The following is a 144179-nucleotide window of genomic DNA, read 5'->3' as shown; positions in this document are numbered from 1 at the left end:
AAGTTATGGTCATTTATACGTTCCGGGCAGCCTAGGCTTCACTCTATGGCGTTTTTCCACCACATCGAATAGCTACGGCCTCAGAAGTCAACGCCTGAAGCATAAAATACAATAAAAATACAACAGTCTTTCCATCCTATAACAGGAATAGTTGCAACCCGTGTGAAAGTGATGGTCATTTGTACGTTCCAGGCAACCTAGGCTTCTCTCTAGGGCTTTGGTCCACCAGATCGAATTGTTAGGGCCTAAGAAGTCAACGCCAGAAGCATATGACACAATATAAATATAACAGTTTTTCCATCGTATAGAACGAATAATAGCCACCAGTGTGAAAGTTATGGTCATTTCTACTTTCCGGGCAACCTAGGCTACACCCTAGGGCGTTGTTCCAACAGATTGAATGGTTAGGGCCTTAGAAGTCAATGCCAGAAGCATAAAATGCAGTAAAAATACAACAGTTTCTCCATCATATAACAGGAATAATTGCAACCAGTTTGAAAGTGATGGTCATTTCTACGTTCCGGGCAACCTCGGCTTCACTCTAGGGCGTTGTTCCACCAGATAGAATAGTTAGGGCCTTAGAAGTCAACGCCCGAAGCATAAAATACAAAATAAATAGAACAGTTTTTCCATTGTATAAAACGAATAATTGCTACCAGTGTAAAAGTTATGGTCATTTCTAAGTTCCGGGCAACCTAGGATTCACCCTAGGGCGTTGTTCCACCAGATCGAATAGTTAGGGCCTAAGAAGTGAACGCCCGAAGCATAAAATACAATAAAAATACAACAGTCTTTCCATCCTATAACAGGAATAATTGCAACCCGTGTGAAAGTGATGGTCATTTGTACGTTCCAGGCAACCTAGGCTTCGCTCTAGGGCTTTGGTCCACCAGATCGAATTGTTAGGGCCTAAGAAGTCAACGCCAGAAGCATAAGATACAATATAAATATAACTGTTTTTCCATCGTATAATACGAATAATTGCAACCAGTATGAAGGTTATGGTCATTTCTACTTTCCGGGCAACGTAGGCTTCACCCTAGGGCGTTGTTCCCACAGATTGAATAGTTAGGACCTTAGAAGTCAACGCCCGAAGCATGAAATACAAAATAAATAGAACAGTTGTTCCATCGTATAGAACGAATAATAGCATCCAGTGTGAAAGCTATGGTCATTTCTACGTTCCGGGCAACCTCGGCTTCACTCTAGGGCGTTGCTCCTCCAGATCAAACAGTTAATTCCTTAGAAGTCAACGCCCGAAGCATAAAATACAAAATAAATAGAACAGTTTTTCCATCGTATAAAACGAATAATAGCAACCAGTGTGAAAGTTATGATCATTTCTACGTTCCGGCAACCTAGGCTTCACCCCAGGGCGTTGTTCCACCAGATCGAATAGTTAGGGCCTTAGAAGTCAACGCCCGAAGCATAAAATACAAAATAAATAGAACAGTTTTTCCATTGTATAAAACGAATAATTGCTACCAGTGTAAAAGTTATGGTCATTTCTACGTTCCGGGCAACCTAGGATTCACCCTAGGGCGTTGCTCCAACAGATCGAATAGTTAGTGCCTTAGAAGTCCACGGCCGAAGCATAAAATACAAAATAAATAGAACTGTTTTTCCATCGTATAAAACGAATAATTGCTACCAGTGTAAAAGTTATGGTCATTTCTACGTTCCGTGCAACCTAGGCTTCACACTAGGGCGTTGCTCCAACAGATTGAATAGTTAGGGCCTTATAAGTCAACGCCCGAACCATAAAATGCAAAAAAAATAGAACAGTGTTTCCATCATATAACAGGAGTAATTGCAACCAGTTTGAAAGTGATGGCCAATTCTACGTTCCGGGCAACCTAGGTTTCACTCCAGGGCGTTGCTCCACAATACCGCATAGTTACGGCCTAAGAATTCAACGCCAGAAGCATAAAATACAATATAAATATAACAGTTTTTCCATCGTATAAAACGAATAATTGCTACCAGTGTAAAAGTTATGGTCATTTCTACGTTCCGGACAACCTAGGCTTCACCCTAGGGCGTTCTTCCACCAGATCGAATAGTTAGGGCCTAAGAAGTGAACGCCAGAAGCATAAAATACAATATAAATACAAGGGTTTTTCCATCATATAAAACGAATAATTGCAACCAGTATGAAAGTGATGGTCATTTCTACGTACCGGGCAACCTAGACTTCACTCTAGGGCGTTGCTCCACCAGATCGAATAGTTAGGGTCTTAGAAGTCAACGCCCGAAGCATAAAATATAAAATAAATAGAACAGTTTTTCCATCGTATAAAACAAATAATTGCTACCAGTGTGAAAGTTATGGTTATTTCTACTTTCCGGGCAACCTAGGCTTCACCCTATGGCGTTGTTCCACCAGATTGAATAGTTAGGGCCTAAGAAGTCAACGCCAGAAGCATAAAATACGATATAAATACAACAGCTTTTCCATCGCATAAGACGAAGAGTTGCAACCAGTTTGAAAGTGATGGTCATTTCTACGTACCGAGCAACCTAGGCTTCACTCTAGGGCTTTGCTCCACCTGATCTAATAGTTAGGGCCTTAGAAGTCAACGCCCGAAGCATAAAATACAAAATAAATAGAACAGCTTTTCCATCGTATAAAACGAATAATTGCTACCAGTGTGAAAGTTATGGTCATTTCTACTTTCCGGGCAACCTACGCTTCACCCTAGGGCGTTGTTCCACCAGATGGAATAGTTAGGGCCTAAGAAGTCAACGCCAGAAGCATAAAATACGATATAAATACAACAGCTTTTCCATCGTATAAAACGAGTAATTGCAACCAGTGTGAAAGTTATGGTCATTTCTACGTTCCGGGCAACCTAGGCTTCACCCAAGGGCGTTGCTCCAACAGATTGAATAGTTAGGTCCTTTGAAGTCAATGCCCGAAGCATAAAATACAAAATAAATAGAACGGTTTTTCCATTGTATAAAACGAATAAATGCTACCAGTGTAAAAGCTATGGTCTTTTCTACTTTCCGGCCAACCTAGGCTTCACCCTAGGGCGTTGGTCCACCAGATCGAATAGTTAGGGCCTAAGAAGTGAACGCCTGAAGCATAAAATACAATATAAATGCAACAGGTTTTCCATCGTATATAATGTATATTTGCAAACAGTGTGAAAGTAATGGTCATTTCTACGTACCGGGCAACCTAGGCTCCACTCTAGGGCGTTGCTCCACCAAATCGAATAGCTAGGGCCTTAGAAGTCAACGCCAGAAGCATAAAATATAAAATAAATAGAACAGTTTTTCCATCGTATAAAACGAATAATTGCTACCAGTGTGAAAGTTATGGTTATTTCTACTTTCCGGGCAACCTAGGCTTCACCCTAAGGCGTTGTTCCACCAGATGGAATAGTTAGGGCCTAAGAAGTCAACGCCAGAAGCATAAAATACGATATAAATAGAACAGCTTTTCCATCGTATAAGACGAATAATTGCAACCAGTTTGAAAGTGATGGTCATTTCGTCGTACCGGGCAACCTAGGCTTCACTCTAGGGCGTTGCTCCACCTGATCGAATAGTTAGGGCCTTAGAAGTCAATGCCCGAAGCATAAAATGCAATAAAAATACAACAGTTTTTCCATCGTATAGCAGAAATTATTTGCAACCAGTGTGAAAGTACTGGTCATTTCTACGTTCCGGGTAACCAAGGTTTCACTCTAGGGCGTTGCTCCACGAGATCGAAAAGCTAGGGACTTAGAATTAAACGCCAGAAGAATAAAATACAATATAAGTACAACAGTTTTTGAACCGTATAAAAAGAATATTTGCAAACATTGTGATAGTAATGGTCATTTCTACGTTCCGGGCAACCTATGCGACACTCTAGGGCGTTTGCTCCACCACATCTAATAGCTACGGCCTTAAAATTCAACGCCAGAAGATTAAAATGCAATATAAATACAACAGCTTTTCCATCGTATAAAATGAATAATTGCAAACAGTGTGAAAGTAATGGTCATTTCTACGTTCCGGGAAACCTAGGCTTCACTCTAGGGCGTTGCTCCGCCAGATCGGATAGTTGAGGGCCTTAGTAGTCAACGCCAGAAGCATAAAATACGATATAAATACAACAGCTTTTCCATCGTATAAAAAGAATAATAGCAACCAGTGTGAAAGTTATGGTCATTTCTACGTTCCGGGCAACCTAGGCTTCACTCCAGGGCGTTGCTCCACCAGATCAAACAGTTAGGGCCTTAGAAGTCAACGCCCGAAGCATAAAATACAAAATAAATAGAACGGTTTTTCCATTGTATAAAACGAATAAATGCTACCAGTGTAAAAGTTATGGTCTTTTCTACGTTCCGGGCAACCTAGGCTTCACCCTAGGGCGTTGTTCCACCAGATCGAATAGTTAGGGCCTAAGAAGTGAACGCCTGAAGCATAAAATACAATATAAATACAACAGTTTTTCCATCGTATAAAACGAATAATTGCAACCAGTATGAAACTTATGCTCATTTCTACATTCCGGGCAACCTAGGCTTCACTCTATGGCGTTCTACCACCACATCGAATAGCTACGGCCACAGAAGTCAACGCCTGATGTATAAAATACTATAAAAATACAACAGTCTTTCCATCCTATAAGAGGAATAATTGCAACCCGTGTGAAAGTGATGGTCATTTCTACGTTCCAGGCAACCTAGGCTTCACTCTAGGGCGTTGTTGCACCAGATCGAATAGTTCGGGCCTAAGAAGTCAACGCCAGAAGCATAAAATACAATATATATATAACAGTTTTTCCATCGTATAAAACGAATAATAGAAACCAGTGTGAAAGTTATGGTCAGTTCTACGTTCCGAGCGGCATAGGCATCACTCTAGGGCGGTGCTCCACCAGATCAAACAGTTAGGGCCTTAGAAGTCAACGCCCGTAGCATTAAATACAAAATAAATAGAACAGTTTTTCCATTGTATAAAACGAATAATTGCTACCAGTGTAAAAGTTATGGTCATTTCTACGTCTCGGGCAACCTAGGCTTCACCCTAGGCCGTTGTTCCACCAGATCAAACAGTTAGGGCCTAAGATGTGAACGCCAGAAGCATAAAATACAATATAAATACAACAGTTTTTCCATCAAATAAAACGAATGATAGCAACCAGTGTGAAAGTTATGATCATTTATATTATCCGGGCAACCTAGGCTTCACCCTAGGGCATTGCTCCAACAGATTGAATAGTTAGGGCCTTAGATGTCAATGCCCGAAGCATAAAATACAATAAAATACAACAGTTTTTCCATCATATAACAGGAATAATTGCAACCAGTTTGAGAGTGATGGTCATTTCTACGTTCCGTGCAACCTAGGCTTCACTCTAGGGCGTTGCTCCACCAGATCGAATAGTTAGGGCCTTAGAAGTCAACGCCCGTAGCATTAAATACAAAATAAATAGAACAGTTTTACCATTGTATAAAACGAATAATTGCTACCAGTGTAAAAGTTATGGTCATTTCTACGCCTCGGGTAACCTAGGCTTCACCCCAGGCCGTTGTTCCACAAGATCAAACAGTTAGGGCCTAAGAAGTGAACGCCAGAAGCATAAAATACAATATAAATACAACAGTTTTTCCATCAAATAAAACGAATGATAGCAACCAGTGTGAAAGTTATGGTCATTTCTACGTTCCGGGCAACGTAGGCTTCACTCTGGGGCGTTGCTCCACCAGATCGTATAGTTAGGGCCTTAGATGTCAACGCCCGAAGCATAAAATACAAAATAAATAAAACAGTTTTTCCATCGTATAAAACGTATAATTGCTACCAGTGTGAAAGTTATGGTCATTTCTACGTTCCGCGCAACCTAGGCTTCACTCTAGGGCGTTGCTCCGCCAGATCGAATAGTTAGGGCCTTAGAAGTCAACGCCCGAAGCATAAAATACAAAATAAATAAAACAGTTTTTCCATCGTATAAAACGAATAATTGCTACCAGTGTGAAATTTATGGTCATTTCTACGTTCCGGGCAACCTAGGCTTCACTCTAGGGCGGTGCTCCACCAGATCAAATAGTTAGGGCCTAAGAAGTCAACGCCAGAAGCATAAAATACAACATAAATACAACAGACTTTCCATCGTATATAATGTATATTTGCAAACAGTGTGAAAGTAATGGTCATTTCTACGTACCGGGCAACCTAGGCTCCACTCTAGGGCGTTGCTCCACCAAATGGAATAGTTAGGGCCTTAGAAGTCAACGCCAGAAGCATAAAATACAATAAAGATGCAAAAGTTTTTCCATCGTATTACAGGAATAACTGCAGACAGTTTGAAAGGACTGGTCATTTCTACGTTCCGGGTAACCTAGGTTTCACTCTAGGGCGTTGCTCCACCAGATTGAATAGCTAGGGCCTTAGAAGTCAATGCCCGAGGCATAAAATGCGATAAAAATACAACAGTTTTTCCATCATATAACAGGAGTAATTGCAACCAGTTTGAGAGTGATGGTCATTTCTACGTACCGGGCAACCTAGGCTTCACTCAAGGGCGTTAGGCCACCAGATCCAATACTTAGGGCCTAAGAAGTCAACGCCAGTAGCACAAAATAAAAAACAAATGGAACAGATTTCCATTGTATAGAACGAATAATTGCAACCAGTGTGAAAGTTATGGTAATTTCTACGTTCCGGGCAACCTGGGCTTCACTCTAGGGCGTTGGTCCAACAGATCGAATAGTTAGGGCCTAAGAAGCCACCGCCAGAGGCATAAAACACAATATAAATAAAACAGTTTTTCCATCGTATGAAATGAATAATTGCAACCAGTGTGAAAGTTATGGTCATTTCTACGTTCCGGGCAACCTAGGCTTCACCCTAGGGCGTTGCTCCAACAGATTGAATAGTTAGGGCCTTAGAAGTCAATGCCGGAAGCATAAAATGCGATAAAAATACAACAGTTTTTCCATCATATAACAGGAATAATTGCAACCAGTTTGAAAGTGATGGTCATTTCTACGTTCCGGGCAATCTAGGCTTCACTCTAGGGCGTTGATCCACTAGACGGAATAGATAGTGCCTTAGAAGTCAACGCCGGATGCATAAAATACAATACAAATACAACAGCTTTTCCATCGTATAAAACTAATAATTGCAACCAATATGAAAGTTAACGTCATTTCTGCTTTCCGGGCAACCTAGGCTTCACCCTAGGGCGTCGCTCCAACAGATTGAATAGTTAGGGCCTTAGAAGTCAACGCCCGAAGCATAAAAGGCAACAAAAATACAACAGTTTTTCCATCGTATAACAGGATTAATTGCAACCAGTTTGAAAGTGATGGTCATTTCGAAGCTCCGGGCAACCTAGGCTTCACTCTAGGTCGTTGCTCCACCAGATCGAATAGTTAAGGTCTTAGAAGTCAACGCCCGAAGCATAAAATACAAAATAAATGGAACAGTTTTTCCATCGTATAAAACGAATAATTGCTACCAGTGTGAAAGTTATGGTCATTTCTACTTTCCGGGCAACCTACGCTTTACCCTAGGGCGTTGTTCCACCAGATGGAATAGTTACGGCCTAAGAAGTCAACGCCAGAAGCATAAAATACGATATAAATACAACAGCTTATCCATCGTATAAAACGAATAATTGCAACCAGTGTGAAAGTTATGGTCATTTCTAAGTTGCGGGCAACCTAGGATTCACCCTAGGGCGTTGTTCCACCACATCGAATAGCTACGTCCTCAGAAGTCAACGACAGAAGCATAAAATACAATATAAATATAACAGTTTTTCCATCGTATATAACGAATAATAGCAACCAGTGTGAAAGTTATGGTCATTTCTATGTTCCGGGCAACCTAGGCTTCACTCTAGGGCGTTGCTCCACCACATCAAACAGTTAGGGCCTTAGAAGTCAACGCCCGAAGCATAAAAAACAAAATAAATATGACAGTTTTTCCATCGTATAAAACGAATAATAGCAACCAGTGTGAAAGTTATGGTCACTTCTACGTTCCGGGCAACCTAGGCTTCACCCTAGGGCGTTGCTCCAACAGATTGAATAGTTAGGGCCTTAGAAGTCAACGCCCGAAGCATAAAAGGCAATAAAAATACAACAGTTTTTCCATCGTATGACAGGATTAATTGCAACCAGTTTGAAAGTGATGGCCAATACTACGTTCCGGGCAACCTAGGCTTCACTCTAGGGCGTTGCTCCACCAGATCGAATGGTTGGAGCCTTAGAAGTCAACGCCAGAAGCATAAAATACAATATAAATACAACAGTTTTTCCAATGTATAAAACGAATAATTGCAACCAGTATGAAACTTATGGTCATTTCTACTTTCCGAGCAACCTAGGCTTCACCCTAGGGCGTTGCTCCAACAGATTGAATAGTTAGGGCCTTAGAAGTCAATGCCCGAATCATTAAATGAAATAAAAATACAACAGCTTTTCCATTGTATAACAGGAATAATTGCAACCAGTGTGAAGGTAATGGTATGTTCTTCGTTCCGGGCAACCTAGGCTTCACTCTAGGGCGGTGCTCCACCAGGTTAAATAGTTAGGGCCTAAGAAGTCAACGCCAGAAGCATAAATGCAATATAAGTACAACAGTTTGCCATCGTATAAAATGAATAATTGCAAACATTGTGAAAGTAATGGTCATTTCTACGTTCGGGGCAACCTAGGATTCACCCTAGGGCGTTGTTCCACCACATCGAATAGCTACGTCCTCAGAAGTCAACGACAGAAGCATAAAATACAATAAAGATGCAACAGTTTTTCCATCGTATGACAGGAATAATTGCAACCAGTGTGAAGGTAATGGTATGTTCTACGTTCCAGGCAACCAAGGCTTCACTCTAGGGCGGTGCTGCACCAGGTTAAATAGTTAGGGCCTAAGAAGTCAACGCCAGAAGCATAAAATACAATATAAATACAACAGCCTTTCCATCGTATACAATGTATATTTGCAAACAGTTTGGAAGTAATGGTCATTTCTACGTTCCTGGCAACCTAGGCTTCACTCTAGGGCGTTGTTCCACCAGATCGAATAGTTAGGGCCTAGGAAGTCAACGCCAGAAGAATAAAATGCAATATAAGTACAACAGTTTACCATCGTATAAAATGAATAATTGCAAACATTGTGAAAGTAATGGTCATTTCTACGTGCCGGGCAACCTAGGCTTCACTCTGGACCGTTGTTCCACCAGATCGAATAGTTAGGGCCTTAGAAGTCAACGCCCGAAGCATAAAATACAAAATAAATAGAACAGCTGTTCCATGTATAAAACGAATAATTGTTTCCAGTGTGAAAGTTATGATCATTTCTACGTTCCGGGCAACCTAGGCTTCACCGTAGGGCGTTGTTCCACCAGATGGAATAGTTGGGGCCTAAGAAGTCAACGGCAGAAGCATAAAATACGATATAAGTACAACAGCTTTTCCATCGTATAATACGAATAATTGCAACCAGTGTGAATGTTATGGTCATTTCTACGTTCCGGGCAACCTAGGCTTCACTCTAGGCTGTTGCTCCACCAGATCGAATAGCTAGGGCCTTAGAAGTCAACGCCCGAAGCATAAAATACAAAATAAATAGGACAGCTTTTCCATGTATAAAACGAATAATTGCTTCCTGTGTGAAAGTTATGGTCATTTCTACGTTCCGGGCAACCTAGGCTTCACCAGAGGGCGTTGTTCTACCAGATCGAATAGCTGGGACCTTAGAAGTCAACGACAGAAGCATAAAATAAGATATAAATACAACAGCTTTTCCATCGTATAAAACGAATAATGGTAACCAGTGTGAAAGTTATGGCCATTTCGACGTTTCGGGCATCCTAGGCTTAACTCTGAGGCGTTGCTCCACCAAATCGAAGAGATAGGGCCTTAGAAGTCAACGCCAGAAGCATAAAATACAATATAAATACAACAGCTTTGCCATCGTATAAAATGAATTATTGCAAACAGTGTGAAGGTAATGGTCATTTCTACGTTCCGAGCAACCTAGGCTTCACTGTAGGGTGTTGCTCCGCCAGATCGAATAGGTAGGGCCTTAGAAGTCAACGCCAGAAGCATAAAATAAGATATAAATACAACAGCTTTTCCATCGTATAAAACGAATAATGGTAACTAGTGTGAAAGTTATGGACATTTCTTCGTTCCGGGCAGCCAAGGATTCACTCTAGGACGATGCTCCACCAGATCGAATAGTTAGGGCCTAAGAAGTCTACGCCAGAAGCATAAAATACAATAAAGTTGCAACAGTTGTTCCATCGTATGACAGGAATAACTGCAAGCAGTGTGAAGGTACAGGTCATTTCTACGTTCCGGGTAATCCAGATTTCAGTCTAGGGCGTTGCTCCACCAGATTGAATAGCTAGGGACTTAGAATTCAACGCCAGAAGAATAAAATACAATCTAAGTACAACAGCTTTTCCACCGAATAAAATGAATAATTGCATACATTGTGAAAGCAATGGTCATTTCTACGTTCCGGGCAACCTAGGCTTCACTCTAGGGCGTTGCTCCACCAGATCGAATAGCTAGGGACTTAGAACTCAATGCCAGAAGCATGAAATGCAATATATATATAACAGCTTTTCCATGTATAAAACGAATAATTGCTACCAGTGTGAAAGAGTTGGTCATTTCTACGGTCCGGGCAACCTAGGATTCACCCTAGGGCGTTGTTCCACCAGATGGAATAGTTAGGGCCTAAGAGGTAAACGCCAGAAGCATAAAATACAATATAAATACAACAGTTTTTCCATCGTATAAAACGAATAATTGCATCCAGTATGAAACTTATGGTCATTTATATTTTCCGGGCAACCTAGGCTTCACCCTAGGGCATTGCTCCAACAGATTGAATAGTTAGGGCCTTAGAAGTCAATGCCCGAAGCATAAAATGCAATAAAAATACAACAGTTTTTCCATCATATTACAGGAATAATTGCAACCAGTTTGAGAGTGATGATCATTTCTACGTACCGGGCAACCTAGGCTTCACTCTGGGGCGTTGATCCACTAGATCGAATAGTTAGTGCCTTAGAAGTCAACGCCAGATGCATAAAATACAATATAAATACAACAGTTTTTCCATCGTATAAAACGAATAATTGCAACCACTATGAAAGTTAACGTCATTTCCACTTTCCGAGCAACCTAGGCTTCACCCTAGGGCATTGCTCCAACAGATTGAATAGTTAGGGCCTTAGAAGTCAACGCCCGAAGCATAAAAGGCAAAAAAAATACAACAGTTTTTCCATCGTATAACAGGATTAATTGCAACCAGTTTGAAAGTTATGGTCATTTCTACGTTTCGGGCAACCTAGGCTTCATTCTAGGACGATGCTCCAACGAGATCGAATAGTTAGGGCCTAAGAAGTCAACGCCAGAAGCATAAAATACAATAAAGATGCAACAGTTGTTCCATCGTATAACAGGAATAACTGCAAACAGTGTGAAAGTACAGGTCATTTCTACGTTCCGGGTAATCCAGGTTTCACTCTAGGGCGTTGCTCCACCAGATCGAATAGCTAGGGACTTAGAATTCAACGCCAGAAGAATAAAATACAATCTAAGTACAACAGTTTTTCCATCGAATAAAATGAATAATTGCATACATTGTGAATACAATGGTCATTTCTACGTTCCGGGCAACCTAGGCTTCACTCTAGGGCGTTGCTCCACCAGATCGAATAGCTAGGGACTTAGAATTCAATGCCAGAAGCATAAAATGCAATATATATATAACAGCTTTTCCATGTATAAAACGAATAATTGCTACCAGTGTGAAAGAGTTGGTCATTTCTACGTTCCGGGCAACCTAGGCTTCACCCTAGGGCGTTGTTCCACCAGATGGAATAGTTAGGGCCTAAGAAGTCAACGCCAGAAGCATAAAATACAATAAAGATGCAACAGTTTTTCCATCGTATGACAGGAATAATTGCAACCAGTGTGATGGTAATGGTATGTTCTACGTTCCGGGCAACCAAGGCTTCACTCTAGGGCGGTGCTGCACCAGGTTAAATAGTTAGGGCCTAAGAAGTCAACGCCAGAAGCATAAAATACAATATAAATACAACAGCCTTTCCATCGTATACAATGTATATTTGCAAACAGTTTGAAAGTAATGGTCATTTCTACGTTCCTGGCAACCTAGGTTTCACTCTAGCGCGTTGTTCCACCAGATCGAATAGTTAGGGCCTAGGAAGTCAACGCCAGAAAAATAAAATGCAATATAAGTACAACAGTTTACCATCGTATAAAATGAATAATTGCAAACATTGTGAAAGTAATGGTCATTTCTACGTGCCGGGCAACCAAGGCGTCACTCTAGGGCGTTGCTCCACCACATCGAATAGCTACGGCCTTAGAAGTCAACGCCTGAAGCAAAAAATGCAATTAAAATACAACAGTTTTTTCATCGTGTAACAGGAATAATTGCAACCAGTGTGAAAGTGATGGTCATTTCTGCGTTCCGGGCAACCTAGGCTTCACTCTAGGGCGTTGTTCCACCAGATCGAATTGTTAAGGCCTAAGAAGTCAACGCCGGAAGCATAAAATACAATATAGATGCAAAAGTTTTTCCATCGTATAACAGGAATAACTGCAAACAGTGTGAAAGTACTGGTCATTTCTACGTTCCGGGTAACCTAGGTTTCACTCTAGGGCGATGCTCCACCAGATCAAATAGCTAGGGACTTAGAATTGAACGCAATAAGTACAAAATACAATATAAATATAACAGTTTTTCCACCGTATAAAACGAATATTAGCAACCAGTGTGAAAGTTATGGTCATTTCAACTTTCCGGGCAATCTATGCTTCACTCTAGGGCGTTGCTTCTCCAGATCAATCAGTTAGGGCCTTAGAAGTCAACGCCAGAAGCATAAAATACAATAAAGATGCAACAGTTTTTCCATCGTATAACAGGAATAACTGCAAACTGTGTGAAAGTACTGGTAATTTCTACGTTCCGGGTAACCTAGGTTTCACTCTAGGGCGTTGCTCCACCAGATCAAATGGCTAGGGACTTAGAATTCAACGCCATAAGTATAAAATACAATATAAATATAACAGTTTTTCCATCATATAAAACGAATATTAGCAAACAGTGTGAAAGTACTGGTCATTTCTACGTTCCAGGCAACCTAGGCTTCACTTTAGGGCGTTGCTCCACCAGATCAAATAGTTAGGGCCTAAGAAGTCAACGCCAGAAGCATAAAATGCAACATAAATACAACAGATTTTCCATCGTATATAATGTATACTTGCAAACAGTGTGAAAGTAATGGACATTTCTACGTACCGGGCAACCTAGGCCCCATTCTAGGGCGTTGCTCCACCAAATCGAATAGCCAGCGCCTTAGAAGTTAACGCCAGAAGCATAAAATACAATAAAGATGCAACAGTTTTTCCACCTTATATCAGGAATAACTGCAAACAGTGTGAAAGTACTGGTCATTTCTACGTTCCGGGCAACTTAGGCTTCACTCTAGGGCGTTGCTCGACCAGATCGAAAGTTAGGGCCTAAGAAGGCAACGCCAGAAGCATAAAATACGATATAAATACAACAGCTTTTCCATCGTATAAAACGAATAATAGCAACCAGTGTGAAAGCTATGGTCATTTCTACGTTCCGGGCAACCTAGGCTTCAATCTAGGGCGTTGCTCCACCAGATCAAACAGTTAGGGCCTTAGAAGTCAACGCCCGAAGCATAAAATACAAAATAAATAGAACGGTTTTTCCATTGTATAAAACGAATAATTGCTACCAGTGTAAAAGTTATGGTCTTTTCTACGTTCCGGGCAACCTAGGCTTCACACTAGGGCGTTGCTCCTCCAGATCAATCAGTTAGGGCCTCAGAAGTCAACGCCCGAAGCATAAAATGCAAAATAAATAGAACAGTTTTTCCATTGTATAAAACGAATAATTGCTACCAGTGTAGAAGTTATGGTCATTTCTACGTTCCGGGCAACCTAGGCTTCACCCTAGGGCGTTGTTCCACCAGATCGAATAGTTAGGGCCTAAGAAGTGAACGCCAGAAGCATAAAATACAATATAAATACAACAGTTTATCCATCATATAAAACGAATGATAGCAACCAGTGTGAAAATTATGGTCATTTCTACGTTCCGGGCAACCTAGGCTTCACTCTAGGGCGTTGCTCCACCAGATGAAACAGCTAGGGCCTTAGCAGTCAACGCCCGAAGCATAAAATACTAAATAAATAGAACAGTTTTTCCATTGTATAAAACGAATAATTGCTACCAGTGTAAAAGGTATGGTCAGTTCTCCGTTCCGGGCAACCTAGGCCTCACTCTAGGTCGTTGTTCCACCAGATCGAATTGTTAGGGCCTAAGAAGTCAACGCCAGAAGCATAAGATACAATATAAATATAACAGTTTTTCCATCGTATAGAACGAATAATAGCATCCAGTGTGAAAGTTAACGTCATTTCTACGTTCCGGGCAACCTAGGCTTCACTCTAGGGCATTGCTCCACCTGATGGAATAGTTAGTGCCTTAGAAGTCAACGCCAGAAGCATAAAATACAATATAAATACAACAGTTTTTCCATCGTATAAAACGAATAATAGCAACCAGTGTGAAAGTTATGGTCATTTCTACGTTCCGGCAACCTAGGCTTCACCCCAGCACGTTGTCCCACCAGATCGAATAGTTAGGGCCTAAGAACTGAACGCCAGCAGCATAAAATACAATATAAATACAACAGTTTTTCCATCATATAAAACGAATAATTGCCACCAGTATGAAAGTTATGGTCATTTCTACGTTCCGGGCAACCTAGGCTTCACTCTATGGCGTTCTTCCACCACATCGAATAGCTACGGCCTCAGAAGTCAACGCCTGAAGCATAAAATACAATAAAAATACAACAGTCTTTCCATCCTATAACAGGAATAATTGCAACCCGTGTGAAAGTGATAGTCATTTGTATGTTCCAGGCAACCTAGGCTCACTCTAGGGCGTTGTTCCACCAGATCGAACAGCTAGGGCCTAAGAAGGCAAAGCCAGAAGCATAAAATACAATATAAATATAACAGTTTCTCCATCGTATAAAACGAATAATAGCGACCAGTGTGAAAGTTATGGTCATTTCTACGTTCGGGCAACCTAGGCTTCACCCCAAGGCGTTGTTCCACCAGATCGAATAGATAGGGCGTGAGAAGTGAACGCCAGAAGCATAAAATACAATATAAATACAACAGTTTTTCCATCATATAAAACGAATAATTGCAACCAGTATGAAAGCTATGGTCATTTCTACTTTACGGGCATCCTAGCCTACACCCTAGGGCGTTGCTCCTACAGATTGAATAGTTAGGGCCTTAGAAGTCATTGCGCGAAGCATAAAATGCAATAAAAATACAACAGTTTTTCCATCATATAACAGGAATATTCGCAACCAGTTTGAAAGTGATGGTAATTTCTACGTTCCGGGCAACTTAGGCTTCACTCTAGGGCGTTGCTCCACCAGATCGAATAGTCAGGGCCTAAGAAGGCAACGCCAGAAGCATAAAATACGATATAAATACAACAGCTTTTCCATCGTATAAAACGAATAATAGCAACCAGTGTGAATGCTATGGTCATTCCTACGTTTCGGGCAACCTAGGATTCAATCTAGGGCGTTGCTCCACCAGATCAAACAGTTAGGGCCTTAGAAGTCAACGCCCGAAGCATAAAATACATAATAAATAGAACGGTTTTTCCATTGTATAAAACGAACAATTGCTACCAGTGTAAAAGTTATGGTCTTTTCTACGTTCCGGGCAACCTAGGCTTCACACTAGGGCGTTGCTCCTCCAGATCAATCAGTTAGGGCCTTAGAAGTCAACGCCCGAAGCATAAAATGCAAAATAAATAGAACAGTTTTTCCATTGTATAAAACGAATAATTGCTACCAGTGTAGAAGTTATGGTCATTTCTACGTTCCGGGCAACCTAGGCTTCACCCTAGGGCGTTGTTCCCCCAGATCGAATAGTTAGGGCCTAAGAAGTGAACGCCAGAAGCATAAAATACAATATAAATACAACAGTTTATCCATCATATAAAACGAATGATAGCAACCAGTGTGAAAATTATGGTCATTTCTACGTTCCGGGCAACCTAGGCTTCACTCTAGGGCGTTGCTCCACCAGATCAAACAGTTGGGGCCTTAGATGTCAACGCCAGAAGCATAAAATGCAACATAAATACAACAGATTTTCCATCGTATATAATGTATATTTGCAAACAGTGTGAAAGTAATGGACATTTCTACGTACCGGGCAACCTAGGCCCCACTCTAGGGCGTTGCTCCACCAAATCGAATAGCTAGGGCCTTAGAAGTCAACGCCGGAAGCATAAAATACAATATAGATGCAAAAGTTTTTCCATCGTATAACAGGAATAACTGCAAACAGTGTGAAAGTACTGGTCATTTCTACGTTCCGGGTAACCTAGGTTTCACTCTAGGGCGATGCTCCACCAGATCAAATAGCTAGGGACTTAGAATTCAACGCAATAAGTACAAAATACAATATAGATGCAAAAGTTTTTCCATCGTATAACAGGAATAACTGCAAACAGTGTGAAAGTACTGGTCATTTCTACGTTCCGGGTAACCTAGGTTTCACTCTAGGGCGATGCTCCACCAGATCAAATAGCTAGGGACTTAGAATTCAACGTAATAAGTACAAAATACAATATAAATATAACAGTTTTTCCACCGTAAAAAACGAATATTAGCAACCAGTGTGAAAGTTATGGTCATTTCAACTTTCCGGGCAATCTATGCTTCACTCTAGGGCGTTGCTTCTCCAGATCAATCAGTTAGGGCCTTAGAAGTCAACGCCAGAAGCATAAAATACAATAAAGATGCAACAGTTTTTCCATCGTATAACAGGAATAACTGCAAACTGTGTGAAAGTACTGGTAATTTCTACGTTCCGGGTAACCTAGGTTTCACTCTAGGGCGTTGCTCCACCAGATCAAATAGCTAGGGACATAGAATTCAACGCCATAAGTATAAAATACAATATAAATATAACAGTTTTTCCATCATATAAAACGAATATTAGCAAACCGTGTGAAAGTACTGGTCATTTCTACGTTCCGGGCAACCTAGGCTTCACTTTAGGGCGTTGCTCCACCAGATCAAATAGTTAGGGCCTAAGAAGTCAACGCCAGAAGCATAAAATGCAACATAAATACAACAGATTTTCCATCGCATATAATGTATATTTGCAAAAAGTGTGAAAGTAATGGACATTTCTACGTACCGGGCAACCTAGGCCCCACTCTAGGGCGTTGCTCCACCAAATCGAATAGCTAGGGCCTTAGAAGTCAACGCCGGAAGCATAAAATACAATATAGATGCAAAAGTTTTTCCACCGTATAACAGGAATAACTGCAAACAGTGTGAAAGTACTGGTCATTTCTACGTTCCGGGTAACCTAGGTTTCACTGTAGGGCGATGCTCCACCAGATCAAATAGCTAGGGACTTAGAATTCAACGCAATAAGTACAAAATACAATATAAATATAACAGTTTTTCCACCGTATAAAACGAATATTAGCAACCAGTGTGAAAGTTATGGTCATTTCAACTTTCCGGGCAATCTATGCTTCACTCTAGGGCGTTGCTTCTCCAGATCAATCAGTTAGGGCCTTAGAAGTCAACGCCAGAAGCATAAAATACAATAAAGGTGCAACAGTTTTTCCATCGTATAACAGGAATAACTGCAAACTGTGTGAAAGTACTGGTAATTTCTACGTTCCGGGTAACCTAGGTTTCACTCTAGGGCGTTGCTCCACCAGATCAAATAGCTAGGGACTTAGAATTCAACGCCATAAGTATAAAATACAATATAAATATAACAGTTTTTCCATCATATAAATCGAATATTAGCAAACAGTGTGAAAGTACTGGTCATTTCTACGTTCCGGGCAACCTAGGCTTCACTTTAGGGCGTTGCTCCACCAGATCAAATAGTTAGGGCCTAAGAAGTCAACGCCAGAAGCATAAAATGCAACATAAATACAACAGATTTTCCACCGTATATAATGTATATTTGCAAACAGTGTGAAAGTAATGGACATTTCTACGTACCGGGCAACCTAGGCCCTATTCTAGGGCGTTGCTCCACCAAATCGAATAGCTAGCGCCTTAGAAGTTAACGCCAGAAGCATAAAATACAATAAAGATGCAACAGTTTTTCCATCTTATATCAGGAATAACTGCAAACAGTGTGAAAGTACTGGTCATTTCTACGTTCCGTGTAACCTAGGTTTCACACTAGGGCGTTGCTCCACCAGATCAAATAGCTAGGGACTTAGAATTCAACGCCATAAGTATAAAATACAATATAAATATAACAGTTTTTCCATCATATAAAACGAATATTAGCAAACAGTGTGAAAGTACTGGTCATTTCTACGTTCCGGGCAACCTAGGCTTCACTTTAGGGCGTTGCTCCACCAGATCAAATAGTTAGGGCCTAAGAAGTCAACGCCAGAAGCATAAAATGCAACATAAATACAACAGATTTTCCATCGTATATAATGTATACTTGCAAACAGTGTGAAAGTAATGGACATTTCTACGTACCGGGCAACCTAGGCCCCATTCTAGGGCGTTGCTCCACCAAATCGAATAGCTAGCGCCTTAGAAGTCAACGCCCGAAGCATAAAACGCAAAATAAATAGAACAGTTTTTCCATTGTATAAAAAGATTGATAGCAACCAGTGTGGAAGTTATGGTCACTTCTACGTTCCGGGCAACCTAGGCTTCACTTTAGGGCGTTGCTCCACCTGATCGAATAGTTAGGGCCTTAGAAGTCAACGCCAGAAGCATAAAATACAATAAAGATGCAACAGTTTTTCCATCGTATAACAGGAATAACTGCAAACAGTGTGAACGTACTGGTCATTTCAACGTTCCGGGCAATCTAGGCTTCACTCTAGGGCGTTGCTCCTCCAGACCAATCAGTTAGGGCCTTAGAAGTCAACGCCCGAAGCATAAAATACTAAATAAATAGAACAGTTTTTCCATTGTATAAAACGAATAATTGCTACCAGTGTAAAAGGTATGGTCAGTTCTCCGTTCCGGGCAACCTAGGCCTCACTCTAGGTCGTTGTTCCACCAGATCGAATTGTTAGGGCCTAAGAAGTCAACGCCAGAAGCATAAGATACAATATAAATATAACAGTTTTTCCATCGTATAGAACGAATAATAGCATCCAGTGTGAAAGTTAACGTCATTTCTACGTTCCGGGCAACCTAGGCTTCACTCTAGGGCATTGCTCCACCTGATGGAATAGTTTGTGCCTTAGAAGTCAGCGCCAGAAGCATAAAATACAATATAAATACAACAGTTTTTCCATCGTATAAAACGAATAATAGCAACCAGTGTGAAAGGTATGGTCATTTCTACGTTCCGGCAACCTAGGCTTCACCCCAGCGCGTTGTCCCACCAGATCGAATAGTTAGGGCCTAAGAACTGAACGCCAGCAGCATAAAATACAATATAAATACAACAGTTTTTCCATCATATAAAACGAATAATTGCCACCAGTATGAAAGTTACGGTCATTTCTACGTTCCGGGCAACCTAGGCTTCACTCTATGGCGTTCTTCCACCACATCGAATAGCTACGGCCTCAGAAGTCAACGCCTGAAGCATAAAATACAATAAAAATACAACAGTCTTTCCATCCTATAACAGGAATAAATACAACCCGTGTGAAAGTGATAGTCATTTGTATGTTCCAGGCAACCTAGGCTTCACTCTAGGGCGTTGTTCCACCAGATCGAACAGCTAGGGCCTAAGAAGGCAAAGCCAGAAGCATAAAATACAATATAAATATAACAGTTTCTCCATCGTATAAAACGAATAATAGCGACCAGTGTGAAAGTTATGGTCATTTCTACGTTCCGGGCAACCTAGGCTTCACCCCAAGGCGTTGTTCCACCAGATCGAATAGTTAGGGCGTGAGAAGTGAACGCCAGAAGCATAAAATACAATATAAATACAACAGTTTTTCCATCATATAAAACGAATAATTGCAACCAGTATGAAAGCTATGGTCATTTCTACTTTACGGGCATCCTAGCCTACACCCTAGGGCGTTGCTCCTACAGATTGAATAGTTAGGGCCTTAGAAGTCATTGCGCGAAGCATAAAATGCAATAAAAATACAACAGTTTTTCCATCATATAACAGGAATATTCGCAACCAGTTTGAAAGTGATGGTAATTTCTACGTTCCGGGCAACTTAGGCTTCACTCTAGGGCGTTGCTCCACCAGATCGAATAGTTAGGGCCTAAGAAGGCAACGCCAGAAGCATAAAATACGATATAAATACAACAGCTTTTCCATCGTATAAAACGAATAATAGCAACCAGTGTGAAAGCTATGGTCATTCCTACGTTCCGGGCAACCTAGGATTCAATCTAGGGCGTTGCTCCACCAGATCAAACAGTTAGGGCCTTAGAAGTCAACGCCCGAAGCATAAAATACATAATAAATAGAATGGTTTTTCCATTGTGTAAAACGAATAATTGCAACCAGTGTAAAAGTTATGGTCTTTTCTACGTTCAGGGCAACCTAGGCTTCACACTAGGGCGTTGCTCCTCCAGATCAATCAGTTAGGGCCTTAGAAGTCAACGCCCGAAGCATAAAATGCAAAATAAATAGAACAGTTATTCCATTGTATAAAACGAATAATTGCTACCAGTGTAGAAGTTATGGTCATTTCTACGTTCCGGGCAACCTAGGCTTCACCCTAGGGCGTTGTTCCACCAGATCGAATAGTTAGGGCCTAAGAAGTGAACGCCAGAAGCATAAAATACAATATAAATACAACAGTTTATCCATCATATAAAACGTATGATAGCAACCAGTGTGAAAATTATGGTCATTTCTACGTTCCGGGCAACCTAGGCTTCACTCTAGGGCGTTGCTCCACCAGATCAAACAGTTGGGGCCTTAGATGTCAACGCCAGAAGCATAAAATGCAACATAAATACAACAGATTTTGAATCGTATATAATGTATATTTGCAAACAGTGTGAAAGTAATGGACATTTCTACGTACCGGGCAACCTAGGCCCCACTCTAGGGCGTTGCTCCACCAAATCGAATAGCTAGGGCCTTAGAAGTCAACGCCGGAAGCATAAAATACAATATAGATGCAAAAGTTTTTCCATCGTATAACAGGAATAACTGCAAACAGTGTGAAAGTACTGGTCATTTCTACGTTCCGGGTAACCTAGGTTTCACTCTAGGGCGATGCTCCACCAGATCAAATAGCTAGGGACTTAGAATTCAACGTAATAAGTACAAAATACAATATAAATATAACAGTTTTTCCACCGTATAAAACGAATATTAGCAACCAGTGTGAAAGTTATGGTCATTTCAACTTTCCGGGCAATCTATGCTTCACTCTAGGGCGTTGCTTCTCCAGATCAATCAGTTAGGGCCTAAGACGTGAACGCCAGAAGCATAAAATACAATATAAATACAACAGTTTTTCCATCATATAAAACGAATGATAGCAACCAGTGTGAAAGTTATGGTCATTTCTATGTGCCGGGCAACCTAGGCTTCACTCTAGGGCGTTGCTCCACCAGATCGAATAGTTAGGGCCTTAGAAGTCAACGCCCGAAGCATAAAATGCAAAATAAATAGAACAGCTTTTCCATTGTATAAAACGAATAAATGCTAGCAGTGTAAAAGTTATGGTCATTTCTACGTTCCGGGCAACCTAGGCTTCACCCTAGGGCGTTATTCCACCAGATCGAATAGTTAGGGCCTAAGAAGTGAACGCCAGAAGCATAAAACACAGTATAAATACAACAGTTTATCCATCATATAAAACGAATGATAGCAACCAGTGTGAAAGTTATGGTCATTTCTACGTTCCGGGCAACCTAGGCTTCACTCTAGGCCGTTGTTCCACCAGATAGAATAGTTAGGGCCTAAGAAGTGAACGCCAGACGCATAAAATACAATATAAATACAACAGTTTTTCCATCATATAAAACGAATTATAGCAACCAGTGTGAAAGTTATGGTCATTTCTACGTGCCGGGCAACCTAGGCTTCACTCTAGGGCGTTGCTCCACCAGATCGAATAGTTAGGGCCTTAGAAGTCAACGCCCGAAGCATAAAATACAAAATAAATAAAACAGTTTTTCCATCATATAAAACGAATAATTGCTACCAGTGTGAAAGTTATCGTCATTTCTACGCTCCGCGCAACCTAGGCTTCACTCTAGGGCGTTGCTCCGCCAGATCGAATAGCTAGGGCCTTAGAAGTCAACGCCCGAAGCATAAAATACAAAATAAATAAAACAGTTTTTCCATCGTATAAAACGAATAATTGCTACCAGTGTGAAATGCATGGTCATTTCTACGTTCCGGGCAACCTAGGCTTCACGCTAGGGCGGTGCTCCACCAGATCAAATAGTTAGGGCCTAAGAAGTCAACGCCAGTAGCATAAAATACAACATAAATACAACAGACTTTCCGTCGTATATATTGTATATTTGCAAACAGTGTGAAAGTAGTGGTCATTTCTACGTACCGGGCAACCTAGGCTCCACTCTAGGGCGTTGCTCCACCAAATCGAATAGCTAGGGCCTTAGAAGTCAACGCCAGAAGCATAAAATACAATAAAGACGCAAAGGTTTTTCCATCGTATAACAGGAGTAACTGCAAACAGTATGAAAGTACTGGTCATTTCTACGTTCCGGGTAACCTAGGTTTCACTCTAGGGCGTTGCTCCACCAGATCGAATAGCTAGGGAATTAGAATTCAACGCCATAAGAATAAAATACAATATAAGTCCAACAGTTTTTCCATCGTATAAAATGAATAATTGCAACCAGTGTGAAAGTTATGGTCATTTCTACATTTCCAGCAACCTAGTCTTCACTCTAGGGCGTTGCTCCACCTGATCGAATAGTTAGGGCCTTAGAAGTCAACGCCAGAAGCATAAAATACAATAAAGGTGCAACAGTTTTTCCATCGTATAACAGGAATAACTGCAAACAGTGTTAAAGTACTGGTCATTTCTACGTTCCGGGCAACCTAGGTTTCGCTCTAGGGCGTTGCTTCACCAGATCGAATAGCTAGGGACTTAGAATTCAACGCCATAAGAATAAAATGCAATATAAATATAACAGTTTTTCCATCGTATAAAACGAATATTAGAAACCAGAGTGAAAGTTATGGTCATTTCAACGTTCCGGGCAATCTGGGCTTCACACTAGGGCGTTGCTCCTCCAGATCAATCAGTTAGGGCCTTAGAAGTAAACGCCCGAAGCATAAAATGCAAAATAAATAGAACAGTTTTTCCATTGTATAAAACGAATAATTGCTACCAGTGTAAAAGTTATGGTCATTTCTACGTTCCGGACAACCTAGGCTTCACCCTAGGTCGTTCTTCCACCAGATCGAATAGTTAGGGCCTTAGAAGTCAACGCCCGAAACATAAAATACAAAATAAATAAAACAGTTTTTCCATCGTATAAAACGAATAATTGCTACCAGTGTGAAAGTTATGGTCATTTCTACGTTCCGGGCAACCTAGGCTTCACCCTAGTGCGTTGTTCCACCAGAGCGAGTAGTTAGGGCCTAAGAAGTGAACGCCAGAAGCATAAAATACAATATAAATACAACAGTTTTTCCATCATATAAAACGAATAATTGCAACCAGTGTAAAAGTTATGGTCACTTCTACGTTCCGGGCAACCTAGGCTTCACTTTAGGGCGTTGCTCCACCAGACCAAATAGTTAGGGCCTAAGAAGTCAACGCCAGAAGCATAAAATGCAACATAAATACAACAGATTTTCCATCGTATATAATGTATATTTGCAAACAGTGTGAAAGTAATGGACATTTCTACGTACCGGGCAAACTAGGCCCCACTCTAGGGCGTTGCTCCACCAAATCGAATACCTAGGGCCTTGGAAGTCAACGCCAGAAGCATAAAATACAATATAGATGCAAAAGTTTTTCCATCGTATAACAGGAATAACTGCAAACAGTATGAAAGTACTGGTCATTTCTACGTTCCGTGTAACCTAGGTTTTACACTAGGGCGTTGCTCCACCATATCGAATAGCTAGGGACTTAGAATTCAACGCCATAAGAATAAAATACAATATAAGTACAACAGTTTTCCATCGTATAAAATGAATAATTGCAACCAGTGTGAAAGTCATGGTCATTTCTACATTTCGAGCAACCTAGGTTTCACTCTAGGGCGTTGATCCACCTGATCGAATAGTTAGAGCCTTAGAAGTCAACGCCAGAAGCATAAAATACAATAAAGATGCAACAGTTTTTCCATCGTATAACAGGAATAACTGCAAACAGTGTCAAAGTACTGGGCATTTCTACGTTCCGGGTAACCTAGCTTTCACTTTAGGGCGTTGCTCCACCAGATCAAATAGCTTGGGACTTAGAACTCAACGCCATAAGTATAAAATACAATATAAATATAACAGTTTTTCCATCGTATAAGACGAATATTGGCAACCAGTGTGAAATTTATGGTCATATCAACGTTCCGGGCAATCTAGGCTTCACTCTAGGGCGTTGCTCCTCCAGATCAATCAGTTAGGGCCTTAGAAGTCAACGCCCGAAGCATAAAATGCAAAATAAATAGAACAGCTTTTCCATTGTATAAAACGAATAAATGCTAGCAGTGTGAAAGTTATGGTCATTTCTACGTTCCGGGCAACCTAGGCTTCACTCTAGGCCGTCGTTCCACCAGATCGAATAGTTAGGGCCTAAGAAGTCAAAGCCAGAAGCATAAAATACAATATAAATACAACAGTTTACCATCGTATAAAATGAATAATTGCAAACATTGTGAAAGTAATGGTCATTTCTACGTGCCGGGCAACCTAGGCGTCACTCTAGGGCGTTGCTCCACCACAGCTAAATGCTACGGCCTTACAAGTCAACGCCAGAAGCATAAAATACAATAAATATGCAACTGATTTTCCATCGTATAGCATGACTAATTGCAACCAGTGCGAAAGTATTGACCATTTCGACGTTTCGGCATCCTAGGCTTAACTCTGAGGCATTGCTCAACCAAATCGAAGAGATAGGGCCTTAGAAGTCAACGCCAGAAGCATAAAAAGCAAAATAAATAGAACAGTTTTTCCATGTATAAAACGAATAATTGCTACCAGTGTGAAAGTTATGGTCATTTCTACGTTCCGGTCAACCTAGGCTTCACTACAGGACTTTGTTCGACCAGATGGAATAGTTAGGGCCTAAGAAGTCAACGCCAGAAGCATAAAATACGATATAAATACTACAGCTTTTCCATCGTATGGAACGAATAATTGCTACCAGTGTGAAAGTTATGGTCATTTCTACGTTCCGGGCAACCTAGGCTTCCCTCTAGGCTGTTGCTCCACCACATCGAATAGCTAGGGCCTTAGAAGTCAGCGCCCGAAGCATAAAGTACAAAATAAATATGACAGCTTTTCCATGTATAAAACGAATAATTGCTACCAGTGTGAAAGTTATGGTCATTTCTACGTTCCGGGCAACCTAGGCTTCACTATAGGACGTTGCTCCACCAGATCGAATAGTTAGGGCCTAAGAAGTCAACGCCAGAAGCATAAAATGCAATAAAGATGCAACAGTTTTTCCATCGTATAACAGGTATAATAGCAACCAGTGTGAAAGCTATGGTCATTTCTACGTTCCGGGCAACCTAGACTTCACTCTAGGCCGTTGCGGCACCCGATCGAATAGTTACGGCCTTAGAAGTCAACGCCCGAAGCATAAAGTGCAAAATAAATAGAACAGTTTTTCCACTGTATAAAACGAATAACTGCAACCAGTGTGAAAGTACTGGTCATTTCTACGTTCCGGGTAACCTAGGCTTCACTCTAGTGCGTTGCTCAACCAGATCGAATAGCTAGGGACTTAGAAGTCAACGCCAGAAGCACAAAATACAATAAAAATGAAGCAGTTTTTCCATCGTATAGCATGACTAATTGCAACCAGTGCGAAAGTAATGATCACATCGACATTTCGGGCATCCCAGACTTAACTCTGAGGCGTTGCTCCACCAGATCGAAGAGTTAGGGCCTTAGAAGTCAACGCCAGAAGCATAAACTACAAAATAAATACAACAGTCTTTCCATCGTATAAAACGAATAATTGCAACCTGTGTGATGGTTATGGACATATCTACGTTCCGGGCAACCTAGGCTTCACTGTAGGGCGTTGCTCCACCAAATCGAATAGTTTGGGCCTTATAATTCAACGCCCGAAACATAAAATACAATATAATTACAAGAGTTTTTCCATCCTATAAGAGGAATAATTGCAACCAGTGTGAAGGTAATGGTATGTTCTACGTTCCGGGCAACCTAGGCTTCACTCTAGGGCAGTGCTCCACCAGATCAAATATTTAGGGCCTAAGGAGTCAACGCCAGTAGCATAAATTACAATATAAGTACAACAGATTTTCCATCGTATATAATGTATATTTGCAAACAGTGTGGAAGTAATGGCCACTTCTACGTTCCGGGCAACCTAGGCTTCACCCTAGGGTGTTGCCCCACCAGATGGGATTGCTAGGGACTTAGAATTCAATGCCAGAAGCATAAAATTCAATATAAATATAACAGCTTTTCCATCGTATAAAACGAATAATAGCAACCAGTGTGAAAGTTATGGTCATTCCTCCTCCCCGGCAACCTAGGCTTCACCCTAGGGCGTCGTTCCACCAGATCGAATAGTTAGGGCCAAAGAAGTGAACGCCAGAAGCATAAAATACAATATAAATACAACAGTTTTTCCATCGTATAGCAGGAATAATTTGCAACCAGTGTGATAGTAGTGGTCATTTCTACGTTCCGGGCAACCCATGTTTCACTCCAGGGCGTTGCTCCACCAGATCGGATAGTTGCGGCCTAAGACGTCAACGCCAGAAGCATGAAATACGATAAAGATGCAACAGTTTTTCCATCGTATAAAACGAATAATTGCAAACAGTCTGAAAGTAATGGTCATTTCTACGTTCCGCGCAACCTAGGCTTCACTCTAGGGCGTTGGTCCACCAGATCCAATAGCTAGGGCCATAGAAGTCAACGCCAGAAGCATAAAATACAATAAAAATACAACAGTTTTTCCATCATATAACTGGAATAGTTGCAACCGGTGTGAAGGTATTGATCATATCCACGTCTCGGACAACCTAGGCTTCACTCTAGGTCGTTGCTCCACCAGATCGAATAGCTAGGGCCTTAGAAGTCAACGACCGAAGCATAAAATAGAGCAAAAATCCAACAGTTTTTCCATCGTATAACAGGAATTATTGCAAACAGTGTGAAAGTAATGGTCATTTCTAAGTGCCGGGCATCCTAGACTTAACTCTTGGACGTTGCCCCACCAGATCGAACAGCTCGGACCTTAGAAGTCAACGCCACAAGCAGAAAATACAATATAAATACAACAGCTTTTCCATCGTATAAAACGATTAATTGCAACCAGTGTGAAAGTAATGGTCATTTCTACGTTGCGGGCAACCTAGGCTTCACTCTACGGCGTTGTTCCACCAGATCGAATAGTTAGGGCCTAAGAAGTCAACACCTGAAGAATAAAATACAATACTAATACAACAGTCTTTCCATCCTATAACAGGAATAATTGCAACCCGTGTGAAAGTGATGGTCATTTCTACGTTCCAGGCAACCTGGGCTTTACTCTAGGGCGTTGTTCCACCAGATAGAATAGTTAGGGCCTAAGAAGTCAACGCCAGAAGCATAAAATACGATAAAGATGCAACAGTTTTTCCATCGTATAAAACGAATAATTGCAAACAGTGTGAAAGTAATGGTCATTTCTACGTTCCGGGCAACCTAGGCTTCACTCTACGGCGTTGTTCCACCAGATCGAATAGTTAGGGCCTAAGAAATCAACGCCAGAAGCATAAAATACGATATAAATACAACAGCTTTTCCATCGTATAGCAGGAATAATTTGCAACCAGTGTGATAGTAGTGGTCATTTGTACGTTCCGGGCAACCCAGGTTTCACTCCAGGGCGTTGCTCCACCAGATCGAATTGTTAGGGCCTAAGAAGTCAACGCCCGAAGCATAAAATACGATATAAATACAACAGCATTTCCATCGTATTAAATGAATAATTGCAAACAGTGTGAAAGTAGTGGTCATTTCTACGTTCCGGGCAACCTAGGCTTCACTGTACGGCGTTCTTCCACCACATCGAATAGCTACGGCCTCAGAAGTCCATGCCTGAAGCATAAAATACAATAAAAATACAACAGTCTTTTCATCGCATAACAGGTATAATTGCAACAAGCGTGAAAGTAATGATCATTTCGGCGTTTCGGGCATCCTAGACTTAACTCTGAGGCATTGCTCCACCAGATCGAATAATTAGGGCCTGAGAAGTCAACGCCAGAAACATAAAATACAATATAAATACAACAGTTTTTCCATCGTATAAAACGAATTATTGCAACCAGTATGAAACTTATGGTCATTTCTGCTTTCCGAGCAACCTAGGCTTCACCATAGGGCTTTGCTCCAACAGATTGAATAGTTAGGGCCTTAGAAGTCAATGCCCGAAGCATAAAATACAAAATAAGTAGAACGGTTTTTCCATTGTATAAAACGAATAATTGCTACCAGTGTAAAAGCTATGGTCATTTCCACGTTCCGGGAAACCTAGGCTTCACCATATGGCGTTGTTCCACCAGACCGAATAGTTAGGGCCTAAGATGTGAACGCCAGAAGCATAAAATACAATATAAATATAACAGTTTTTCCATCATATAAAACGAATAATTGCAACCAGTATGAAAGCTATGGTCATTTCTACTTTTCGGGCAACCTAGGCTACACCCTAGGGCGTTGCTCCACCAGATCGAATAGTTAGTGCCTTAGAAGTCATCGCCAGAAGCATAAAATACAATAAAAATACAACAGCTTTTCCATCGTATAAAACGAATAATTGCAACCAGTATGAAACTTATGGTCATTTCTACTTTCCGAGAAACCTAGGCTTCAACCCTAGGGCGTTGCTCCAACAGATTGAATAGTTAGGGCCTTAGAAGTCAACGCCCGAAGCATAAAGTGCATTAAAAATACAACAGTTTTTCCATCATATAACAGGAATAATTGCAACCCTTGTGAAAGTGATGGTCATTTGTACGTTCCAGGCAACCTAGGCTTCACTCTAGGGCGTTGTCCCACCAGATCGAATTGTTAGGGCCTAAGAAGTCAACGCCAGAAGCATAAGATACAATATAAATATAACAGTTTTTCCAATGTATAGAACGAGTAATAGCAACCAGTGTGAAAGTTATGGTCATTTCTACGTTCCGGGCAACCTAGGCTTCACTCTAGGGCGTTGCTCCACCAGATCAAACAGTTAGGGCCTTAGAAGTCAACGCCCGAAGCATAAAATAGAAAATAAATAGAACAGTTTTTCCATTGTATAAAACGAATAATAGCAACCAGTGTGATAGTTATGGTCATTTCTACGTTCCGGCAACCTAGGCTTCACCCCAGGGCGTTGTTCCACCAGATCGAATAGTTAGGGCCTTAGCAGTCAACGACCGAAGCATAAAATACAAAATAAATAGAACAGTTTTTCCATCGTATAAAACGAGTAATTTCAACCAGCGTGAATGTCATGGTCATTTCTACATTCCGAGCAACCTAGGCTTTACTCTAGGGCGTTGATCCAACAGATTGAATAGTTAGGGCCTTAGCAGTCAACGCCCGAAGCATAAAATACAATATAAATACAACAGTTTTTCCATCATATAACAGGAATAATTGCAACCAGTTTGAAAGTGTTGGTCATTTCTATGTTCCGGGCAACCTAGGCTCCACTCTAGGGCGTTGCTCCACCAGATCGAATAGTTAGGGCCTTAGAAGTCAACGCCAGAAGCATAAAATTCAATAAAGATGCAACAGTTTTTCCATCGTAAAACAGGAGTAACTGCAAACAGTATGAAAGTACTGGTCATTTCTACGTTCCGGGTAACCTAGGCTTCACTCTAGGGCGTTGTTCCACCAGATCGAACAGTTAGGGCCTAAGAAGGCAACTCCAGAAGCATAAAATACAATATAAATAAAACAGTTTTTCAATCGTATAAAGCGAATGATAGCAACCAGTGTGAAAGTTATGGTCATTTCTACGTTCCGGGCAACCTAGACTTCACCACAGGGCGTTGTTCCACCAGATCGAATAGTTAGGGCCTAAGAAGTGAATGCCAGCAGCATAAAATACAATATGAATACAACAGTTTTTCCATGATATAAAACGAATAACTGCAACCAGTATGAAAGTTATGGTCATTTCTACTTTCCGGGCAACCTAGGCTACGCCCTAGGGCGTTGCTCCAACAGATTGAATAGTTAGGGCCATAGAAGTCAATGCCCGAAGCATAATATGCATTAAAAATACAACAGTTTTTCCATCATATAACAGGAATAATTGCATCCAGTTTGAAAGTGATGGTCATTTCTACGTTCCGGGCAACCTAGGCTTCACTCTATGGCGTTCTTCCAGCACATCGGATAGCTGCGGCCTCAGAAGTAAACGCCTGAAGCATAAAATACAATAGAAATACAACAGTATTTCCATCCTATAACAGGAATAATTGCAACCCTTGTGAAAGTGATGGTCATTTGTACGTTCCAGGCAACCTAGGCTTCACTCTAGGGCGTTGTCCCACCAGATCGAATTGTTAGGGCCTAAGAAGTCAACGCCAGAAGCATAAGATACAATATAAATATAACAGTTTTTCCAATGTATAGAACGAATAATAGCAACCAGTGTGAAAGTTATGGTCATATCTACGTTCCGGGCAACCTAGGCTTCACTCTAGGGCGTTGCTCCACCAGATCAAACAGTTAGGGCCTTAGAAGTCAACGCCCGAAGCATAAAATAGAAAATAAATAGAACAGTTTTTCCATTGTATAAAACGAATAATTGCTACCAGTGTAAAAGTTATGGTCATTTCTACGTTCCGGGCAACCTAGGTTTCACCCTAGGGCGCTGTTCCACCAGATCGAATAGTTAGGGCCTAAGAAGTGAACGCCAGAAGCATAAAATACAATATAAATACAACAGTTTTTCCATCATATAAAACGAGTAATTGCAACCAGTATGAAAGTTGTGGTCATTTCTACTTTCCGGTCAAACTAGGCTACACCCTAGGGCGTTGCTCCAACAGATTGAATAGTTAGGGCCTTAGAAGTCAATGCCCGAAGCATAAAATGCAATAAAAATACAACAGATTTTCCATCGTATAACCGGAATAATTGCAACCAGTATGAAAGTTGTGGTCATTTCTACTTTCCGGGCAACCTAGGCTACACCCTAGGGCGTTGCTCCAACAGATTGAATAGTTAGGGCCATAGAAGTCAATGCCCGAAGCATAAAATGCAATAAAAATACAACAGTTTTTCCGTCATATAACAGGAATAATTGCAACCAGTTTGAAAGTGATGGTCATTTCTACGTTCCGGGGAACCTCGGCTTCACTCTAGGGCGTTGCTCCGCCATATCGAATGGTTAGTGCATTAGAAGTCAACGCCAGAAGCATAAAATGCAATATAAATACAACAGTTTTTCCATCGTATAAAACGAATAATTGCAACCAGTATGAAAGTTAACGTCATTTCTTCTTTCCGGGCAACCTAGGCTTCACCCTTGGTCGTTGCTCCAACAGATTGAATAGTTAGGGCCTTAGAAGTCAACGCCGGAAGCATAAAATGCAATAAAAATACAACAGTTTTTCCATCGTATAAGAGGATAAATTGCAACCAGTTTGAAAGTGATGGTCATTTCTACGTTCCGGGCAACCTAGGCTTCACTCTAGGGCGTTGCTCCACCAGATCGAATAGTTAGGGCCTTAGATGTCAACGCCAGAATCATAAAATACAATAAAGATGCAACAGCTTTTCCACCGTAGTAAACGAATAATTTCAACCAGCGTGAATGTTATGGTCATTTCTACATTCCGAGCAACCTAGGCTTTACTCTAGGGCGTTGATCCAACAGATTGAATAGTTAGGGCCTTAGCAGTCAACGCCCGAAGCATAAAATACAATATAAATACAACAGTTTTTCCATCATATAACAGGAATAATTGCAACCAGTTTGAAAGTGTTGGTCATTTCTATGTTCCGGGCAACCTAGGCTCCACTCTAGGACGTTGGTCCACCAGATCGAATAGTTAGGGCCTTAGAAGTCAACGCCAGAAGCATAAAATTCAATAAAGGTGCAACAGTTTTTCCATCGTAAAACAGGAGTAACTGCAAACAGTATGAAAGTACTGGTCATTTCTACGTTCCGGGTAACCTAGGCTTCACTCTAGGGCGTTGTTCCACCAGATCGGACAGTTAGGGCCTAAGAAGGCAACTCCAGAAGCATAAAATACAATATAAATATAACAGTTTTTGAATCGTATAAAGCGAATAATAGCAACCAGTGTGAAAGTTATGGTCATTTCTACGTTCCGGGCAACCTAGACTTCACCACAGGGCGTTGTTCCACCAGATCGAATAGTTAGGGCATAAGAAGTGAATGCCAGCAGCATAAAATACAATATGAATACAACAGTTTTTCCATGATATAAAACGAATAATTGCAACCAGTATGAAAGTTATGGTCATTTCTACTTTCCGGGCAACCTAGGCTACGCCCTAGGGCGTTGCTCCAACAGATTGAATAGTTAGGGCCATAGAAGTCAATGCCCGAAGCATAAAATGCATTAAAAATACAACAGTTTTTCCATCATATAACAGGAATAATTGCATCCAGTTTGAAAGTGATGGTCATTTCTACGTTCCGGGCTACCTAGGCTTCACTCTATGGCGTTCTTCCACCACATCGGATAGCTGCGGCCTCAGAAGTAAACGCCTGAAGCATAAAATACAATAGAAATACAACAGTATTTCCATCCTATAACAGGAATAATTGCAACCCTTGTGAAAGTGATGGTCATTTGTACGTTCCAGGCAACCTAGGCTTCACTCTGGGGCGTTGTCCCACCAGATCGAATTGTTAGGGCCTAAGAAGTCAACGCCAGAAGCATAAGATACAATATAAATATAACAGTTTTTCCAATGTATAGAACGAGTAATAGCAACCAGTGTGAAAGTTATGGTCATATCTACGTTCCGGGCAACCTAGGCTTCACTCTAGGGCGTTGCTCCACCAGATCAAACAGTTAGGGCCTTAGAAGTCAACGCCCGAAGCATAAAATAGAAAATAAATAGAACAGTTTTTCCATTGTATAAAACGAATAACTGCTACCAGTGTAAAAGTTATGGTCATTTCTACGTTCCGGGCAACCTAGGTTTCACCCTAGGGCGCTGTTCCACCAGATCGAATAGTTAGGGCCTAAGAAGTGAACGCCAGAAGCATAAAATACAATATAAATACAACAGTTTTTCCATCATATAAAACGAGTAATTGCAACCAGTATGAAAGTTGTGGTCATTTTTACTTTCCGGTCAAACTAGGCTACACCCTAGGGCGTTGCTCCAACAGATTGAATAGTTAGGGCCTTAGAAGTCAATGCCCGAAGCATAAAATGCAATAAAAATACAACAGATTTTCCATCGTATAACCGGAATAATTGCAACCAGTATGAAAGTTGTGGTCATTTCTACTTTCCGGGCAACCTAGGCTACACCCTAGGGCGTTACTCCAACAGATTGAATAGTTAGGGCCTTAGAAGTCAACGCCGAAAGCATAAAATGCAATAAAAATACAACAGTTTTTCCATCGTATAAGAGGATTAATTGCAACCAGTTTGAAAGTGATGGTCATTTCTACGTTCCGGGCAACCTAGGCTTCACTCTAGGGCGTTGCTCCACCAGATCGAATAGTTAGGGCCTTAGATGTCAACGCCAGAATCATAAAATACAATAAAGATGCAACAGCTTTTCCACCGTAGTAAACGAATAATTTCAACCAGCGTGAATGTTATGGTCATTTCTACATTCCGAGCAACCTAGGCTTTACTCTAGGGCGTTGATCCAACAGATTCAATAGTTAGGGCCTTAGCAGTCAACGCCCGAAGCATAAAATACAATATAAATACAACAGTTTTTCCATCATATAACAGGAATAATTGCAACCAGTTTGAAAGTGTTGGTCATTTCTATGTTCCGGGCAACCTAGGCTCCACTCTAGGACGTTGGTCCACCAGATCGAATAGTTAGGGCCTTAGAAGTCAACGCCAGAAGCATAAAATTCAATAAAGATGCAACAGTTTTTCCATCGTAAAACAGGAGTAACTGCAAACAGTATGAAAGTACTGGTCATTTCTACGTTCCGGGTAACCTAGGCTTCACTCTAGGGCGTTGTTCCACCAGATCGGACAGTTAGGGCCTAAGAAGGCAACTCCAGAAGCATAAAATACAATATAAATATAACAGTTTTTGAATCGTATAAAGCGAATAATAGCAACCAGTGTGAAAGTTATGGTCATTTCTACGTTCCGGGCAACCTAGACTTCACCACAGGGCGTTGTTCCACCAGATCGAATAGTTAGGGCATAAGAAGTGAATACCAGCAGCATAAAATACAATATGAATACAACAGTTTTTCCATGATATAAAACGAATAATTGCAACCAGTATGAAAGTTATGGTCATTTCTACTTTCCGGGCAACCTAGGCTACGCCCTAGGGCGTTGCTCCAACAGATTGAATAGTTAGGGCCATAGAAGTCAATGCCCGAAGCATAAAATGCATTAAAAATACAACAGTTTTTCCATCATATAACAGGAATAATTGCATCCAGTTTGAAAGTGATGGTCATTTCTACGTTCCGGGCAACCTAGGCTTCACTCTATGGCGTTCTTCCACCACATCGGATAGCTGCGGCCTCAGAAGTAAACGCCTGAAGCATAAAATACAATAGAAATACAACAGTATTTCCATCCTATAACAGGAATAATTGCAACCCTTGTGAAAGTGATGGTCATTTGTACGTTCCAGGCAACCTAGGCTTCACTCTGGGGCGTTGTCCCACCAGATCGAATTGTTAGGGCCTAAGAAGTCAACGCCAGAAGCATAAGATACAATATAAATATAACAGTTTTTCCAATGTATAGAACGAGTAATAGCAACCAGTGTGAAAGTTATGGTCATATCTACGTTCCGGGCAACCTAGGCTTCACTCTAGGGCGTTGCTCCACCAGATCAAACAGTTAGGGCCTTAGAAGTCAACGCCCGAAGCATAAAATAGAAAATAAATAGAACAGTTTTTCCATTGTATAAAACGAATAATTGCTACCAGTGTAAAAGTTATGGTCATTTCTACGTTCCGGGCAACCTAGGTTTCACCCTAGGGCGCTGTTCCACCAGATCGAATAGTTAGGGCCTAAGAAGTGAACGCCAGAAGCATAAAATACAATATAAATACAACAGTTTTTCCATCATATAAAACGAGTAATTGCAACCAGTATGAAAGTTGTGGTCATTTTTACTTTCCGGTCAAACTAGGCTACACCCTAGGGCGTTGCTCCAACAGATTGAATAGTTAGGGCCTTAGAAGTCAATGCCCGAAGCATAAAATGCAATAAAAATACAACAGATTTTCCATCGTATAACCGGAATAATTGCAACCAGTATGAAAGTTGTGGTCATTTCTACTTTCCGGGCAACCTAGGCTACACCCTAGGGCGTTGCTCCAACAGATTGAATAGTTAGGGCCTTAGAAGTCAACGCCGAAAGCATAAAATGCAATAAAAATACAACAGTTTTTCCATCGTATAAGAGGATTAATTGCAACCAGTTTGAAAGTGATGGTCATTTCTACGTTCCGGGCAACCTAGGCTTCACTCTAGGGCGTTGCTCCACCAGATCGAATAGTTAGGGCCTTAGATGTCAACGCCAGAATCATAAAATACAATAAAGATGCAACAGCTTTTCCACCGTAGTAAACGAATAATTTCAACCAGCGTGAATGTTATGGTCATTTCTACATTCCGAGCAACCTAGGCTTTACTCTAGGGCGTTGATCCAACAGATTGAATAGTTAGGGCCTTAGCAGTCAACGCCCGAAGCATAAAATACAATATAAATACAACAGTTTTTCCATCATATAACAGGAATAATTGCAACCAGTTTGAAAGTGTTGGTCATTTCTATGTTCCGGGCAACCTAGGCTCCACTCTAGGGCGTTGCTCCACCAGATCGAATAGTTAGGGCCTTAGAAGTCAACGCCAGAAGCATAAAATTCAATAAAGATGCAACAGTTTTTCCATCGTAAAACAGGAGTAACTGCAAACAGTATGAAAGTACTGGTCATTTCTACGTTCCGGGTAACCTAGGCTTCACTCTAGGGCGTTCTTCCACCAGATCGGACAGTTAGGGCCTAAGAAGGCAACTCCAGAAGCATAAAATACAATATAAATATAACAGTTTTTGAATCGTATAAAGCGAATAATAGCAACCAGTGTGAAAGTTATGGTCATTTCTACGTTCCGGGCAACCTAGACTTCACCACAGGGCGTTGTTCCACCAGATCGAATAGTTAGGGCATAAGAAGTGAATGCCAGCAGCATAAAATACAATATGAATACAACAGTTTTTCCATGATATAAAACGAATAATTGCAACCAGTATGAAAGTTATGGTCATTTCTACTTTCCGGGCAACCTAGGCTACGCCCTAGGGCGTTGCTCCAACAGATTGAATAGTTAGGGCCATAGAAGTCAATGCCCGAAGCATAAAATGCATTAAAAATACAACAGTTTTTCCATCGTATAACAGGAATAATTGCATCCAGTTTGAAAGTGATGGTCATTTCTACGTTCCGGGCAACCTAGGCTTCACTCTAGGGCGTTGCTCCACCAGATCGAATAGTTAGGGCCTTAGATGTCAACGCCAGAATCATAAAATACAATAAAGATGCAACAGCTTTTCCACCGTAGTAAACGAATAATTTCAACCAGCGTGAATGTTATGGTCATTTCTACATTCCGAGCAACCTAGGCTTTACTCTAGGGCGTTGATCCAACAGATTGAATAGTTAGGGCCTTAGCAGTCAACGCCCGAAGCATAAAATACAATATAAATACAACAGTTTTTCCATCATATAACAGGAATAATTGCAACCAGTTTGAAAGTGTTGGTCATTTCTATGTTCCGGGCAACCTAGGCTCCACTCTAGGGCGTTGCTCCACCAGATCGAATAGTTAGGGCCTTAGAAGTCAACGCCAGAAGCATAAAATTCAATAAAGATGCAACAGTTTTTCCATCGTAAAACAGGAGTAACTGCAAACAGTATGAAAGTACTGGTCATTTCTACGTTCCGGGTAACCTAGGCTTCACTCTAGGGCGTTGTTCCACCAGATCGGACAGTTAGGGCCTAAGAAGGCAACTCCAGAAGCATAAAATACAATATAAATATAACAGTTTTTGAATCGTATAAGGCGAATAATAGCAACCAGTGTGAAAGTTATGGTCATTTCTACGTTCCGGGCAACCTAGACTTCACCACAGGGCGTTGTTCCACCAGATCGAATAGTTAGGGCATAAGAAGTGAATGCCAGCAGCATAAAATACAATATGAATACAACAGTTTTTCCATGATATAAAACGAATAATTGCAAACGGTATGAAAGTTATGGTCATTTCTACTTTCCGGGCAACCTAGGCTACGCCCTAGGGCGTTGCTCCAACAGATTGAATAGTTAGGGCCATAGAAGTCAATGCCCGAAGCATAAAATGCATTAAAAATACAACAGTTTTTCCATCGTATAACAGGAATAATTGCATCCAGTTTGAAAGTGATGGTCATTTCTACGTTCCGGGCAACCTAGGCTTCACTCTATGGCGTTCTTCCACCACATCGGATAGCTGCGGCCTCAGACGTAAACGCCTGAAGCATAAAATACAATAGAAATACAACAGTATTTCCATCCTATAACAGGAATAATTGCAACCCTTGTGAAAGTGATGGTCATTTGTACGTTCCAGGCAACCTAGGCTTCACTCTAGGGCGTTGTCCCACCAGATCGAATTGTTAGGGCCTAAGAAGTCAACGCCAGAAGCATAAGATACAATATAAATATAACAGTTTTTCCAATGTATAGAACGAGTAATAGCAACCAGTGTGAAAGTTATGGTCATTTCTACGTTCCGGGCAACCTAGGCTTCACTCTAGGGCGTTGCTCCACCAGATCAAACAGTTAGGGCCTTAGAAGTCAACGCCCGAAGCATAAAATAGAAAATAAATAGAACAGTTTTTCCATTGTATAAAACGAATAATAGCAACCAGTGTGATAGTTATGGTCATTTCTACGTTCCGGCAACCTAGGCTTCACCCCAGGGCGTTGTTCCACCAGATCGAATAGTTAGGGCCTTAGCAGTCAACGCCCGAAGCATAAAATACAAAATAAATAGAACAGTTTTTCCATCGTATAAAACGAATAATAGCAACCAGTGTGAAAGTTATGGTCATTTCTACGTTCCAGCAACCTAGGCTTCAGCCCAGGGCGTTGTTCCACCAGATCGAATAGTTAGGGCCTAAGAAGTGAACGCCAGCAGCATAAAATACAATATAAATACGACAGTTCTTCCTTCATATAAAACTAATAATTGCAACCAGTATGAAAGTTATGGTCATTTCTACATTCCGGGCAACCTAGGCTTCACTCTAGGGCGTTGCTCCACCAGATCGAATAGTTAGGGCCTTAGATGTCAACGCCAGAATCATAAAATACAATAAAGATGCAACAGCTTTTCCACCGTAGTAAACGAATAATTTCAACCAGCGTGAATGTTATGGTCATTTCTACATTCCGAGCAACCTAGGCTTTACTCTAGGGCGTTGATCCAGCAGATTGAATAGTTAGGGCCTTAGCAGTCAACGCCCGAAGCATAAAATACAATATAAATACAACAGTTTTTCCATCATATAACAGGAGTAATTGCAACCAGTTTGAAAGTGTTGGTCATTTCTATGTTCCGGGCAACCTAGGCTCCACTCTAGGGCGTTGCTCCACCAGATCGAATAGTTAGGGCCTTAGAAGTCAACGCCAGAAGCATAAAGTTCAATAAAGATGCAACAGTTTTTCCATCGTATAACAGGAGTAACTGCAAACAGTATGAAAGTACTGGTCATTTCTACGTTTCGTGTAACCTAGGCTTCACTCTAGGGCGCTGTTCCACCAGATCGAACAGTTAGGGCCTAAGAAGGCAACTCCAGAAGCATAAAATACAATATAAATATAACAGTTTTCAATCGTATAAAGCGAATAATAGCAACCAGTGTGAAAGTTATGGTCATTTCTACGTTCCGGGCAACCTAGACTTCACCACAGGGCGTTGTTCCACCAGATCGAATAGTTAGGGCCTAAGAAGTGAATGCCAGCAGCATAAAATACAATATGAATACAACAGTTTTTCCATGATATAGAACGAATAATTGCAACCAGTATAAAAGTTATGGTCATTTCTACTTTCCGGGCAACCTAGGCTACGCCCTAGAGCGTTGCTCCAACAGATTGAATAGTTAGGGCCATAGAAGTCAATGCCCGAAGCATAAAATGCATTAAAAATACAACAGTTTTTCCATCATATAACAGGAATAATTGCATCCAGTTTGAAAGTGATGGTCATTTCTACGTTCCGGGCAACCTAGGCTTCACTCTATGGCGTTCTTCCACCACATCGGATAGCTGCGGCCTCAGAAGTAAACGCCTGAAGCATAAAATACAATAGAAATACAACAGTATTTCCATCCTATAACAGGAATAATTGCAACCCTTGTGAAAGTGATGGTCATTTGTACGTTCCAGGCAACCTAGGCTTCACTCTAGGGCGTTGTCCCACCAGATCGAATTGTTAGGGCCTAAGAAGTCAACGCCAGAAGCATAAGATACAATATAAATATAACAGTTTTTCCAATGTATAGAACGAATAATAGCAACCAGTGTGAAAGTTATGGTCATTTCTACGTTCCGGGCAACCTAGGCTTCACTCTAGGGCGTTACTCCACCAGGTCAAACAGTTAGGGCCTTAGAAGTCAACGCCCGAAGCATAAAATAGAAAATAAATACAACAGTTTTTCCATTGTATAAAACGAATAATTGCTACCAGTGTAAAAGTTATGGTCATTTCTACGTTCCGGGCAACCTAGGTTTCACCCTAGGGCGCTGTTCCACCAGATCGAATAGTTAGGGCCTAAGAAGTGAACGCCAGAAGCATAAAATACAATATAAATACAACAGTTTTTCCATCATATAAAACGAGTAATTGCAACCAGTATGAAAGTTGTTGTCATTTCTACTTTCCGGTCAAACTAGGCTACACCCTAGGGCGTTGCTCCAACAGATTGAATAGTTATGGCCTTAGAAGTCAATGCCCGAAGCATAAAATGCAATAAAAATGCAACGGTTTTTCCATCATATAACCGGAATAATTGCAACCAGTTTGAAAGTGATGGTCATTTCTACGTTCCGGGCAACCTAGGCTTCACCCTTGGGCGTTGCTCCAACAGATTGAATAGTTAGGGCCTTAGAAGTCAAGGCCGGAAGCATAAAATGCAATAAAAATACAACAGTTTTTCCATCGTATAAAAGGATTAATTGCAACCAGTTTGAAAGTGATGGTCATTTCTACGTTCCGGGCAACCTAGGCTTCACTCTAGGGCGTTGCTCCTCCACTCCGAATACCTACAGCCTTAGAAGTCAACGCCTGAAGCATAAAATACAATAAAAATACAAAAGTTTTTACATCGCATAACTGGAATAATTGCCGCAAGCGTGAAGGTAATGGTCATTTCTACGTTCTAGGAAACCTAGGCTTCACTCTAGGGCGTTGCTTCACCAGATCGAACGGTTAGGGCCTTAGAAGTCAACGCCAGAAGCGTTAAATACAATATAAATACAACAGTTTTCCATTGTATAAAACGAATAATTGCAACCACTGTGAGAGTTATGGTAAATTCTACGTTCCGGGCAACCTAGGCTTCTCTCTAGGGCGTTGCTCCAACAGGTCGAATAGTTAGGGCCTAAGAAGTCAACGCCAGAAGCATAAAATGCTATACAAATAAAACAGTTTTTCCATCTTATAACAGGAATAATTGCGACCAGTGTGAAAGTTATGGTCATTTCTACGTTCCGGGCAACCTAGGCTTCACTCTAGGGCGTTCCTCCGCCAGATCGAATAGCTAGGGCCTTAGAAGTCGACGCCCGAAGCATAAAATACCCTAAAAATCCAATAGCTTTTCCATCGTATAACAGGAATAATTGCAAACAGTGTGAAAGTAATGGTCATTTCCACGTTCCGGGCAACCTGGGCTTCACTCTAGGGCGTTGCTCCACTAGATCGAGTAGTTAGGGCCTTAGGAGACAACGACCGAAGCTTAAAATACATAAAAATACAGCAGCTTTTCCATCGTATAAAAGGAATAATTGCAACCAGTGTGATGCTAATGGTCATTTCTGCATTCCGGGCAACCTAGGCTTCACTCTAGGGCGGTGCTCCACCAGATCAAATAGTTAGGGCCTAAGAAGTCAACGCCAGAAGCATAAAATACAACATAAATACAACAGATTTTCCATCGTATATAATATATATTTGCAAACAGTGTGAAAGTAATGGTCACTTCTACGTACCGGGCAGCCTAGGCTCCACTCTATGGCGTTGTTCCACCAGATCGAATAGTTAGGGCCTAAGAAGTCAACACCTGAAGAATAAAATACAATACTAATACAACAGTCTTTCCATCCTATAACAGGAATAATTGCAACCCGTGTGAAAGTGATGGTCATTTCTACGTTCCAGGCAACCTAGGCTTCACTCTAGGGCGTTGTTCCACAAGATCGAATAGTTAGGGCCTAAGTAGTCAGCGCCAGAAGCATAAAATACAATATAAATAGAACAGTCTTTCCATTGTATAAAACGAATAATTTCTACCAGTGTGAAAGTTATGGTCATTTCTACGTTCCGCGCAACCTGGGCTTTACTCTAGGGCGTTGTTCCACCAGATGGAATAGTTAGGGCCTAAGAAGTCAACGCCAGAAGCATAAAATACGATAAAGATGCAACAGTTTTTCCATCGTATAAAACGAATAATTGCAAACAGTGTGAAAGTAATGGTCATTTCTACGTTCCGGGCAACCTAGGCTTCACTCTACGGCGTTGTTCCACCAAATCGAATAGTTAGGGCCTAAGAAGTCAACGCCAGGAGCATAAAATACGATATAAATACAACAGCTTTTCCATCGTATAGCAGGAATAATTTGCAACCAGTGTGATAGTAGTGGTCATTTGTACGTTCCGGGCAACCCAGGTTTCACTCCAGGGCGTTGCTCCACCAGATCGAATTGTTAGGGCCTAAGAAGTCAACGCCCGAAGCATAAAATACGATATAAATACAACAGCATTTCCATCGTATTAAATGAATAATTGCAAACAGTGTGAAAGTAGTGGTCATTTCTACGTTCCGGGCAACCTAGGCTTCACTGTATGGCGTTCTTCCACCGCATCGAATAGCTACGGCCTCAGAAGTCCACGCCTGAAGCATAAAATACAATAAAGATACAACAGTCTTTTCATCGTATAACAGGAATAATTGCAACAAGCGTGAAAGTAAAGATCATATCGGCGTTTCGGGAATCCAAGACTTAACTCTGATTCATTGCTCCACCAAATCGAATAATTAGGGCCTTAGAAGTCAACGCCAGAAGCATGAAATACAATATAAATACAACATTTTTTCCATCGTATAAAACGAATAATTGCAACCAGTATGAAACTTATGGTCATTTCTACTTTCCGAGCAACATAGGTTTCACCCTAGGGCGTTGCTCCAACAGATTGAATAGTTACGGCCTTAGAAGTCAACGGCCGAAGCATAAAATACAAAATAAATAGAACGGTTTTTCCATTGTATAAAACGAATAATTGCTACCAGTGTAAAAGCTATGGTCATTTCTACGTTCCGGGCAGCCTAGGCTTCACCCTAGGGCGTCGTTCCACCAGATTGAATAGTTAGGGCCAAAGACGTGAACGCCAGAAGCATAAAATACAATATAAATACAACAGTTTTTCCATCGTATAGCAGGAATAATTTGCAACCAGTGTGATAGTAGTGTTCATTTCTACGTTCCGGGCAACCCAGGTTTCACTCCAGGGCTCTGCTCCACCAGATCGGATAGTTACGGCCTAAGACGTCAACGCCAGAAGCATGAAATACGATAAAGATGCAACAGTTTTTCCATCGTATAAAACTAATAATTGCAAACAGTGTGAAAGTAATGGTCATTTCTACGTTCCGGGCAACCTAGGCTTCACTCTACGTCGTTGTTCCACCAGATCGAATAGTTAGGGCCTAAGAAGTCAACGCCAGAAGCATAAAATACGATATAAATACAACAGCTTTTCCATCGTATAAAAGGAATAATTGCAGCAAGTGTGAAGGTAATGGTCATTTCTACGTTCCGGGCAACCTAGGCTTCACTCTAGGGCGTTGCTCAACCAGATCGACAAGTTAGGGCATAAGAAGTCAACGCCAGAAGCATAAAATACAATATAAATACAACAGCTTTACCATCGTATAACAGGAATAATTGCAACCAGTGGGAAAGACATTGTCATTTCTACGTTCCGGGCATCCTAGGTTTCACTCTAGGGCGTTGCTCAGCCAGATCGAATAGTTAGGGCCTAAGAAGTCAACTCCAGAAGCATAAAATACAATAAAAATACAACAGTCCTTCCATCGTATAACAGGAATAATTGCAACCAATGTGGAAGTAATGGTCATTTCTACGTTCCTGGGCAATCTAGGCTTCACTCTAGGGCGTTGCTCCACCACATCGAATAGATACGGCCTTAGAAGTCAACGCCAGAAGCATAAAATACAATATAAATACAACAGTTTTTCATCGTATAACAGGAATAATTGCAACCAGTATGAAAGTTATGGTCATTTCTACGTTCCGGGCGACCTAGGCTGCACTCTATGGCGTTGTTCCACAAGGCCGAGCAGTTAGGGCCTTAGAAGTCGACGCCCGAAGCATAAAACACAATATAAATACAACAGCTTTTCCATCGTATAAAACGAATAATTGCAACCAGTGTGAAAGTTATGGTCATTTCTACGTTCCGGGCAACCTACGGTTCATTCTAGGGCGTTGCTCCACCACATCGAGTAGCTACGGCCTTAGACGTCAACGCCAGAAGCATAAAATACAATATAAATGCAACAGTTTTTCCATCGTATAAAACGAATAATTGCAACCAGTGTGAAAGTTATGGTCATTTCTACGTTCCGGGCAACCTAGGATTCACTCTAGGGCGTTGGTCCACCAGATCCAATAGCTAGGGCCATAGAAGTCAACGCCAGAAGCATAAAATACAATAAAAATACAACAGTTTTTCCATCATATAACTGGAATAGTTGCAACCATGTGAAGGTATTGATCATATCCACGTCTCGGACAACCTAGGCTTCACTCTAGGTCGTTGCTCCACCAGATCGAATAGCTAGGACCTTAGAAGTCAACGACCGAAGCATAAAATAGAACAAAAATCCAACAGTTTTTCCATCGTATAACAGGAATAATTGCAAACAGTGTGAAAGTAATGGTCATTTCTAAGTGCCGGGCATCCTAGACTTAACTCTTGGACGTTGCCCCACCAGATCGAACAGCTCGGACCTTAGAAGTCAACGCCACAAGCAGAAAATACAATATAAATACAACAGCTTTTCCATCGTATAAAACGATTAATTGCAACCAGTGTGAAAGTAATGGTCATCTCTACGTTGCGGGCAACCTAGGCTTCACTCTACGGCGTTGTTCCACCAGATCGAATAGTTAGGGCCTAAGAAGTCAACACCTGAAGAATAAAATACAATACTAATACAACAGTCTTTCCATCCTATAACAGGAATAATTTGCAACCAGTGTGATAGTAGTGGTCATTTGTACGTTCCGGGCAACCCAGGTTTCACTCCAGGGCGTTGCTCCACCAGATCGGATAGTTACGGCCTAAGACGTCAACGCCAGAAGCATGAAATACGATAAAGATGCAACAGTTTTTCCATCGTATAAAACGAATAATTGCAAACAGTGTGAAAGTAATGGTCATTTCTACGTTCCGGGCAACCTAGGCTTCACTCTACGTCGTTGTTCCACCAGATCGAATAGTTAGGGCCTAAGAAGTCAACGCCAGAAGCATAAAATACGATATAAATACAACAGCTTTTCCATCGTATAAAAGGAATAATTGCAAACAGTGTGAAAGTAATGGTCATTTCTACGTTCCGGGCAACCTAGGTTTCACTCTACGGCGTTGTTCCACCAGATCGAATAGTTAGGAACTATGAAGTCAACACCAGAAGAATAAAATACAGAATAAATACAACAGCCTTTACACCGTATAAAACGAATAATTGCAACCTGTGTGAAGGTTATGGTCATATCTACGTTCCGGGAAACCTAGGCTTCACTGTCGGGCGCTGCTCCACCAGATCGAAATGTTAGGGCCAAAGAAGTCAACGCTCGAAGCATAAAATACGATATAAATACAACAGCATTTCCATCGTATTAAATGAATAATTGCAAACAGTGTGAAAGTAGTGGTCATTTCTACGTTCCGGGCAACCTAGGCTTCACTGTATGGCGTTCTTCCACCACATCGAATAGCTACGGCCTCAGAAGTCCACGCCTGAAGCATAAAATACAATAAAAATACAACAGTCTTTTCATCGCATAACAGGTATAATTGCAACAAGCGTGAAAGTAATGATCATTTCGGCGTTTCGGGCATCCTAGACTTAACTCTGAGGCATTGCTCCACCGGATCGAATAATTAGGGCCTGAGAAGTCAACGCCAGAAACATAAAATACAATATAAATACAACAGTTTTTCCATCGTATAAAACGAATTATTGCAACCAGTATGAAACTTATGGTCATTTCTACTTTCCGAGCAACCTATTCTTCACCCTAGGGCTTTGCTCCAACGGATTGAATAGTTAGGGCCTTAGAAGTCAACGCCCGAAGCATAAAATACAAAATAAGTAGAATGGTTTTTCCATTGTATAAAACGAATAATTGCTACCAGTGTAAAAGCTATGGTCATTTCTACGTTCCGGGAAACCTAGGCTTCACCATATGGCGTTGTTCCACCAGATCGAATAGTTAGGGCCTAAGAAGTGAACGCCAGCAGCATAAAATACAATATGAATACAACAGTTTTTCCATGATATAAAACGAATAATTGCAACCAGTATGAAAGTTATGGTCATTTCTACTTTCCGGGCAACCTAGGCTACACCCTAGGGCGTTGCTCCAACAGATTGAATAGGTGGGGCCATAGAAGTCAATGCCCGAAGCATAAAATACAATATAAATACGACAGTTCTTCCTTCATATAAAACGAATAATTGCAACCAGTATGAAAGTTATGGTCATTTCTACGTTCCGGGCAACCTAGGCTTCACTCTAGGGCGTTGTTCCACCAGATCGAATTGTTAGGGCCTAAGAAGTCAACGCCAGAAGCATAAGATACAATATAAATATAACAGTTTTTCCATCGTATAGAACGAATAATAGCGACCAGTGTGAAAGTTATGGTCATTTCTACGTTCCGGCAACCTAGGCTTCACTCTAGGGCGTTGCTCCACCAGATCGAATAGTTAGGGCCTTAGATGTCAACGCCAGAATCATAAAATACAATAAAGATGCAACAGCTTTTCCACCGTAGTAAACGAATAATTTCAACCAGCGCGAATGTTATGGCCATTTCTACATTCCGAGCAACCTAGGCTTTACTCTAGGGCGTTGATCCAACAGATTGAATAGTTAGGGCCTTAGCAGTCGACGCCCGAAGCATAAAATACAATATAAATACAACAGTTTTTCCATCATATAACAGGAATAATTGCAACCAGTTTGAAAGTGTTGGTCATTTCTATTTTCCGGGCAACCTAGGCTCCACTCTAGGGCGTTGCTCCACCAGATCGAATAGTTAGGGCCCTAGAAGTCAACGCCAGAAGCATAAAATTCAATAAAGATGCAACAGTTTTTCCATCGTATAACAGGAGTAACTGCAAACAGTATGAAAGTACTGGTCATTTCTACGTTCCGGGTAACCTAGGCCTCACTCTAGGGCGTTGCTCCACCAGATCAAACAGTTAGGGCCTTAGAAGTCAACGCCCGAAGAATAAAATAGAAAATAAATAGAACAGTTTTTCCATTGTATAAAACGAATAATAGCAACCAGTGTGATAGTTATGGTCATTTCTACGTTCCGGCAACCTAGGCTTCACCCCAGGGCGTTGTTCCACCAGATCGAATAGTTAGGGCCTTAGCAGTCAACGCCCGAAGCATAAAATACAAAATAAATAGAACAGTTTTTCCATCGTATAAAACGAATAATAGCAACCAGTGTGAAAGTTATGGTCATTTCTACGTTCCAGCAACCTAGGCTTCACCCCAGGGCGTTGTTCCACCAGATCGAATAGTTAGGGCCTAAGAAGTGAACGCCAGCAGCATAAAATACAATATAAATACGACAGTTCTTCCTTCATATAAAACGAGTAATTGCAACCAGTATGAAAGTTGTGGTCATTTCTACTTTCCGGTCAAACTTGGCTACACCCTAGGGCGTTGCTCCAACAGATTGAATAGTTAGGGCCTTAGAAGTCAATGCCCGAAGCATAAAATGCAATAAAAATACAACAGTTTTTCCATCGTATAACCGGAATAATTGCAACCAGTATGAAAGTTATGGTCATTTCTACGTTCCGGGCAACCTAGGATTCACTCTAGGGCGTTGCTCCGCCAGATCGAATAGTCAGTGCATTAGAAGTCAACGCCAGAAGCATAAAATGCAATATAAATACCACAGTTTTTCCATCGTATAAAACGAATAATTGCAACCAGTATGAAAGTTAACGTCATTTCTTCTTTCCGGGCAACCTAGGCTTCACCCTTGGGCGTTGCTCCAACAGATTGAATAGTTAGGGCCTTAGAAGTAAACGCCGGAAGCATAAAATGCAATAAAAATACAACAGTTTTTCCATCGTATAAAAGGATTAATTGCAACCAGTTTGAAAGTGATGGTCATTTCTACGTTCCGGGCAACCTAGGCTTCACTCTAGGGCGTTGCTCCACCAGATCGAATAGTTAGGGCCTTAGTTGTCAACGCCGGAAGCATAAAATGCAATAAAAATACAACAGTTTTTCCATCGTATAAAAGGATTAATTGCAACCAGTTTGAAAGTGATGGTCATTTCTACGTTCCGGGCAACCTAGGCTTCACTCTAGGGCGTTGCTCCACCAGATCGAATAGTTAGGGCCTTAGTTGTCAACGCCAGAATCATAAAATACAATAAAGATGCAACAGCGTTTCCACCGTATTAAACGAATAATTTCAACCAGCGTGAATGTTATGGTCATTTCTACATTCCGAGCAACCTAGGCTTTACTCTAGGGCGTTGATCCAACAGATTGAATAGTTAGGGCCTTAGCAGTCAACGCCCGAAGCATAAAATACAATATAAATACAACAGTTTTTCCATCGTATAACAGGAGTAACTGCAAACAGTATGAAAGTACTGGTCATTTCTACGTTCCGGGTAACCTAGGCTTCACTCTAGGGCGTTGTTCCACCAGATCGAACAGTTAGGGGCTAAGAAGGCAACTCCAGAAGCATAAAATACAATATAAATATAACAGTTTTTCAATCGTATAAAGCGAATAATAGCAACCAGTGTGAAAGTTATGGTCATTTCTACGTTCGGGGCAACCTAGACTTCACCACAGGGCGTTGTTCCACCAGATCGAATAATTAGGGCCTAAGAAGTGAATCCCAGCAGCATAAAATACAATATGAATACAACAGTTTTTCCATGATATAAAACGAATAATTGCAACCAGTATGAAAGTTATGGTCATTTCTACTTTCCGGGCAACCTAGGCTACGCCCTAGGGCGTTGCTCCAACAGATTGAATAGTTAGGGCCATAGAAGTCAATGCCCGAAGCATAAAATGCATTAAAAATACAACAGTTTTTCCATCGTATAACAGGAATAATTGCATCCAGTTTGAAAGTGATGGTCATTTCTACGTTCCGGGCAACCTAGGCTTCACTCTATGGCGTTCTTCCACCACATCGGATAGCTGCGGCCTCAGAAGTAAACGCCTGAAGCATAAAATACAATAGAAATACAACAGTATTTCCATCCTATAACAGGAATAATTGCAACCCTTGTGAAAGTGATGGTCATTTGTACGTTCCAGGCAACCTAGGCTTCACTCTAGGGCGTTGTCCCACCAGATCGAATTGTTAGGGCCTAAGAAGTCAACGCCAGAAGCATAAGATACCATATAAATATAACAGTTTTTCCAATGTATAGAACGAATAATAGCAACCAGTGTGAAAGTTATGGTCATTTCTACGTTCCGGGCAACCTAGGCTTCACTCTAGGGCGTTACTCCACCAGATCAAACAGTTAGGGCCTTAGAAGTCAACGCCCGAAGCATAAAATAGAAAATAAATAGAACAGTTTTTCCATTGTATAAAACGAATAATTGCTACCAGTGTAAAAGTTATGGTCATTTCTACGTTCCGGGCAACCTAGGTTTCACCCTAGGGCGCTGTTCCACCAGATCGAATAGTTAGGGCCTAAGAAGTGAACGCCAGAAGCATAAAATACAATATAAATACAACAGTTTTTCCATCATATAAAACGAGTAATTGCAACCAGTATGAAAGTTGTTGTCATTTCTACGTTCCGCGCAACCTGGGCTTTACTCTAGGGCGTTGTTCCACCAGATGGAATAGTTAGGGCCTAAGAAGTCAACGCCAGAAGCATAAAATACGATAAAGATGCAACAGTTTTTCCATCGTATAAAACGAATAATTGCAAACAGTGTGAAAGTAATGGTCATTTCTACGTTCCGGGCAACCTAGGCTTCACTCTACGGCGTTGTTCCACCAAATCGAATAGTTAGGGCCTAAGAAGTCAACGCCAGAAGCATAAAATACGATATAAATACAACAGCTTTTCCATCGTATAGCAGGAATAATTTGCAACCAGTGTGATAGTAGTGGTCATTTGTACGTTCCGGGCAACCCAGGTTTCACTCCAGGGCGTTGCTCCACCAGATCGAATTGTTAGGGCCTAAGAAGTCAACGCCCGAAGCATAAAATACGATATAAATACAACAGCATTTCCATCGTATTAAATGAATAATTGCAAACAGTGTGAAAGTAGTGGTCATTTCTACGTTCCGGGCAACCTAGGCTTCACTGTATGGCGTTCTTCCACCGCATCGAATAGCTACGGCCTCAGAAGTCCACGCCTGAAGCATAAATACAATAAAGATACAACAGTCTTTTCATCGTATAACAGGAATAATTGCAACAAGCGTGAAAGTAAAGATCATATCGGCGTTTCGGGAATCCAAGACTTAACTCTGATTCATTGCCCCACCAAATCGAATAATTAGGGCCTTAGAAGTCAACGCCAGAAGCATGAAATACAATATAAATACAACATTTTATCCATCGTATAAAACGAATTATTGCAACCAGTATGAAACTTATGGTCATTTCTACTTTCCGAGCAACATAGGCTTCACCCTAGGGCGTTGCTCCAACAGATTGAATAGTTACGGCCTTAGAAGTCAACGGCCGAAGCATAAAATACAAAATAAATAGAACGGTTTTTCCATTGTATAAAACGAATAATTGCTACCAGTGTAAAAGCTATGGTCATTTCTACGTTCCGGGCAGCCTAGGCTTCACCCTAGGGCGTCGTTCCACCAGATTGAATAGTTAGGGCCAAAGACGTGAACGCCAGAAGCATAAAATACAATATAAATACAACAGTTTTTCCATCGTATAGCAGGAATAATTTGCAACCAGTGTGATAGTAGTGTTCATTTCTACGTTCCGGGCAACCCAGGTTTCACTCCAGGGCTCTGCTCCACCAGATCGGATAGTTACGGCCTAAGACGTCAACGCCAGAAGCATGAAATACGATAAAGATGCAACAGTTTTTCCATCGTATAAAACTAATAATTGCAAACAGTGTGAAAGTAATGGTCATTTCTACGTTCCGGGCAACCTAGGCTTCACTCTACGTCGTTGTTCCACCAGATCGAATAGTTAGGGCCTAAGAAGTCAACGCCAGAAGCATAAAATACGATATAAATACAACAGCTTTTCCATCGTATAAAAGGAATAATTGCAGCAAGTGTGAAGGTAATGGTCATTTCTACGTTCCGGGCAACCTAGGCTTCACTCTAGGGCGTTGCTCAACCAGATCGACAAGTTAGGGCATAAGAAGTCAACGCCAGAAGCATAAAATACAATATAAATACAACAGCTTTACCATCGTATAACAGGAATAATTGCAACCAGTGGGAAAGACATTGTCATTTCTACGTTCCGGGCATCCTAGGTTTCACTCTAGGGCGTTGCTCAGCCAGATCGAATAGTTAGGGCCTAAGAAGTCAACTCCAGAAGCATAAAATACAATAAAAATACAACAGTCCTTCCATCGTATAACAGGAATAATTGCAACCAATGTGGAAGTAATGGTCATTTCTACGTTCCTGGGCAATCTAGGCTTCACTCTAGGGCGTTGCTCCACCACATCGAATAGATACGGCCTTAGAAGTCAACGCCAGAAGCATAAAATACAATATAAATACAACAGTTTTTCATCGTATAACAGGAATAATTGCAACCAGTATGAAAGTTATGGTCATTTCTACGTTCCGGGCGACCTAGGCTGCACTCTATGGCGTTGTTCCACCAGGCCGAGCAGTTAGGGCCTTAGAAGTCGACGCCCGAAGCATAAAACACAATATAAATACAACAGCTTTTCCATCGTATAAAACGAATAATTGCAACCAGTGTGAAAGTTATGGTCATTTCTACGTTCCGGGCAACCTACGGTTCATTCTAGGGCGTTGCTCCACCACATCGAGTAGCTACGGCCTTAGACGTCAACGCCAGAAGCATAAAATACAATATAAATGCAACAGTTTTTCCATCGTATAAAACGAATAATTGCAACCAGTGTGAAAGTTATGGTCATTTCTACGTTCCGGGCAACCTAGGATTCACTCTAGGGCGTTGGTCCACCAGATCCAATAGCTAGGGCCATAGAAGTCAACGCCAGAAGCATAAAATACAATAAAAATACAACAGTTTTTCCATCATATAACTGGAATAGTTGCAACCATGTGAAGGTATTGATCATATCCACGTCTCGGACAACCTAGGCTTCACTCTAGGTCGTTGCTCCACCAGATCGAATAGCTAGGACCTTAGAAGTCAACGACCGAAGCATAAAATAGAACAAAAATCCAACAGTTTTTCCATCGTATAACAGGAATAATTGCAAACAGTGTGAAAGTAATGGTCATTTCTAAGTGCCGGGCATCCTAGACTTAACTCTTGGACGTTGCCCCACCAGATCGAACAGCTCGGACCTTAGAAGTCAACGCCACAAGCAGAAAATACAATATAAATACAACAGCTTTTCCATCGTATAAAACGATTAATTGCAACCAGTGTGAAAGTAATGGTCATCTCTACGTTGCGGGCAACCTAGGCTTCACTCTACGGCGTTGTTCCACCAGATCGAATAGTTAGGGCCTAAGAAGTCAACACCTGAAGAATAAAATACAATACTAATACAACAGTCTTTCCATCCTATAACAGGAATAATTTGCAACCAGTGTGATAGTAGTGGTTATTTGTACGTTCCGGGCAACCCAGGTTTCACTCCAGGGCGTTGCTCCACCAGATCGGATAGTTACGGCCTAAGACGTCAACGCCAGAAGCATGAAATACGATAAAGATGCAACAGTTTTTCCATCGTATAAAACGAATAATTCCAAACAGTGTGAAAGTAATGGTCATTTCTACGTTCCGGGCAACCTAGGCTTCACTCTACGTCGTTGTTCCACCAGATCGAATAGTTAGGGCCTAAGAAGTCAACGCCAGAAGCATAAAATACGATATAAATACAACAGCTTTTCCATCGTATAAAAGGAATAATTGCAAACAGTGTGAAAGTAATGGTCATTTCTACGTTCCGGGCAACCTAGGTTTCACTCTACGGCGTTGTTCCACCAGATCGAATAGTTAGGAACTATGAAGTCAACACCAGAAGAATAAAATACAGAATAAATACAACAGCCTTTACACCGTATAAAACGAATAATTGCAACCTGTGTGAAGGTTATGGTCATATCTACGTTCCGGGCAACCTAGGCTTCACTGTCGGGCGCTGCTCCACCAGATCGAAATGTTAGGGCCAAAGAAGTCAACGCTCGAAGCATAAAATACGATATAAATACAACAGCATTTCCATCGTATTAAATGAATAATTGCAAACAGTGTGAAAGTAGTGGTCATTTCTACGTTCCGGGCAACCTAGGCTTCACTGTATGGCGTTCTTCCACCACATCGAATAGCTACGGCCTCAGAAGTCCACGCCTGAAGCATAAAATACAATAAAAATACAACAGTCTTTTCATCGCATAACAGGTATAATTGCAACAAGCGTGAAAGTAATGATCATTTCGGCGTTTCGGGCATCCTAGACTTAACTCTGAGGCATTGCTCCACCAGATCGAATAATTAGGGCCTGAGAAGTCAACGCCAGAAACATAAAATACAATATAAATACAACAGTTTTTCCATCGTATAAAACGAATTATTGCAACCAGTATGAAACTTATGGTCATTTCTACTTTCCGAGCAACCTATTCTTCACCCTAGGGCTTTGCTCCAACGGATTGAATAGTTAGGGCCTTAGAAGTCAACGCCCGAAGCATAAAATACAAAATAAGTAGAACGGTTTTTCCATTGTATAAAACGAATAATTGCTACCAGTGTAAAAGCTATGGTCATTTCTACGTTCCGGGAAACCTAGGCTTCACCATATGGCGTTGTTCCACCAGATCGAATAGTTAGGGCCTAAGATGTGAACGCCAGAAGCATAAAATACAATATAAATATAACAGTTTTTCCATCATATAAAACGAATAATTGCAACCAGTATGAAAGCTATGGTCATTTCTACTTTACGGGCAACCTAGGCTACACCCTAGGGCGTTGCTCCACCAGATCGAATAGTTAGTGCCTTAGAAGTCATCGCCAGAAGCATAAAATACAATAAAAATACAACAGTTTTTCCATCGTATAAAACGAATAATTGCAACCAGTATGAAACTTATGGTCATTTCTACTTTCCGAGAAACCTAGGCTTCAACCCTAGGGCGTTGCTCCAACAGATTGAATAGTTAGGGCCTTAGAAGTCAATGCCCGAAGCATAAAATGCATTAAAAATACAACAGTTTTTCCATCATATAACAGGAATAATTGCAACCAGTTTGAAAGTGATGGTCACTTCTACGTTCCGGGAAACCTCGGCTTCACTCTAGGGCGTTGCTCCGCCAGATCGAATAGTTAGGGCCTTAGAAGTCAACGCCAGAGGCATAAAATTCAATAAAGATGCAACAGTTTTTCCATCGTATAACAGGAGTAACTGCAAACAGTGTGAAAGTACTGGTCATTTCTACGTTCCGGGTAACCTAGGCTTCACTCTAGGGCGTTGTTCTACCAGATCGAACAGTTAGGGCCTAAGAAGGCAACGCCAGAAGCATAAAATACAATATAAATATAACAGTCTTTCAATCGTATAAAGCGAATAATGGCAACCAGTGTGAAAGTTATGGTCATTTCTACGTTCCGGGCAACCTAGACTTCACCACAGGGCGTTGTTCCACCAGATCGAATAGTTAGGGCCTAAGAAGTGAACGCCAGCAGCATAAAATACAATATGAATACAACAGTTTTTCCATGATATAAAACGAATAATTGCAACCAGTATGAAAGTTATGGTCATTTCTACTTTCCGGGCAACCTAGGTTACACCCTAGGGCGTTGCTCCAACAGATTGAATAGGTGGGGCCATAGAAGTCAATGCCCGAAGCATAAAATGCATTAAAAATACAACAGTTTTTCCATCATATAACAGAAATAATTGCATCCAGTTTGAAAGTGATGGTAATTTCTACGTTCCGGGAAACCTCGGCTTCAATCTAGGGCGTTGCCCCGCCAGATCGAATAATTAGTGCATTAAAAGTCAACGCCAGAACCATATAATACAATTTAAATACAACAGTTTTTCCATCGTATAAAACGAATAATAGCAACCAGTGTGATAGTTATGGTCATTTCTACGTTCCGGCAACCTAGGCTTCACCCCAGGGCGTTGTTCCACCAGATCGAATAGTTAGGGCCTTAGCAGTCAACGCCCGAAGCATAAAATACAAAATAAATAGAACAGTTTTTCCATCGTATAAAACGAATAATAGCAACCAGTGTGAAAGTTATGGTCATTTCTACGTTCCAGCAACCTAGGCTTCACCCCAGGGCGTTGTTCCACCAGATCGAATAGTTAGGGCCTAAGAAGTGAACGCCAGCAGCATAAAATACAATATAAATACGACAGTTCTTCCTTCATATAAAACGAATAATTGCAACCAGTATGAAAGTTATGGTCATTTCTACGTTCCGGGCAACCTAGGCTTCACTCTAGGGCGTTGTTCCACCAGATCGAATTGTTAGGGCCTAAGAAGTCAACGCCAGAAGCATAAGATACAATATAAATATAACAGTTTTTCCATCGTATAGAACGAATAATACCAACCAGTGTGAAAGTTATGGTCATTTCTACGTTCCGGGCAACCTAGGCTTCACTCTAGGGCGTTGCTCCACCAGATCAAACAGTTAGGGCCTTAGAAGTCAACGCCCGAAGCATAAAATACAAAATAAATAGAACAGTTTTTCCATTGTATAAAACGAATAATTGCTACCAGTGTAAAAGTTATGGTCATTTCTACGTTCCGGGCAACCTAGGTTTCACCCTAGGGCGCTGTTCCACCAGATCGAATAGTTAGGGCCTAAGAAGTGAACGCCAGAAGCATAAAATACAATATAAATACAACAGTTTTTCCATCATATAAAACGAGTAATTGCAACCAGTATGAAAGTTGTGGTCATTTCTACTTTCCGGTCAAACTTGGCTACACCCTAGGGCGTTGCTCCAACAGATTGAATAGTTAGGGCCTTAGAAGTCAATGCCCGAAGCATAAAATGCAATAAAAATACAACAGTTTTTCCATCGTATAACCGGAATAATTGCAACCAGTATGAAAGTTGTGGTCATTTCTACTTTCCGGGCAGCCTAGGCTACACCCTAGGGCGTTGCTCCAACAGATTGAATAGTTAGGGCCATAGAAGTCAATGCCCGAAGCATAAAATGCAATAAAAATACAACAGTTTTTCCGTCATATAACAGGAATAATTGCAACCAGTTTGAAAGTGATGGTCATTTCTACGTTCCGGGGAACCTCGGCTTCACTCTAGGGCGTTGCTCCGCCAGATCGAATAGTCAGTGCATTAGAAGTCAACGCCAGAAGCATAAAATGCAATATAAATACCACAGTTTTTCCATCGTATAAAACGAATAATTGCAACCAGTATGAAAGTTAACGTCATTTCTTCTTTCCGGGCAACCTAGGCTTCACCCTTGGGCGTTGCTCCAACAGATTGAATAGTTAGGGCCTTAGAAGTCAACGCCGGAAGCATAAAATGCAATAAAAATACAACAGTTTTTCCATCGTATAAAAGGATTAATTGCAACCAGTTTGAAAGTGATGGTCATTTCTACGTTCCGGGCAACCTAGGCTTCACTCTAGGGCGTTGCTCCACCAGATCGAATAGTTAGGGCCTTAGTTGTCAACGCCGGAAGCATAAAATGCAATAAAAATACAACAGTTTTTCCATCGTATAAAAGGATTAATTGCAACCAGTTTGAAAGTGATGGTCATTTCTACGTTCCGGGCAACCTAGGCTTCACTCTAGGGCGTTGCTCCACCAGATCGAATAGTTAGGGCCTTAGTTGTCAACGCCAGAATCATAAAATACAATAAAGATGCAACAGCTTTTCCACCGTATTAAACGAATAATTTCAACCAGCGTGAATGTTATGGTCATTTCTACATTCCGAGCAACCTAGGCTTTACTCTAGGGCGTTGATCCAACAGATTGAATAGTTAGGGCCTTAGCAGTCAACGCCCGAAGCATAAAATACAATATAAATAAAACAGTTTTTCCATCGTATAACAGGAGTAACTGCAAACAGTATGAAAGTACTGGTCATTTCTACGTTCCGGGTAACCTAGGCTTCACTCTAGGGCGTTGTTCCACCAGATCGAACAGTTAGGGGCTAAGAAGGCAACTCCAGAAGCATAAAATACAATATAAATATAACAGTTTTTCAATCGTATAAAGCGAATAATAGCAACCAGTGTGAAAGTTATGGTCATTTCTACGTTCGGGGCAACCTAGACTTCACCACAGGGCGTTGTTCCACCAGATCGAATAATTAGGGCCTAAGAAGTGAATCCCAGCAGCATAAAATACAATATGAATACAACAGTTTTTCCATGATATAAAACGAATAATTGCAACCAGTATGAAAGTTATGGTCATTTCTACTTTCCGGGCAACCTAGGCTACGCCCTAGGGCGTTGCTCCAACAGATTGAATAGTTAGGGCCATAGAAGTCAATGCCCGAAGCATAAAATGCATTAAAAATACAACAGTTTTTCCATCATATAACAGGAATAATTGCATCCAGTTTGAAAGTGATGGTCATTTCTACGTTCCGGGCAACCTAGGCTTCACTCTATGGCGTTCTTCCATCACATCGGATAGCTGCGGCCTCAGAAGTAAACGCCTGAAGCATAAAATACAATAGAAATACAACAGTATTTCCATCCTATAACAGGAATAATTGCAACCCTTGTGAAAGTGATGGTCATTTGTACGTTCCAGGCAACCTAGGCTTCACTCTAGGGCGTTGTCCCACCAGATCGAATTGTTAGGGCCTAAGAAGTCAACGCCAGAAGCATAAGATACCATATAAATATAACAGTTTTTCCAATGTATAGAACGAATAATAGCAACCAGTGTGAAAGTTATGGTCATTTCTACGTTCCGGGCAACCTAGGCTTCACTCTAGGGCGTTGTTCCACCAGATCGAATTGTTAGGGCCTAAGAAGTCAACGCCAGAAGCATAAGATACAATATAAATATAACAGTTTTTCCATCGTATAGAACGAATAATAGCAACCAGTGTGAAAGTTATGGTCATTTCTACGTTCCGGCAACCTAGGCTTCACTCTAGGGCGTTGCTCCACCAGATCAAACAGTTAGGGCCTTAGAAGTCAACGCCCGAAGCATAAAATACAAAATAAATAGAACAGTTTTTCCATTGTATAAAACGAATAATTGCTACCAGAGTAAAAGTTATGGTCATTTCTACGTTCCGGGCAACCTAGGTTTCACCCTAGGGCGCTGTTCCACCAGATCGAATAGTTAGGGCCTAAGAAGTGAACGCCAGAAGCATAAAATACAATATAAATACAACAGTTTTTCCATCATATAAAACGAGTAATTGCAACCAGTATGAAAGTTGTGGTCATTTCTACTTTCCGGTCAAACTAGGCTACACCCTAGGGCGTTGCTCCAACAGATTGAATAGTTAGGGCCTTAGAAGTCAATGCCCGAAGCATAAAATGCAATAAAAATACAACAGATTTTCCATCGTATAACCGGAATAATTGCAACCAGTATGAAAGTTGTGGTCATTTCTACTTTCCGGGCAACCTAGGCTACACCCTAGGGCGTTGCTCCGCCAGATCGAATAGTTAGTGCATTAGAAGTCAACGCCAGAAGCATAAAATGCAATATAAATACAACAGTTTTTCCATCGTATAAAACGAATAATTGCAACCAGTATGAAAGTTAACGTCATTTCTTCTTTCCGGGCAACCTAGGCTTCACCCTTGGGCGTTGTTCCACCAGATCGAATTGTTAGGGCCTAAGAAGTCAACGCCAGAAGCATAAGATACAATATAAATATAACAGTTTTTCCATCGTATAGAACGAATAATAGCAACCAGTGTGAAAGTTATGGTCATTTCTACGTACCGGGCAACCTAGGCTTTACTCTAGGGCGTTGATCCAACAGATTGAATAGTTAGGGCCTTAGCAGTCAACGCCCGAAGCATAAAATACAATATAAATACAACAGTTTTTCCATCATATAACAGGAATAATTGCAACCAGTTTGAAAGTGTTGGTCATTTCTATGTTCCGGGCAACCTAGGCTCCACTCTAGGGCGTTGCTCCACCAGATCGAATAGTTAGGGCCTTAGAAGTCAACGCCAGAAGCATAAAATTCAATAAAGATGCAACAGTTTTTCCATCGTATAACAGGAGTAACTGCAAATAGTATGAAAGTACTGGTCATTTCTACGTTCCGGGTAACCTAGGCTTCACTCTAGGGCGTTGTTCCACCAGATCGAACAGTTAGGGGCTAAGAAGGGAACTCCAGAAGCATAAAGTACAATATAAATATAACAGTTTTTCAATCGTATAAAGCGAATAATAGCAACCAGTGTGAAAGTTATGGTCATTTCTACGTTCCGGGCAACCTAGACTTCACCACAGGGCGTTGTTCCACCAGATCGAATAGTTAGGGCCTAAGAAGTGAATGCCAGCAGCATAAAATACAATATGAATACAACAGTTTTTCCATGATATAAAACGAATAATTGCAACCAGTATGAAAGTTATGGTCATTTCTACTTTCCGGGCAACCTAGTCTACGCCCTAGGGCGTTGCTCCAACAGATTGAATAGTTAGGGCCTAAGAAGTTAACGCCAGAAGCATAAAATGCTATACAAATAAAACAGTTTTTCCATCGTATAACAGGAATAATTGCAACCAGTGTGAAAGACATTGTCATTTCTACGTTCCGGGCATCCTAGGTTTCACTCTAGGGCGTTGCTCAGCCAGATCGAATAGTTAGGGCCTAAGAAGTCAACGCCAGAAGCATAAAATACAATAAAAATACAACAGCCTTCCATCGTATAAAATGAATAATTGCAACCAGTGTGAAAGTAACGATCATTTCTACGTTCCGGGCAACCTAGGCTTCACCCTAGGCCGTTGTTCCACCTGATCGAATAGTTAGGGCCTAGGAAGAGAACGCCAGAAGCATAAAATACACTAAAAATCCAATAGATTTTCCATCGTATAACAGGAATAATTGCAAACAGTGTGAAAGTAATGGTCATTTCCACGTTCCGGGCAACCTGGGCTTCACTCTAGGGCGTTGCTCCACCAGATCGAGTAGTTAGGGCCTTAGGAGACAACGACCGAAGCTTAAAATACAATAAAAATACAGCAGTTTTCCATTGTATAACAGGAATAATTGCAACCAGTGTGAAAGTGATGGCCATTTCTACAGCCCGGGCAACCTTGGCTTCACTCTAGGGCGTTGCTCCACCACATCGAACAGCTCCGGCCTTACAAGTCAACGCCTGAAGCATAAAATACAATAAAAGTACAACAGTTTTTCCATCGTATAGCATGAATAATTGCAACCAGTGTGAAGGTAATGGTCATTCCTACGTTCCGGTCAACCTAGGCTTCACTCCAGGGCGTTGCTCCACCTGATCGAATAGTTATTACCTTAGAAATTAACGCCAGACGCATAAAATACAATATAAATGCAACAGTTTTTCCATCGTATAAAAGGAATACTTGCAACCAGTGTGAAGCGAATGGTCATTTCTGCGTTCCGGGCAACCTAGGCTCCACTCTAGGGCATTGCTCCACCAGGTCGAATAGTTAGGGCGTAAGAAGTCAACGCCAGAAGTATAAAATACAATATAAATACAACAGCTTTTCCATCGTATAAAACGATTGATTGCAACAAGTGTGAAAGTAATGGCCGTTTCTACGTTTCGGGTAACCTAGGCTTCACTATAGGGAGTTGCTCCATCAGATCGAATAATTAGGGCCTTAGAAGTCAACGCCCAAAGCATAAAATACAATATAAATACAACAGCTTTTCCATTGTATAAAATGAATATTTGAAAACAGTGTGAAAGTAATGGTCATTTCTACGTTTCGGGCCACCTAGGCTTCACTCTAGGGCGTTGCTCTACCAGAACGAATAGCTAGGGCCTTAGATGTCAACGCCCGAAGCATGAAATACGATAAAAATAGAACGGTTTTTCTGTCGTATAACAGGAACAATTGCAACCAGGCTGAAGGTGATGGTCATTTCTACGTTCCGGGCAACCAAGGCTTCACTCTAGGGCGTTGCTCCACCACGTCGAATACCTATGACCTTAGAAGACAACGCCTGAAGCATAAAATACAATAAAAATACAACAATATTTCCACCGTATAACAGGAATAATTGCAACCAGTGTGAAAGACATTGTCATTTCTACGTTCCGGGTAACCTAGGTTTAACTCTAGGGCGTTGCTCCACCAGATCGAATAGCTAGGGACTTAGAAATCAACACCAGAAGAATAAAATACAGTATAAGTACAACAGTTCTTCCATCGTATAAAATGAATAATTGCAACCAGTGTGAAAGTAACGATCATTTCTACGTTCCGGGCAACCTAGGCTTCACCCTAGGCCGTTGTTCCACCAGATCGAATAGTTAGGGCCTAGGAAGAGAACGCCAGAAGCATAAAATACACTAAAAATCCAATAGATTTTCCATCGTATAACAGGAATAATTGCAAACAGTGTGAAAGTAATGGTCATTTCCACGTTCCTGGCAACCTGGGCTTCACTCTAGGGCGTTGCTCCACCAGATCGAGTAGTTAGGGCCTTAGGAGACAACGACCGAAGCTTAAAATACAATAAAAATACAGCAGTTTTCCATTGTATAACAGGAATAATTGCAACCAGTGTGAAAGTGATGGCCATTTCTACGGCCCGGGCAACCTTGGCTTCACTCTAGGGCGTTGCTCCACCACATCGAACAGTTAGGGGCTAAGAAGGCAACTCCAGAAGCATAAAATACAATATAAATATAACAGTTTTTCAATCGTATAAAGCGAATAATAGCAACCAGTGTGAAAGTTATGGTCATTTCTACGTTCGGGGCAACCTAGACTTCACCACAGGGCGTTGTTCCACCAGATCGAATAATTAGGGCCTAAGAAGTGAATCCCAGCAGCATAAAATACAATATGAATACAACAGTTTTTCCATGATATAAAACGAATAATTGCAACCAGTATGAAAGTTATGGTCATTTCTACTTTCCGGGCAACCTAGGCTACGCCCTAGGGCGTTGCTCCAACAGATTGAATAGTTAGGGCCATAGAAGTCAATGCCCGAAGCATAAAATGCATTAAAAATACAACAGTTTTTCCATCATATAACAGGAATAATTGCATCCAGTTTGAAAGTGATGGTCATTTCTACGTTCCGGGCAACCTAGGCTTCACTCTATGGCGTTCTTCCATCACATCGGATAGCTGCGGCCTCAGAAGTAAACGCCTGAAGCATAAAATACAATAGAAATACAACAGTATTTCCATCCTATAACAGGAATAATTGCAACCCTTGTGAAAGTGATGGTCATTTGTACGTTCCAGGCAACCTAGGCTTCACTCTAGGGCGTTGTCCCACCAGATCGAATTGTTAGGGCCTAAGAAGTCAACGCCAGAAGCATAAGATACCATATAAATATAACAGTTTTTCCAATGTATAGAACGAATAATAGCAACCAGTGTGAAAGTTATGGTCATTTCTACGTTCCGGGCAACCTAGGCTTCACTCTAGGGCGTTGTTCCACCAGATCGAATTGTTAGGGCCTAAGAAGTCAACGCCAGAAGCATAAGATACAATATAAATATAACAGTTTTTCCATCGTATAGAACGAATAATAGCAACCAGTGTGAAAGTTATGGTCATTTCTACGTTCCGGCAACCTAGGCTTCACTCTAGGGCGTTGCTCCACCAGATCAAACAGTTAGGGCCTTAGAAGTCAACGCCCGAAGCATAAAATACAAAATAAATAGAACAGTTTTTCCATTGTATAAAACGAATAATTGCTACCAGAGTAAAAGTTATGGTCATTTCTACGTTCCGGGCAACCTAGGTTTCACCCTAGGGCGCTGTTCCACCAGATCGAATAGTTAGGGCCTAAGAAGTGAACGCCAGAAGCATAAAATACAATATAAATACAACAGTTTTTCCATCATATAAAACGAGTAATTGCAACCAGTATGAAAGTTGTGGTCATTTCTACTTTCCGGTCAAACTAGGCTACACCCTAGGGCGTTGCTCCAACAGATTGAATAGTTAGGGCCTTAGAAGTCAATGCCCGAAGCATAAAATGCAATAAAAATACAACAGATTTTCCATCGTATAACCGGAATAATTGCAACCAGTATGAAAGTTGTGGTCATTTCTACTTTCCGGGCAACCTAGGCTACACCCTAGGGCGTTGCTCCAACAGATTGAATAGTTAGGGCCATAGAAGTCAATGCCCGAAGCATAAAATGCAATAAAAATACAACAGTTTTTCCGTCATATAACAGGAATAATTGCAACCAGTTTGAAAGTGATGGTCATTTCTACGTTCCGGGGAACCTCGGCTTCACTCTAGGGCGTTGCTCCGCCAGATCGAATAGTTAGTGCATTAGAAGTCAACGCCAGAAGCATAAAATGCAATATAAATACAACAGTTTTTCCATCGTATAAAACGAATAATTGCAACCAGTATGAAAGTTAACGTCATTTCTTCTTTCCGGGCAACCTAGGCTTCACCCTTGGGCGTTGTTCCACCAGATCGAATTGTTAGGGCCTAAGAAGTCAACGCCAGAAGCATAAGATACAATATAAATATAACAGTTTTTCCATCGTATAGAACGAATAATAGCAACCAGTGTGAAAGTTATGGTCATTTCTACGTACCGGGCAACCTAGGCTTTACTCTAGGGCGTTGATCCAACAGATTGAATAGTTAGGGCCTTAGCAGTCAACGCCCGAAGCATAAAATACAATATAAATACAACAGTTTTTCCATCATATAACAGGAATAATTGCAACCAGTTTGAAAGTGTTGGTCATTTCTATGTTCCGGGCAACCTAGGCTCCACTCTAGGGCGTTGCTCCACCAGATCGAATAGTTAGGGCCTTAGAAGTCAACGCCAGAAGCATAAAATTCAATAAAGATGCAACAGTTTTTCCATCGTATAACAGGAGTAACTGCAAATAGTATGAAAGTACTGGTCATTTCTACGTTCCGGGTAACCTAGGCTTCACTCTAGGGCGTTGTTCCACCAGATCGAACAGTTAGGGGCTAAGAAGGGAACTCCAGAAGCATAAAGTACAATATAAATATAACAGTTTTTCAATCGTATAAAGCGAATAATAGCAACCAGTGTGAAAGTTATGGTCATTTCTACGTTCCGGGCAACCTAGACTTCACCACAGGGCGTTGTTCCACCAGATCGAATAGTTAGGGCCTAAGAAGTGAATGCCAGCAGCATAAAATACAATATGAATACAACAGTTTTTCCATGATATAAAACGAATAATTGCAACCAGTATGAAAGTTATGGTCATTTCTACTTTCCGGGCAACCTAGTCTACGCCCTAGGGCGTTGCTCCAACAGATTGAATAGTTAGGGCCTAAGAAGTTAACGCCAGAAGCATAAAATGCTATACAAATAAAACAGTTTTTCCATCGTATAACAGGAATAATTGCAACCAGTGTGAAAGACATTGTCATTTCTACGTTCCGGGCATCCTAGGTTTCACTCTAGGGCGTTGCTCAGCCAGATCGAATAGTTAGGGCCTAAGAAGTCAACGCCAGAAGCATAAAATACAATAAAAATACAACAGCCTTCCATCGTATAAAATGAATAATTGCAACCAGTGTGAAAGTAACGATCATTTCTACGTTCCGGGCAACCTAGGCTTCACCCTAGGCCGTTGTTCCACCTGATCGAATAGTTAGGGCCTAGGAAGAGAACGCCAGAAGCATAAAATACACTAAAAATCCAATAGATTTTCCATCGTATAACAGGAATAATTGCAAACAGTGTGAAAGTAATGGTCATTTCCACGTTCCGGGCAACCTGGGCTTCACTCTAGGGCGTTGCTCCACCAGATCGAGTAGTTAGGGCCTTAGGAGACAACGACCGAAGCTTAAAATACAATAAAAATACAGCAGTTTTCCATTGTATAACAGGAATAATTGCAACCAGTGTGAAAGTGATGGCCATTTCTACAGCCCGGGCAACCTTGGCTTCACTCTAGGGCGTTGCTCCACCACATCGAACAGCTCCGGCCTTACAAGTCAACGCCTGAAGCATAAAATACAATAAAAGTACAACAGTTTTTCCATCGTATAGCATGAATAATTGCAACCAGTGTGAAGGTAATGGTCATTCCTACGTTCCGGTCAACCTAGGCTTCACTCCAGGGCGTTGCTCCACCTGATCGAATAGTTATTACCTTAGAAATTAACGCCAGACGCATAAAATACAATATAAATGCAACAGTTTTTCCATCGTATAAAAGGAATACTTGCAACCAGTGTGAAGCGAATGGTCATTTCTGCGTTCCGGGCAACCTAGGCTCCACTCTAGGGCATTGCTCCACCAGGTCGAATAGTTAGGGCGTAAGAAGTCAACGCCAGAAGTATAAAATACAATATAAATACAACAGCTTTTCCATCGTATAAAACGATTGATTGCAACAAGTGTGAAAGTAATGGCCGTTTCTACGTTTCGGGTAACCTAGGCTTCACTATAGGGAGTTGCTCCATCAGATCGAATAATTAGGGCCTTAGAAGTCAACGCCCAAAGCATAAAATACAATATAAATACAACAGCTTTTCCATTGTATAAAATGAATATTTGAAAACAGTGTGAAAGTAATGGTCATTTCTACGTTTCGGGCCACCTAGGCTTCACTCTAGGGCGTTGCTCTACCAGAACGAATAGCTAGGGCCTTAGATGTCAACGCCCGAAGCATGAAATACGATAAAAATAGAACGGTTTTTCTGTCGTATAACAGGAACAATTGCAACCAGGCTGAAGGTGATGGTCATTTCTACGTTCCGGGCAACCAAGGCTTCACTCTAGGGCGTTGCTCCACCACGTCGAATACCTATGACCTTAGAAGACAACGCCTGAAGCATAAAATACAATAAAAATACAACAATATTTCCACCGTATAACAGGAATAATTGCAACCAGTGTGAAAGACATTGTCATTTCTACGTTCCGGGTAACCTAGGTTTAACTCTAGGGCGTTGCTCCACCAGATCGAATAGCTAGGGACTTAGAAATCAACACCAGAAGAATAAAATACAGTATAAGTACAACAGTTCTTCCATCGTATAAAATGAATAATTGCAACCAGTGTGAAAGTAACGATCATTTCTACGTTCCGGGCAACCTAGGCTTCACCCTAGGCCGTTGTTCCACCAGATCGAATAGTTAGGGCCTAGGAAGAGAACGCCAGAAGCATAAAATACACTAAAAATCCAATAGATTTTCCATCGTATAACAGGAATAATTGCAAACAGTGTGAAAGTAATGGTCATTTCCACGTTCCTGGCAACCTGGGCTTCACTCTAGGGCGTTGCTCCACCAGATCGAGTAGTTAGGGCCTTAGGAGACAACGACCGAAGCTTAAAATACAATAAAAATACAGCAGTTTTCCATTGTATAACAGGAATAATTGCAACCAGTGTGAAAGTGATGGCCATTTCTACGGCCCGGGCAACCTTGGCTTCACTCTAGGGCGTTGCTCCACCACATCGAACAGCTCCGGCCTTACAAGTCAACGCCTGAAGCATAAAATACAATAAAAGTACAACAGTTTTTCCATCGTATAGCATGAATAATTGCAACCAGTGTGAAGGTAATGGTCATTCCTACGTTCCGGTCAACCTAGGCTTCACTCCAGGGCGTTGCTCCACCTGATCGAATAGTTATTACCTTAGAAATTAACGCCAGACGCATAAAATACAATATAAATGCAACAGTTTTTCCATCGTATAAAAGGAATACTTGCAACCAGTGTGAAGCTAATGGTCATTTCTACGTTTCGGGCAACCTAGGCTTCACTCTAGGATGTTGCTCCACCAGCCCGAATAGTTAGGGCCTTAGAAGTCGACGCCCGAAGCATAAAATACAAAATAAATTTATCAGCTTTTCCATCGTATAACAGGAATAATTGCAACCAGTTTGAAGGTAATGGCATGTGCTACGTTCCGGGCAACCTAGGCTTCACTCTATGGCGGTGCTCCACCAGATCGAATAATTAGGGCCTAAGAAGTAAACGCCAGAAGCATAAAATACAATATAAATACAACAGCTTTTCCATCGTATATAATGTATATTTGCAAACAGTGTGATCGTAATGGTCATTGCTACGTTCCGGGCAACCTAGGCTTCACTCTAGGGCGTTGTTCCACCAGATCGAATAGTTAGGGCCTAAGAAGTCAACGCCAGAAGAATAAAATACAATATAAGTACAACAGTTTTTCCATCGTATAAAATGAATAATTGCAAACATTGTGAAAGTAATCGTCATTTCTACGTTGCGGGCAACCTAGGCGTCACACTAGGGCGTCGCTCCACCACATCTACTAGCTACGGCCTTAGAAGTCAACGCCAGAAGCACTAAATACGATATAAATACAACAGCTTTTCCATCGTATAAAACGAATAATTGCAAACAGTGTGAAAGTAATGGCCATTTCTACGTTCCGGCCAACCGAGGCTTCACTCTAGGGCGTTGCTCCGCCACATCGAATAGCTACGGCCTTAGAAGTCAACGCCTGAAGCATAAAACGCAATAAGAAATGCAACAGCTTTTTCATCGAGTAACAGGAATAATTGCAACAAGCGTGAAGGTAATGGTCATTTCAAAGTTCCGGGCAATCTAGGCTTCACTCTATGGCGTAGCTCCACCAGATCAAATAGCTAGGGCCTTAGAAGTCGACGCCAGAGGCACAAAATACAATAAAGACGCAACAGTCTTTCCATCGTATAACAGGAATAACTGCAACCAGTGTGAAAGTACTGGCCATTTCTACGTTCCGGGCAACCTTGGCTTCACTCTAAGGCATTGCTCCACCAGATCGGATAGTTAGGTCCTAAGAAGTCAACGCCAGAAGCTTAAAATACAATATAAATAAAACAGTTTTTCCATCGTATAAAATGAATAATTGCAAACAGTGTGAAAGTAATGGTCATTTCTACGTTCCGGGCAACCTAGGCTTCACTCTAGGGCGTTGCCCCACCACGTCGAATAGCTACGACCCTAGAAGACAACGCCTGAAGCATAAAATACAATTAAAATACAACAGTTTTTCCATCGTATAACAGGAATAATTGCAACCAGTTTGAAAGACATTGTCATTTCTACGTTCCGTGCAACCTGGGCTTCACTCTAGGGCGTTGCTACACCAGATCGAATACTTACGGTCTTAGAAGTCAACGCCAGAGGCATAAAATACAATAAAAATACAACAGTTTTTCCTTCGTTTAAAAGTAATAATTGCAAGCAGTGTGAAACTAATGGTCATTTCTACGTTCCCGGCAACATAAGCTTCACTCTTGGACGTTGCCCCACCAGATCGATTAGTTAGGGCCTTAGAAAACAACGACAGAAGCATAAAACCCAATAAAAATACAACAGTTTTTCCATCGTTTAAAAGGAATAATTGCAAACAGTGTGAACGTAATGGTCATTTCTGCGCGCCGGGCAACCTAGGCTTCACTCTAGGGCGTTGCTCCACCACATCGAATAGTTAGGGCCTTAGAAGTCAACGCCAGAAGAATAAAATACAATATAAATAGAAGAGTTTTTCCAGCGTATAAAATGAATAATTGCAAACATTGTGAAAGTAATGGTCATTTCTACGTTCCGGGCAACATAGGCTTCACTCAAGTGCGTCGCTCCGCCAAATCGAATAGCTAGGGACTTAGAATTCAACGCTAAAAGCATAAAATACATTAAAAATACAACAGTTTTTCCACCGTATAACAGGAATAATTGCAACCAGTGCGCAAGTAATGGTCATTTCTACGTTCCGTCAGCCTAGGTTTCACTCTACGGCGTTGATACACCAGAGGGAATAGTTATGGCCTAAGAAGGCAACGCCAGAAGCATAAAATACAATAGAGATGCAACATTTTTTCCATTGTATAACAGGAATAACTGCATCCAGTGTGAAAGTACTGGTCATTTCTACATTCCGGGCAACCTAGTCGTAAGTCTAGGGCGTTGCTCCACCACATCTTATAACTACGGCCTTAGAAGTCAACGCCAGGAGCATAAAATAGAATATAAATACAACAGCTTTGCCATCGTATAAAATGAATAATTGCAAACAGTGTGAAAGTAATGGTCATTTCTACGTTCCGGGCAACCTAAGCTTCACTGTAGGGCGTTGCTCCACGAGATCGAATACTTAGGGACTTAGAATTGAACGCCAGAAGCGTTATTTTTATAATTATTTATTATAATTATTCGTTTTATACAATGGAAAGACTGTTCTGTTTATTTTGTATTTTATGCTTCGGGCTTTGACTTCTAAGGCCCTACCTGTTCGATCTGGTGGAGCAACGCCCTAGAGTGAAGCCGAGATTGCTCGGAACGTAGAAATGACCATAACTTTCATACTGGTTGCAATTACTCGTTTTATATGATGGAAAAACTGTTGTATTTATATTGAATTTTATGCTTCTGGCGTTCACTTCTTAGGCCCTAACTATTCGATCTGCTGGAGCAACGCCCTAGAGTGAAGCCTAGGTTGCTCGGAATTTAGAAATGACCATAACTTTCACACTGGTTGCAATTATTCGTTTTATACGATGGTAAAACTGTTCTATTTATTTTGTGTTTAATGCTTCGGGCGTTGGCTTCTAAGGCCCTAACTGTTTGATCTGGTGGAGCAACGCCCTAGAGTGAAGCCTAGGTTGCCCGGAACGTAGAAATGACCATTACTTTCACACTGTTTGCAATTATTCCTTTTATACGATGGAAAAGCTGTTGTATTTATATCGTATTTTATGCTTCTGGTGTTGACTTCTATGGCCCTAGCTATTCGATCGGGTGGAACAACGCCCTTGAGTGGTGCCTAGGTTGCCTGGAACGTAGAAATGACCATCACTTTCACACGGGTTGCAATTATTCCTGTTATAGGATGGAAAGACTGTTGCATTTTTATTGTATTTTAAGCTTCAGGCGTTGACTTCTGAGGCCGTAGCTATTCGATGTGGTGGAAGAACGCCATAGAGTGAAGCCTAGATTCCCGGAACGTAGAAATGACCATAAGTTTCATAATGGTTGCAAGTATTCGTTTTATACGATGGAAAAACTGTTGTATTTCTATTGTATTTTATGCTTCGGGCGTTGATTTCTTAGGCCCTAACACATCGATCTGGTGGAGCAACGCCCTACAGTGAAGCCTAGGTTGCCCGGAACGTAGATATGACCATAACCTTCACACAGGTTGCAATTATTCGTTTTATACGGTGTAAAGGCTGTTGTATTTATTTTGTATTTTATTCTTCTGGCGTTCACGTCTTTGGCCCTAACTATTCGGTCTGGTGGAGCAACGCCATAGAGGGAAGCCTAGGTTGCCTGGAACGTAGAAATGACCATCACTTTCACACGGGTTGCAATTATTCCTGTTATAGGATGGAAAGACTGTTGTATTTTTATTGCATTTTATGCTTCTGGCGTTCACTTCTTAGGCCCTAACTATTCGATCTGGTGGAACAACGCCCTAGGGTGAAGCCTAGGTTGCTCGGAAAGTAGAAATGACCATAACTTTCACACTGGTAGCAATTATTCGTTTTATACGATGGAAAAACTGTTGTATTTTTATTGCATTCTATGCTTCGGGCGTTGACTTCTAAGGCCCTAACTATTCAATCTGTTGGAGCAACGCCCTAGAGTGAAGCCTAGGTTGCTCGGAATGTAGAAATGACCATAACTTTCACACTGGTTGCAATTATTCGTTTTTTACGATGGAAAAACTGTTGTATTTATATTGTATTTTATGCTTCTGGCATTCACTTCTTAGGCCCTAACTATTCAATCTGGTGGAGCAACGCCCTAGAGTGAAACCTAGGTTGCCCGGTACGTAGAAATGACCATCACTATCAAACTGGTTGCAATTATTTGTTTTATACGATGGAAATGCTGTTGTATTTATATCGTATTTTATGCTTCTGGCGTTGACTTCTTAGGCCCTAACTATTCCATCTGGTGGAACAACGCCCTAGGGTGAAGCCTAGGTTGCTCGGAAAGTAGAAATGACCATAACTTTCACACTGGTAGCAATTATTCGTTTTATACGATGGAAAAACTGTTGTATTTTTATTGCATTCTATGCTTCGGGCGTTGACTTCTAAGGCCCTAACTATTCAATCTGTTGGAACAACGCCCTAGGGTGAAGCCTAGGTTGCCCGGAACGTAGAAATGACCATAACTTTTACACTGGTAGCAATTATTCGTTTTATACAATGGAAAAACTGTTGTATTTATATGGTATTTTATGCTTCTGGCGTTGACTTCTTAGTCCCTAACTATTCCATCTGGTGGAACAACGCCCTAGGGTAAAGCCAAGATTGCGCGGAAGGTAGAAATGACCATAACTTTCACACTTGTTGCTATCATTCGTTTTATATGATAGAAAAACTGTTGTATTTATATTGTATTTTATGCTTCTGGCGGTCACTTCTTAGGCCCTAACTATTCGATCTGGTGGTACAACGCCCTAGGGTGAAGCCTAGGTTGCCCGGAACGTAGAAATGACCATAACTTTCACACTGGCAGCAATAATTCGTTTTATACAATGGAAAAACCGTTCTATTTATTTTGTATTTTATGCTTCGGGCGTTGACTTCTTAGGCCCTAACTATTCCATCTGGTGGAACAACGCCCTACGGTGAAGCCTAGGTTGCCCGGAAAGCAGAAATGACCATAACTTTCATACTGGTTGCAATTATTCGTTTTATATGGTGGAAAAGCTGTAGTATTTATATTGTATTTTATGCTTCTGGCGTTGACTTCTAAGGCCCTAACTATTCGATCAGGTGGAGCAAAGCCCTAGAGTGAAGCCTAGGTTGCTCGAAATGAAGAAAGGACCATAACTTTCACACTGGTTGCTATCATTCGCTTTATATGATAGAAAAACTGTTGTATTTATATTGTATTTTATGCTTCTGGCGTTGACTTCATAGGCCGTAACTATTCGATCTGGTGGAGCAACGCCCTGGAGTGAAACCTAGGTTGCCCGGAACGTAGAAATGACCATAACCTTCACACTGGTAGCAATTATTCGTTTTATACGATGGAAAAACTGTTCTATTTATTTTGTACTTTATGCTTCGGGCGTTGACTTCTAAGGCCCTAACTATTCGATCTGGTGGAACAACGCCCTAGAGTGAAGCCTAGGTTGCCCGGATCGTAGAAATGACCATAACTTTCACACTGGTTGCTATTATTCGTTTTATACGATGGAAAAACTGTTATATTTATATTGTATTTAAGGTTCTGGCGTTGACTTCTGAGGCCGCTGCTATTCGATGTGGTGGAAGAACGCCATAGAGTGAAGCCTAGGTAGCCCGGATCGTAGAAATGTCCATATCTTTCACACTGTTTGCAATTTTTCGTTTTATACCATAGAAAAACTGTTTTATTTATTTTGTATTTTATGTTTCGGGCATTGACTTCTAAGGCCCTAACTATTCTATCTGGTGGAGCAACGCCCTAGAGTGCAGCCTAGGTTGCCCGGAACGTAGAAATGACCATAACTTTCACACTGGTTGCTATCATTCGTTTTATATGATGGAAAAACTGTTGTATTTATATTGTATTTTATGCTTCTGACGTTCACTTCTTAGGCCCTAACTATTCGATCTGGTGGAACAACGGCCTAGGGTGAAGCCTAGGTTGCCCGGAAAGTAGAAATGACCATAACTTTCACACTGGTAGCAATTTTTCGTTTTATACGATGGAAAAACTGTTATATTTATTTTATATTTTATGCTTCGGGCGTTGACTTCTAAGGCCCTAACTATTCTATCTGGTGGAGCAACGCCCTAGAGTGAAGCCTAGGTTGCCCGGTACGTAGAAGTGACCATCACTATCAAACTGGTTGCAATTATTTGTTTTATACGATGGAAAAGCTGTTGTATTTATATCGTATTTTATGCTTCTGGCGTTGACTTCTTAGGCCCTAACTATTCCATCTGGTGGAACAACGCCCTGGGGTGAAGCCTAGGTTGCCCGGAAAGTAAAAATGACCATAACTTTCACACTGGTAGCAATTATTCGTTTTATACGATGGAAAAACTGTTCTATTTATTTTATATTTTATGCTTCGGGCGTTGACTTCTAAGGCCCTTAAATTTGATTTGGTGGAGCATCGCCCTAGAGTGAAGCCTAGGTTGCCCGGAACGTAGAAATGACCATAACTTCCACACTGGATCAATTATTCGTTTTATACGATGGAAAAGCTGTTGTATTTATATCGTTTTTTATGCTCCTGGCGTTGACTTCTTAGGCCCTAACTATTCCATCCGGTGGAACAACGCACTAGGGTAAAGCCCAGATTGCGCGGAACGTAGAAATGACCATAACTTTCACACTGGTAGCAATTTTTCGTTTTATACGATGGAAAAACTGTTCTATTTATTTTATATTTTATGCTTCGGGCGTTGACTTCTAAGGCCCTAACTATTCGATCTGGTGGAGCAACGCCCTAAGGTGAAGCCTAGGTTGCCCGGTACGTAGAAATGACCATCACTATCAAACTGGTTACAAGTATTTGTTTTATACGATGGAAAAGCTGTTGTATTTATATCGTATTTTATGCTTCTGGCGTTGACTTCTTAGGACCTAACTATTCCATCTGGTGGAATAACGCCCTAGGGTGAAGCCTAGGTTGTCCGGAAAGTAGAAATGACCATAACTTTCACACTGGTAGCAATTATTCGTTTTATACGATGGAAAAACTGTTCTATTTATTTTGTATTTTATGCTTCGGTCGTTGACTTCTAAGGCCCTAACTATTCGATCTGGTAGAGCAACGCCCTAGAGTGAAGCCTAGGTTGCCCGGTAAGTAGAAATGACCATAAGTTTCATACTGGTTCCAATTATTCGTTTTATACAATGGAAAAACTGTTGTATTTATATTGTATTTTATGCTTCTGGCGTTCACTTCTTAGGCCCTAACTATTCCATCTGGTGGAACAACGCCCTAGGGTGAAGCCTAGGTTGCTCGGAAAGTAGAAATGACCATAACTTTCACACTGGTAGCAATTATTCGTTTTATACGATGGAAAAACTGTTGTATTTTTATTGCATTCTATGCTTCGGGCGTTGACTTCTAAGGCCCTAACTATTCAATCTGTTGGAACAACGCCCTAGGGTGAAGCCTAGGTTGCCCGGAACGTAGAAATGACCATAACTTTTACACTGGTAGCAATTATTCGTTTTATACAATGGAAAAACTGTTGTATTTATATGGTATTTTATGCTTCTGGCGTTGACTTCTTAGGCCCTAACTATTCCATCCGGTGGAACAACGCACTAGGGTAAAGCCCAGATTGCGCTGAACGTAGAAATGACCATAACTTTCACACTGGTAGCAATTTTTCGTTTTATACGATGGAAAAACTGTTCTATTTATTTTATATTTTATGCTTCGGGCGTTGACTTCTAAGGCCCTAACTATTCGATCTGGTGGAGGAACGCCCTAGAGTGAAGCCTAGGTTGCCCGGTACGTAGAAATGACCATCACTATCAAACTGGTTACAAGTATTTGTTTTATACGATGGAAAAGCTGTTGTATTTATATTGTATTTTATGCTTCTGGCGTTGACTTCTTAGGACCTAACTATTCCATCTGGTGGAACAACGCCCTAGGGTGAAGCCTAGGTTGTCCGGAAAGTAGAAATGACCATAACTTTCACACTGGTAGCAATTATTCGTTTTATACGATGGAAAAACTGTTCTATTTATTTTGTATTTTATGCTTCGGTCGTTGACTTCTAAGGCCCTAACTATTCGATCTGGTAGAGCAACGCCCTAGAGTGAAGCCTAGGTTGCCCGGTAAGTAGAAATGACCATAAGTTTCATACTGGTTGCAATTATTCGTTTTATACGATGGAAAAACTGTTGTATTTATATAGTATTTTATGCTTCTGGCGTTCACTTCTTAGGCCCTAACTATTCGATCTGGTGGTACAACGCCCTAGGGTGAAGCCTAGGTTGCCCGGAACGTAGAAATGACCATAACTTTTACACTGGCAGCAATTATTCGTTTTATACAATGGAAAAACCGTTCTATTTATTTTGTATTTTATGCGTCGGGCGTGGACTTCTATGGCGCTAACTGTTTGATCTGGTGGAGCATCGCCGTAGAGTGAAGCCTAGGTTGCCCGGAACGTAGAAATGACCATAACTTTCACACTGGTTGCAATTATTCGTTTTATACGATGGAAAAACTGTTGTATTTATATTGTATTTTATGCTTCTGGCGTTCACTTCTTAGGCCCTAACTATTCGATCTGGTGGTACAACGCCCTAGGTTGAAGCCTAGGTTGCCCTGAACGTAGATATGACCATAACCTTCACACAGGTTGCAATTATTCGTTTTATACGGTGTAAAGGCTGTTGTACTTATTTTGTATTTTATTCTTCTGGTGTTGATTTCTTAGGCCCTAACTATTCGATCTCGTGGAACAACGCCGTAGAGTGAAGCCTAGGTTGCCCGGAACGTAGAAATGACCATAACTTTTACACTGGCAGCAATTATTCGTTTTATACAATGGAAAAACCGTTCTATTTATTTTGTATTTTATGCTTCGGGCGTTGACTTCTAAGGCCCTAACTGTTTGATGTGGTGGAGCATCGCCGTAGAGTGAAGCCTAGGTTGCCCGGAACGTAGAAATGACCATAACTTTCACACTGGTTGCAATTATTCGTTTTATACGATGGAAATTCTGTTGTATTTATTTTGTATTTTATGCTTCGGGCGTTGACTTCTGAGGCCCTAACTATACGACCTGGTGGAGCAACGCCCTAGAGTGAAGCCTAGATTGCCCGGAACGTAGAAATGACCATAACTTTCACACTGGTTGCTATCTTTCGTTTTATACGATGGAAAGACTGTTATATTTATATTGTATTTTATGCTTCGGGCGTTGACTTCTTAGGCCCTAACATTTCGATCTGGTGGAGCAACGCCCGACAGTGAAGCCTAGGTTGCCCTGAACGTAGATATGACCATAACCTTCACACAGGTTGCAATTATTCGTTTTATACGGTGTAAAAGCTGTTGTATTTATTTTGTATTTTATTCTTCTGGTGTTGACTTCTTAGGCCCTAACTATTCGATCTGGTGGAACAACGCCGTAGAGTGAAGCCTAGGTTGCCCTAACGTAGAAATGACCATTACTTACACAGTTTTTGCAATTATTCCTTTTATACGATGGAAAAGCTGTTGTATTTATATCGTATTTTATGCTTCTGGCGCTGACTTCTTAGGCCCTAACTATTCGACCTGGTGGAGCAACGCCCTAGAGTGAAACCTAGGTTGCCCGGAACGTAGAAATGACCATAACTTTCACACTGGTTGCTATCATTCGTTTTATATGATGGAAAAACTGTTGTATTTATATTGTATTTTATGCTTCTGGCGTTCACTTCTTAGGCCCTAACTATTCGATCTGGTGGAACAACGGCCTAGGGTGAAGCCTAGGTTGCCCGGAAAGTAGAATTGACCATAACTTTCACACTGGTAGCAATTTTTCGTTTTATACGATGGAAAAACTGTTGTATTTATTTTATATTTTATGCTTCGGGCGTTGACTTCTAAGGCCCTAGCTATTCGATCTGGTGGAGCAACGCCCTAGAGTGAAGCCTAGGTTGCCCGGTACGTAGAAGTGACCATCACTATCAAACTGGTTGCAATTATTTGTTTTATACGATGGAAAAGCTGTTGTATTTATATCGTATTTTATGCTTCTGGCGTTGACTTCTTAGTCCCTAACTATTGCATCTGGTGGAACAACGCCCTGGGGTGAAGCCTAGGTTGCCCGGAAAGTAGAAATGACCATAACTTTCACACTGGTAGCAATTATTCGGTTTATACGATGGAAAAACTGTTCTATTTATTTTATATTTTATGCTTCGGGCGTTGACTTCTAAGGCCCTAACTATTTGATTTGGTGGAGCATCGCCCTAGAGTGAAGCCTAGGTTGCCCGGAACGTAGAAATGACCATAACTTCCACACTGGTTGCAATTATTCGTTTTATACGATGGAAATGCTGTTGTATTTACATCGTTTTTTATGCTCCTGGCGTTGACTTCTTAGGCCCTAACTATTCCATCCGGTGGAACAACGCACTAGGGTAAAGCCCAGATTGCGCTGAACGTAGAAATGACCATAACTTTCACACTGGTAGCAATTTTTCGTTTTATACGATGGAAAAACTGTTCTATTTATTTTATATTTTATGCTTCGGGCGTTGACTTCTAAGGCCCTAACTATTCGATCTGGTGGAGGAACGCCCTAGAGTGAAGCCTAGGTTGCCCGGTACGTAGAAATGACCATCACTATCAAACTGGTTACAAGTATTTGTTTTATACGATGGAAAAGCTGTTGTATTTATATTGTATTTTATGCTTCTGGCGTTGACTTCTTAGGACCTAACTATTCCATCTGGTGGAACAACGCCCTAGGGTGAAGCCTAGGTTGTCCGGAAAGTAGAAATGACCATAACTTTCACACTGGTAGCAATTATTCGTTTTATACGATGGAAAAACTGTTCTATTTATTTTGTATTTTATGCTTCGGTCGTTGACTTCTAAGGCCCTAACAATTCGATCTGGTAGAGCAACGCCCTAGAGTGAAGCCTAGGTTGCCCGGTAAGTAGAAATGACCATAAGTTTCATACTGGTTGCAATTATTCGTTTTATACGATGGAAAAACTGTTGTATTTATATAGTATTTTATGCTTCTGGCGTTCACTTCTTAGGCCCTAACTATTCGATCTGGTGGTACAACGCCCTAGGGTGAAGCCTAGGTTGCCCGGAACGTAGAAATGACCATAACTTTTACACTGGCAGCAATTATTCGTTTTATACAATAGAAAAACCGTTCTATTTATTTTGTATTTTATGCGTCGGGCGTGGACTTCTATGGCGCTAACTGTTTGATCTGGTGGAGCATCGCCGTAGAGTGAAGCCTAGGTTGCCCGGAACGTAGAAATGACCATAACTTTCACACTGGTTGCAATTATTCGTTTTATACGATGGAAAAACTGTTGTATTTATATTGTATTTTATGCTTCTGGCGTTCACTTCTTAGGCCCTAACTATTCGATCTGGTGGTACAACGACCTAGGTTGAAGCCTAGGTTGCCCTGAACGTAGATATGACCATAACCTTCACACAGGTTGCAATTATTCGTTTTATACGGTGTAAAGGCTGTTGTACTTAATTTGTATTTTATTCTTCTGGTGTTGATTTCTTAGGCCCTAACTATTCGATCTCGTGGAACAACGCCGTAGAGTGAAGCCTAGGTTGCCCGGAACGTAGAAATGACCATAACTTTTACACTGGCAGCAATTATTCGTTTTATACAATGGAAAAACCGTTCTATTTATTTTGTATTTTAGGCTTCGGGCGTTGACTTCTAAGGCCCTAACTGTTTGATCTGGTGGAGCATCGCCGTAGAGTGAAGCCTAGGTTGCCCGGAACGTAGAAATGACCATAACTTTCACACTGGTTGCAATTATTCGTTTTATACGATGGAAATGCTGTTGTATTTATTTTGTATTTTATGCTTCGGGCGTTGACTTCTGAGGCCCTAACTATACGACCTGGTGGAGCTACGCCCTAGAGTGAAGCCTAGATTGCCCGGAACGTAGAAATGACCATAACTTTCACACTGGTTGCTATCTTTCGTTTTATACGATGGAAAGACTGTTATATTTATATTGTATTTTATGCTTCGGGCGTTGACTTCTTAGGCCCTAACATTTCGATCTGGTGGAGCAACGCCCGACAGTGAAGCCTAGGTTGCCCTGAACGTAGATATGACCATAACCTTCACACAGGTTGCAATTATTCGTTTTATACGGTGTAAAAGCTGTTGTATTTATTTTGTATTTTATTCTTCTGGTGTTGACTTCTTAGGCCCTAACTATTCGATCTGGTGGAACAACGCCGTAGAGTGAAGCCTAGGTTGCCCTAACGTAGAAATGACCATTACTTACACAGGTTTTGCAATTATTCCTTTTATACGATGGAAAAGCTGTTGTATTTATATCGTATTTTATGCTTCTGGCGTTGACTTCTTAGGCCCTAACTATTCTACCTGGTGGAGCAACGCCCTAGAGTGAAACCTAGGTTGCCCGGAACGTAGAAATGACCATTACATTCACACTGGTTGCAATTATTCCTGTTATACGATGGAAAAACTGTTGTATTTTTATTGTATTCTATGCTTCTGGCGTTTAATTCTAAGTCGCTAGCTATTTGATCTGGTGGAGCAACGACCTATAGTGAAGCCTAGGTTGCCCGGAACGTAGAAATGACGATTACTTTCACACTGTTTGCTATTATTCATTTTGTACGATGGAAAAGCTGTTGTATTTATATTGTATTTTACGCCTCTGGCGTTGACTTCTAAGGCCGTAGCTATTAGATGTGGTGGAGCAACGCCCTAGAGTGACGCCTAGGTTGCCCGGAACGTAGAAATGACCATTACTTTTACAATGCTTGCAACTATTCATTTTATACGATGGAATAACTGTTGTACTTATATTGTATTTTATCCTTCTCGCGTTGAATTCTAAATCCCTAGCTATTCGATTTGGTGGAGCAACGCCCTAGAGTGAAACCTAGGTTGCCAGGAACGTAGAAATGACCTGTACTTTCACACTGTTTGCAGTTATTCCTGTTATACGATGGAACAACTGTTGCATCTTTATTGTATTTTATGCTTCTGGCGTTGACTTCTTAGGCCCGAACTGTTCCATTTGGTGGAACAACGCCCAAGAGTGATGCCTAGGGTGCCCGGAACGTAGAAATGACCTTTACCTTCACGCTTGCTGCAATTATTCCTGTTATACGATGAAAAAGCTGTTGTACTTTTATTGCATTTTATGCTTCAGTCGTTGACTTCTACGGCCGTAGATATTCGATGTGGTGGAGTAATGCCCTAGAGTGAAACCTGGGTTACCCGGATCGTAGAAATGACCATCACTTTCACACTTGTTGCAATTATTCCTGCTATACAATGGAAAAGCTATTGTATTTTTATTTCATTTTATGCTTCGGGCATTGACTTCTAAGGCCCTAACTATTCAATCTGTTGGAGCAACGCCCTAGGGTGAAGCCTAGGTTGTTCGGAAAGTAGAAATGACCAACTCTTTCACAATCGTTGCCATTATTCCTGTTATACGATGGTAAAACTGTTGTATTTTTATTGTATTGTATGCTTCAGGCGTTGACTTCTTAGGCCCTAACAATTGGATCTGGTGGAGCAACGTCCTAGAGTGAAGCCTAGGTTGCCCGGAACGGAGAAATGACCATAACTTTCACACTGGTTACCATTATTCGTTTTATATGATGGAAAAGCTGTTGTATTTATATCGTATTTTATGTTTCTGGCGTTGACTTCTTAGGCCCTAACTATTCGATCTGGTGGAACAACGCACTAGGGTGAAGCCTAGGTTGCCCGGAACGTAGAAGTGACCAACTATTCCACACTGGTAGCAATTATTCGTTTTATACATGGAAAAGCTGTTATATATATATTGCATTTAATGCTTCTGGCATTGAATTCTAAGTCCCTACCTATCCGATCTGGTGGAGCAACGCCCTAGAGTGAAGCCTAGGTTGCCCGGAACGTAGTTATGACCATATCTTTCACAATCGTTGCAATTATTCCGGTTATACGATGGTAAAACTGTTGCATTTTTATTGTATTGTATGCTTCAGGCGATGACTTCTAAGGCCCTAACTATTCGATCTGGTGTAGCAACGCACTAGGGTGAAGCCTAGGTTGCCCGGAACGTGGAAATGACCATAACTTTCACACTGTTTGCCATTATTCGTTTTATACGATGGAAAAGCTGTTGTATTTATATAGTATTTTATGCTTCTGGCGTTCACTTCTTAGGCCCTAACTATTCGATCTGGTGGTACAACGCCCTAGGGTGAAGCCTAGGTTGCCCGGAACGTAGAAATGACCATAACTTTTACACTGGCAGCAATTATTCGTTTTATACAATGGAAAAACCGTTCTATTTATTTTGTATTTTATGCGTCGGGCGTGGACTTCTATGGCGCTAACTGTTTGATCTGGTGGAGCATCGCCGTAGAGTGAAGCCTAGGTTGCCCGGAACGTAGAAATGACCATACCTTTCACACTGGTTGCTATTATTCGTTTTATTCGATGGAAAAACTGTTATATTTATATTGTATTTTATGCTTCTGGCGTTGACTTCTTAGGCCCTAACTATTCGATCTGGTGGAACAACGCCCCAGAGTGAAGCCTAGGTTGCCCGGAACGTAGAAATGACCATAACTTTCACAATGGTTGCCATTATTCGTTCTATACGATGGAAAAACTGTTATATTTATATTGTATTTTATACTTCTGGCGTTGACTTCTTAGGCCCAAACTATTCGATCTGTTGGAACAACGCCCCAGAGTGAAGCCTAGGTTGCCGGGAACGTAGAAATGATCATTACCTTCACGCTTGTTGCAATTATTCCTGTTATACGATGAAAAAACTGATGCACTTTTATTGCATTTTTTGCTTCAGGCGCTGACTTCTAAGGCCGTAGCTATTCGATGTGGTGGAGCAACGCCCTAGAGTGACGCCTAGGTTGCCCGGCACGTAGAAATGACAATTACTTTCACAATGTTTGCAATTATTCATTTTATACGATGGCAAACTGTTGTACTTATATTGCATTTTATTCTTCTGGCGTTGACTTCTTAGGCCCTAACTATTCGATCTGGTGGAACAACGCCCTAGAGTGAAGCCTAGGTTGCCAGGAACGTAGAAATGACCATTACTTTCACACTGTTTGCAAATATTCATTTTATTCGGTGGAAAAACTCTTGTATATTTATTGTATTTAATGCTTGGGGCGTTGACTTCTATGGCCATACCTATTCGATCTGGTGGAACAACGCCCTAGGGTGAAGCCTGGGTTGCCTGGAACGTAGAAATGAACAACTCTTTCACACTGGTGGCAATTATTCGTTTTATACATGCAAAATCTGTTCTATTTATTTTGTATTTTATGCTTCGGGCGTTGACTTCTAAGGCGCTAACTATTCGATCTGGTGGAGCAACGCCCTAGAGTGTAGCCTAGGTTGCCCGGAACGTACAAATGACCATTACATTCACACTGGTTGCAATTATTCCCGTTATACGATGGAAAAACTGTTGCATCTTTATTGTATTTTATGCTTCTGGCGTTGACTTCTTAGGCCCTAACTATTCGATCTGGTGGAACAACGCCCTAGAGTGAAGCCTAGGTTGCCAGGAACGTAGAAATGACCATTACTTTCACACTGTTTGCAAATATTCATTTTATTCGCTGGAAAAACTCTTGTATATTTATTGTATTTAATGCTTGGGGCGTTGACTTCTATGGCCATACCTATTCGATCTGGTGGAACAACGCCCTATGGTGAAGCCTAGGTTGACCGGAACGTAGAAATGACCATAACTTTCACACAGGTAGCAATTATTCGTTTTATACATGGAAGAACTGTTCTATTTATTTTGGATTTTATGCTTCGGGCGTTGACTTCTATGGCCCTACCTATTCGATCTGGTGGAGCAACACCCTACAGTGAAGCCTAGTTTGTGCGGAACGTAGATATGACCATAACCTTCACACAGATTGTAATTATTAGTTTTATACGATTGAAAGGCTGTTGTCTTTATTTTGTAGTTTATGCTTCTTGCGTTGAATTCCAAGGCCCTAACACTTCGACCTGGTGGAGCAATGCCTCAGAGTTAAGTCTAGGTTGCCCGAAACGTCGAAACGATCGTTACTTTCACACTGGTTGTAATTATTCGTGCTATACGGTTGAAGAACTGTTGCATTTTTATTGTATTTTCTGCTTCTGTATTTGAATTCTAAGGTCATAGCTATTCGATCTGGTGGGGCAACGTCCAAGAGTGAAGCCTATGTTGCCCGGAACGTAGAAATGACCATAACTTTCACACTGGGTGCAATTATTCGTTTTATACGATGGAAAAGCTATTGTATTTATACTGTATTTTATGCTTCTGGCGTCGACTTCTTAGGCCCTAACTATTCGATCTTGTGGAGCAATGCCTCAGAGTTAAGTCTAGGATGCCCGAAACGTCGAAATGATCGTTACCTTCACACTGGTTGCAATTATTCCTGTTATACGATGGTACAACTGTTGTATTTTTATTGTATTGTATGCTTCAGGCGATGACTTCTAAGGCCCTAGCTATTCGATCTGGTGTAGCAACGCACTAGGGTGAAGCCTAGGTTGCCCGGAACGTAGAAATGACCAACAATTCCACACTGGTAGCAATTATTCGTTTTATACATGGAAAAGCTGTTATATATATATTGCATTTAATGCTTCTGGCATTGAATTCTAAGTCCCTACCTATTCGATCTGGTGGAGCAACGCCCTAGAGTGAAGCCTAGGTTGCCCGGAACGTGGTTATGACCATATCTTTCACAATCGTTGCAATTATTCCTGTTATACGATGGTAAAACTGTTGTATTTTTATTGTATTGTATGCTTCAGGCGATGACTTCTAAGGCCCTAACTATTCGATCTGGTGTAGCAACGCACTAGGGTGAAGCCTAGGTTGCCCGGAACGTGGAAATGACCATAACTTTCACACTGTTTGCCATTATTCGTTCTATACGATGGAAAAGCTGTTGTATTTATATCGTATTTTATGCTTCTGGCGTTGACATCTTAGGCCCCAGCTATTCCATCTGGTGGAACAACGCCCTATGGTGAAGCCTAGGTTGCCCGGAACGTAGAAATGACCATAACTTTCACAATGGTTGCCATTATTCGTTTTATACGATGGAAAAACTGTTATATTTATATTGTATTTTATGCTTCTGGCGTTGACTTCTTAGGCCCAAACTATTCGATCTGTTGGAACAACGCCCCAGAGTGAAGCCTAGGTTGCCCGGAACGTAGAAATGATCATTACCTTCACGCTTGTTGCAATTATTCCTGTTATACGATGAAAAAACTGTTGCATTTTTATTGCATTTTTTGCTTCAGGCGCTGACTTCTAAGGCCGTAGCTATTCGATGTGGTGGAGCAACGCCCTAGAGTGACGCCTAGGTTGCCCGGCACGTAGAAATGACAATTACTTTCACAATGTTTGCAATTATTCATTTTATACGATGGTAAACTGTTGTACTTATATTGCATTTTATTCTTCTGGCGTTGACTTCATAGGCCCTAACTATTCGATCTGGTGGAACAACGCCCTAGAGTGAAGCCTAGGTTGCCAGGAACGTAGAAATGACCATTACTTTCACACTGTTTGCAAATATTCATTTTATTCGGTGGAAAAACTCTTGTATATTTATTGTATTTAATGCTTGGGGCGTTGACTTCTATGGCCATACCTATTCGATCTGGTGGAACAACGCCCTAGGGTGAAGCCTGGGTTGCCTGGAACGTAGAAATGAACAACTCTTTCACACTGGTAGCAATTATTCGTTTTATACATGCAAAATCTGTTCTATTTATTTTGTATTTTATGCTTCGGGCGTTGACTTCTAAGGCGCTAACTATTCGATCTGGTGCAGCAACGCCCTAGAGTGTAGCCTAGGTTGCCCGGAACGTACAAATGACCATTACATTCACACTGGTTGCAATTATTCCCGTTATACGATGGAAAAACTGTTGCATCTTTATTGTATTTTATGCTTCTGGCGTTGACTTCTAAGGCCCTAGCTATTCGATTTGGTGGAGCAGTGCCCTAGAGTGGAATCTAGGTTGCCCGGAACGTAGAAATGACCATTCCTTTCACACTGTTTGCAAATATTCCTTTTATACTATGGAAAGGCTGTTGTATTTATATCGTATTTTATGCTTCTGGCGTTGACTTCTAAGGACCTAACTATTCGATCTGCTGGAGCAACGCCCTAGAGTGACGCCTTGGTTGCTCGGAATGTAGAAATGAACATAACTTTCACACTGGCAGCAATTATTCGTTTTATACAATAGAAAAACTGTTCTATTTATTTTGCATTTTATGCTTCGGGCGTTGACTTCTAAGGCCCTAACTGATTGATCTGGAGGAGCAACGCCCTAGTGTGAAGCCTAGATTGCCCGGAACATTGAAATGACCATAACTTTCACTCTAGTTGCTAATATTCGTTTTATACGATGGAAAAACTGTTATATTTATATTGTATTTTATTCTTATGGCGTTGAATTCTAAGTCCCTAGCTATTCAATCTGGTGGAGCAACGCCCTAGAGTGAAACCTAGGTTACCCGGAACGTAGAAATGACCAGTACTATCACACTGGTTGCAAATTATTCCTGCTATACGATGGAAAGCTGTTGTATTTTTATTGCATTTTATGATTCTGGCGTACACTTCTTAGGCCCTAACTATTCGATCTGGTGGAACAACGGCCTAGGGTGAAGCCTAGGTTGCCCGGAACGTAGAAATGACTATAACTTTCACACTGGTTGCAATTATTTGTTTTATACGATGGAAAAGCTGTTGTATTTATATCGCATTTTATGCTTCTGGCGTTGACTTCTTAGGCCCTAACTATTCAATCTGGTGGAACAACGCCCTAGAGTGAAGCACAGGTTGCGCGGAACGTAGAAATGACCATAACTTTCACACTGCTAGAAATTATTCGCTTTATACAATGGAAAAACTGTTCTATTTATATTGTATTTTATGCTTCTGGCTTTGACTACTTAGGCCCTAACTATTCGATCTTGTGGAACAACGCCCTAGTGTGAAGCCTAGGTTGCATGGAACGTAGGAATGACCATCACTTTCACACGGGTTGCAATTATTCCTGTTATAGGATGGAAAGACTGTTGTATTTGTATTGTATTTTATTCATCTGGTGTTGACTTCTTAGGCCCTAACTATTCGATCTGGTGGAACAACGCCGTAGAGTGAAGCCTAGGTTGCCCGGAACGTAGAAATGACCATTACTTTCACACTGTTTGCAATTATTCCTTTTATACGATGGAACAGCTGTTGTATTTATATCGTATTTTATGCTTTTGGCGTTGACTTCTAAGGACCTAACTATTCGATCTGGTGGAGCAACGCCCTAGAGTGAAGCCTAGGTTGCTCGGAATGTAGGAATGACCATAAGTTGCATACTGGTTGCAATTATACGTTTTATACGATGGAAAAACTGTTGCATTTATATTGTATTTTATGCTTCTGGCGTTGACTTCTAAAGCCCTAAATATTCGATCTGGTGGAGCAATGCCTCAGAGTTAAGTCTAGGATGCCCGAAACGGCGAAATGGTCATTACTTTCACGCTTGTTGCAATTATTCCTGTTATACGATGAAAAGACTGTTGTATTTTTATTGTATTTTATGCTCCTGGCGTTGACTTCTAAGGCCCTAACTATTCGATCTGGTGGAGCACACCCTGGTGTGAAGCCTAGGTTGCCCGGAACGTGGAAATGACCAGAACTCTCACACTGGTTGCAATTATTCGTTTTATACGATGTAAAAGCTGTTGTATTTATATCGTATTTTATGCTTCTGGCGTTGACTTCTTAGGCCCTAACTATTCGACCTGGTGGAGCAACACCCTAGAGTGAAACCGAGGTTGCCCGGAACTTAGAAATGACCATTACATTCACACTGGTTGCAATTATTCCTGTTATACGATGGAAAAACTGTTGTATTTTTATTATTTTCTATGCTTCTGGCGTTTAATTCTAAGTCGCTAGCTATTCGATCTGGTGGAGCAACGACCTAGAGTGAAGCCTAGGTTGCCCGGAACGTAGAAATGACAACTACTTTCACACTGTTTGGTATTATTCATTTTGTACGATGGAAAAGCTGTTGTATTTATATTGTATTTTATGCCTCTGGCGTTGACTTCTAAGGCCGTAGCAATTAGATATGATGGAGCAACGCCCTAGAGTGACGCCTAGGTTACCCGGAACGTAGAAATGACCATTACTTTCACACTGTTTGCAGTTACTCATTTTATACGATGGAATAGCTGTTGCATTTATACTGTATTTTATGCTCCTGGCGTTGACTTCTAAGGCCGTAGCAATTAGATGTGCTGGAGCAACGCCCTAGAGTGACGCCTAGGTTGACCGGAACGTAGAAATGACCATTACTTTCACAATGTCTGCAATTATTCATTTTATGCGATGGAAAAACTGTTGTACTTATATTGTATTTTATCGTTCTGGCGTTGAATTATAAGTCCTTAGCTATTCTATCTGGTGGAGCAACGCCATAGTGTGAAACCTAGGTTACCCGGAACGTAGAAATGACCAGTACTTTCACACTGGTTGCAGTTATTCCTGTTATACGATGGAAAAACTGTTGCACCTTTATTGTATTTTATGCATGTGGCGTTGACATCTAAGGCCCTAACCATTCGATCTGGTGGAGCAAGTCCCTAGAGTGAAGCCTAGGTTGCTCGGAACGTAGAAATGACCATAACTTTCACACTGGTTGCCATTATTCGTTTTCTACTATGGAAAAGCTGTTGTATTTGTATCGTATTTTATGCTTCTGGCGTTGACTTCTTAGGCCCTAACTATTCCATCTGGTGGAACAACGCCCTAGGGTCAAGCCTAGGTTGCCCGGAACGTAGAAATGACCATAACGTTTACACTGGTAGCAATTATTCGTTTTACACATGGAAAAACTGTACTATTTTTTTGTATTTTATGCTTCCGGCGTTGACTTCTAAGGCCCTAGCTATTCGATCTGGTGGAGCAACGCCCTAGAGTGAAACCTAGGTTACCCGGAACGTAGAAATGACCAGTAGTTTCACACTGTTTGCAGTTATTCCTGTTGTACGATGGAAAAACTGTTGCATCTTTATTGTATTTTATGCTTCGGGCGTTGACTTCTAAGGCCCTAACTATTCAATCTGGTGGAGCAATGCCCTAGAGTGAAGCCTAGGTTGCCCGGAACATAGAAAGGACCAGTACTTTCACACTGGTTGCAGTTATTCGTTTTATACAGTGGAACAACTGTTCTATTTATTTTGCATTTTATGCTTCGAGCGTTGACATCTAAGGCACTAACCATTCGATCTAGTGGAGCAAGTCCCTAGAGTGAAGCCTAAGTTGCTCGGAACGTAGAAATGACCATAACTTTCACACTGGTTGCCATTATTCGTTTTCTACGATGGAAAAGCTGTTGCATTTATATCGTATTTTATGCTTCTGGCGTTGACTTCTTAGGCCCTAACTATTCGATCTGGTGGAACAACGCCCCAGGGTCAAGCCTAGGTTGCGCGGAACGTAGAAATGACCATAAGTTTCACACTGGCAGCAATTATTCGTTTTATACAATAGAAAAACTGTTCTATTTATTTTGTATTTTATGCTTCTGGCGTTCACTTCTTAGGCCCTAACTTTTCGATCTGGTGGAACAACGCCCTAGGGTGAAACCTAGGTTGCCCGGAACGTAGAAATGACCACAACTTTTACACTGGTAGCAATTATTCGTTTTATACAATGGAAAAACTGTTCTATTTATTTTGCATTTTATGCTTCGGGCGTTGACTTCTAAGGCCCTAACTGATTGATCTGGAGGAGCAACGCCCTAGTGTGAAGCCTAGATTGCCCGGAACATTGAAATGACCATAACTTTCACTCTAGTTGCTAATATTCGTTTTATACGATGGAAAACTGTTATATTTATATTGTATTTTATTCTTATGGCGTTGAATTCTAAGTCCCTAGCTATTCAATCTGGTGGAGCAACGCCCTAGAGTGAAACCTAGGTTACCCGGAACGTAGAAATGACCAGTACTTGCATACTGTTTGCAATTATTCATTTTATGCGATGGAAAAGCTGTTGCATTTATATTGCATTTTATTCTTCTGGCGTTGACTTTTAAGGCCGTAGCTATTAGATGTGGTGGAGCAACGCTCTAGTGTGTCGCATAGGTTGCCCGGAATGTAGAAATGACCATAACTTACACACTGGTTGCTATTATTCGTTTTATACAATGGAAAAACTGTTATATTTATATTGTATTTTATGCTTCTGGCGTTGACTTCATAGGCCATAACTATTCGATCTGGTGGTGCAACGCACTAGAGTGAAGCCTAGGTTGCCTGGAACGGAGAAATAACCATAACTTTCACACTGGTTGCTATTATTCGTTTTATTCGATGGAAAACCTGTTATATTTATATTGTATTTTAAGCTTCAGGCGTTGACTTCTTAGGCCCTAACTATTCGATCTGGTGGAGCAACGTCCTAGAGTGTAGCCTAGGTTGCCCGGAACGTAGAAATGACCACCACATTCACACTGGTTGCAATTATTCCTGTTATACGATGGAAAAACTCTTGTATATTTACTGCATTTTATGCTTCTGGCGTTGAGTTCTAAGGCCCTAACTATACGATCTGGTGGAGCAACGCCCTAGAGTGAAGCCTAGGTTGCCTGGAACGTAGAAATGATCATCACTTTCACACTGGTTGCAATTATTCCTGTTATACGATGGAAAAACTCGTGTATATTTATTGTATTTTATGCTCCGGGCATTGACTTCTATGGCCCTACCTATTCGATCTGTTGCAGCAACAGCCTACAGTTAAGCCTAGGTTGCCCGGAACGTAGAAATAAACATAACTTTCACACTGGCAGCAATTATTCGCTTTATACAATGGAAAAACTGTTCTATTTATTTTGTATTTTATGCTTCTGGCGTTGACTTCTTAGGCCCTAGCTATTCGATTTGGTGGAACAACGCCCTAGAGTGAAGCCTAGGATGGCTGGAACGTAGAAATGACCATCACTTTCAAACTGGTTGCAATTATTCCTGTTATATGATGGAAAAATTATTGTATTTTTATTTCATTTTATGCTTCGGGCAATGACTTCTAAGGCCCTAACTATTCAATCTGTTGGTGCAACGCCCTAGGGTGAAGCCCAGGTTGCCCGGAAAGTAGAAATGACCATTACTTTCACAATGTTTGCAAATATTCATTTTATGCGATGGAAAAACTGTTGTACTTATATTGCATTTTATTCTTCTGTCGTTGAATTCTGAGTCCCTAGCTTTTCGATCTCGTGGAGCAACGCCCTAGAGTGAAACCTAGGTTACCCGGAACGTAGAAATGACCAGTACTTTCACACTGGTTGCAGTTATACCTGTTATACGATTGAAAAACTGATGCACCTTTATTGTGTTTTATGCTTCTGGCGTTGACATCTAAGGCCCTAACTGTTTGATCTGGTGGAGCAACGCCCTAGGGTGAAGCCTAGGTTGCCCGGAACGTAGATATGACCATAACTTTTACACTGGTAGCAATTATTCGTTTTATACGATGGAAAAACAGTTCTATTTATTTTGCATTTTATGCTTCGGGCGTTGACTTCTAAGGCCCTAAGTGATTGATCTGGTGGAGCAACGCCCTAGAGTGAAACCTAGGTTACCCGGAACGTAGAAATGACCAGTACTTTCATACTGTTTGCAATAATTCATTTTATACGGTGTAAAGGCTGTTGTGTTTATTTTGTATTTTATTCTTCTGGTGTTGGCTTCTTAGGCCCTAACTATTCGATCTGGTGGAACAACGTCGTAGAGTGAAGCCTAGGTTGCCCGGAACGTAGAAATGACCATTACTTTCACACTGTTTGCAATTATTCCTTTTATACTATGGAAAAGCTGTTGTATTTATATCGTATTTTATGCTTCTGGCGTTGACTTCTAAGGACCTAACTATTCGATCTGCTGGAGCAACGCCCTAGAGTGACGCCTAGGTTGCTCGGAATGTAGAAATGACCATAACTTTCACACTGGTTGCAATTATTCGTTTTATACGATGGAAAAACTCTTGCATCTTTATCGTATTTTATGCTTCTGGCGTTCACTTCTCAGGCCCTAGCTATTCGATCTGGTGGAACAACGCCCTAGAGTGAAGCCTAGGTTGCTCGAAATGTAGAAATGGCTATAACTTTCACACTGGTTGCAATTATTCAATCTATACGATGGAAAAACTGTTGTATTTATGTTGTATTTTATCCTTCTGGCGGTGACTTCTTAGGCCCCAACTATTCCATCTGGTGGGACAACGCCCTACGGTGAAGCCTAGGTTGCCCGGAACGTAGAAATGATCATAACTTTCACACTGGAAACAATTATTCGTTTTATACATGGAACAGCTGTTCTATTTATTTTGTATTTTATGCTTCGGGCGTTGACTTCTAAGGTCCTAACTATTCGATCGGGTGGAACAACGGCCTAGAGTGAAGCCTAGGTTGCCCGAAACGTAGAAATGACCATAGCTTTCACACTGGTTGCTATTATTCGTTTTATACAATGGAAAAACTGTTATATTTATATTGTATTTTATGCTTCTGGCGTTGACTTCTTAGGCCCTAATTATTCGATCTGTTGGAACAATGCCCCAGAGTGAAGCCTAGGTTGCCCGGAACGTAGAAATGACCATCACCTTCACACTGGTTGCAATAATTCATTTTATACGGTGTAAAGGCTGTTGTGTTTATTTTGTAATGTATTCTTCTGGTGTTGACTTCTTAGGCCCTAACTATTCGATCTGGTGGAACAACGCCGTAGAGTGCAGCCTAGGTTGCCCGGAACGTAGAAATGACCGTTGCTTTCACAATGTATGCAACTATTCATTTTATTCGGTGGAAAAGCTGCTGTACTTAGATTGTATTTTATTCTTCTGGCGTTGAATTCTAAGTCCCTAGCTATTCGATCTGGTGGAGCAACGCCCTAGAGTGAAACCTGGATTACCCGGAACGTAGAAATGACCTGTACTTTCACACTGTTTGCAGCTATTCCTGTTATACGATGGAACAACTGTTGCATCTTTATTGCATTTTATGCTTCTGGCATTGACTTCTTAGTACCTAACTATTCGATCTGGTGGAGCATCGTCCTGGAGTGAAGCCTAGGTTGCCCGGAACGTAGAAATGACCATAATATTCACACTGGTTACCATTATTCGTTTTATACGATGGAAAGCTGTTGTATTTGTATTGTATTTTATGCTTCTGGCGCTGACTTCTTAGGCCCTAACTATTCCATTTGGTGGAACAACGCCCAAGAGTGATGCCTAGGGTGCCCGGAACGTAGAAATGACCATTACCTTCACGCTTGCTGCAATTATTCCTGTTATACGATGAAAAAACTGTTGTACTTTTATTGCATTTTATGCTTCAGTCGTTGACTTCTACGGCCGTAGCTATTCGATCTGGTGGAGTAATGCCCTAGAGTGAAACCTGGGTAACCCTGATCGTAGAAGTGACCATCACTTTCACACTGGTTGCAATTATTCCTGTTATAGAATGGAAAAGCTGTTGTATTTTTATTTCATTTTATGCTTCTGGCGTTGACTTCTTAGGCGCTAACTATTCGATCTCGTGGAACATCGTCCTATAGTGAAGGCTAGGTTGCCCGGAACGTAGAAATGACTATAACTTTCACATTGGGTGCAATTATTCGTTTTATACGATGGAAAAGCTGTTGTATTTATATTGTATTTTATGCTTCTGGCGTTGACTTCTAAGGCCCTATCTCTTCGATTTGGTGGAGCAAGGCCTCAGAGTTAAGCCTAGGTTGCCCGGAACGTGGTTATGACCATATCTTTCACAATCGTTGCAGTTATTCCTGTTATACGATGGTAAAACTATTGTATTTTTATTGTATTGTATGCTTCAGGCGATGACTTCTAAGGCCCTAACTATTCGATCTGGTGTAGCAACGCACTAGGGTGAAGCCTAGGTTGCCCGGAACGTGGAAATGACCATAACTTTCACACTGGTTGCAATTATTCCTGTTATACGATGGAAAAACTGTTGCATCTTTATTGTACTTTATGCTTCTGGCGTTGACTTCTTAGGCCCTAACTATTCGATCTGGTGGAGCAACGTCCTAGAGTGAAACGTAGGTTGCCCGGAACGTAGAAATGACCATAACTTTCACACTGGTTACCCTTATTCGTTTTATATGATGGAAAAGCTGTTGTATTTATATCGTGTTTTATGTTTCTGGCGTTGACTTCTTAGGCCCTAACTATTCGATCTGGTGGAGCAACGTCCTAGAGTGAAACGTAGGTTGCCCGGAACGTAGAAATGACCATAACTTTCACACTGGTTACCCTTATTCGTTTTATATGATGGAAAAGCTGTTGTATTTATTTTGTATTTTATGCTTCGGGCGTTGACTTCTAAGGTCCTAACTATTCGATCGGGTGGAACAACGGCCTAGAGTGAAGCCTCGGTTGCCCGGAACGTAGATATGACCATAACTTTCACACTGGTAGCAATTATTCGTTTTATACAATGGAAAAACTGTTCTATTTATTTTGCATTTTATGCTTCGGGCGTTGACTTCTAAGGCCCTAACTGATTGATCTGGAGGAGGAACGCCCTAGTGTGAAGCCTAGATTGCCCGGAACGTTGAAATGACCATAACTTTCACTCTAGTTGCTAATACTCGTTTTATACGATGGAAAAACTGTTATATTTATATTGTATTTTATTCTTATGGCGTTGAATTCTAAGTCCCTAGCTATTCGATCTGGTAGAGCAACGCCCTAGAGTGAAACCTAGGTTACCCGGAACGTAGAAATGACCAGTACTTTCACACTGTTTGCAGTTATCCCTGTTATACGATGGAAAAACTGTTGCATCTTTATTGTATATTTTGCTTCTAGCGTTGACTTCTAAGGCCCTAACTATTCGATCAGATGAAGCAACGCCCTAGAGTGAAGACTAGGTTGCTCGAAATGTAGAAATGACCATAACTTTCACACTGGTTGCAATTATTCATTTTATACGATGGCAAAACTGTTGTACTTATATTGTATTTTATTCTTATGGCGTTGAATTCTAAGTCCCTAGCTATTCAATCTGGTGGAGCAATGCCCTAGAGTGAAACCTAGGTTACCCGGAACGTAGAAATGGCCAGTACTCTCATACTGTTTGCAATAATTCATTTTATACGATGGAAAAACTGTTGTATTTATATTGCATTTTATTCTTCTGGCGTTGACTTTTAAGGCCGTAGCTATTAGATGTGGTGGAGTAACGCTCTAGAGTGGCGCATAGGTTGCCCGGAACGTAGAAATGACCATTACTTTCACAATGTTTGCAAATATTCATTTTATACGATGGAAAAACTGTTGTACTTATATTGTATTTTATTCTTCTGTCGTTGAATTCTAAGTCCCTAGCTTTTCGATCTCGTGGAGCGACGCCCTAGAGTGAAACCTAGGTTACCCGGAACGTATAAATGACCAGTACTTTCACACTGGTTGCAGTTATACCTGTTATACGATTGAAAAACTGTTGCACTTTATTGTGTTTTATGCTTCTGGCGTTGACATCTACGGCCCTAACTGTTTGATCTGGTGGAGCAACGCCCTAGGGTGAAGCCTAGGTTGCCCGGAACGTAGATATGACCATAACTTTTACACTGGTAGCAATTATTCGTTTTATACAATGGAAAAACTGTTCTATTTATATTGCATTTTATGCTTCGGGCGTTGACTTCTAAGGCCCTAAGTGATTGATCTGGTGGAGGAACGCCCTAGAGTGAAACCTAGGTTACCCGGAACGTAGAAATGACCAGTTCTTTCATACTGTTTGCAATAATTCATTTTATACGGTGTAAAGGCTGTTGTGTTTATTTTGTATTTTATTCTTCTGGTGTTGACTTCTTAGGCCCTAACTATTCGATCTGGTGGAACAACGCCGTAGAGTGAAGCCTAGGTTGCCCGGAACGTAGAAATGACCATTACTTTCACACTGTTTGCAATTATTCCTTTTATACTATGGAAAAGCTGTTGTATTTATATCGTATTTTATGCTTCTGGCGTTGACTTCTAAGGACCTAACTATGCGATCTGCTGGAGCAACGCCCTAGAGTGACGACTAGGTTGCCCGGAACGTAGATATGACCATAACCTTCACACAGGTTGCAATTATTCGTTTTATACGGTGTAAAGGCTGTTGTGTTTATTTTGTATTTTATTCTTCTGGTGTTGACTTCTTAGGCCCTAACTATTCGACCTCGTGGAACAACGCCGTAAAGTGAAGCCTAGGTTGCCCGGAACGTAGAAATGACCATTACTTTCACACTGTTTGCAATTATTCCTTTTATACTATGGAAAAGCTGTTGCATCTTTATCGTATTTTATGCTTCTGGCGTTGACTTCTTAGGCCGTAACTATTGGATCTGGTAGAGCAACGCCCTGGAGAGAAACCTAGGTAGCCCGGAACGATGAAATGACCACTACTATCACACTGGTTGCAAATTATTCCTGATATACGATGGAAAAACTGTTGTATTTATGTTGTATTTTATCCTTCTGGCGTTGACTTCTTAGGCCCCAACTATTCTATCGGGTGGGACAACGCCCTACGGTGAAGCCTAGGTTGCCCGGAACGTAGAAATGATCGTAACTTTCACACTGGAAACAATTATCCGTTTTATACATGGAACAGCTGTTCTATTTATTTTGTATTTTATGCTTCGGGCGTTGACTTCTAAGGTCCTAATTATTCGATCGGGTGGAACAACGGCCTAGAGTGAAGCCTAGGTTGCCCGGAACGTAGAAATGATCATAGCTTTCACACTGGTTGCTATTATTCGTTTTATACAATGGAAAAACTGTTATATTTGTATTGTATTTTATGCTTCTGGCGTTGACTTCTTAGACCCTAACTATTCCATCTGGTGGAACAACGCCCTAGGGTGAAGCCTCGGTTGCCCGGAACGTAGAAATGACCATAACTTTCACACTGCTAGCAATTATTCGTTCTATACGATGGAAATGCTGTAGTATTTATACCGTATTTTATGCTTCTGGCGTTGACTTCTTAGGCCCTAACTATTCCATCTGGTGGAACAACTCCCTGGAGTGAAGCCTAGGTTGCCCGGAACGTAGAAATGACCATAACTTTCACACTGGTAGCAATTATTCGTTTTATACATGGAAAAACTGTTCTATTTATTTTGTATTTTATGCTTCTGGCGTTGACTTCTAAGGCCCTACCTATTCGACCTGGCGGAGCAACAGCCTACAGAGAAGCCTAGGTTGCTCGGAACGTAGAAATGACCATTACCTTCACACTGTTTGCAATAATTCATTTTATACGATGGCAAAGCTGTTGTATTTATATTGTATTTTATGCTTCTGGCGTTGACTTCTAAGGCCCTATCTCTTCGATTTGGTGGAGCAACGCCACAGAGTTATGCCTAGGATGCCCGGAACGTCGAAATGGTCATTACATTCGCACTGGTTGCAATTAGTCATGCTATACGATGGAAAATCTGTTGCATAATTATTGTATTTTATGCTTCTGGCGTTGACTTCTAAGGCCGTAGCTTTTAGCTGTGGTGGAGCAACGCCCTAGGGTGACGCCTAGGTTGCCCGGCACGTAGAAATGACCATTACTATCAGAATGTTTGCAATTATTCATTTTATACGATGGTAAACTGTTGTACTTATATTGCATTTTATTCTTCTGGCGTTGACTTCCTAGGCCCTAACTATTCGATCTGGTGGGACAACGCCCTAGAGTGAAGCCTAGGTTACCAGGAACGTAGAAATGACCATTACTTTCACACTGTTTACAAATATACATTATATACGATGGAAAGGCTGTTGTATTTATATCGTATTTTATGCTTCTGGCGTTGACTTCTAAGGACCTAACTATTCGATCTGCTGGAGCAACGCCCTAGAGTGACGACTAGGTTGCCCGGAACGTAGATATGACCATAACCTTCACACAGGTTGCAATTATTCGTTTTATACGGTGTAAAGGCTGTTGTGTTTATTTTGTATTTTATTCTTCTGGTGTTGACTTCTTAGGCCCTAACTATTCGACCTCGTGGAACAACGCCGTAAAGTGAAGCCTAGGTTGCCCGGAACGTAGAAATGACCATTACTTTCACACTGTTTGCAATTATTCGTTTTATACTATGGAAAAGCTGTTGTATTTATATCGTATTTTATGCTTCTGGCGTTGACTTCTAAGGACCTAACTATTCGATCTGCTGGAGCAACGCCCTAGAGTGACGCCTAGGTTGCTCGGAATGTAGAAATGACCATAACTTTCACACTGGTTGCAATTATTCGTTTTATACGATGGAAAAACTGTTGCATCTTTATCGTATTTTATGCTTCTGGCGTTGACTTCTTAGGCCGTAACTATTGGATCTGGTGGAGCAACGCCCTGGAGAGAAACCTAGGTAGCCCGGAACGATGAAATGACCACTACTATCACACTGGTTGCAAATTATTCCTGCTATACGATGGAAAAACTGTTGTATTTTTATTGCATTTTATGCTTCGGGCATTGACTTCTAAGGCCCTAACTATTCAATCTGTAGGATCAACGCCCTAGGGTGAATCCTAGGTTGCCCGGAACATAGAAATGACCATAAGTTTCATACTGGTTGCAATTATTCGTTTTATACGATGGAAAAACTGTTGGATTTATATTGTGTTTTATGTTTCTGGCGTAGACTTCTAAGGCCCTAGCTATTCGATCTAGTGGAGGAACGCCCTAGAGTGAAGCCTAGGTTGCCCGGAACGTAGAAATGACCATCACTTTCAAAATGGTTGCAATTAATCCTGTTATACGATGGAAAAACTGTTGTATTTATATTGCATTTTATGCTTCTGGCGTTCACTTCCTAGGCCCTAACTATTCGATCTGGTGGAACAACGGCCTAGGGTGAAGCCTAGGTTGCCCGGAACGTAGAAATGACCATAACTTTTACACTGGTAGCAATTATTCGTTTTATACAATGGAAAAACTGTTCTATTTATCTTGTATTTAGTGCTTCGGGCGTTGGCTTCTAAGGCCCTAACTGTTTGATCTGGTGGAGCAACGCCCTAGAGTGAAGCCTAGGTTGCCCGGAACGTAGAAATGACCATAACTTTCACACTGGCTGCTATTGTTCGTTTTATACGACGGAAAAGCTGTGGTATTTATATCGTATTTTATGTTTCTGGCGTTGACTTCTTAGGCACTAACTATTCGATCAGGTGGAGCAACGCCCTAGAGTGAAACCTAGTTTGCCCGGAACGTAGAACTGACCATTACTTTCACACTGGTTGCAATTGTTCCTGTTATACGATGGAAAAACTGTTGCATTTTTATTGTATTTTATGCTTCGGGCGTTGACTTGTATGGCCCTAACTATTCGATGTGGTGGAGGAACGGCCTAGAGTGACGCCTAGGTTGCCCGGAACGTAGAAATGACCATAACTTTCACACTGGTTGCATTTATTCGTTTTATACGACGGAAAAGCTGTGGTATTTATGTTGTATTTTATGCTTCGGGCGTTGACTTCTAAGCCCCTAACTATTCGATCTGGTGGTGCATCGCACTAGAGTGAAGCCTAGGTTGCCTGGAACGGAGAAATAACCATAACTTTCACACTGGTTGCTTTTATTCGTTTTATACGATGGAAAACCTGTTATATTTATATTGTATTTTAAGCTTCTGGCGTTGACTTCTTAAGCCCTAACTATTCTATCTGGTGGAACAACGCCCTAGAGTGAAGCCTAGGTTGCCCGGAACGTAGAAATGACCACCACATTCACACTGGTTGCAATTATTCCTGTTATACGATGGAAAAACTCTTGTATACTTATTGCATTTTATGCTTCTGGCGTTGAGTTCTAAGGCCCTAACTATACGATCTGGTGGAGCAACGCCCTAGAGTGAAGCCTAGGTTGCCCGGAACGTAGAAATGATCATCACTTTCACACTGGTTGCAATTATTCCTGTTATACGATGGAAAAACTCTTGTATACTTATTGTATTTTATGCTCCGGGCGTTGACTTCTATGGCCCTACCTATTCGATCTGTTGGAGCAACACCCTACAGTTAAGCCTAGGTTGCCCGGAAAGTAGAAATAAACATAACTTTCACACTGGCAGCAATTATTCGCTTTTTACAATGGAAAAACTGTTCTATTTAGTTTGTATTTTATGCTTCGGCCGTGGACTTCTAAGGCCCTAACTACTCGATCTGGTGGTGCAACGCCCTAGAGTGAAGCATAGGTTGCCCGGAACGTAGAAATGACCATTACTTTCACAATGTTTGCAATTATTCATTTTATACGATGGAAAAACTGTTGTACTTATATTGTATTTTATTCTTCTGCCGTTGAATTCTATGTCCCTAGCTATTCGATCTGGTGGAGCTACGCCCTAGAATGAAACCTAGGTTACCCGGAACGTAGGAATGACCTGTACTTTCACACTGTTTGCAGTTATTCCTGTTATTCGATGGAAAAACTCTTGTATATTTATTGTATTTTATGCTCCGGGCGTTGACTTCCATGGCCCTACCTATTCGATCTGTTGGAGCAACACCCTACAGTTAAGTCTAGGTTGCCCGGAACGTAGAAATAAACATAACTTTCACACTGGCAGCAATTATTCGCTTTTTACAATGGAAAAACTGTTCTATTTATTTTGTATTTTATGCTTCGGCCGTGGACTTCTAAGGCCCTAACTACTCGATCTGGTGGAGCAACGCCCTAGAGTGAAGCCTAGGTTGCCCGGAACGTACAAATGACCATAACTTTCACACTGGATGCTATTATTCGTTCTATACGACGGAAAAACTGTTATATTTATTATGTATCTTATGCTTCTGGCGTTGACTTCTTAGGACCTAACAATTCGGTCTGGTGGAACAACGCCCTAGAGTGAAGCCTAGGTTGCCTGGAACGTACAAATGACCATCACTTTCACACGGGTTGCAATTATTCCTGTTATAGGATGGAAAGACTGTTGTATTTTTAATGTATTTTATGCTTCAGGCGTTGACTTCTGAGGCCGTAGCTATTCGATGTGGTGGAAGAACGCCATAGAGTGAAGCCTAGCTTGCACGGAACGTAGAAATGACCATAAGTTTCATACTGGTTGCAATTATTTGTTTTATACGATGGAAAAACTGTTGTATTTATATTGTATTTTATGCTTCTGGCGTCGACTTCTTAGGCCCTAACTATTCGATCAGGTGGAGCAATGCCTCAGAGTTATGTCTAGGATGCCCGAAACGCCGAGATGATCATTACCTTCACGCTTGTTGAAATTATTCCTGTTATACGATGAAAAGGCTGTTGTATTTGTATTGTATTTTATGCTTCAGGCGTAGGCTTCTAAGGCCGTAGCTATTCGATATGGTGGAGCACCGACCTAGAGTGAAGCCTAGGATGCTCGGAACGTAGAGATGACCATTACTTTCGCAATGTTTGCAATTATTCGTTTTATACGAAGGAAAAACTGTTGTATTTATATTGTATTTTATGCTTCTGGCGTTGACTTTTAATGCACTAACTATTCGATCTGGCGGAGCAACGACCTAGAGTGAAGCCGAGGTTTCCCGGAACGTAGAAATGACCATTACTTTCGCAATGTTTGCAATTATACATTTTATTCGATGTAAAAACTGTTTTATTTATGTTGTATTTTATCCTTCTGGCGTTGACTTCTTAGGCCCTAACATTTCGATCTGGTTGAGCAACACCCTACAGTGAAGCCTAGGTTGCCCGGAACGTGGATATGACCATAACCTTCACACAGGTTGCAATTACTCGTTTTATACGGTGTAAAGTCTGTTGTGTTTATTTTGTATTTTATTCTTCTGGTGTTGACTTCTTAGGCCCTAACTATTGGATCTCGTGGAACAACGCCGTAGAGTGACGCCTAGGTTGCCCGGAACGTAGAAATGACCATTACTATCACACTCGTTGCAAATTATTCCTGCTATACGATGGAAAAACTGTTGCATTTTTATTGCATTTTAAGCTTCGGGCATTGACTTCTAAGGCCCTAACTATTCGATCTGGTGGAGCAACGCCCTAGAGTGAAGCCTAGGTTGCTCGGAATGTAGAAATGACCATAACTTTCACACTGGTTGCAATTATTCGTTTTATACGATGGAAAAACTGTTGCATCTTTATCGTATTCTATGCTTCTGGCGTTGACTTCTTAGGCCGTAACTATTCGATCTGGTGGAGCAACGCCCTGGAGTGAAACCTAGGTTGCCCGGAACGCAGAAATGACCACTACTATCACACTGGTTGCAAATTATTCCTGCTATGCGATGGAAAAACTGTAATATTTATATTGTATTTTATGCTTCTGGCGTTGCCTTCTTATGCCCTAACTGTTCGATATGGTGGAACAACGCCCTAGAGTGAAGACTAGGTTTCCCGGAACGTAGAAACGACCAGTACTTTCACACTGTTTGCAATTATTCCTGCTATACGATGAAAAACTGTTGCCTCTTTATCGAATTTTATGCTTCTGGCGTTGACTTCTAAGGCCCTAACTATTCTATCTGGTGGATCAACGCCCTAGTTTGTAGCCTAGGTTGCTCGGAATGTAGAAATGACCATAACATTCACACTGGTTGAAATTATTCGTTTTATACGATGGAAAAAATGTTATATTTATATTGTATTTTATGCTTCTGGCGTTGATTTCTTAGGCCCTAACTATTCAATCTGGTGGAACAACGTCCTAGAGTGAGGACTAGGTTGCCCGGAACGTAGAAATGTCCACTACTATCACACTGGTTGCAAATTATTCCTGCTATACGATGGAAAAACTGTTGTATTTTTATTGCATTTTATGCTTCGGGCATTGACTTCTAAAGCCCTGACTATTCAATCTGTAGGATCAACGCCCTAGGGTGGAGCCTAGGTTGCCCGGAACATAGAAATGACCATAACTTTCACACTGGTTGCAATTATTCGTTTTATACGATGGAAAAGCTGTTGTATTTATATCGTATTTTATGCTTCTGGAGTTGACTTCTTAGGCCCTAACTATTCCATCTGGTGGAACAACGCCCTAGGGAGAAGCGTAGGTTGCCCGGAAAGTAGAAATGACCATAACTTTCACACTGGTAGCAATTATTCGTTTTATACGATGGAAAAACTGTTCTATTTATTTTGTATTTTATGCTTCGGGCGTTGACTTCTAAGGCCCTAACTATTCGATCAGGTGGAGCAACGCCCTGGAGTGAAGCCTAGGTTGCCTGGTACGTAGAAATGACCATCACTTTCAAATTATTCGTTTTATACGATGGAAAACCTGTTGTATTTATATCGTATTTTATGCTTCTGGCGTTGACTTCTTAGGCCCTAACTATTCCATCTGGTGGAACAACGCCCTAGGGTGAAGCCTAGGTTGCCCGGAAAGTAGAAATGACCATAACTTCCACACTGGTAGCAATTATTCCTGTTGTATGATGGAAACACTGTTGTATTTTTATTGCGTTTTATGCTTCGGGCGTTGACTTCTAAGGCCCTAACTATTGAATCTGTTGGAGCAACGCCCTAGAGTGAAGCCTAGGTTGCTCGGAAAGTAGAAATGACCATAAGTTTCATACTGGTAGCAATTATTCGTTTTATACGATGGAAAAACTGTTGGATTTATATTGTGTTTTATGTTTCTGGCGTAGACTTCTAAGGCCCTAGCTATTCGATCTAGTGGAGCAACGGCCTAGAGTGACGCCTAGGTTGTCCGGAACGTAGAAATGACCATAACTTTCACACTGGTTGCAATTATTCGTTTTATACGACAGAAAAGCTGTGGTATTTATATCGTATTTTATGCTTCTGGCGTTGACTTCTTAGGCCCTAACTATTCGATCTGGTGGAGCAACGCCCTAGAGTGAAACCTAGTTTGCCCGGAACGTAGAACTGACCATTACTTTCACACTGGTTGCAATTGTTCCTGTTATACGATGAAAAAACTGTTGCATCTTTATTGTATTTTATGCTTCGGGCGTTGACTTCTATGGCCCTAACTATTCGATGTGGTGGAGGAACGGCCTAGAGTGACGCCTAGGTTGCCCGGAACGTAGAAATGACCATAACTTTCACACTGGTTGCAATTATTCGTTTTATACGACGGAAAAGCTGTGGTATTTATATTGTACTTTATTCTTCTGCCGTTGAATTCTATGTCCCTAGCTATTCGATCTGGTGGAGCTACGCCCTAGAATGAAACCTAGGTTACCCGGAACGTAGGAATGACCAGTACTTTCACACTGTTTGCAGTTATTCCTGTTATTCGATGGAAAAACTGTTGCATCTTTATTGTATTTTATGCTTCTGGCGTTGACTTCTAAGGCGGTAGCTATTAGATGTGGTGGAGGAACGCCGTAGAGTGACGCCCAGGTTGCCCGGAACGTAGAAATGTCCATTACTTTCACACTGGTTGCTATTATTCGTTTTATACGATGGAAAAACTGTTATATTTATATTGTATCTTATGCTTCTGGCGTTGACTTCTTAGGCCCTAACAATTCGATCAGGTGGAGCAACGCCCTAGAGTGAAGCCTAGGTTGCCTGGAACGTACAAATGACCATCACTTCCACACGGGTTGCAATTATTCCTGTTATAGGATGGAAAGGCTGCTGTATTTTTATTGTATTTTATGCTTCACGCGTTGACTTCTGAGGCCGTAGCTATTCGATGTGGTGGAAGAACGCCATAGAGTGAAGCCCAGGTTGCCCGGAACGTAGAAATGACCATAACTTTCATACTGTTTGCAATTATTCGTTTTATATGATGGAAGAACTGTTGTATTTATATTGTATTTTATGCTGCTGCCGTTCACTTCTTAGGCCCTAACTATTCGATCTGGTGGAACAACGACCTGGGGTGAAGCCTAGGTTGCCCGGAACGTAGAAATAAACATAACTTTCACACTGGCAGCAATTATTCGCTTTTTACAATGGAAAAACTGTTCTATTTATTTTCTATTTTATGCTTCGGCCGTGGACTTCTAAGGCCCTAACTACTCGATCTGGTGGAGCAACGCCCTAGAGTGAAGCCTAGGTTGCCCGGAACGTAGAAATGACCATAACTTTCACACTGGCTGCTATTGTTCGTTTTATACGACGGAAAAACTGTTATATTTATATTGTATTTTATGCTTCTGGCGTTGACTTCTTAGGCCCTAACTAATCGATCTGTTGGAACAACGCCCTAGAGTGAAGCCTAGGTATCCTGGAACGTAGAAATGACCATCACTTTCACACGGGTTGCCATTATTCCTGTTATAGGATGGAAAGACTGTTGTATTTTTATGGTATTTTATACTTCAGGCGTCGACTTCTGAGGCTGTAGCTATTCGATGTGGTGGAAGAACGCCATATAGTGAAGCCTAGGTTGCCCGGAACGTAGAAATGACCATAACTTTCATACTGGTTGCAATTATTCGTTTTATACGATGGAAAAACTGTTGTATTTATATTGCATTTTATGCTTCTGGCGATCACTTCTTAGGCCCTAACTATTCGATCTGGTGGAACAACGCCCTAGGGTGAAGCCTAGGTTGCCGGGAACGTAGAAATGACCATAACTTTTACACTGGTAGCAATTATTCGTTTTATACGATGGAAGAGCTGTTGTATTTATATTGTATTTTATGCCTCTGGCGTTGACTTCTAAGGCCCTATCTATTCGATGTGGTGGAGCAACGGCCTAGAGTGACGCCTAGGTTGCCCGGAACGTAGAAATGACCATAACTTTCACACTGGTTGCAATTATTCGTTTTATACGACGGAAAAGCTGTGGTATTTATATCGTATTTTATGCTTCTGGCGTTGACTTCTTAGGCCCTAACTATTCGATCTGGTGGAGCAACGCCCTAGAGTGAAACCTAGTTTGCCCGGAACGTAGAACTGACCATTACTTTCACACTGGTTGCAATTGTTCCTGTTATACGATGAAAAAACTGTTGCATCTTTATTGTATTTTATGCTTCGGGCGTTGACTTCTATGGCCCTAACTATTCGATGTGGTGGAGGAACGGCCTAGAGTGACGCCTAGGTTGCCCGGAACGTAGAAATGACCATAACTTTCACACTGGTTGCAATTATTCGTTTTATACGACGGAAAAGCTGTGGTATTTATATTGTACTTTATTCTTCTGCCGTTGAATTCTATGTCCCTAGCTATTCGATCTGGTGGAGCTACGCCCTAGAATGAAACCTAGGTTACCCGGAACGTAGGAATGACCAGTACTTTCACACTGTTTGCAGTTATTCCTGTTATTCGATGGAAAAACTGTTGCATCTTTATTGTATTTTATGCTTCTGGCGTTGACTTCTAAGGCGGTAGCTATTAGATGTGGTGGAGGAACGCCGTAGAGTGACGCCCAGGTTGCCCGGAACGTAGAAATGTCCATTACTTTCACACTGGTTGCTATTATTCGTTTTATACGATGGAAAAACTGTTATATTTATATTGTATCTTATGCTTCTGGCGTTGACTTCTTAGGCCCTAACAATTCGATCAGGTGGAGCAACGCCCTAGAGTGAAGCCTAGGTTGCCTGGAACGTACAAATGACCATCACTTCCACACGGGTTGCAATTATTCCTGTTATAGGATGGAAAGGCTGCTGTATTTTTATTGTATTTTATGCTTCACGCGTTGACTTCTGAGGCCGTAGCTATTCGATGTGGTGGAAGAACGCCATAGAGTGAAGCCCAGGTTGCCCGGAACGTAGAAATGACCATAACTTTCATACTGTTTGCAATTATTCGTTTTATATGATGGAAGAACTGTTGTATTTATATTGTATTTTATGCTGCTGGCGTTCACTTCTTAGGCCCTAACTATTCGATCTGGTGGAACAACGACCTGGGGTGAAGCCTAGGTTGCCCGGAACGTAGAAATAAACATAACTTTCACACTGGCAGCAATTATTCGCTTTTTACAATGGAAAAACTGTTCTATTTATTTTGTATTTTATGCTTCGGCCGTGGACTTCTAAGGCCCTAACTACTCGATCTGGTGGAGCAACGCCCTAGAGTGAAGCCTAGGTTGCCCGGAACGTACAAATGACCATAACTTTCACACTGGATGCTATTATTCGTTCTATACGACGGAAAAACTGTTATATTTATTATGTATCTTATGCTTCTGGCGTTGACTTCTTAGGCCCTAACAATTCGGTCTGGTGGAACAACGCCCTAGAGTGAAGCCTAGGTTGCCTGGAACGTACAAATGACCATCACTTTCACACGGGTTGCAATTATTCCTGTTATAGGATGGAAAGACTGTTGTATTTTTAATGTATTTTATGCTTCAGGCGTTGACTTCTGAGGCCGTAGCTATTCGATGTGGTGGAAGAACGCCATAGAGTGAAGCCTAGCTTGCAGGGAACGTAGAAATGACCATAACTTTCATACTGGTTGCAATTATTTGTTTTATACGATGGAAAAACTGTTGTATTTATATTGTATTTTATGCTTCTGGCGTCGACTTCTTAGGCCCTAACTATTCGATCAGGTGGAGCAATGCCTCAGAGTTATGCCTAGGATGCCCGAAACGCCGAGATGATCATTACCTTCACGCTTGTTGAAATTATTCCTGTTATACGATGAAATGGCTGTTGTATTTGTATTGTATTTTATGCTTCAGGCGTAGGCTTCTAAGGCCGTAGCTATTCGATATGGTGGAGCACCGACCTAGAGTGAAGCCTAGGATGCTCGGAACGTAGAGATGACCATTACTTTCGCAATGTTTGCAATTATTCGTTTTATACGAAGGAAAAACTGTTGTATTTATATTGTATTTTATGCTTCTGGCGTTGACTTCTAATGCACTAACTATTCGATCTGGCGGAGCAACGACCTAGAGTGAAGCCGAGGTTTCCCGGAACGTAGAAATGACCATTACTTTCGCAATGTTTGCAATTATACATTTTATTCGATGTAAAAACTGTTCTATTTATGTTGTATTTTATCCTTCTGGCGTTGACTTCTTAGGCCCTAACATTTCGATCTGGTGGAGCAACACCCTACAGTGAAGCCTAGGTTGCCCGGAACGTGGATATGACCATAACCTTCACACAGGTTGCAATTACTCGTTTTATACGGTGTAAAGGCTGTTGTGTTTATTTTGTATTTTATTCTTCTGGTGTTGACTTCTTAGGCCCTAACTATTGGATCTCCTGGAACAACGCCGTAGAGTGACGCCTAGGTTGCCCGGAACGTAGAAATGACCATTACTATCACACTCGTTGCAAATTATTCCTGCTATACGATGGAAAAACTGTTGCATTTTTATTGCATTTTAAGCTTCGGGCATTGACTTCTAAGGCCCTAACTATTCGATCTGGTGGAGCAACGCCCTAGAGTGAAGCCTAGGTTGCTCGGAATATAGAAATGACCATAACTTTCACACTGGTTGCAATTATTCGTTTTATACGATGGAAAAACTGTTGCATCTTTATCGTATTCTATGCTTCTGGCGTTGACTTCTTAGGCCGTAACTATTCGATCTGGTGGAGCAACGCCCTGGAGTGAAACCTAGGTTGCCCGGAACGCAGAAATGACCACTACTATCACACTGGTTGCAAATTATTCCTGCTATGCGATGGAAAAACTGTAATATTTATATTGTATTTTATGCTTCTGGCGTTGCCTTCTTATGCCCTAACTGTTCGATCTGGTGGAACAACGCCCTAGAGTGAAGACTAGGTTTCCCGGAACGTAGAAATGACCAGTACTTTCACACTGTTTGCAATTATTCCTGCTATACGATGAAAAACTGTTGCATCTTTATCGAATTTTATGCTTCTGGCGTTGACTTCTAAGGCCCTAACTATTCTATCTGGTGGATCAACGCCCTAGTGTGTAGCCTAGGTTGCTCGGAATGTAGAAATGACCATAACATTCACACTGGTTGAAATTATTCGTTTTATACGATGGAAAAAATGTTATATTTATATTGTATTTTATGCTTCTGGCGTTGATTTCTTAGGCCCTAACTATTCAATCTGGTGGAACAACGTCCTAGAGTGAGGACTAGGTTGCCCGGAACGTAGAAATGTCCACTACTATCACACTGGTTGCAAATTATTCCTGCTATACGATGGAAAAACTGTTGTATTTTTATTGCATTTTATGCTTCGGGCATTGACTTCTAAGGCCCTAACTATTCAATCTGTAGGATCAACGCCCTAGGGTGGAGCCTAGGTTGTCCGGAACATAGAAATGACCATAACTTTCACACTGGTTGCAATTATTCGTTTTATACGATGGAAAAGCTGTTGTATTTATATCGTATTTTATGCTTCTGGAGTTGACTTCTTAGGCCCTAACTATTCCATCTGGTGGAACAACGCCCTAGGGAGAAGCGTAGGTTGCCCGGAAAGTAGAAATGACCATAACTTTCACACTGGTAGCAATTATTCGTTTTATACGATGGAAAAACTGTTCTATTTATTTTGTATTTTATGCTTCGGGCGTTGACTTCTAAGGCCCTAGCTATTCGATCTAGTGGAGCAACGCCCTAGAGTGATGCCTAGGTTGCCCGGAACGTAGAAATGACCATCACTTTCAAACTGGTTGCAATTAATCCTGTTATACGATGGAAAAACTGTTGTATTTATATTGCATTTTATGCTTCTGGCGTTCACTTCCTAGGCCCTAACTATTCCATCTGTTGGAACAACGGCCTAGGGTGAAGCCTAGGTTGCCCGGAACGTAGAAATGACCATAACTTTTACACTGGTAGCAATTATTCGTTTTATACAATGGAAAAACTGTTCTATTTATCTTGTATTTAGTGCTTCGGGCGTTGGCTTCTAAGGCCCTGACTATTCGATCTGGTGGAACAACGGCATAGGGTGAAGCCTAGGTTGCCCGGAACGTAGAAATGAACATAACTTTTACACTGGTAGCAATTATTCGTTTTATACAATGGAAATACTGTTCTATTTATCTTGTGTTTAGTGCTTCGGGCGTTGGCTTCTAAGGCCCTAACTGTTTGATCTGGTGGAGCAACGCCCTAGAGTGAAGCCTAGGTTGCCCGGAACGTAGAAATGACCATAACTTTCACACTGGCTGCTATTGTTCGTTTTATACGATGGAAAAACTGTTATATTTATATTGTATTTTATGCTTCTGGCGTTGACTTCTTAGGCCCTAACTAATCGATCTGTTGGAACAACGCCCTAGAGTGAAGCCTAGGTATCCTGGAACGTAGAAATGACCATCACTTTCACACGGGTTGCCATTATTCCTGTTATAGGATGGAAAGACTGTTGTATTTTTATGGTATTTTATACTTCAGGCATCGACTTCTGAGGCTGTAGCTATTCGATGTGGTGGAAGAACGCCATATAGTGAAGCCTAGGTTGCCCGGAACGTAGAAATGACCATAACTTTCATACTGGTTGCAATTATTCGTTTTATACGATGGAATAACTGTTGTATTTATATTGCATTTTATGCTTCTGGCGTTCACTTCTTAGGCCCTAACTATTCGATCTGGTGGAACAACGCCCTAGAGTGATGCCTAGGTTGCCCGGAACGTAGAAATGACCATCACTTTCAAACTGGTTGCAATTAATCCTGTTATACGATGGAAAAACTGTTGTATTTATATTGCATTTTATGCTTCTGGCGTTCACTTCCTAGGCCCTAACTATTCCATCTGGTGGAACAACGGCCTAGGGTGAAGCCTAGGTTGCCCGGAACGTAGAAATGACCATAACTTTTACACTGGTAGCAATTATTCGTTTTATACAATGGAAAAACTGTTCTATTTATCTTGTATTTAGTGCTTCGGGCGTTGGCTTCTAAGGCCCTGACTATTCGATCTGGTGGAACAACGGCATAGGGTGAAGCCTAGGTTGCCCGGAACGTAGAAATGAACATAACTTTTACACTGGTAGCAATTATTCGTTTTATACAATGGAAATACTGTTCTATTTATCTTGTGTTTAGTGCTTCGGGCGTTGGCTTCTAAGGCCCTAACTGTTTGATCTGGTGGAGCAACGCCCTAGAGTGAAGCCTAGGTTGCCCGGAACGTAGAAATGACCATAACTTTCACACTGGCAGCAATTATTCGCTTTTTACAATGGAAAAACTGTTCTATTTATTTTGTATTTTATGCTTCGGCCGTGGACTTCTAAGGCCCTAACTACTCCATCTGGTGGAGCAACGCCCTAGAGTGAAGCATAGGTTGCCCGGAACGTAGAAATGACCATTACTTTCACAATGTTTGCAATTATTCATTTTATACGATGGAAAAACTGTTGTACTTATATTGTACTTTATTCTTCTGCCGTTGAATTCTATGTCCCTAGCTATTCGATCTGGTGGAGCTACGCCCTAGAATGAAACCTAGGTCACCCGGAACGTAGGAATGACCATAACTTTCATACTGGTTGCAATTATTCGTTTTATATGATGGAAGAACTGTTGTATTTATATTGTATTTTATGCTGCTGGCGTTCACTTCTTAGGCCCTAACTATTAGATCTGGTGGAACAACGACCTGGGGTGAAGCCTAGGTTGCCCGGAACGTAGAAATGACCATAACTTTCACACTGGTTACTATTATTCGTTTTATACGATGGAAAAACTGTTATATTTATATTGTATTTTATGCATCTGGCGTTGCCTTCTTATGCCCTAACTGTTCGATCTGGTGGAACAACGCCCTAGAGTGAAGCCTAGGTTACCCGGAACGTAGAAATGACCAGTACTTTCACACTGTTTGCAATTATTCCTGCTATGCGATGGAAAAACTGTTGCATCTTTATTGAATTTTATGCTTCTGGCGTTGACTTCTAAGGCCCTAACTATTCTACCTGGTGGATCAACGCCCCAGAGTGAAGCCTAGGTTGCCCGGAACGTAGAAATGACCATTACTTTCACACTGGTTGCAATTATTCGTTTTATACGACGGAAAAGCTGTGGTATTTATATCGTATTTTATGTTTCTGGCGTTGACTTCTTAGGCCCTAACTATTCGATCTGGTGGAGCAACGCCCTAGAGTGACGCCTAGGTTGCTCGGAACGTAGAAATGACCATTACTTTCGCACTGGTTGCAATTATTCGTTATATGCGATGGAAAAGCTGTTGTATTTATATCGTATTATATGCTCCTGGCGTTGACTTCTTAGGACATAACTATTCGATCTGGTGGAGCAACGCCCTGGAGTGAAACCTAGGTTGCCCGGAACGTAGAAATGACCATTACTTTCACACTGTTTGCAATTATTCCTTTTATACAACGGAAAAGCTGTTGTATTTATATCGTATTTTATGCTTCTAGCGTTGACAGCTAAGGACCTAACTATTCGATCTGGTGGAGCAGCGCCCTAGAGTGAAGCCTAGGTTGCCCGGAACGTAGGAATGACCATCACTTTCAAACTGGTTGCAATTAATCCTGTTATACGATGGAAAAGCTGTTGTATTTTTATTGCATTTTATGCTTCGACCATTGACTTCTAAGGCCCTAACTATTCAATCTGTTGGAGCAACGCCCTAGGGTGAAGCCTAGGTTGCCCGGAAAGTAGAAATGACCATAACTTTCATACTAGTTGCAATTATTCGTTTTATATGCTGGAAAAACTGTTGTATTTATAATGTATTTTATGCTTCGGGCATTGACTTCTAAGGCCCTAACTATTCAATCTGTTGGAGCAACGCCCTAGGGTCAAGCCTAGGTCGCCCGGAAAGTAGAAATGACCATAACTTTCATACTGGTTGCAATAATTAGTTTTATATGATGGAAAAGCTGTTGTATTTATATTGTATTTTATGCTTCTGGCGTTCACTTCTTAGGCACTAACTATACGACCTGGTGGAACAACGCCCTAGAGTGGAGCCTAGGTTGCCCGGTACGTAGAAATGACCATTACTTTGACACTGTTTGCAAGTATACATTATATACGATGGAAAAGCTGTTGTATTTATATCGTATTTTATGCTTCTGGCGTTGACTTCTAAGGCCCTAGCTATTCGATCTAGTGGAGCAACGCCCCCGAGTGAAGCCTAGGTTGCCCGGTACGTAGAAATGACCATCACTTTCAAATTGGTTGCAATTATTCCTGTTATATGACGGAAAAAATGTTGTATTTTTATTGCATTTTATGCTTCGGGCATTGACTTTTAAGGCCCTAACTATTTAGTCTGTTGGAGCAACGCCCTAGGGTGAAGCCTAGGTTGCGGGAAAGTAGAAATGACCATAACTTTCATACTGGTTGCAATTATTCGTTTTATATGATGGAAAAATTGTTGTCTTTATAATGTATTTTATGCTTCTGGCGTTCACTTCTTAGGCCCTAACTATTCGATCTGGTGGAACAACGGCCTAGGGTGAAGCATAGGTTGCCCGGAACGTAGAAATGACCATAACTTTTACACTGGCAGCAATTATCCGTTTTATACAATGGAAAAACTGTTCTATTTATTTTGTATTTAATGCTTCGGGCGTTGGCTTCTAAGGCCCTAACTGTTTGATCTGGAGGAGCAACGCCCTAGAGTGAAACCTAGGTTGCCCGGAACGTAGAAATGACCATAACTTTCACACTGGTTGCTATTATTCGTTTTATACGATGGAAAAACTGTTATATTTATATTGTATTTTATGCTTCTGGCGTTGACTTCTTAGGCCCTAACTATTCGATCTGGTGGAACAACGCCCTAGAGTGAAGCCTAGGTTGCCTGGAACGCAGAAATGACCATCACCGTCACACGGGTTGCAACTGTTCCTGTTATGGGATGGAAAGACTGTTGTATTTTTATTGTATTTTAGACTTCAGGTGTTGACTTCTGAGGCCGTAGCTATTCGATCTGGTGGAACAACGCCGTAGAGTGAAGCCTCGGTTGCCCGGATCGTAGAAATGACCATTTCTTTCACACTGTTTGCAATTATTCCTTTTATACGATGGAAAAGCTGTTGTATTTATATCCTATTTTTTTCTTCTGGCGTTGACTTCTAAGGCCGTAGCTATTCGATGTGGTGGAGCAACGCCCTAGAGTGACGCCTAGGGTGCTCGGAACGTAGAAATGACCATTACTTTCACACTGGTTGCAATTATTCGTTTTATACGATGGAAAAGCTGTTATATTTATATTGTATCTTATGCTTCTGGCGTTGACTTCAAAGGCCCTAACTATTCAATCTGTTGGTACAACGCCCTAGAGTAAAGCCTAGGTTGCCTGGAACGTAGAAATGAACATAACTTTAACACTGATTGCTATTATTCGTTTTATACGATGGAAAGACTGTTACATTTATATTGTATTTTATGCTTCTTGGCGTTGACTTCTAAGGCCCGAACTATTCGATCTGGTGGAGCAACGCCCTAGAGTGGAGCCTAGGGTGCCCGGTACATAGAAATGACCATCACTTTCAAACTGCTTGCAATTATTCCTGTTATATGATGGAAAAACTGTTGTATTTTTAGTGCATTTTATGCTTCGGGCGTGGACTTCTAAGTCCCTAACTATTCAATCTGTTGGAGCAACGCCCTATAGTGAATCCTAGGTTGCCCGGAAAGTAGAAATGACCATAACTTTCACACTGGTAGCAATTATTCGTTTTATACAATGGAAGAACTGTTCTATTTATTTTGCATTTTATGCTTCGGGCATTGTCTTCTAAGGCCCTAACTATTCAATGTGTTGGCGCAACGTCCTAGGGTGAAGCCTAGGTTGCCCGGAAAGTAGAAATGACCGTAACTTTCATCCTAGTTGCAATTATTCGTTTCATATGATGGAAAAACTGTTGTATTTATATTGTATTTTATGCTTCTGGCTTTGATTTCTAAGTCCCTAGCTATTCGATCTGGTAGAGCAACGCCCTAGAGTGAAACCTAGGTTATCCGGAACGTAGAAATGTCCAGTACATTCACACTGGTTGCAGTTATTCCTGTTAAACGGTGGAAAAACTGTTGCATGATTATTGTATTTTATGCTTCTGGTGTTGACTTCTGAGGCCCTAACTATTCGATCTGGTGGAGCAACGCCCTAGATAGAAGCCTAGGTTGGCCGGAATGTAGAAATGTCCATAACTTTCACACTGGTTGCAATTATTCCTGTTATACGATGGAAAAACTGTTGTATTTTAATTGTATTTTATGCTTTTAGCGATGAATTATAAGTCCCTAGCTATTCGATCTGGTGGAGCAACGCAATAGAGTGACGCCTAGGTTGCTCGGAACGTAGAAATGACCATTACTTTTACACTGGTTGCAATTATTCCTGTTATACGATGGAAAAACTGTTGTATTTATATTGTATCTTATGCTTCGGGAGTTGACTTCTAAGGCCCTAACCATACGATCTGGTGGACCAACGCCCTAGGGAGAAGCCTAGGTTGCCCGGAACGTAGAAATGACAATAACTTTCATACTGGTTGCAATTCTTCGTTTTATACGATGGAATAGGTGTTGTATTTATATTGTATTTTATGCCCCTGGCGTCGACTTCTTGCGCCCTAACTATTCGATCTGGTGGAACAACGCCCTAGGGTGAAGCCTAGGTTGCCCGGATCGTAGAAATGACCATCACTGTCACACTGGTTGCTATTATTCGTTTTATACGGCGTAAAAATGGTTACATTTGTATTGTATTTTATGCTTCTGGCGTTGACTCCTAAGGTCCTATGTATTCGATCTGGTGGAGCATTACCTCAGAGTTATGTCAAGGATACCCGGAACGTATAAATGGCCATTACTTTCACAGTGGTTGCAATTATTCGTTTTATACGATGGAAAAACTGTTGTACATATATCGTATTTTATGCTTCTGGCGTTGACTTCTTAGGCCCTAACAATTCGATTTGGTGGAACAACAAGCTAGAGTGAAGCCTAGGTAGCCCGGAACGTGGAAATGACAATACCTTCCATACTGGTTGCAATTCTTCGTCTTAAACGATGGAATAGCTCTTGTATTTATATTGTATTTTATGCCCCTGGCGTTGACTTCTTGAGCCCTAACTATTCGATCTGGTGGAACGACGCCCTAGAGTGAAGCCTTGGTTTCCCGTAACGTAGAAATGACCATTACTTTCACACTGGTTACAATTATTCCTGTTATACGATGAAAAATATGTTTTATTTTTGTTGTATTTTATGCTTCAGGCGTTGACTTCTATGGCCGTAGCTATTCGATCTGGTGGAACAACGCCATAGAGTGAAGCCTAGGTTGCCTGGATCGTAGAAATGACCATCACTTTCACACTGGTTGCAATTATTCGTTTTATACGATGGTATACTGTTGTGCATATATCGTGGTTTATGCTTCTGGCGTTGACTTCTTAGGCCCTAGCTATTCGATCTGGTGGAGCGACGCCCTAGAGTGAAGCCTAGATTGCACGGAACGTAGAAATCACCATTACCTTCACACTGGTTGCAATTATTCCTGTTATACGATGGAAATACTGTTGCATCTTTATTGTATTTTATGCTTCTGGCGTTGACCTCTAAGGCCCTATCTATTCGATCTGGTGGAGCTACGCCCTAGAGTTAAGCCTAGGGTGCTCGCAACGAAGAAATGGCCATAACTTTCACACTGTTTGCAAATATACATTATATACGATTGAAAAGCTGTTGTATTTATATTGTATTTTATGCTCCTGGCGTTGACTTCTAAGGCCGTAGTTATTAGATGTGATGGAGCAACACCCTGGAGTGAAGCCTAGAGTGCACGGAACGTAGAAATGACCATTACCTTCACACAGGTTGCAATTATTCCTGTTATATGATGGAAAAACTGTTGCATCTCGATTGTATTTTATGCTTCTGGCGTTGACTTCTAAGGCCCTATCTATTCCATCTGGTGGAGCAACGCCCTAGAGTGAAGCCTAGGTTGCCCGCAACGTAGAAATGACCATAACTTCCACACTGGTTGCAATCATTCCTGGTATACGATGGAAATGCTGTTGTACCTTTATTGTATTTTATGCTTCAGGCGTTGACTTCTAAGGCCGGAGCTATTCGAAGTGGTGGAGCTACTCCCGAGAGTGAAGCCTAGGTTACGCGGATCGTAGAAATAACTATTACTTTCACACTGTTTGCAAATATACATTATATGCGATGGAAAAGCTGTTGTATTTAATGTTGTATTTTATGCTTCCGGCGTTGACTTCTAAGGGCCTAACTATTCGGTCTGGTGGAGCAACGCCCTAGAGTGAAGCCTAGGTTGCCCGGCACGTAGAAATAACCATCACTTTCAGACTGGTTGCAATTATTCGTTTTATACGATGGAAAAACTGTTATGTTTATTTTGTATTTGGTGCTACTGTCGCTGACTTCTTAGGCCCTAACTATTGGATCTGGTGGACCAACGCCCTAGAGTGAATCCAAGGTTGCGCGGATCGTAGAAATGACCATATCGTTCACACTGGTTGCAATTATTCCTGTTACACGATGGAACAACTGTTGTATTTATATTGTATTTTATGCTTCTGGCGTTGCTTTCTAAGGCCCTAACTATTCGGTCTGGTGGACCAACGCCCTAGAGTGAATCATAGGTTGCTCGGAACGTAGAAATGACCACAACTTTAACACTGGTTGCAATTATTCCTTCGATACGACGTAAAAGCCGTTGTGTTTATATTGTATTTTATGCTTCTGGCGCTGACTTCTAAGACCCTAACTATTCGATCTGGTGGAGCAACGCCCTAGAGTGAGGCCTAGGTTGCTCGGAACGTGGAAATGACCATTACTTTCACACTGTTTGCAAATATACATTATATACGATGGAAATGCTGTTGTATTTATATTGTATTTTATGCTCCTGTCGTTGACTTCTTAAGCCCTATCTATTGGATCTGGTGGACCAGCGCCCTAGAGTGAAGTCTAGGTTGTCCGGAACGTAGAAATGACCATCACTTTCACACTGTTTGCAAATATACATTATATACGACGGAAAAGCTGTTGTATTTATATTGTATTTTATGCTTCTGGCGTTGACTTCTAAGGCCCTAACTATTCGATCTGGTGGAGCAACGCCCTAGAGTGAAGAATAGGTTGCCCGGAACGTAGAAATGACCATAACCTTCACACTGGTTGCAATTATTCCTTCTATACGACGTAAAAGCCGTTGTGTTTATATTGTATTTTATGCTTCTGGCGCTGACTTCTAAGGCCCTAATTACTCGATCTGGTGGAGCAACGCCCTAGAGTGAGGCCTAGGTTGCTCGGAACGTGGATATGACCATTACTTTCACACTGTTTGCAAATATACATTATATCCGATGGAAAAGCTGTTGTATTTATATCGTATTTTATGCTTCTGTCGTTGACTTCTTAGGCCCTATCTATTTGATCTGGTGGAGCAACGACCTAGAGTGAAACCTAGGTTGCCGGGAACGTAGAAATGACCATTACTTTCACACTGGTTGCAATTATTCCTGTTATACGATGGAAAAACTGTTCTATTTATTTTGTATTTTATGCTTCGGGCGTTGTCTTCTAAGGCCCTAACCATTCGATGTGGTGAAGCAACGCCCTAGAGTGAAACCTAGGTTACCCGGAACGTAGAAATGACCAGTACTTTCACACTGTTTGCAGTTATTCCTGTTATACGGTGGAAAAACTGTTGCATCTTTATTGTATTTTATGCTTCTGGCGTTGACTTCTGAGGCCCTAACTATTCGATCAGGTGGAGCAACGCCCTAGAGTGAAGCCTAGGTTGCTCGGAGTGTAGAAATGACCATAACTTTCACACTGGTTGCAATTATTCATTTTATACGATCGAAAAACTGTTCTACTTATATTGTATTTTATTCTTATGGCGTTGTATTCTAAGTCCCTAGCTGTTCGATCTGGTGGAGCAACGCCCTAGAGTGAAACCAAGGTCACCCGGAACGTAGAAATGACCAGTACTTTCATACTGTTTGCAGTTATTCCTGTTATACGATGGAAAAACTTTTGCATCTTTATTGTATTTTATGCTTCTGGCGTTGACTTCTAAGGTCCTAGCTATTCGGTTTGGTGGAGCAACGCCCTAGAGTGGAGCCCAGGTTGCCCGGTACGTAGAAATGACCATTACTTTCACACTCTTTGCAAATATACATTATATACGATGGAAAATCTGTTGTATTTATGTTGTATTTTATGCTTCTGGCGTTGACTTCTTAGGCCCCAACTATTTGATCTGGTGGAGCACCGCCCTAGAGTGAAGCCTAGGTTGCCCGGAACGTAGAAATGACCATAACTTCCACACTGGCTGCAATTATACCTGTTATACGATTGAAAAGCTGTTGTATTTATATTGTATTTTATGCTCCTGGCGTTGACTTCTAAGGCCGTAGTTATTAGATGTGATGGAGCAACACCCTGGAGTGAAGCCTAGATTGCACGGAACGTAGAAATGACCATTACCTTCACACAGGTTGCAATTATTCCTGTTATATGATGGAAAAACTGTTGCATCTCGATTGTATTTTATGCTTCTGGCGCTGACTTCTAAGGCCCTAACTATTCGATTTGGTGGAACAACGCCCTAGAGTGAAGCCTAGGTTGCCCGGATCGTAGAAATGACCATCACTGTCACACTGGTTGCTATTATTCGTTTTATACGGCGTAAAAATGGTTATATTTATATTGTATTTTATGCTTCTGGCGTTGACTCCTAAGGTCCTATGTATTCGATCTGGTGGATCATTACCTCAGAGTTATGTCAAGGATACCCGGAACGTATAAATGGCCATTACTTTCACAGTGGTTGCAATTATTCGTTTTATACGATGGAAAAACTGTTGTACATATATCGTATTTTATGCTTCTGGCGTTGACTTCTTAGGCCCTAACTATTCGATCTGGTGGAACAACAAGCTAGAGTGAAGCCTAGGTAGCCCGGAACGTAGAAATGACATTACCTTCCATACTGGTTGCAATTCTTCGTTTTAAACGATGGAATAGCTCTTGTATTTATATTGTATTTTATGCCCCTGGCGTTGACTTCTTGAGCCCTAACTATTCGATCTGGTGGAACGACGCCCTAGAGTGAAGCCTTGGTTGCCCGGAACGTAGAAATGACCATTACTTTCACACTGGTTACAATTATTCCTGTTATACGATGAAAAATATGTTTTATTTTTGTTGTATTTTATGCTTCAGGCGTTGACTTCTATGGCCGTAGCTATTCGATCTGGTGGAACAACGCCCTAGAGTGAAGCCTAGGTTGCCTGGATCGTAGAAATGACCATCACTTTCACACTGGTTGCAATTATTCGTTTTATACGATGTAAAAACTGTTGTATATATATTGTATTTTATGCTTCTGGCGTTGACTTCTAAGGCACTAACTATTCGTTCTGGTGGAGCAACGCCCTAGAGTGAAGCCTAGGTTGCCGGAACGTAGAAATGACCATCACTTTCAAACTGGTTGCAATTATTCCTGTTATATGATGGAAAAACTGTTGTATTTATATTGTATTTTATGCTTCGGGCGTTGACTGCTAAGGCCCTGACTATTCAATCTGTTGGATCAACGCCCTAGAGTGAAGCCTAGGTTGCTCGGAATGTAGAAATGACCATAAGATTCACACTGGTTGGAATTATTCGTTTAATACGATGGTAAAGCTGTTGCATCTTTATTGTATTTTATGCTTCTGGCGTTCACTTCTTAGGCCGTAACTATTCGATCTGGTGGAACAACGACCTAGAGTGAGGCCTAGGTATCCCGAAACGTAGAAATGACCATCACTTCCATACTGGTAGCAATTATTCGTTTTATACGATGGAAAAGCTGTTTTATTTATATTGTATTTTATGCTTCTGGCGTTGACTTCTAAGGCTCTAACTATTCGATCTGGTGGAGCAACGCCCTAGAGTGAAGCCTAGGTTGCCGGAACGTAGAAATGACCATCACTTTCAAACTGGTTGCAATTATTCGTTTTATACGATGGAAAAGCTGTTGTATTTATATCGTATTTTATGCTTCTGGCGTTGACTTCTTAGGCCCTAACTATTCCATCAGGGGGAACGACGCCCTAGGGTGAAGCCTAGGTTGCCCGGAACGTAGAAATGACTATAACTTTTACACTGGCAGCATTTATTCGTTTTATACAATGGAAAAACTGTTCTATTTATTTTGTATTTTATGCTTCGGGCGTTGACTTCTAAGGCCCTAACTGTTTGATCTGGTGGAGCAACGCCTTAGAGTGAAGCCTAGGTTGCCCGGAACGTAGAAATGACCATAACTTTCACACTGGTTGCTATTATTCGTTTTATGTGATGGAAAAGCTGTCATATTTATATTGTATTTTATGCTTCTGGCGTTCACTTGTTAGCCCTAACTATTCGATCTTGTCGAACAACACTGTAGAGTGAAGCCTAGGTTGCCCGGAACGTAGAAATGACCATAACTTTCACACTGGTTGCTATTATTCGTTTTATACGATGGAAAAGCTGTTATATTTATATTGTATTTTATGCTTCTGGCGTTCACTTCTTAGGCCCTAACTATTCGATCTGGTGGAACAACACCGTAGAGTGAAGCCTTGGTTGCCCGGAACGTAGAAATGACCATAAGTTTCACACTGGTTGCAATTATTCCGGTTATATGATGGAAAAACTGATGTATTTTTATTGCATTTTATGCTTTGGGTATTGACTTCTAAGGCCCTAACTGTTTGATCTGGTGGAACAACGCCCTAGAATGAAGCCTAGGTTGCCCGGTACGTAGAAATGACCATCACTTTCAAACTGGTTGCAATTATTCGTTTTATACGATGGAAAAGCTGTTGTATTTATATCGTATTTTATGCTTCTGGCGTTGCTTTCTTAGGCCCTAACTATTCCATCAGGTGGAACAACGCCCTAGGGTGAAGCCTAGGTTGCCCGGAACGTAGAAATGACTATAACTTTTACACTGGAAGCAATTATTCGTTTTATACAAAGGAAAAACTGTTCTATTTATTTTGTATTTTATGCTTCGGGCGTTGACTTCTAAGGCCCAAACTGTTTGATCTGGTGGAGCAACGCCCTAGAGTGAAGCCTAGGTTGCTCGGAATGTAGAAATGACCATTACTTTCACACTGGTTGCAATCACTCGTTTTATACGATGGAAAAGCTGTTGTATTTATATTGTATCTTATGCATCGGGCGTTGACTTCTAAGGCCCTAACTATTCAATCTGTTGGAGCAACGCCCTAGGGTGAAGCCTAGGTTGCCTGGAAAGTAGAAATGACGTTAACTTTCACACTGGTTGCTATTATTCGTTCTATACGATGGAAAAACTGTTATATTTATATTGCATTTTATGCTTCTGGCGTTGACTTCTAAGGCTCTAACTATTCGATCTGGTGGAGCAACGCCCTAGAGTGAAGCCTAGGTTGCCCGGAACGTAGAAATGACCATCACTTTCAAACTGGTTGCAATTATTCCTGTTATATGATGGAAAAACTGTTGTATTTTTATTGCATTTTATGCTTCGGGCATTAACTTCTAAGGTCCTAACTATTCAATCTGTTGGAGCAACGCCATAGGGTGAAGCCTAGGATGAGCGGAAAGTAGAAATGACAATAACTTTCACACTGGGTGCAATCATTCGTTTTATATGATGGAAAAGCTGTTGCATCTTTATTGTATTTTATGCTTCTGTCGTTGACGTCTAAGGCCGTAGTTATTAGATGTGGTGGCGCAACGCACTAGAGTGACGCCTAGGTTGCCCGGAACGTGGAATGACCATTACTTTCGCAATGTTTGCAATTATTCATTTTATACGATGGAAAAACTGTTGTACTTATATTGTATTTTATGCTTCTGGCGTTGACTTCTAAGGACCTAACTATTCGACCTGGTGGAGCAACGCCCTAGAGTGAAGCCTAGGTTGCCCGGAACGTAGAAATGACCATCACTTTCAAACTGGTTGCAATTATTCGTTTTATATGATGGAAAAACTGTTGTATTTATAATGTATTTTGTGCTTCTGGCGTTCACTTCTTAGGCCCTAACTATTCCATCTGGTGGAACAACGCCCTAGGGTGAAGCCTAGGTTGCCCGGAAAGTAGAAATGACCATAGCTTTCATACTGGTTGCAATTATTCGTTTTATATGATGGAAAAACTGTTGTATTTATAATGTATTTTGTGCTTCTGGCGTTCACTTCTTAGGCCGTAACTATTCCATCTGGTGGAACAACGCCCTAGGGTGAAGCCTAGGTTGCCCGGAACGTAGAAATGACCATAACTTTCACACTGGTTGCTATTAATCGTTCTATACGATGGAAAAACTGTTATATTTATATTGTATCTTATGCTTCTGGCGTTGACTTCTAAGGACCTAACTATTCGATCTGGTGGAACAACGCCCTAGAGTGAAGCCTAGGTTGCCTGGAACGTTGAAATGACCATCACTTTCAAACGGGTTGCAATTATTGCTGTTATAGGATGGAAAGACTGTTGTATTTTTATTGTATTTTATACTTCAGGCGTTGACTTCTGAGGCCGTAGCTATTCGATGTGGTGGAAGAACGCCATAGAGTGAAGCCTAGATTGCCCGGAACGTAGAAATGACCATGAGTTTCATACTGGTTGCAATTATTTGTTTTATACGATGGAAAAACTGTTGTATTTATATTGTATTTTATGCTTCGGGCGTTGACTTCTAAGGCCCTAGCTGTTTGATCTGGTGGAGCAACGCCCTGGAGTGAAGCCTAGGTTGCCCGGAACGTAGAAATGACCATAACTTTCACACTGGTTGCTATTATTCGTTCTATTCGATGGAAAAACTGTTATATTCATATTGTATCTTATGCTTCTGGCGTTGACTTCTTAGGCCCTAACAATTCGAACTGGTGGGATAACGACCTAGAGTGAGGCCTAGGTAGCCCAGAACGTAGAAATGACCATCACTTCCATACTGGTAGCAATTATTCGTTGTATACGATGGAAAAACTGTTGTACTTATATTGTATTTTATGCTTCTGGCGTTCACTTCTTAGGCCCTAACTATTCGATCTGGTGGAACAACGCCCTATGGTGAAGCCTAGGTTGACCGGAACGTAGAAATGACCATAACTTTCACACCGGTAGCAATTATTCGTTTTACACGATGGAAAAACTGTTGTATTTATTTTGTATTTTATGCATCGGGCGTTGACTTCTAAGACCCTAACTATTCAATCTGTTGGAGCAACGCCCTAGGGTGAAGCCTAGGTTGCCTGGAAAGTAGAAATGACGTTAACTTTCACACTGGTTGCTATTATTCGTTCTATACGATGGAAAAACTGTTATATTTATATTGTATTTTATGCTTCGGGCGTTGACTTCTAAGGCCCTAGCTGTTTGATCTGGTGGAGCAACGCCCTAGAGTGTAGCCTATGTTGCCCGGAACGTAGAAGTGACCATAACTTTCACACTGGTTGCTATTATTCGTTCTATACGATGGAAAAACAGTTATATTTATATTGTATCTTATGCTTCTGGCGTTGACTTCTTAGGGCCTAACAATTCGATCTGGTGGAACAACGCCCTACAGTGAAGCCTAGGTTGCCTAGAACGTACAAATGACCATCACTTTCACACGGGTTGCAATTAATCCTGTTATAGGACGGAAAGGCTGTTGTATTTTTATTGTATTTTATGCTTCAGGCGTTGACTTCTGAGGCCGTTGCTATTCGATGTAGAGGAAGAACGCCATAGAGTGAAGCCTAGGTTGCCCGGAACGTAGAACTGACCATAACTTTCATACTGGTTGCAATTATTCGTTTTATACGATGGAAAAACTGTTGTATTTATATTGTATTTTATGCTTCTGGCGTAGACTTCTAAGGCACTAACTATTCGATCTGGTGGAGCAACGCCCTAGAGTGAAGCCTAGGGTGCTCGGAACGTAGAAATGACCATTACTTTCACACTGGTTGCAAATATTCGTTTTATACGATGGAAAAGCTGTTGTATTTATATCGTATTTTATGCTTCTGGCGTTGACTTCTTAGGCCGTAACTATTCGATATGGTGGAGCAACGCCCTGGAGTGAAACCTAGGTTACCCGTAACGTAGAATTGGCCATCACTTTCAAACTGGTTGCAATTATTCCTGTTATATGATGGAAACACTCTCGTATTTTTTTTGCATTTTATGGTTGGGGCGTTGACTTCTAAGTCCCTAACTATTCAATCTGTTGCAGCAACGCCCTAGGGTGAAGCCTAGGTTGCTCGGAACGTAGAAATGACCATAACTTTTACACTGGTAGCAATTATTCGTTTTATACAATGGAAAAACTGTTTTATTTATTTTGTATTTTATGCTTCGGGCGTTGACTTCTAAGGCCCTAACTGTTTGCTCTGGTGAAGCAACGCCTTAGAGTGAAGCCTAGGTTGCCCGGAACGTAGAAATGACCATAACTTTCACACTGGTTGCTATTATTCGTTTTATACGATGGAAAAACTGTTATATTTATATTGTATTTTAAGCTTCTGGCGTTCACTTCTTAGGCACTAACTGTTCGATCTGGTGGAACAACGACCTAGAGTGAGGCCTAGGTAGCCCGGAACGTAGAAATGACCATCACTTCCATACTGGTAGCAATTATTCGTTTTATACGATGGAAAAACTGTTTTATTTATATTGTATTTTATGCTTCTGGCGTTGACTTCTAAGGCTCTAACTATTCGATCTGGTGGAGCAACGCCCTGGAGTGAAGCCTAGGTTGCCCGGAACGTAGAAGTGACCATCACTGTCAAACTGGTAGCAATTATTCCTGTTATATGATGGAAAAACTGTTGTATTTTTATTGCATTTTATGCTTCGGGCATTAACTACTAAGGTCCTAACTATTCAATCTGTTGGAGCAACGCCCTAGGGTGAAGCCTGGGATGCGCGGAAAGTAGAAATGACAATAACTTTCACACTGGGTGCAATTATTCGTTTTATACGATGGAAAAGCTGTTGCATCTTTATTGTATTTTATGCTTCTGTCGTTGACGTCTAAGACCGTAGCTATTAGATGTGGTGGAGCAACGCCCGAGGGTGAAGCCTAGGTTGCCCCGAAAGTAGAAATGACGCTAACTTTCACACTGGTTGCTATTATTCGTTCTATACGATGGAAAAACTGTTATATTTATATTGTATCTTATGCTTCTGGCGTTGACTTCTTAGGCCCTAACAATTCGATCTGGTGGAAAAACGACCTAGAGTGAGGCCTAGGTTGCACGGAACGTAGAACTGACCATAACTTTTACACTGGTAGCAATTATTCGTTTTATACAATGGAAAAACTGTTCTATTTATTTTGTATTTTATGCTTCGGGCGTTGACTTCTAAGGCTCTAGCTGTTTGATCTGGTGGAGCAACGCCCTAGAGTGAAGCCTAGGTTGCACGGAACGTAGAAATGACCATACATTTCACACTGGTTGCTATTATTCGTTTTGTATGATGGAAAAACTGTTGTATATATACTGTATTTTATGCTTCTGGCGTTCACTTCTTAGGCCCTAACTATTCGATCTGGTGGAACAACGCCCTATGGTGAAGCCTAGGTTGACCGGAACGTAGAAATGACCATACCTTTCACACCGGTAGCAATTATTCGTTTTACACGATGGAAAAACTGTTGTATTTATTTTGTATCTTATGCATCGGGCGTTGACTTCTAAGGCCCTAACTATTCAATCTGTTGGAGCAACGCCCTAGGGTGAAGCCTAGGTTGCCTGGAAAGTAGAAATGACGTTAACTTTCACACTGGTTGCTATTATTCGTTCTATACGATGGAAAAACTGTTATATTTATATTGTATTTCATGCTTCGGGCGTTGACTTCTAAGGCCCTAGCCGTTTGATCTGTTGGAGCAACGCCCTAGAGTGTAGCCTAGATTGCCCGGAACGTAGAAATGACCATAACTTTCACACTGGTTGCTATTATTCGTTTTATACGATGGAAAGACTGTTATATTTATATTGTATTTTACGCTTCTGGCGTTCACTTCTTAGGCCCTAACTGTTCGATCTGGTGGAACAACGGCCTAGAGTGAGGCCTAGGTAGCCCGGAACGCAGAAATGACCATCACTTCCATACTGGTAGCAATTATTCGTTTTATACGATGGAAAAACTGTTTTATTTATATTGTATTTTATGCTTCTGGCGTTGACTTCTAAGGCTCTAACTATTCGATCTGGTGGAGCAACGCCCTAGAGTGAAGCCTAGGTTGCCCGGAACGTAGAAGTGACCATCACTTTCAAACTGGTTGCAATTATTCCTGCTATATGATGGAAAAACTGTTGTATTTTTATTGCATTTTATGCTTCGGGCATTAACTACTAAGGTCCTAACTTTTCAATCTGTTGGAGCAACGCCCTAGGGTGAAGCCTAGGATGCGCGGAAAGTAGAAATGACAATAACTTTCACACTGGGTGCAATTATTCGTTTTATACGATGGAAAAGCTGTTGCATCTTTATTGCATTTTATGCTTCTGTCGTTGACGTCTAAGGCCGTAGCTATTAGATGTGGTGGAGCAACGCACTAGAGTGACGCCTAGGTTGCCCGGAACGTGGAATGACCATTACTTTCGCAATGTTTGCAATTATTCATTTTATACGATGGAAAAACTGTTGTACTTATATTGTATTTTATGCTTCTGGCGTTGACTTCTATGGCCCTAGCTATTCGACCTGGTGGAGCAACGCCCTAGGGTGAAGCCTAGGTTGCCCGGAACGTAGAAATGACCATCACTTTCAAACTGGTTGCAATTAATCCTTTTATACGATGGAAAAACTGTTGTATTTAATTGCATTTTATGCTTCCGGCGTTGACTTCTAAGGCCCTATCTATTCCATCTGGTGGAGCAACGCCCTAGAGTGAAGCCTAGGTTGCCCGCAACGTAGAAATGACCATAACTTCCACACTGGTTGCAATCATTCCTGGTATACGATGGAAATGCTGTTGTACCTTTATTGTATTTTATGCTTCAGGCGTTGACTTCTAAGGCCGGAGCTATTCGAAGTGGTGGAGCTACTCCCGAGAGTGAAGCCTAGGTTACGCGGATCGTAGAAATAACTATTACTTTCACACTGTTTGCAAATATACATTATATGCGATGGAAAAGCTGTTGTATTTAATGTTGTATTTTATGCTTCCGGCGTTGACTTCTAAGGGCCTAACTATTCGGTCTGGTGGAGCAACGCCCTAGAGTGAAGCCTAGGTTGCCCGGCACGTAGAAATAACCATCACTTTCAGACTGGTTGCAATTATTCGTTTTATACGATGGAAAAACTGTTATGTTTATTTTGTATTTGGTGCTACTGTCGCTGACTTCTTAGGCCCTAACTATTGGATCTGGTGGACCAACGCCCTAGAGTGAATCCAAGGTTGCGCGGATCGTAGAAATGACCATATCGTTCACACTGGTTGCAATTATTCCTGTTACACGATGGAACAACTGTTGTATTTATATTGTATTTTATGCTTCTGGCGTTGCTTTCTAAGGCCCTAACTATTCGGTCTGGTGGACCAACGCCCTAGAGTGAATCATAGGTTGCTCGGAACGTAGAAATGACCACAACTTTAACACTGGTTGCAATTATTCCTTCGATACGACGTAAAAGCCGTTGTGTTTATATTGTATTTTATGCTTCTGGCGCTGACTTCTAAGACCCTAACTATTCGATCTGGTGGAGCAACGCCCTAGAGTGAGGCCTAGGTTGCTCGGAACGTGGAAATGACCATTACTTTCACACTGTTTGCAAATATACATTATATACGATGGAAATGCTGTTGTATTTATATTGTATTTTATGCTCCTGTCGTTGACTTCTTAAGCCCTATCTATTGGATCTGGTGGACCAGCGCCCTAGAGTGAAGTCTAGGTTGTCCGGAACGTAGAAATGACCATCACTTTCACACTGTTTGCAAATATACATTATATACGACGGAAAAGCTGTTGTATTTATATTGTATTTTATGCTTCTGGCGTTGACTTCTAAGGCCCTAACTATTCGATCTGGTGGAGCAACGCCCTAGAGTGAAGAATAGGTTGCCCGGAACGTAGAAATGACCATAACCTTCACACTGGTTGCAATTATTCCTTCTATACGACGTAAAAGCCGTTGTGTTTATATTGTATTTTATGCTTCTGGCGCTGACTTCTAAGGCCCTAATTACTCGATCTGGTGGAGCAACGCCCTAGAGTGAGGCCTAGGTTGCTCGGAACGTGGATATGACCATTACTTTCACACTGTTTGCAAATATACATTATATCCGATGGAAAAGCTGTTGTATTTATATCGTATTTTATGCTTCTGTCGTTGACTTCTTAGGCCCTATCTATTTGATCTGGTGGAGCAACGACCTAGAGTGAAACCTAGGTTGCCGGGAACGTAGAAATGACCATTACTTTCACACTGGTTGCAATTATTCCTGTTATACGATGGAAAAACTGTTCTATTTATTTTGTATTTTATGCTTCGGGCGTTGTCTTCTAAGGCCCTAACCATTCGATGTGGTGAAGCAACGCCCTAGAGTGAAACCTAGGTTACCCGGAACGTAGAAATGACCAGTACTTTCACACTGTTTGCAGTTATTCCTGTTATACGGTGGAAAAACTGTTGCATCTTTATTGTATTTTATGCTTCTGGCGTTGACTTCTGAGGCCCTAACTATTCGATCAGGTGGAGCAACGCCCTAGAGTGAAGCCTAGGTTGCTCGGAGTGTAGAAATGACCATAACTTTCACACTGGTTGCAATTATTCATTTTATACGATCGAAAAACTGTTCTACTTATATTGTATTTTATTCTTATGGCGTTGTATTCTAAGTCCCTAGCTGTTCGATCTGGTGGAGCAACGCCCTAGAGTGAAACCAAGGTCACCCGGAACGTAGAAATGACCAGTACTTTCATACTGTTTGCAGTTATTCCTGTTATACGATGGAAAAACTTTTGCATCTTTATTGTATTTTATGCTTCTGGCGTTGACTTCTAAGGTCCTAGCTATTCGGTTTGGTGGAGCAACGCCCTAGAGTGGAGCCCAGGTTGCCCGGTACGTAGAAATGACCATTACTTTCACACTCTTTGCAAATATACATTATATACGATGGAAAATCTGTTGTATTTATGTTGTATTTTATGCTTCTGGCGTTGACTTCTTAGGCCCCAACTATTTGATCTGGTGGAGCACCGCCCTAGAGTGAAGCCTAGGTTGCCCGGAACGTAGAAATGACCATAACTTCCACACTGGCTGCAATTATACCTGTTATACGATTGAAAAGCTGTTGTATTTATATTGTATTTTATGCTCCTGGCGTTGACTTCTAAGGCCGTAGTTATTAGATGTGATGGAGCAACACCCTGGAGTGAAGCCTAGATTGCACGGAACGTAGAAATGACCATTACCTTCACACAGGTTGCAATTATTCCTGTTATATGATGGAAAAACTGTTGCATCTCGATTGTATTTTATGCTTCTGGCGCTGACTTCTAAGGCCCTAACTATTCGATTTGGTGGAACAACGCCCTAGAGTGAAGCCTAGGTTGCCCGGATCGTAGAAATGACCATCACTGTCACACTGGTTGCTATTATTCGTTTTATACGGCGTAAAAATGGTTATATTTATATTGTATTTTATGCTTCTGGCGTTGACTCCTAAGGTCCTATGTATTCGATCTGGTGGATCATTACCTCAGAGTCATGTCAAGGATACCCGGAACGTATAAATGGCCATTACTTTCACAGTGGTTGCAATTATTCGTTTTATACGATGGAAAAACTGTTGTACATATATCGTATTTTATGCTTCTGGCGTTGACTTCTTAGGCCCTAACTATTCGATCTGGTGGAACAACAAGCTAGAGTGAAGCCTAGGTAGCCCGGAACGTAGAAATGACATTACCTTCCATACTGGTTGCAATTCTTCGTTTTAAACGATGGAATAGCTCTTGTATTTATATTGTATTTTATGCCCCTGGCGTTGACTTCTTGAGCCCTAACTATTCGATCTGGTGGAACGACGCCCTAGAGTGAAGCCTTGGTTGCGCGGAACGTAGAAATGACCATTACTTTCACACTGGTTACAATTATTCCTGTTATACGATGAAAAATATGTTTTATTTTTGTTGTATTTTATGCTTCAGGCGTTGACTTCTATGGCCGTAGCTATTCGATCTGGTGGAACAACGCCCTAGAGTGAAGCCTAGGTTGCCTGGATCGTAGAAATGACCATCACTTTCACACTGGTTGCAATTATTCGTTTTATACGATGTAAAAACTGTTGTATATATATTGTATTTTATGCTTCTGGCGTTGACTTCTAAGGCACTAACTATTCGATCTGGTGGAGCAACGCCCTAGAGTGAAGCCTAGGTTGCCGGAACGTAGAAATGACCATCACTTTCAAACTGGTTGCAATTATTCCTGTTATATGATGGAAAAACTGTTGTATTTATATTGTATTTTATGCTTCGGGCGTTGACTGCTAAGGCCCTGACTATTCAATCTGTTGGATCAACGCCCTAGAGTGAAGCCTAGGTTGCTCGGAATGTAGAAATGACCATAAGATTCACACTGGTTGGAATTATTCGTTTAATACGATGGTAAAGCTGTTGCATCTTTATTGTATTTTATGCTTCTGGCGTTCACTTCTTAGGCCGTAACTATTCGATCTGGTGGAACAACGACCTAGAGTGAGGTCTAGGTATCCCGAAACGTAGAAATGACCATCACTTCCATACTGGTAGCAATTATTCGTTTTATACGATGGAAAAGCTGTTTTATTTATATTGTATTTTATGCTTCTGGCGTTGACTTCTAAGGCTCTAACTATTCGATCTGGTGGAGCAACGCCCTAGAGTGAAGCCTAGGTTGCCGGAACGTAGAAATGACCATCACTTTCAAACTGGTTGCAATTATTCGTTTTATACGATGGAAAAGCTGTTGTATTTATATCGTATTTTATGCTTCTGGCGTTGACTTCTTAGGCCCTAACTATTCCATCAGGGGGAACGACGCCCTAGGGTGAAGCCTAGGTTGCCCGGAACGTAGAAATGACTATAACTTTTACACTGGCAGCATTTATTCGTTTTATACAATGGAAAAACTGTTCTATTTATTTTGTATTTTATGCTTCGGGCGTTGACTTCTAAGGCCCTAACTGTTTGATCTGGTGGAGCAACGCCTTAGAGTGAAGCCTAGGTTGCCCGGAACGTAGAAATGACCATAACTTTCACACTGGTTGCTATTATTCGTTTTATGTGATGGAAAAGCTGTCATATTTATATTGTATTTTATGCTTCTGGCGTTCACTTGTTAGCCCTAACTATTCGATCTGGTCGAACAACACTGTAGAGTGAAGCCTAGGTTGCCCGGAACGTAGAAATGACCATAACTTTCACACTGGTTGCTATTATTCGTTTTATACGATGGAAAAGCTGTTATATTTATATTGTATTTTATGCTTCTGGCGTTCACTTCTTAGGCCCTAACTATTCGATCTGGTGGAACAACACCGTAGAGTGAAGCCTTGGTTGCCCGGAACGTAGAAATGACCATAAGTTTCACACTGGTTGCAATTATTCCGGTTATATGATGGAAAAACTGATGTATTTTTATTGCATTTTATGCTTTGGGTATTGACTTCTAAGGCCCTAACTGTTTGATCTGGTGGAACAACGCCCTAGAATGAAGCCTAGGTTGCCCGGTACGTAGAAATGACCATCACTTTCAAACTGGTTGCAATTATTCGTTTTATACGATGGAAAAGCTGTTGTATTTATATCGTATTTTATGCTTCTGGCGTTGCTTTCTTAGGCCCTAACTATTCCATCAGGTGGAACAACGCCCTAGGGTGAAGCCTAGGTTGCCCGGAACGTAGAAATGACTATAACTTTTACACTGGAAGCAATTATTCGTTTTATACAAAGGAAAAACTGTTCTATTTATTTTGTATTTTATGCTTCGGGCGTTGACTTCTAAGGCCCAAACTGTTTGATCTGGTGGAGCAACGCCCTAGAGTGAAGCCTAGGTTGCTCGGAATGTAGAAATGACCATTACTTTCACACTGGTTGCAATCACTCGTTTTATACGATGGAAAAGCTGTTGTATTTATATTGTATCTTATGCATCGGGCGTTGACTTCTAAGGCCCTAACTATTCAATCTGTTGGAGCAACGCCCTAGGGTGAAGCCTAGGTTGCCTGGAAAGTAGAAATGACGTTAACTTTCACACTGGTTGCTATTATTCGTTCTATACGATGGAAAAACTGTTATATTTATATTGCATTTTATGCTTCTGGCGTTGACTTCTAAGGCTCTAACTATTCGATCTGGTGGAGCAACGCCCTAGAGTGAAGCCTAGGTTGCCCGGAACGTAGAAATGACCATCACTTTCAAACTGGTTGCAATTATTCCTGTTATATGATGGAAAAACTGTTGTATTTTTATTGCATTTTATGCTTCGGGCATTAACTTCTAAGGTCCTAACTATTCAATCTGTTGGAGCAACGCCATAGGGTGAAGCCTAGGATGAGCGGAAAGTAGAAATGACAATAACTTTCACACTGGGTGCAATCATTCGTTTTATATGATGGAAAAGCTGTTGCATCTTTATTGTATTTTATGCTTCTGTCGTTGACGTCTAAGGCCGTAGTTATTAGATGTGGTGGCGCAACGCACTAGAGTGACGCCTAGGTTGCCCGGAACGTGGAATGACCATTACTTTCGCAATGTTTGCAATTATTCATTTTATACGATGGAAAAACTGTTGTACTTATATTGTATTTTATGCTTCTGGCGTTGACTTCTAAGGACCTAACTATTCGACCTGGTGGAGCAACGCCCTAGAGTGAAGCCTAGGTTGCCCGGAACGTAGAAATGACCATCACTTTCAAACTGGTTGCAATTATTCGTTTTATATGATGGAAAAACTGTTGTATTTATAATGTATTTTGTGCTTCTGGCGTTCACTTCTTAGGCCCTAACTATTCCATCTGGTGGAACAACGCCCTAGGGTGAAGCCTAGGTTGCCCGGAAAGTAGAAATGACCATAGCTTTCATACTGGTTGCAATTATTCGTTTTATATGATGGAAAAACTGTTGTATTTATAATGTATTTTGTGCTTCTGGCGTTCACTTCTTAGGCCCTAACTATTCCATCTGGTGGAACAACGCCCTAGGGTGAAGCCTAGGTTGCCCGGAACGTAGAAATGACCATAACTTTCACACTGGTTGCTATTAATCGTTCTATACGATGGAAAAACTGTTATATTTATATTGTATCTTATGCTTCTGGCGTTGACTTCTAAGGACCTAACTATTCGATCTGGTGGAACAACGCCCTAGAGTGAAGCCTAGGTTGCCTGGAACGTTGAAATGACCATCACTTTCAAACGGGTTGCAATTATTGCTGTTATAGGATGGAAAGACTGTTGTATTTTTATTGTATTTTATACTTTAGGCGTTGACTTCTGAGGCCGTAGCTATTCGATGTGGTGGAAGAACGCCATAGAGTGAAGCCTATGTTGCTCGGAATGTAGAAATGACCATAACATTCACACTGGTTGAAGTTATTCGTTTTATACGATGGAAAAGCTGTTGCATTTTTATTGCATTTTATGCGTCGGGCGTTGTCTTCTAAGGCCCTAACTATTCAATCTGTTGGAGCAACGCCCTAGGGTGAAGCCTTGGTTGCCCGGAACGTAGAAATGACCATAACTTTAACACTGGTTGCTATTATTCGTTTTATACGATGGAAAAACTGTTATATTTATATTGTATTTTATGCTTCTGGCGTTCACTTCTTAGGCCCCAACTATTCGATCTGGTGGAACAACACCGTAGAGTGAAGCCTAGGTTGCCCGGAACGTAGAAATGACCATTACTTTCACACTGTTTGCAATTATTCCTTTTATACGATGGAAAAGCTGTTGTATTTATATCGTATTTTATGCTTCGGGCGCTGACTTCTTAGGCCCTAACTATTCCATCTGGTGGAACAACGCCGTAGGGTGAAGCCTAGGTTGCCCGGAACGTAGAAATGACCATCACTTTCAAACTGGTTGCAGTTAATCCTTTTATACGATGGAAAAACTGTTGCATTTTTATTGCATTTTATGCGTCGGGCGTTGACTTCTAAGGTCCTAACTATTCAATCTGTTGGAGCGACGCCCTAGGGTGAAGCCTAGGTTGCTCGGAAAGTAGAAATGACCATAAGTTTCATACTGGTTGCAATTATTCGTTTTATACAATGGAAAAACTGTTGTATTTATATTGTATTTTATGCTTCTGGCGTTGACTTCTAAGGCCCTAGCTATTCGATCTAGTGGAGTAACGCCCTTGAGTGAAGCCTAGGTTGCCCGGAAAGGGGAAATGACCATCACTTTCAAACTGGTTGCAATTATTCCTGTTATAGGATGGAAAGACGGTTGTATTTTTATTGTATTTTATACTTCAGGCGTTGACTTCTGAGGCCGTAGCTATTCGATGTGGTGGAAGAACGCCATAGAGTGAAGCCTAGATTGCCCGGAACGTAGAAATGACCATGAGTTTCATACTGGTTGCAATTATTTGTTTTATACGATGGAAAAACTGTTGTATTTATATTGTATTTTATGCTTCGGGCGTTGACTTCTAAGGCCCTAGCTGTTTGATCTGGTGGAGCAACGCCCTGGAGTGAAGCCTAGGTTGCCCGGAACGTAGAAATGACCATAACTTTCACACTGGTTGCTATTATTCGTTCTATTCGATGGAAAAACTGTTATATTCATATTGTATCTTATGCTTCTGGCGTTGACTTCTTAGGCCCTAACAATTCGAACTGGTGGGATAACGACCTAGAGTGAGGCCTAGGTAGCCCAGAACGTAGAAATGACCATCACTTCCATACTGGTAGCAATTATTCGTTGTATACGATGGAAAAACTGTTGTACTTATATTGTATTTTATGCTTCTGGCGTTCACTTCTTAGGCCCTAACTATTCGATCTGGTGGAACAACGCCCTATGGTGAAGCCTAGGTTGACCGGAACGTAGAAATGACCATAACTTTCACACCGGTAGCAATTATTCGTTTTACACGATGGAAAAACTGTTGTATTTATTTTGTATTTTATGCATCGGGCGTTGACTTCTAAGACCCTAACTATTCAATCTGTTGGAGCAACGCCCTAGGGTGAAGCCTAGGTTGCCTGGAAAGTAGAAATGACGTTAACTTTCACACTGGTTGCTATTATTCGTTCTATACGATGGAAAAACTGTTATATTTATATTGTATTTTATGCTTCGGGCGTTGACTTCTAAGGCCCTAGCTGTTTGATCTGGTGGAGCAACGCCCTAGAGTGTAGCCTATGTTGCCCGGAACGTAGAAGTGACCATAACTTTCACACTGGTTGCTATTATTCGTTCTATACGATGGAAAAACAGTTATATTTATATTGTATCTTATGCTTCTGGCGTTGACTTCTTAGGGCCTAACAATTCGATCTGGTGGAACAACGCCCTACAGTGAAGCCTAGGTTGCCTAGAACGTACAAATGACCATCACTTTCACACGGGTTGCAATTATTCCTGTTATAGGACGGAAAGACTGTTGTATTTTTATTGTATTTTATGCTTCAGGCGTTGACTTCTGAGGCCGTTGCTATTCGATGTAGAGGAAGAACGCCATAGAGTGAAGCCTAGGTTGCCCGGAACGTAGAACTGACCATAACTTTCATACTGGTTGCAATTATTCGTTTTATACGATGGAAAAACTGTTGTATTTATATTGTATTTTATGCTTCTGGCGTAGACTTCTAAGGCACTAACTATTCGATCTGGTGGAGCAACGCCCTAGAGTGAAGCCTAGGGTGCTCGGAACGTAGAAATGACCATTACTTTCACACTGGTTGCAAATATTCGTTTTATACGATGGAAAAGCTGTTGTATTTATATCGTATTTTATGCTTCTGGCGTTGACTTCTTAGGCCGTAACTATTCGATATGGTGGAGCAACGCCCTGGAGTGAAACCTAGGTTACCCGTAACGTAGAATTGGCCATCACTTTCAAACTGGTTGCAATTATTCCTGTTATATGATGGAAACACTCTCGTATTTTTTTTGCATTTTATGGTTGGGGCGTTGACTTCTAAGTCCCTAACTATTCAATCTGTTGCAGCAACGCCCTAGGGTGAAGCCTAGGTTGCTCGGAACGTAGAAATGACCATAACTTTTACACTGGTAGCAATTATTCGTTTTATACAATGGAAAAACTGTTTTAATTATTTTGTATTTTATGCTTCGGGCGTTGACTTCTAAGGCCCTAACTGTTTGCTCTGGTGAAGCAACGCCTTAGAGTGAAGCCTAGGTTGCCCGGAACGTAGAAATGACCATAACTTTCACACTGGTTGCTATTATTCGTTTTATACGATGGAAAAACTGTTATATTTATATTGTATTTTATGCTTCTGGCGTTCACTTCTTAGGCACTAACTGTTCGATCTGGTGGAACAACGACCTAGAGTGAGGCCTAGGTAGCCCGGAACGTAGAAATGACCATCACTTCCATACTGGTAGCAATTATTCGTTTTATACGATGGAAAAACTGTTTTATTTATATTGTATTTTATGCTTCTGGCGTTGACTTCTAAGGCTCTAACTATTCGATCTGGTGGAGCAACGCCCTGGAGTGAAGCCTAGGTTGCCCGGAACGTAGAAGTGACCATCACTGTCAAACTGGTAGCAATTATTCCTGTTATATGATGGAAAAACTGTTGTATTTTTATTGCATTTTATGCTTCGGGCATTAACTACTAAGGTCCTAACTATTCAATCTGTTGGAGCAACGCCCTAGGGTGAAGCCTGGGATGCGCGGAAAGTAGAAATGACAATAACTTTCACACTGGGTGCAATTATTCGTTTTATACGATGGAAAAGCTGTTGCATCTTTATTGTATTTTATGCTTCTGTCGTTGACGTCTAAGGCCGTAGCTATTAGATGTGGTGGAGCAACGCCCGAGGGTGAAGCCTAGGTTGCCCCGAAAGTAGAAATGACGCTAACTTTCACACTGGTTGCTATTATTCGTTCTATACGATGGAAAAACTGTTATATTTATATTGTATCTTATGCTTCTGGCGTTGACTTCTTAGGCCCTAACAATTCGATCTGGTGGAAAAACGACCTAGAGTGAGGCCTAGGTTGCACGGAACGTAGAACTGACCATAACTTTTACACTGGTAGCAATTATTCGTTTTATACAATGGAAAAACTGTTCTATTTATTTTGTATTTTATGCTTCGGGCGTTGACTTCTAAGGCTCTAGCTGTTTGATCTGGTGGAGCAACGCCCTAGAGTGAAGCCTAGGTTGCACGGAACGTAGAAATGACCATACATTTCACACTGGTTGCTATTATTCGTTTTGTATGATGGAAAAACTGTTGTATATATATTGTATTTTATGCTTCTGGCGTTCACTTCTTAGGCCCTAACTATTCGATCTGGTGGAACAACGCCCTATGGTGAAGCCTAGGTTGACCGGAACGTAGAAATGACCATACCTTTCACACCGGTAGCAATTATTCGTTTTACACGATGGAAAAACTGTTGTATTTATTTTGTATCTTATGCATCGGGCGTTGACTTCTAAGGCCCTAACTATTCAATCTGTTGGAGCAACGCCCTAGGGTGAAGCCTAGGTTGCCTGGAAAGTAGAAATGACGTTAACTTTCACACTGGTTGCTATTATTCGTTCTATACGATGGAAAAACTGTTATATTTATATTGTATTTCATGCTTCGGGCGTTGACTTCTAAGGCCCTGGCTGTTTGATCTGTTGGAGCAACGCCCTAGAGTGTAGCCTAGATTGCCCGGAACGTAGAAATGACCATAACTTTCACACTGGTTGCTATTATTCGTTTTATACGATGGAAAAACTGTTATATTTATATTGTATTTTATGCTTCTGGCGTTCACTTCTTAGGCCCTAACTGTTCGATCTGGTGGAACAACGGCCTAGAGTGAGGCCTAGGTAGCTCGGAACGCAGAAATGACCATCACTTCCATACTGGTAGCAATTATTCGTTTTATACGATGGAAAAACTGTTTTATTTATATTGTATTTTATGCTTCTGGCGTTGACTTCTAAGGCTCTAACTATTCGATCTGGTGGAGCAACGCCCTAGAGTGAAGCCTAGGTTGCCCGGAACGTAGAAGTGACCATCACTTTCAAACTGGTTGCAATTATTCCTGCTATATGATGGAAAAACTGTTGTATTTTTATTGCATTTTATGCTTCGGGCATTAACTACTAAGGTCCTAACTTTTCAATCTGTTGGAGCAACGCCCTAGGGTGAAGCCTAGGATGCGCGGAAAGTAGAAATGACAATAACTTTCACACTGGGTGCAATTATTCGTTTTATACGATGGAAAAGCTGTTGCATCTTTATTGTATTTTATGCTTCTGTCGTTGACGTCTAAGGCCGTAGCTATTAGATGTGGTGGAGCAACGCACTAGAGTGACGCCTAGGTTGCCCGGAACGTGGAATGACCATTACTTTCGCAATGTTTGCAATTATTCATTTTATACGATGGAAAAACTGTTGTACTTATATTGTATTTTATGCTTCTGGCGTTGACTTCTATGGCCCTAGCTATTCGACCTGGTGGAGCAACGCCCTAGGGTGAAGCCTAGGTTGCCCGGAACGTAGAAATGACCATCACTTTCAAACTGGTTGCAATTAATCCTTTTATACGATGGAAAAACTGTTGTATTTAATTGCATTTTATGCTTCCGGCGTTGACTTCTAAGGTCCTAACTATTCAATATGTTGGAGCAACGACCGAGGGTGAAGCCTAGGTTGCCCGGAAAGTAGAAAAGACGCTAACTTTCACACTGGTTGCTATTATTCGTTCTATACGATGGAAAAACTGTTATATTTATATTGTATCTTATGCTTCTGGCGTTGACTTCTTAGGCCCTAACAATTCGATCTGGTAGAAAAACGACCTAGAGTGAGGCCTAGGTTGCACGGAACGTAGAACTGACCATAACTTTTACACTGGTAGCAATTATTCGTTCTATACGATGGAAAAACTGTTATATTTATATTGTATTTTATGCTTCGGGCGTTGACTTCTAAGGCCCTAGCTGTTTGATCTGGTGGAGCAACGCCCTAGAGCGTAGCCTAGGTTGCCCGGAACGTAGAAATGACCATAACTTTCACGCTGGTTGCTATTATTCGTTCTATACGATGGAAAAACTGTTATATTTATATTGTATCTTATGCTTCTGGCGTTGACTTCTTAGGGCCTAACAATTCGATCTGGTGGAACAACGCCCTACAGTGAAGCCTAGGTTGCCTAGAACGTACAAATGACCATCACTTTCACACGGGTTGCAATTATTCCTGTTATAGGACGGAAAGACTGTTGTATTTTTATTGTATTTTATGCTTCAGGCGTTGACTTCTGAGGCCGTTGCTATTCGATGTAGAGGAAGAACGCCATAGAGTGAAGCCTAGGTTGCCCGGAACGTAGAACTGACCATAACTTTCATACTGGTTGCAATTATTCGTTTTATACGATGGAAAAACTGTTGTATTTATATTGTATTTTATGCTTCTGGCGTTGACTTCTAAGGCACTAACTATTCGATCTGGTGGAGCAACGCCCTAGAGTGAATCCTAGGGTGCTCGGAACGTAGAAATGACCATTACTTTCACACTGGTTGCAAATATTCGTTTTATACGATGGAAAAGCTGTTGTATTTATATCGTATTTTATGCTTCTGGCGTTGACTTCTTAGGCCGTAACTATTCGATATGGTGGAGCAACGCCCTGGAGTGGAACCTAGGTTACCCGTAACGTAGAATTGGCCATCACTTTCAAACTGGTTGCAATTATTCCTGTTATATGATGGAAACACTCTCGTATTTTTTTTGCATTTAATGGTTGGGGCGTTGACTTCTAAGTCCCTAACTATTCAATCTGTTGCAGCAACGCCCTAGGGTGAAGCCTAGGTTGCTCGGAACGTAGAAATGACCATAACTTTTACACTGGTAGCAATTATTCGTTTTATACAATGGAAAAACTGTTTTATTTATTTTGTATTTTATGCTTCGGGCGTTGACTTCTAAGGCCCTAACTGTTTGCTCTGGTGAAGCAACGCCTTAGAGTGAAGCCTAGGTTGCCCGGAACGTAGAAATGACCATAACTTTCACACTGGTTGCTATTATTCGTTTTATACGATGGAAAAACTGTTATATTTATATTGTATTTTATGCTTCTGGCGTTCACTTCTTAGGCACTAACTGTTCGATCTGGTGGAACAACGACCTAGAGTGAGGCCTAGGTAGCCCGGAACGTAGAAATGACCATCACTTCCATACTGGTAGCAATTATTCGTTTTATACGATGGAAAAACTGTTTTATTTATATTGTATTTTATGCTTCTGGCGTTGACTTCTAAGGCTCTAACTATTCGATCTGGTGGAGCAACGCCCTAGAGTGAAGCCTAGGTTGCCCGGAACGTAGAAGTGACCATCACTTTCAAACTGGTTGCAATTATTCCTGCTATATGATGGAAAAACTGTTGTATTTTTATTGCATTTTATGCTTCGGGCATTAACTACTAAGGTCCTAACTTTTCAATCTGTTGGAGCAACGCCCTAGGGTGAAGCCTAGGATGCGCGGAAAGTAGAAATGACAATAACTTTCACACTGGGTGCAATTATTCGTTTTATACGATGGAAAAGCTGTTGCATCTTTATTGTATTTTATGCTTCTGTCGTTGACGTCTAAGGCCGTAGCTATTAGATGTGGTGGAGCAACGCACTAGAGTGACGCCTAGGTTGCCCGGAACGTGGAATGACCATTACTTTCGCAATGTTTGCAATTATTCATTTTATACGATGGAAAAACTGTTGTACTTATATTGTATTTTATGCTTCTGGCGTTGACTTCTATGGCCCTAGCTATTCGACCTGGTGGAGCAACGCCCTAGAGTGAAGCCTAGGTTGCCCGGAACGTAGAAATGACCATCACTTTCAAACTGGTTGCAATTAATCCTTTTATACGATGGAAAAACTGTTGTATTTAATTGCATTTTATGCTTCCGGCGTTGACTTCTAAGGTCCTAACTATTCAATATGTTGGAGCAACGACCGAGGGTGAAGCCTAGGTTGCCCGGAAAGTAGAAAAGACGCTAACTTTCACACTGGTTGCTATTATTCGTTCTATACGATGGAAAAACTGTTATATTTATATTGTATCTTATGTTTCTGGCGTTGACTTCTTAGGCCCTAACAATTCGATCTGGTGGAAAAACGACCTAGAGTGAGGCCTAGGTTGCACGGAACGTAGAACTGACCATAACTTTTACACTGGTAGCAATTATTCGTTCTATACGATGGAAAAACTGTTATATTTATATTGTATTTTATGCTTCGGGCGTTGACTTCTAAGGCCCTAGCTGTTTGATCTGGTGGAGCAACGCCCTAGAGCGTAGCCAAGGTTGCCCGGAACGTAGAAATGACCATAACTTTCACGCTGGTTGCTATTATTCGTTCTATACGATGGAAAAACTGTTATATTTATATTGTATCTTATGCTTCTGGCGTTGACTTCTTAGGGCCTAACAATTCGATCTGGTGGAACAACGCCCTACAGTGAAGCCTAGGTTGCCTAGAACGTACAAATGACCATCACTTTCACACGGGTTGCAATTATTCCTGTTATAGGACGGAAAGACTGTTGTATGTTTATTGTATTTTATGCTTCAGGCGTTGACTTCTGAGGCCGTTGCTATCGATGTAGAGGAAGAACGCCATAGAGTGAAGCCTAGGTTGCCCGGAACGTAGAAATGACCATAACTTCACACTGGTTGCAATTATTCCGGTTATATGATGGAAAAACTGATGTATTTTTATTGCATTTTATGCTTTGGGTATTGACTTCTAAGGCCCTAACTGTTTGATCTGGTGGAACAACGCCCTAGAATGAAGCCTAGGTTGCCCGGTACGTAGAAATGACCATCACTTTCAAACTGGTTGCAATTATTCGTTTTATACGATGGAAAAGCTGTTGTATTTATATCGTATTTTATGCTTCTGGCGTTGACTTCTTAGGCCCTAACTATTCCATCAGGTGGAACAACGCCCTAGGGTGAAGCCTAGGTTGCCCGGAACGTAGAAATGACTATAACTTTTACACTGGCAGCAATTATTCGTTTTATACGATGGAAAAACTGTTCTATTTATATTGTATTTCATGCTTCGGGCGTTGACTTCTAAGGCCCTAGCTGTTTGATCTGGTGGAGCAACGCCCTGGAGTGCAGCCTAGATTGCCCGGAACGTAGAAATGACCATAACTTTCACACTGGTTGCTATTATTCGTTTTATACGATGGAAAAACTGTTATATTTATATTGTATTTTATGCTTCTGGCGTTCACTTCTTAGGCCCTAACTGTTCGATCTGGTGGAACAACGACCTAGAGTGAGGCCTAGGTAGCCCGGAACGCAGAAATGTCCATCACTTCCATACTGGTAGCAATTATTCGTTTTATACGATGGAAAAACTGTTTTATTTATATTGTATTTTATGCTTCTGTCGTTGACGTCTAAGGCCGTAGCTATTAGATGTGGTGGAGCAACGCACTAGAGTGACGCCTAGGTTGCCCGGAACGTGGAATGACCATTACTTTCGCAATGTTTGCAATTATTCATTTTATACGATGGAAAAACTGTTGTACTTATATTGTATTTTATGCTTCTGGCGTTGACTTCTATGGCCCTAGCTATTCGACCTGGTGGAGCAACGCCCTAGAGTGAAGCCTAGGTTGCCCGGAACGTAGAAATGACCATCACTTTCAAACTGGTTGCAATTAATCCTTTTATACGATGGAAAAACTGTTGTATTTAATTGCATTTTATGCTTCCGGCGTTGACTTCTAAGGCCCTATCTATTCAATCTGTTGGAGCAACGCCGTAGGGTGAAGCCTAGGTTGCCCGGAAAGTAGAAATGACGTTAACTTTCATACTGGTTGCAATTATTCGTTTTATACGATATAAAAACTGTTGTGTTTATATTGTATTTTATGCTTCTGGCGTAGACTTCTAAGGCACTAACTATTCGATCTGGTGGAGCAACGCCCTAGAGTGAACCCTAAGTTGCCCGGAACGTAGCAATTGCCATCACTTTCAGACTGGTTGCAAATATTCCTGTTATATGATGGAAAAACTGTTGTATTTTTATTGCATTATATGCTCCGGGCATTAACTTCTAAGGCCCTATCTATTCAATCTGTAAGAGCAACGCCCTATGGTGTAGCCTAGGTTGCCCGTAAAGTAGAAATGACCATAGCTTTCATACTGGTTGCAATTATTCGTTTTGTATGATGGAAAAACTGTTGTATTTATATTGTATTTTATGCTTCTGGCGTTCACTTCTTAGGCCCTAACTATTCGATCTGGTGGAACAACGCCCTATGGTGAAGCCTAGGTTGACCGGAACGTAGAAATGACCATAACTTTCATACTGGTTGCAATTATTCGTTTTATACGGTGTAAAAACTGTTGTATATATATTGTATTTTATGCTTCTGGCGTTGACCTCTAAGGCACTAACTATTCGATCTGGTGGAGCAACGCCCTAGAGTGAAGCCTAGGTTGCCGGAACGTAGAAATGACCATCACCTTCAAACTGGTTGCAATTATTCGTTTTATACGATGGAAAAGCTGTTGTATTTATATCGTATTTTATGCTTCTGGCGTTGACTTCTTAGGCCCTAACTATTCCATCAGGGGGAACGACGCCCTAGGGTGAAGCCTAGGTTGCCCGGGACGTAGAAATGACTATAACTTTTACACTGGCAGCATTTATTCGTTTTATACAATGGAAAAACTGTTCTATTTATTTTGTATTTTATGCTTCGGGCGTTGACTTCTAAGGCCCTAACTGTTTGATCTGGTGGAGCAACGCCTTAGAGTGAAGCCTAGGCTGCCCGGAACGTAGAAATGACCATAACTTTCACACTGGTTGCTATTATTCGTTTTATGTGATGGAAAAGCTGTCATATTTATATTGTATTTTATGCTTCTGGCGTTCACTTGTTAGCCCTAACTATTCGATCTGGTCGAACAACACCGTAGAGTGAAGCCTAGGTTGCGCGGAACGTAGAAATGACCATAACTTTCACACTGGTTGCTATTATTCGTTTTATACGATGGAAAAGCTGTTATATTTATAT

Source organism: Calliopsis andreniformis, unplaced genomic scaffold (assembly GCF_051401765.1).
Source record: "Calliopsis andreniformis isolate RMS-2024a unplaced genomic scaffold, iyCalAndr_principal scaffold0002, whole genome shotgun sequence".
Lineage (NCBI taxonomy): Eukaryota > Metazoa > Arthropoda > Insecta > Hymenoptera > Andrenidae > Calliopsis > Calliopsis andreniformis.
Note: the sequence above shows the minus strand (reverse complement) of the source record.